This window comes from Pelodiscus sinensis, chromosome 6, assembly GCF_049634645.1.
Source record: "Pelodiscus sinensis isolate JC-2024 chromosome 6, ASM4963464v1, whole genome shotgun sequence".
NCBI classification, from domain to species: domain Eukaryota; kingdom Metazoa; phylum Chordata; order Testudines; family Trionychidae; genus Pelodiscus; species Pelodiscus sinensis.
Window position 1 is genome coordinate 71230402 of NC_134716.1, and position 117999 is coordinate 71348400.

Genomic DNA, 117999 nt, shown 5'->3' on the forward strand with positions numbered 1-117999 from the left:
CCTGACCGGGGCCACAAGAGGCGGGAGCCCACCTGGTCTAGTGCAGAGATCGTGGACCTCATCTACGACGTCTGCACTAGGCACAGGAAAGTGGCCGTCTAGGGCAGGATAGCGGCCAGCCTGGCCACCCAGGAGCAGGTTTGCATGAAAATCAGGGTGGTCCAATGAGACCCCCAACCCTGAGCCCTGAGCTTAGAACATAAGAACATAAGAATGGCCGTACTGGATCAGACTAAAGGTCCATCTAGCCTAGTAGCCTGTCTGCCAACAGCAGCCAACACTAGGTACCCTGGAGGGGATGGACCGAAGACAATGACCAAGCCATTTGTCTCGTGCCATCCATCTCCAGCCTTCCACAAACAGAGGCCAGGGACACCATTTCTACCCCCCGGCTAATAGCACTCTATGGACCCAACCTCCATGAATTTATCTAACTTCTCTTTAAACTCTGTTCTAGTTCTAGCCTTCACAGCCTCCTGCAAGAAGGAGTTCCACAGGTTGACTATTTGCTTTGTGAAGAAGAACTTTCTGTTATTAGTTTGAAGCCTGCTACCCATTCCTTTCCTTTGGTGTCCCCTAGTCCTTCTATTATGGGAACTAATGAAGAACTTTTCTTTATGCACCCTCTCCACACCACTCATGCTTTTATAGACCTCTATCATATCCCCCCTCAGTCTCCTCTTTTCTAATCTGAAAAGTCCCAGTCTCTTTAGCCTCTCTTCATATGGGACCTGTTCCAAACCTCTGATCATTTTAGTTGCCCTCCCCTCTCCCACCCTCTCTCTTCCCCTCTCCCACCTCCTTTTTCCAGTCTCCCCAGAGGTTATTCCGCCCCACCCTGAGTTTTGTTAAATAAAGAGAGTTTCTATTTTTGAACACACGTGTCCTTTATTTTGTACATCAGGAAGGGGGGCTAGGAAGGGGTAAGTGGAAGGAGGTGAGGGAGGAATGGGGTACGAGCCCCTGATGGGGAGGACTGGGGTGGCTCCTCGGGATTGAAGCTCTCCTGCAGCCCCCGATTGCCCCCCCCAGATGGCAGCCTGCGGCAAGTGCAGCCGGGCTGATGGCCGAGTGCTGTGATGTGCCGAGTGTGGGCATTCAGGGCACTCCAAGCCAGGACTGCTTTGCTGTCCCTCATCGAGTTAGACAAGTGAGCGGGGAACCCCTGAGAACTGTCTGTCCGGGGTGGGGGTTGGGTCCCTTTAAGCACAGCCCTCGGGCTAGCCTGAGACAGCAGCTCTACGCTCTAAGTCCTAATCTGATGCCCTGCTGGCACTGCTTCCGGCCAGCCTTAACCTCGGTTCAGGGTCCACTCAATGTGGACATGCTAGTTCGAATTAGCAAAATGCTAATTCGAACTAGTTTTTAGGTCTAGATGCACTAGTTCGAATTAGCTTAGTTCGAATTAATTAATTCGAATTAAGTTAGTTCGGATTAGTGCTGTAGTGTAGACATACCCTGACAGTCCACTGCCCTGAAGGACCTGAGTAATGCTGAGTAAGTCTTCTAGTCTACTATATATTTGAGATGTGCCTGGAACGGAATCATTCTCTCAAAACCTTACTGAAAAGAGACAACCACCAGGCAGGTGAAAAGGGCTGGATGGGAGCACCCTCCCGACGGTGCCCACGTTCCGAGCCTCCTTCACACACTCCGATGCCCTTTAAGCGGGGGACTGCAGCTCCCTCCCCATTCATATGGGAACATTGCTGACTGTTCCCCTTTGTCAGGGAGTGAAGGGAAAGTGAACAATTTACTGCATTCCTCACTTTGGTTGGGAAATGCAGGGGGCAGATCTTCCCCAGCTGGTGGACATTCACCCCTCTCCTGGCTGTGCGTGCTGGCTCCAGGCAGCTGCTGTGAGAGAGGGCTGAGATAGTCCTCTCTCCCTGGGGCAGCCTATATAATGAAACTCTCATCCCAGATCTCACCCCAGAGCAATGATTTAAATGAATCATGTACATTTTTGTTTTATTTTTTGGAAAATAAAAATTCATTGTAATATCCTAGTTAATATATAAAGTCTGTTCAGGTGCCTACCATAGCCTCACAATTTCTGCTTAGATTAACACTAGTTATTACCCTTTTTTGATGCTCTACATTACACTCATTCGGTGTGTGTGTGTGTATGTGGCTATAAAAGGATGGAGTTAGGAAAACTTTTTCATTCTTATTTTAAAATCTGTGTAGATGCTAGGATATTTCACTATAATCTGTGGCCTACAGGGTCAAATCCTGAGTTTTTATTAATTTTTAATTAGACTTTACACACGCAAAATCTCATTTGAATTTTATTGCTTAAATATTCATTGCTAATGCATTCTGTATTTTCTTAATACACAATATTTTATGCAAAACAATATTATATATGTACTTTCCTTCCCATAATATTTTAAAAAGTTGATTAACTCCCACAAATATGAAATTTTACATGACAGAAAGTAGGTTTGGCCTCATGGTCATTACATAAGAAACAAATTTAATTTGCTAACTAGGATATAAAAGCTTGTGTGAGCTTTATTTTCATGGATTGCTAACTTAGCAAATTTTGATGTTATGATGAACTACATAGTGTTGTAGTTACAACTGTATATTTTCATTTCCTGAGGGCCTTCCTTGTACTCATTTATTTAATAGAAATTGTTACTATCAAGGCTGTCAATAATCCCTTACTGCAATTATTTCATTCATTAGTGTTCATTTGGAGCCACCTGTTAATTGCATTTTCATATTTCCTTGGTTCTTTTAACCAGTCCTGATGCCATCTGAGATTAGCTATAACACTGGAATAATTCTGTCCCAAATTTTGTTTCCAGATGATAAATTGCTCCTTGTTGTACTTGTGCACAAAGGCAGAGACTCTTGGATAGTTTATTATGGAGCGAAGTTTTTTGTCCAAGAAATGTGTGACTTCTGGAAATGCTGTTGCTATGTTTGTTAGTTCATCTGGATCAGCAGACAGGTCTGTAACAAACAAAAACCAGTTAAGTGCAATTTGCCAAGATATGATTTGGTAAAAACAGAACCATTAAAAATATCTAGGGAAGAAAAGTGACTAGCATACCAAAGAGCTGGGGAGGTACTGAATGACCATCTGAATATGCTATATATTTCCATTTGTCAGTTCGAAGCATATAGGTAGAAGAATTCACATTACAACCATGGAATTCGCTCAGGATCCATGTAGGGTGCAGCCTTCCCGATGAGACTTCATCTTCTTCCATTTCAGCCAACAATGGTATCAAGGAATATCCACTGAGATTCTGCGGGACAGGAATTCTAGCTATATCTAAACAAAGATATAAACATAGTTAAGCCTTTAATTATCTGTAGTAATGATAATGAACATTGTATCAAAACACTAAATTATGAGTAGGGCCCTATCAATTTCATGACCACGAAAAATGCATCACAGACTATGAAATCTTGTTTTTGCTCTCCCAATCTCTGGCCTTTTCTGTGGTTTTTTTCCACCCTAACCTATACAAATTTCATGGGGGGAAACCAGTGTTTCTCAAATGGAGGTCCTAGCCCAAAAGGGAGTTGCAGAGGGTCACAACGTTATTTTGGGAGGGGGGAATACAGTATTGCTGCCCTTACTTCTATGCTTCAGAGCCTTCAGAGCTGGGCAGCTGGCGAGCAGCAGCTATTGGCCAGGAATACACTCTGAGGCCACCACCTGCTAGCACCCCCCCCTTACTTCTGTGCTGCTGCCTTCAGAGCTGGGTGACCTGAGTGTGGCAGCTGTGGGAGCTATGGGAAGTGGGATGGGCTTGACCACTACTTCTTGCAGCTCCCATTTGCCAGGAACAGTGAACTGTGGCCACTGGGGGTACATCTAGACTACAGGCTTTTGTCGACAGAAGTTTTGTCGACAAATATTGTCGACAAAGCTTCTGTTGACGAAGAGCGTCAAGACTACATCCAGTTCTGTCGACAAAGCAAGCCGCTTTGTCGACATAAAAGTGTAGATGCAAAGGACAGTGTAGATGCAATAACGCCTTCTGTCGACAGAACTCTGTCAACAAAAGGCGTTATTCCTCACAGAATGAGGTTTACCGCCATCGACAAAACTGCTGAGTTCTGTTGACATTATGTCGACAGAACTCAGCAGCAGTGTAGATGTAGGTATAGTTTTGTCGACAAAAGTCCACTTTTGTTGACAAAACCCTGTAGTCTAGACACACACTGGGAGCTGTAAGCAGCTGTGCCTGTGGATGCTTAGGTAAACAAACTATCTGGCAGCCCACCACTGGCTAACCCTGATGAACCACACAACCCTGGTATTCAACATGCCATTAATAACTCCATGTTTGCCATTTTGCGGTAGCTTGTAGTGGTGTGTTATTTCATGTTCTATGCACAGATTATTCCAGGTACATGGAATAGTCACTTCATTTACTAATGGCACTCACTGTATGTATATAGCTCATGGTGGTGATACTTTTTTTTTCTCAGTAGCATCTAACATCTTCTCTTCTCCTAGCTTTGTTAAGTTGATGCTGTAAGTTATGCATTAGTCTATAGACCAGCATCCTGCTATGGCAGGGGTGGGCAATCATTTTGGATTGGGGGGGCCACTCCAAGTATTTGGAAAATGGTCAAGGGTTTCACTCTTCCAGGATATTAATGGTGGAGGTGCGGGGTCTGGGATGGAGGTTGGTTGCAAAAGGGAGTGAAGGAGTTAGTTGTGACCTAGGGCACTGGACTGGGGTGCAGGGGGTTGGATTGTGATCTAGGTCAGGGAATTGGGGTACAGGAGGAGGTGCAGGGATTTGGCTTGTGAGCTAGGGCAGGAGGGGACTGTGATCTGGGGCAGGGGATTGGGGTGCCAGATCTGGGAGGGGCTATGGGTACAGGAAGCAGGCAGAGGATTTGGGTATATGGAGTGGGGGGCAGAGGGTTGGGGAAGGGAGGGACTGGGGTGCCAGAGGTAGGCTCTGTCAGGAGACTTACTAGCCAGTACCGTTTCTGAATCAGCCTCCCTGCCTGCTCTGTCCCCACAAGGCTGCAGCCATGGCTCTGGTGGCTGCCTGTTCTTGAAACTGGCCAGAAACCGGCCAATGGGATTGTGCTGGGGGCAGGAGCAGCTCCTAAAGCTTTCCCCCCTCCCCTCTGGACTCACAGTTTTTAAAGAAAAACTGCCTCGTGACCGAGCTTCTGAGAGGCGTGCGGGTTGGGCGAGGCAAATTAGGAGCCTGCCTGGGGCACTCTGCAGCATCCGTGGGCTGGATCCAGTGGCTTGGGGGGCCAGATCTGGCCTGTGGGCCGTATTTTGCCCAGGCCTGTACTATGGTGAACAGTTTCATGGAAGCAGCATTTGACTTAGTAGTAGGAAGAAAAGAGTAGTTTATGACAACCAGTAATTTTATGTAGCTATCTTAGTTAAACCTAGTCTTTGGGCCAGATTATGCCCAGCTATAAACAGGTGCATAAGAGAAGATAAACCCTGCTCCCTTACAAGTGCAAGTGTAACCACCACCAGGCAGATCTGAACCTGGGATATTAATACAGGAACTGCTACAGCTTGAGCTATAAAGCCAGCTGGTTCTCAGTGTAGGCTATAGAACTCCCTTGTTCTTATCTCTTGCTGTACGTGGTCTAAGTGTCACTACATGAGACAGTGAACCACACTAGGGCCGCATTTATATTACAAGCTTCTGCAAGAGGAAATGCAAATGAGTGCTCCATTTGCATTTCCTCTTGCAGAAGAAAGAGGCTTGTAGTATAGACGCAGCCTAGGAGAGTGGGTTACACAAGGAGTGGGGATTGTAGTCAGTGCACCTTTTAAGATCAAGGACAGTTCAAGGCTAACATCTTCAATAGCTTTAGCCTCTCCAATGTGGTTGGACCACCCCCCCAAACCACTTCTATGCTGACGAGCAAAGCTGATGCCACCTTTAGGGAAGGACATATTCCATCCTTTAACAAGAGGAGATAAGAGTAGCAATTTTAGGGAAATTATGCCCACCACAGTGTTTATGTCAGGTTCATGACCCTTTTCACCATCCTGTATGATAGGCAGCTGATCCTCAAATCAGTTGGGAAAGCAAGGAGTGAATCTCCAGTTTCTCAGCAAATGAAGTATTTAGATAAGATGGTGTCTTGAGAAGAGAGAATATTTCCTTGTGAACATATAAGCCAACACAATTACATTTGTAATGGCCAAAGACGTATGGGTTATTTCATCATTTGCCAGAATTAATACACAGCAGGAAAGGTTAAAAGATGACTGGGATGCTTCTTCCTTTTTTTTCTTAGTCACCTGAATAATTTAATTCCACTTGATTTATGTTTCTATTTTTGACATACTGATTACAGGAAGGAGGAATTAGCAGAACAGAAGGAGAGTGAGAGAACAGGAAGGAGGAGGTTTAAAAATACAAATTTCAAAAAGAGACTTAAAAGGAAGGATTTTAAAACATTCAAATTATAAAGTATTTGGAGGGAGAAACAGACACAACCAATAAAGGAAAGATTTCAAATCTATTAGTATATTTTTGGGACCAAATTGGGAAGATAAACTCTTTTAAATCAGGTTCCTAATATGCTATAAACCCTAGCCTGGCTCTGAAAGAGTTGATTTTGGCCCGAGTGGGTTGATTTTGGCCTGAGATCACAATTAAACTATTATCTGGCTGCACTGGGATCGTGGATCAGGCCTAAATATGTCTGAAATCCAGCTAGGAAAGGAATTGCAAAATGTCTATAAAGGAAATATAGGTCAGCTGGGAGCTGCAGAGAGAAACTCTGCAGTCATCCTCTAGGACTAGAGAGTGGAGAGACTGGGAAGGTAAAGTAGAAAGATCAGGGGGGAAGTTGGTCCCATGACTCTCTGGAATAGGGAAGTCTGACAGTAGGCAAGGACTGGAGTAACATGGAGCAGCAAGCTCAAGTGATGTGCCTTGATAAAAGGGCAGGACTGGAGACATCCTGGGGATATGCGTTCAATGATGGATGTTAGATCACGCCAAAGAGGGATATAAGTTAATTTAAGTTGGGAAATTCCAAGGGAGAGAGCTCTGCAAAACTTGGTCCTGAAAGAAGGGTGAACCTAGAGAGGTTGTGAAGAGACACCCAAAAAAAGAGGCTGTGGTAAGAAGTGTAGGGAGGAAGCAGCAAGGAGTTTGGAAGTAGAACTTGGCTGCAGGTAGTTTGGTTTCTGGGATGGAAACCAACATTGTTGGTTTTCAAACCAGCCACTAGAGAAAATGGCATGAAGCCCCAATGATGACTGAGAGCTTTGAGAAAATGATGTGAGGACCATAAGGCTCAGAATCATGTCTAAGTGCCTTTGTGAGAACATGGGACTATTTCTTGTTCTTTTGCCTTGAAAGAGGGGGACTAAGTGTGACCTGGTCATAGGATTGAGTTGCAAGAAGAGAGACCACTACAGGGCTTCACTATATGGTAGATCAACTATACTATGTGAGCAGTCAGTTAATTCCTACATTAGAATTTGAATCAAGGTGAAAGTGATAGAAAAGTTATAATTTGAAGGTTGTTTTGAGGGTCTTTGTGGTCTCAGATCAGTCCCTATTAAACAGGTTCCTATGCTTCAATAACCATCACATCACAGAAATGGATGACGCAGGAAGTGACGAAATATCATTATCACCTAATGGCTGTTTGGTGATGTAATGCAAAATGGCTCATCGTGTATCTACAATAGAACAGTTCAGATAACAAAAAAAGCTATTACAATTAGCTCTCAAAAGAGAGTCCCAGGATTCATTTAGCATGAAAACTGAGCTATCTGCTCACCCATGAATGGGGTCTCTTCAGAGACCAATTAAAAGGGAAAATTTGCACTAGGGATGTTAGATATAGTGTAACTGAATAGTTGTGTAACTGCATGAAATCTTAGTGGTTACATAACTATTAAATAGTCCCCAGGGGCAGGGCTGGAAGCCAGTGTGCTCTCATCCCCACTCCTGGGGAGCCCCCTGCCAACCTACGCTACTGCCTTTGTATCAGAGGCAGGAACGTGAGGTGGCAGGAAGGAGCTAGTCCTCCAGGGGAGCCAGTTTAAAAACCAGCTTCCCATGCAGACTGGCTGCCTGCCACCCTGTGCAGCTGCTTCTGATACACGGGGGGGGAAGGAGAGGATGCTGCAGCAAAGCAGCCTCTGTACGTGGTGGCCCGGGCTGGCCACAGGCAGAGAGGTTAGTCTGGCAACAGCCCCTGTCCACATGCGGTTCGAGCTCCCCACGGACAGAGGCTGAGATTAGTTACTGAATATAGTTCAGCTTTTGCTTATCAGTTAAGCATTTAATCATCTACTCTATTACATCCCTAGTTAATTTGTTGGCTTGATATATGCAACCACAAAGTGCATGACTCAGCACCAAGAATGGGACATGATCAAGCATGAGAAAATGGGGAGGTCTTATGTGCCACATTATGGCAACTTAGGTTGAAGTGGGTATGGACCCTGTGATGCAGAAATGCTGTGTACTGCTGTATAAACTGGGTTGCTACTGTATATTTAATATGGGTTTTATGTGATAAGAGACAAGATTCATACCAGGACACTGCTTGCTATTCCCCATCCCAATTAGGATGTGAGGGGAAAGCACACAACTTGCTTGCATTCCTTTCACTCCTGGCTGGTGAGGGGAGGGGGGCAGAGGAGTAAGTCACGGACGCTGTGTGCTTTCCTTCTGCTCCCTGATAGAGGAAGGGGAAAAGCAAGCATTATCCTGGTACGAATATTGAAGGGGCGCTTCAGCCTCTCCTGTCCTTCCTAAATGGCACCCTTGCCCCCCACACACCCTCTAAAATATCCCAACCCTCTGCCCTTTGCCCCTCCTCACACATTCTAACTCTGACTCCTGCCCTGAGCCCCCCATAAACCCTCCACAAACCTCCTCTGCCCTGAGTGCTTCACACCTCCAATCCTAACTCCAGTACCTCCACACCTTGCTCTGAGCCCCTCAACCTCCTTAGTATCACCCAAACCCCTTCCTTGAGACTCACACTGGTGATGTTATGGTAAATCTGACTGTAAGCTTTTCAGAGCAGGCATAGTATCTTACTATGATAGTAAATCTAACATCACAAGGGAATCCTAGATATACCGATACTACTTCTATCACCACACCAATTCACCCCAAATCTTAAAGATTCCGTTATTTCAAACAATATCAAGTTACTTACCAAGCATAGTTGGATAAATATCCACAAGAGATACCACATTTGATAAGTGATGATTAACTTTAATGCTTGGCCCCATAACTAGAAGAGGAACATGGGAACTTGCTTCATACATGCTCATTTTATAAAACTGCTGATGTTCCATAGCAAGTTCTCCATGATCAGCTGTGAATATAACAATGGTTCTTTTAAGAAGTCCTGTGTCACTCAACGCTGAAATGATCTCACCTGCAAGAAGAGAAAGACTTGAAAAAAGTATGTTCAACTATTAGGTTAAGCTTCTTCGCGGACAGAGCAACATTCAAATCCTGATGGGAGAGGAGCCTGAGTGTTGTTCAAAGGTTTTGGAGCGCCTTTCCTTCTCACAGAAAGCAAAGCCTGAGACTCCACCCCTCACAACAATGCCCATTATGGTTTGAGATTGCTGGGGGCTGAAAATCCCAGTCTGAGGGATGAGGCTGAACCACCACCTTTTCCTAGGAGATCCGAAGGGGATGAGAAGCACTCTCTCCTTACAAAGGAGGCTAGCCACAGTTCTGAATGGGATTACACTGAGCAGTGTTCCCTGTAGACTGAGCACTTGGGCGGCCACCCAGGAGAGATTCAAGTGCCATCCAGGTGATCAGCAGAGCACCCACAGCCAGCACTATGTGTTTCTATTGAAGGTGCATGTCCTCACATGCTTTGGTGCACATAACAAAATTTATTCTGCATTTAGATGGAAAAAATTAGAGGGATCACTGCAACTGAGCCAGCAATAACCAGGGCAATTGGGACAGCAAAGGCCTCTACCAAAAGCATTGGATATTGGAATCCTGACTGAGCCATCACCTTACCCCATATGTACAAGAGAGAATGAAAAGCCCAGTACCTCCACAAGAGCTACTGCGAATTTGTGCAATGGAGAGAGAAAGAGGAACAGGATCAATGGAAACATGATGGAAGGAATGACCATTGTACAGCAAGGTACCTACATATGCATACCTTTAAGCATGAGTAATCCCACTGACTTCAATGAGACTACTTACATCCTTAAAATTATGTACACACTTGAGTACATTACATAAGTAGGGCGTTAGATGAAAGCTACACATATTGCAGCAGCATGATCGCTTTAGGATCAGAGGCCCAAGGACGCCTGACTACTTCTCCATGAGAGTAAGGGTACGTCTACACTGCGGCACTATTTTGGGATACTTCCAGCATCCCGAAATAGCTATTCCACGTCTTTTAAACAAGCATGTTATTTCGAAATAGCTTTTGAACTAACAGGCTCATTATTCTGATGTCCCTGTAAACCTTGTTCCATGAGGATTAAGGGACATTTCGGAATAGCAGTTTATTTTGAAATTTTGCACCAAAAAATACACTTGAAATAAGCTATGCAAATTCAGGCCACCCTAAGAAGCCTGAATGATCCACAGGATTGGTCCTCTGCATTTATATATATGACCTAATCATTCTAACATCACTAACATCATTTAAGTAACTGGTCTATTTACTGAGAATTCTTGTTCTTCAGATATCACTTTTAAGAAGAAGAAACAAAGCACTGTAAATCAAGAATGAATGTATATCTTAAAACAAACTGCAGAAAACTTTGCATGCTTGTTTAGATTTAACTTATTTTTTCTTGTAACTTTCAATATGTTGCTATTATAGCCATGGGAAAAAATATTACAGTCTTTTATAGGTAATTTTACGGTCTACTTCATAGTCACAATTGTTGTCTGTTAGCCCAAGCTATTAGCCAATATTTGGGGCCTTGCTAAGGTTGTTTTATTCAGAGGAGAAATGATTACTAGAGTCAAGTATTTGTGTAGAATCTTTGTAAATAAATAGGACTGCACCAAAGTTCTGTTTGCTTGAAGTAGAATACAATCAATTGAGGCAATCTCCTAGTGCAGAAGTCCAAGTTTGCCTTTCCAGTGAGCACTCTTTCCAAAAGAAGACATGTTTTCTGACTTCTTCCTAAAGCCACTGAACTCTTGCTTCTTTTCAGTCTGCTTGCCTTCTCTCTTCTTTTCTGGTTCTTTCACAGGCAATGACTGGTGAAGCTGCCACCTACTCAATATCACTCAATATCAATATTGCATTTGCAATTTCTTGCCAAGAAACCACTTAAGCACTAGCATAGCTTCTACTTTGGCATTATCATGAGGTTTGTGCCTTGGGCAGTTGCTTCTATTGTTTCAACCATAATTAAACAAAGGCCTATTTATCTGTTCCACTGTTTAGCCTGAATGAAGGGTGTTTAGTACATCCATTGATTTTTACCATGTTTAACACTATTAACCCTTTCAACATACAATTACCATGCTAGTCTGACTTCACCCTATAAGTGAGAACACTCAATACTATATTCCATTAGTAGGCTTGTCAGAACTCGATTTAAAAAAATACAGTAAATGGGTAATAACAATGTTTGTTTAGGCATTTTTTCTATAGTTTTAGGGATTTTAATTTCAAAGTTGCAAAAAAATTATGGAGAGAGTCGGGGGCGGAGAGGGGGAAGGAAGAAGGGAGGGAGCACTCCCCAGAGCAGGGGCTGGCATCAAAAAGTATAAAACAGAAATTGTTATATCCTTTAATGAATCTCGAATAAAAGTTCTCAAGCATAATTTCTCTTAGTTTGCATATCTGTAAATTTTGATCACCATCATAGGAAATATTGTTTTGTTAGCTTGTATGTGTACAGTGAAATCAACATGTATCATCCAAAAATCTAATCCTTGAAAGTCTATCCAACAGCAATACTCTAACCCATCCAGTTCTTTTACACATGTATCGCTTGTGCAATATTTAGGAAGCTATCTCATACATAACTCTGATCAGGATAGCCTTTTGTAAATAGTTACTTGAGGTTATCTACCAGTCTCTTTTCTGAGTTTTTATGGAATATTACCTACCAAGCATGGCATCTGTCTCTGCACACATAGCATAATAAAATGCTCTGATATCTCTGATTTCTTTCCTTGTAAACTGCCCAGTACAGTTCTTCGTATACGCAGAATAATAATCTACTGGGTGCATGTCTGAAAGAGGAGGCCATTTCGGAATTTTAATGGCTTCATATGTCACCTAGAAAATAAGAGGAAATTAAGGTTATTTTGACAAGTGAATATACAATGGGTTTGAGAAAACATTGGTTTGAATAAAAAATTCTCAAATTGTGGTTCATGCAGCCCCTGTTTATTATTTGTTACATTGTCTTGCCACTTTCTCTTTGCTTTCTAGCTATTCCACGGGTATTCAATCATCACCTTGTAAGAAGAGCCTGGATGCTGGTAAAAATCAGCTGGAAAACTAGAGTAGAACCAGCAGCATGTGACCTGCCAGTTGATATCTTATCAAAAGATGAAGGACACAGTCTTTTAGAATTATATTCAGTAATTAATCTCAGAAGTGTGGCATAGTGCCACATAAAAGAATGCTGTAGCATATGCTTTCAAAGGATTAGGTGTCATCTGGGAAAACAGATCAACATGAAAATTTACTCTTTCTGGGAAAATCTCCAGAAGAACGGTGTGAAAATTGTATCTTGGAAAAAGAATTCACATGGGTAGTCTAATTTTCAAATATATATTGGATACAATCTGGCATTTGGATGCTGAGATCGGCATTTAGGGCAGTTTTATGCTTTGTGCCAATTTAGATGCTATTGCCTATGATGTACGTGTTCTATTTAGGCATCCACATTTGGAAACTGAGCCCTGAATATAAAAATAAGCATTGCCTTTGACTCAGAATTTAAAATGTTTGTTTTTCCAGTGCTCAAGAATTTATTATTTCTAAATGATATTTAGAACTGTGAATTACAAAATATGCAATATGAAACTTCCATGACTTGAAAAAATAAGTAAAAAATTATTAAATATTCCACAATTTAACTAATTAAAAATCACAATTAAAGACAGGGTTGACAAGGAATAGGTCACAATGTAGTTAGTTAGCAGCCTCCTGAGAGGCTTAAATGCATTTTAGAAAGGCAGTGTAGATTGGGCTGGAGACACCTGGCACCTCAAAATGAGTCAACAAAACTGATGTGTTAGGCCTTGTACTGCAAGTATTTTTAGCAGCATGTAAATATCATCCTAAGAAACAAACTCATAACGAACAAAATGTTTTCATTTTTGATGAATATAAACAAAACTCCATAGGCTCTAATGACTAAATATATATATATATATATATATATATATATATATATATATATATATATATGTGTGTGTGTCCTAGTGGTTAGGGGCATATTTTGATGAATTTGTGGGACTGACAGAGGACAAGCAATGTACAGCTAGAGTCTCTTCTAAGGATGTTAAGTATTGAGTAATTTACTAGTCTAGTCGGAATTTCCACCAACTACCTGACTAGTCGATGGTCACTTCTGCATGCAGCCCAGAGCCAGCAGGAAGTCCTGCTGAATCCAGGCTGCATGCGGGTATGCCAGCTTTAAAATGTACAAGAGTCCCCAGCGGGGGCTCTTGTGCATTTCAAAGCGGAAGTGCCCATATGGAGCTTTGGGTCAGCAGAGGATTCAGAGTCCCCCGCTGACCCTGGGCTCCATATTGCGCTGGTGCTTTGAAATGCCATGGGTAACCCAGGGTCAGCTGAGGACTCCCCAGCTGATCCCAGGCTCCGTGTGACATTTCCCCAGAACGCGGGGTCTGCGCGGTTTGAAATGCTGCGCTGGAATCCGGTATCAGCTGGGGAATCCCCAGCTGACCTCAGGCTCCACGTGGAGCTGCTGCTTTGAAACACCGCCTCAGCGTTTCAAAGCAGTGCCACCCCTTTGAAATGCTGTGGTGGTGTTTCAAAGGGACAGCGCTGCACAGCTTGGTATGGGCTCTGTGCGGTGCTGCTGCTTTGAAGTATCCCCTCTTCCCCCACTTTGCTACATCCAACTGGTAGAGGCAGCAAAGGGTGTGGGGAAATCGACTAGTCAAGTGGTCCTTAACATCCTTAGCCTCTACTGCTCATTTATATAGTGCTGATGGGGAACTGATGCATCAGAGGTAGAAGAGTTCAGCTGTGGAGGGAGCTACTCATATTCAGGCTAATGCTACAGGATCCCTACAGCTACCATTAGTGACTAATATGTCATTTCCATTATCTTTTCTTGATTAAATACACTACTATCAGGCTAATTAAGAAGAGAGCAAAACCAGCCTCCAACTCTACCTATCAGTTGGCAGTATTCTTTTTCAAGGCAGGACATGTGGCAGAGATAGCAATTCTCTGTTGAAAGAATCCTTATCCACAGACAAGAGAGGTACCATCCACACTCACTCTGTTAGACATCTCTACACTATAGCAGTTGCTATCTTTAATCACCAAATACTATTGTCCCACCTTCAAGAGCTTACAGTATGGTACAGAAACATTTTAATGCCTTAGCTTATTCTTCTCAGATTACACCTGAGATAAATTATGGTCATTCATTGCAACATCTCCAAAGCCCTTACCTCCCACAAAAGTTAATATTCTCTTCCATATTATCCAACATTTATATGAAGTCATTAAAAGAGGTGGTGAGACAGCAAGGTCTGAAGTGTCAGCAGCATACACTGATAAACACCTGGCTCTATTTTCTTTATATCACATGTAAACAGCAACATCTTCAAGTTTTCTCAGTATCTAAGCAAAATGAGAACCTGTCTGTGGCTGAATTCAGGCAAGAGAGACCTGAATACCAATAAACAGAAGTTCCTCAAACAATGTGGTCCTTCTAGAACATTCTCCATTACTCAAAACCCCTGCCCTCACATTAACTCACCATTGGTAACTGGCCAGAGATTGAACTTCTTCCTATAGGATTTACACTTGACAATACTGATCCATTAAATTAATGATCTCTATGCTTGATTGTTGCAATCATAGCTGGGAACAAAGCCATATGACCCTGGAAAAGTATCAATCCATACAAAATGCAGAAGACCATCTGCTTAGCAACACAGTGTACTATAAGCATCATTCTGATGCTTCACTCTGCAGTAGCTTCCTCTTGAATATAGAATTTAATTCAAGGTCTCAGCTCTCAGTCCTCATATTCAAAGATCTCCATAAGATTGCATCTAGCTACTTGAGAGACAATGTCTTCCTCCATACGGTTATGTTTTACTGGAATCACAAGAAGAGTCAACAAATGGGGAAAAATGGCTCTTAAAACAACAGAAAAAAATCATTAGAAATGGATTTAGCTTATCCATTATCTAGCTCCCTCCTGAAACAGATCAGAGTGACTACAGGTCTTCCTGAATTCAAAACTGAATGTAAAACACACCTTTCTGACTTTGCTGTCCCATAACACAACTCAAAAAATAAAATATATTTTTGAAAAGTTTAAAAACCTCTTATTTATTGTAACCTAATAATTTTTCCCCAGGCGAAGGAAGAGTGAAGTTGTAAGTGCTTAAAAAAGATATCAGATATTATACTAATGGAGGCCCATCAAATTATACACGTAAACTGACTTTACAAACACCCCAGTAATAAAGACTGGGCTGATTATGTAAACTGTAAATACTCAGATAAATAAGCATAAAGTCTCTTCCAAGCCTATTGCTAAGTTACTGGGTTGTGTGAAATCCTTTTGCCATTTATGCAGTGGGAGCCATGGTAACTAATCAAGACAGTTTTGTGACAATAGCAAAACTGCATTTGTGGACAATACAAGAGGCAGATAAACAGAAATTGTTTATTTCTTCCCCTGGAGAGATTGGTATTTGCTGATTTTCCCCACATGGAAGTAGCTAGATTTTTCCTTAGCATGAGAATGAAAGGCTGAGTGAACTAGTAACCAAAGCATCAGATAACAGGAAAGACAAAAAGTTGCATTGTGCAAGGTCATTGATGTAGCACCTTGGCAACCATTCTTGGTGAAGATCAACTTGTTGCCACGGATTTCAAACACAATTTGATTATATATAGCATCCCTCTGACTCAAATTGTTACTAAATGCTTTGCAAAACAATGAGCTAGAGACTAGGTACAGGCAAATGCCAATAAGTGTTCAGTTCAATATACATTTCTTTTTTAATAAGAAATGGTTTTTCTGAGTCAGAGAATAATTGGCTAAGACAGATTGGAGTTGTCACCTGTTTTCTTCTTTTTTGACTTCTATCTGGGGCAACTTTAGGAAGTGTCAAGTATCAGAGAGGTAGCAATGTATGAAATAAGGTATTGTACATAATAAATGCAGCCGTGTGAGTCTGAATCTGCAAAAGCGGCGAGGAGTCCTGTGGCACCTTATAGTCTATAATGTGCCACCGGACTCCTCGCCGCTTTTTTAGGAAGTGTGCGTAACATCTCATCCACAGATGGCCTTAAAGTGTACTATAATGCCAGTATTGGGGGCCAGAGCCCAAATTTGATGTGAATTATACAGTGTATGAAATAAGGTATTGTACATAATAAATGCAGTTACAAATTCATTTTGATTTAAGTTTCTATATATTTTCACATACCTTTTCAAGCCAATAGGGAGATGTTAGAAATGTAGAGGAACCAAAATTTTCCCCTGTAGAGGGTGATGGGTATGGATGTGGTAAATTTAACCCCAAGTAAAGAACAAATGGTTGACTAATGTTAGTGGCTTCTTTCCTTATCCAACTTGCTGCTTTATCAGTATTCTGCCAGTCTTTTTCCATCACTCTCACAAATGTCTTGTTGCCAGTAAGATTCACCATGGGTCTGCCTTCTTGTCTGAGCAGGAAATCAACATCCCTTGTCCACGCTTCCACACGATTACTGAAAAGACAAAACTGCATTAATTGGAAAGCATTTCCTTCTCTTTTCCTACAACTAAATATCTAACAACATTACCTAAGCTTTAAAATATCTGAGCATCTAAATTTGCAATTGCATTTTATTTACATATTTCTATAATCTTATTATTAGATTCAAATAACCAACAGCTAAACCATACATTCACCACTTTAGTTCATATTTTTGCAATTCTGAATCTCTGCAATGAAGACATTATGACAGATCCAGAAAGTGTAAACAAGGACTTTAATTATCAGATCTCAGAGTTCATGTGGAGAATGAGTAACTAAATTATAAAGTTTTGAAAATGAACCTTAAACTCTTGCTTATCACACTCATAATGAGAATGAAATAGGATCATACCTTCTTTGCTGACAGATGGTACTGCAAAGATAGTAAGCTCAGACAGAAGAAACAAAGTACATAATGTTGCTTAATAAATGAAGAGAAAGTCTTTAAAGCTGAAATAAGTACTATTGTAGAACTGAAAACATATAAAAGTCAAGTAATTTAGGCCCCAAATGAAGTGTTTAAAAATACTTATATGTACTTAGCGCTCTTCTTTCAAAAGGGCCCCACAAATATAAATATATAACATTACAAAAAATGTAGTCATTACTTTGATGGGAGGGTAGTAGCTATTTGACAAACAGCAGTTGGGATTGGGAAATTTTGGACAATGCCTCCGTCATAACCTTCCTCATTTCCCACATTTTTTAAATAAAAGTGCTGAATTTTTTTCCAACAGTTGAAAAGTGTCAGGGTTTATATTAGTAACAATGAAGAATCTGTCCAAATGTCAACATGCTCAACTCCTTTGATACTCAGGCACTGCCAGCTGAACTTGGCCACTGCTGTTCCCTGTATGTGAGAGATCTCTTGTGTAAAGGTGGAGGAGCCGGCATATGTACCTCCTACACCAGCTGCATATCTCTAGCATAAGCAAGAAGGAGGACTTACTGGGGGTATGTCTACACTACAGAGTTCTGTAGGAAAAATGGCTGTTTTTCCGACAAAACTTGAGGAACATCCACACTGCAATTGTGTTCTTCTGCAAAAAAATCGAAAGAACAGAGGGGTTTTTCCAGCACTGGCAATCCTCATTCTACAAGAAAGAAGCCTGTTTGCAAAAGGTGTGGGGAAGAGGGAGTACTTTCGGAAGAAGAGGAAAGAGGAAAAAGCACGGGTGCCCTTGTGGCCATTCCATCCAGAGCAATCACAGCTTATATGCGAGACAATGTCCATTCAGTCTCGAATGAAAAAAGCAGATCACTATTTCGATGCACTTTTGCAGTGTGGATGCTCTCTTTCAGAAGTTTTTTCGGAAGATATCGTCCAAAAAAAGCTTCTTCCAAAAGAAGCCTGTAGTCTAGACATAGCCTGGGGGAGATGAGGGTGTGGTAGGAATCAGGCAGTCGTGAAAGGGGGTATACTATAACTAAGCTCACCTACATCTGGCCCCCCCTTTCGGCAGGCAATACAGTGCTTACACTGGAGGTAGAAGTTACAACAGAATGACTTCTTTGCTGGAGCCTGGCAGTCAGGTCCCTGGGAGGCTGCATACCAGCCCTCTGTACACAAGTGAATTTCACTTTTAATGAAGAGTTCTGATTGTTCTGTAATATAATTCCCCCAAAAGAATGTTGTTACACTTTAACAGACATGTGCCATTTTACATCAGCTAAAGATCGGTTCATCATCATCATCAATCATCATCATCATCAACAACCATGGGCTCAACCCCCGTTGGTGTCCGAAGCCTCCCTCACTATTTTCTTCCACCTTTCCCTGTTCAGTGCAGAGTGGCTTAGTTTCTGTAGACTAGCTCCACACCAATCTACTATATCATCTACCTGTTCTCTGTGGGGTCTGCCTCTCCTATTGATAATATATATGTGCATCTGTGCTCTCACTTGTTAATTTCAAGGGAGCTATGCTGAGTTATCCATGTTGAAGAGCTGGCCTTTTATTTGGATCTCCTTCCATTAGCCATCTTCCTCAAATCTGATTAATCATGCAGCAGTGACAAATGCATGATAGCTGCCAGGATCATGCTCTGATGCATTCATAGTAAACCATTTAATATAGTAGTATATAATAATATATAAGAAATGGAAATGTAGCATTTGCAATGATTATTTATCTTCACAATGTCCACATGGGCATCAGTTTTGTAGGACATATTAAGTTAATTAAAAAAAAAAAGTATTAGGTGAACTAACTGTCCATAGATTTTGTCGCATAGGTATCAGGTAATAGATATATGTAGGCTTGGAAAAATTAGATTTTTAATTGGTAAATGTTGGTAAACACCAACTTCACCATATATACACAAACCACTCACAAATACTTCCATTGATGGTAATCAACATATACAACTAGGCAAAGTACAAAAAAATGGTGCTTGACAACTCAGAGTTTGATTTAAGGATATTTACTTTGTATATTTTGACATGTGATGTTGATCATTTCTGTTTTAACAGTTACAAAGCTTTAACTTTTTGAATCTCAACTGTACTATTTTGGCAATACATTTCTCACAACTGTGAAAAATGAAATAGCTAGATATTGAAAATATATTTAAAAATAAACATTTGATATTATCTATAAAAATTATAGAAAAAAAAATAAAATTCTGCCAAACCTAGATATGTTTAGGACAAACTCTTCCTCTGTGGTTCAGAACATGTTATATGGGTCAAATCTATATTTTTAAAATATCCATATCTCTATTGAGCCTAAGTGTCATACACCTCATACTGAGAGCACAGCTCTTTTTTTCTTTGCAAGTCTTCTCTTTACCAGGAAACCAAAGCAACAGGACTGCACTAATTAACTCAACATGCAACAGTAACCTTCCTTATATCTATTCCACACTATTTATAGATGATTTAATTGGCTAGTTAGACTTTTAAAATGTCTGCATAGATGTAATTAGAACGAGATACACATTTTTCTCTAACAAATATAATATCCATTTTATTTTTTCAATTAGAGAAAAATGTATTCAATTTTAAAGTTCCAATTATGTATACACCAGAAAAAGGCTGACTCACCATGTATTTATTTTCATTCATTCTCAACCTTCACCCACTTTTGTTTGAGCAACAGTAAGGGCCTGATCCTGTGAAGTGCTGATCTCCCTCAACTCCCACTAAATAGAAATTTGAGAAGGATCGGTAACTTGAAAAAGGCTTTCAACATAGCACGTTTAGGGCATCAACTGCAAAGATAAACACTGACTAAAATTACTGAGCTTGATTCACCACTACGTTCCTCAAGTTTTGTCAGTGCAGAACCATTGATTGTATAATATTTTATATTACTACTGAATCAACCCCAAGCTCCTGAAAAATCAGCTTTGGATGACTAAACAATCTTATAAATGTATGATACATAATATGATAATATATACATTATTAATAATCCCCCTGCATATCAGTTTTGCTTGCTTTCTTTTTCTTATTAAACTTAAATATGTTTGTTTCTTATTTCTTACCTGTTCTAGACAAACCTAAGTATTATTTAGCTGCATAGAACAAGGAACAATGCATTTTCACGAAGAATTATGTGCCAAGCATAAACTAACAAAAGCAACAAATTAATGTTTTTGCTCCATAATTTTTTCCACCATATAGAATTTCTCAGTTATCCAAACTTTATCCAGCTATCTAGTAAAACTGTGATTCAAGCTTTTCTCAGTTGTGCCCATACAACAGGAATCAAATTTGGAAAATAAAATTTTACCTTTCAAAACAGAACTTGAAAGGATTATACTAAAATAGCTCTACTGCAGCAATTTAACACACATTTCTTTCCCCTAAAGAAGAAGGAATTTCAAATAAGTGGACTGAGGCATAAGCACTATAGGAGCCATCTGAGTATACCAGACTATTTTCATAAAGTAGTAAGTTACTAAGCCTAATGGCTACCAAAAGAAAAAAAAAGTTTGACTATGTGACCTGAATGTAACCAATGTAGTAACACCTGCCTAAATCTGCTGACACCCTATCTCAGAGCTATGAATTTCCTTATGGGTAAATATAGGATATCAATGCCAAGACCTATTGCCTTGGGGCGTTTTACCAGAATAACACAACAGCACAAGACTTCATGGCAGAAAGAGGAAAATACAGTGTGCCTGCTCATCCAACCATTGAGACAGATGTACTTTGGTTGCTAAGGTAAGTATTCACGTCCTTCCCTGACCATGCTCTTCCCAAGGGAGGAGGCCTCTAGCCAATTATCCTCTGATATTCAGGAAGCTCCAAACCACGATCTCTATAATGGAAAGGTGATTCCCTGCTGCTATGTGTGTGTGTGGAGGGAAAAGGTGGGTTGGGTTATGGGGCCCTAATTGCCTTAATCTGGCCCCATAGCAGTTTAAAGGATCACTTGTAATAGTGAATAACCTATTTTATTAATTTTTACATCCTTCTGTACTCAAACTTTTGCAATAAGACCCCAATCTTCCTGAAGCTCTGAGGGCAAGGTCAGGGACTCAATGTTAAATCTGGAGCAAAATCTTGGTCTGACCAAGTTTTCTTCACCATATCCTCTTCTGTACTCCACTAATCTTGTGGGGAAGCTAGGAAATAGTTTAACCTCTGCCATGAAGTAGTGTAAATTAGAGCAACCCTGAAACTACCCTGCTTTGCAACATTCTTTTATGAGTCCATTATGCTGGAAAGGAGGGAGCAAGGAGTTGGATTTAGAGTCGGCAATTCTATTTGCATAATAGGTGGGTATGCCTGTACACAAGAGTAACACAACAGGAACAGATGAGAAGCAGAATCTGGGCTTGAGTCGCCTTATGCAATGCAGAAAAATCTTATCTTTCAAAGTAATTTGCACTTGCCTTAAATAACTGTATTCTAGACACTTCTGCAAAAGAATGAATCATCCACATAATAATTTCTTTCTTGCATTATCATGCACAAACTTTGACCCATTGCTTTCTCAAAGTAAGAGTCTATGAAAGTGCATTTGTATACAGTTAAGATCAGCCATGCTTTTTTAAGAGTATGAATAAACACTGTATTCAACAAGTTAGTGATGTACCTCTTTAACCTAAAAAAACCACAAAGATACATAAATGATTTTCTTCATTTACAGTTGGTTTTATAGGTCTTAACATGGCACAGTGAAAATTTCAATCACACACATAAACCAGTATTAAGAAGCAAAAATGAAAAAAAAGTGTTGGTTTTTATTCCTTTTACAAGCAGATTATTGTTACATATGCTGTCCATAAATCTTACCAAAAAGAAAGGCAAATTCGTCAGAGGTTCTGTAATGATAGAACCTGAAGATACAGTAGGGCACATCTATGCATAATTCAGATGACAAGTTATGTAAAGTATCACAAAGAGAGAGACATGCTTTTGTAAAATAAGTTTACATACAATGTATTATAGACTCAGTTAACTAAAGATCTTATGAAAGAAAGTTTTCACTGACATCATAAGATTTTGCTTTAGATTCCTTCTTCAGGATACTTCTTTTCAATGCACAGCCTGAACTTTGAAAAAGCTGTGTTCCTTCATCTGTAAAATGGGGACATAGTTACCTATTTCAGATCAGGATTAGTAAGCTAATGTCAACAAGGCACGTTAAAGCTGAAAATGGTTGTGTAAATGCTAAGTATTAATTACCAAAGTCTCCTTTCCACATCTGATTACTCATTTCAGATAGGGAAGAGAGCTCTTTTTATGGCTTGTTTTCATTTAAAACCTTTCTTCACAGAAAATTAGAAATGTAGGAGCACCAAGAGTGGGGCACACATAGAGGACACATCTCAAAAAACACCCGTTACTGCACAAGGTGAGTAACACCCCTTATATTTTTAGTGAGAGTATTGGGAAATACATTACCATCTTGAAAAATTCCCTGGACATGGGGAAATTTAAAACACCTCAACGCTAGCAAAATCTTCCTGTTCTGCTTCCACCCCAAATACATTTCAGATATTTAGGTTCATGCAGGCTTTGAGGCAAGGCCTAGTAAAGACTCCAGACAGCCTATAGAGAAACAGCTTCTGGACTGTCTACCTAGGAAGCAATACAATCTGCTGAAGTGATTTCAATCATAGTATCTCAGTCTCAGACCCCTTTATGCTGGGCAAAAATGATTTAAATGATCAAATTCTAGTGAAGTTGATGAACAGACAGCCTCCTTTGAGGCTGATGCACCTGTCTTCACGTAATTTGACTAAAATTCCCTCTTCCTTTCCCCCCCCCACCCACTTCCCTTTCACAGACTGAGCATGCAACAGTTTAGGCTAGTCAGCCTTCAACACAACAGGATTATAAACATCAGCATGGCTGCTGTATGACTACAAACAAAAACTATGAAAGGACATATGGGCCAACGGAGCACACCAATGCAAATCTCACCTTTCATCTCATGTAGAGGATCCAAACTGGGGGAATCCCATGCTAGAAACTGGATGTGGTAGACGATAATGTGGATGGAATGCTGCATACTACCTATATTTCAATTAACATCAGAGGACCAGATCACATCTTTAATTTCTCTCCAACTATAATATAATGTCAAGCATTGCTGTATGGCAACATAATCAAATTTGTCACCTGTTCACCTCACAGTTCAGCCCAGATGAACTTGCATTGTCTGAAATGCCAGAATTTGTCAAATTTTGTAGAGAATTATACTATTTTTCCAGACTGGAAGCTACACTAGATGAATTCCTAATGACCCACTAAAGAGATATTAATGTAGTGACGCAAAAAAAGCTACCTTGGACCTCCAATTAAGTTTCCTTCAACAGCAACAGCAACAGCAACAACAACAACAAATGTGTAGGGTGCACTGGTTGACCCAAACACTTCACAAAGTTAAAGCTACCCTCAGTGATCAATATTGAGATGGGGTGGGGTGTGGTAAAGGAGCCAGCGTGCATATGTTTTGATGATGACCTATTGTTTCTATCTTCTAGGATAGTATTAAAACCAGAATACATGTGATCCTAGAATTGTCACTTGAACTTAAAGCTGACAGCTTTATACTGGGTCAAATAGCCTCTATTTGCTGGGTATCACTATACCAAAAGGAATGGTATATAGAGTTGTACTGATTGTGAGGGGTGAACTTTTGTTTCAATGAAAAAAAAATCTGTCCCTTTCTCCGCATTTTTTCCCTCAACCAGAAAGGCAAGTTTAATGGACTGGCAGACCTAATTGCAAAGAAAAGCATCTGTAGTGGTATGGCATCCACCTCTCACAAACATCCCTTCTGGTGAGGTGAGTCCTACCCGTGGTATTGAGCCATACCCCCAGAACTTCCTCCTTCAAAACTTTATTCTCCCATCTTTTCTGGCCTCAGCTCTCCAACTGGGCCTCTTAACAATTCAGATCCCCCTTTGGAGTTTATTGCTGTCCAATTGAAGGGCACTTCCTAGTGGTCTATAGGGAGGGATATATGGGGCTTGCCCACTATTCCTGATCCTTAAGAATAGCACCTATGTGCCATCATGTCCTGTTGCCTTCATGAATGCTTCCTCCTTACCCCAGGGCTTTTTAATATTCAGGCCCAGCAGCCAGCCAGCCACCAGAAGCTCCTCTGCTCCCTGAGGTCTTTGTCAGAACTGAGCTGTCCATGGTGCTGCAGTTCTCTTTAGCTCACCAGAATCATCATCTACGCCCAGGCTACTCAACTTTGGAAGCCCCAGGGACCACAATGATACTCACAGCACATGCTGAGGGCCACAACTTAAGTGTGGTTGCATATACATGCAAATATATGCAAATAGCTTCTTTCACACCGATGGGCGTGAATACAAAGCACTTCCCTCAATGCCCCAGCACGTCCTCCCTGGAGGCTAGAAACGCCAACACCCTGTATCTGTCTGTTCCAGCCAGCCTGTCCACTTGCGTCTTTCAATGCTCAACCCATCTGGGATATGCCTGACCATTGTAGACCATGTTCCCAGTGGAGGCCATGTTCAATGGATCCCACCCTCGGGCTGCGTGTTGATCCCTGCATAAACCCAAACTGCACTGCGGGCCGCAAAAAAATGGGCTGTGGGCCACATGCGGCCTACGGGCCACGTGTTGAGTAGCCCTGATCTACACTCCTCTGGCTCCAGCAAGGCATTGATTGTCTCTAGGTTCTGCAGCTCTTTTTATTTGGCTCTTCTGGGCCCGGACTGGCTGCTCCTTTATCCTCTTGCTGCAGCCATTCTCAGATGCTTAGAGGATTCTTTTCCTGCTCTTTTCCTGGAACACATGTGGCAGGACTCTGAGGCCTTTAACACAGCAATTTTGAGCCTAGTCCCATCCACCACCCCAATCACAGCATCACATACAATAGATGGCAAGCCCTAGAAAAAGCTGAGTCATTTGAGACAACTTGCTAGAACTGGTGAACTAAAAGTCCCTACAGGATGCCTGAAAATAAGACATTCCTTCCTTTCTATGCCTTCACCTCTCCAGATCTTTCTCCCCTTTTGCCCTTTAATTTTTTATTAATTTATTTGAATATATGATAAAGAAATCCATGTGTTGGGAACATATAGTAATTTTTTGAGTTGTTTTATGTGTTGGCATTTAAAATATCTTTGGTTTGTTACATGAAAAAAAAAATGACTTTTAACTGAGTCACACAAAAGGCTAAACATTTTAATGAGTCATCCTTCTTGTAAACAATTCAGACAGAATTTAATGGAGATGGATTCTGCCTTCATCATCTTAAAGCCCTGGTTTCCCAAGTAAAGCATGAAAATCGTATTTAGTACTCTGTACTACAAAATGTATTTTATTCTAATTTACCATAACAAAATGAAATTGACCTACATACAAACTTGAAAGATAGTTGTGTTTGCCAACTAAAATGAATACATTCATTGCACAAAATGCAGCAAAATTCAGGATATGTGGATAAATTCTGGTGAGAATCCTAATGAAATCAAATTACTTTGGGCTAGCTACCCTGCAACCTTCTTAGGAAGCTGCTTTAAAAATATTATTAAAAATTTAGTTTTATCCTGACTGTATCCACATGGGAAAAATCAGAGATATATAAGTTTCTTAAGCATAATCATTTGTACTTGTGTCATGCATTTGGTGTCTTTGTACCCTGCTTGAGTCAATGTGACTTTTCATGGAAGTAACTGTATTCCGATGCCTAACATTTTGCAGGACCAGAGCCTCCCTACATTTCTAAAAGAATTTATTTAGAAAAATTTCTATAAGCCATGGTCAATCTATAATCTATTCACATTTAATCACATTTATAAATGCTGTGCCAGAGAGGAATCAATCCTTTGCCTACCTCATTGAGTGATGTCCCGAAGTATAATCTAGTTTCCCATATTTCTGAGTGTGGTAGCCATGCTTCTGCATCAGGTCTATCCAGGTTGTATAATTTGGATCTAAACCTTTGAAGTTATTCCAAGATTCTGTTAAATGAGTAAAAAGGCCACTCCACATAGCTGCAAAAAAGCAAGTCAGAAACAAATGCCTGTCAATGCATTTATAAAATAATAATTAGGGCTGTCAAGCAATTAAAAATTAAGGATGATTAATTGTGCTGTGAAACAATAACAGAATACCACCTATTTAAATACTTTTGTATGATTTCTACTTTTTAAAGACATTGGTTTCAATTACAACACAGAACACAAAATAGACAGTGCTCACTTTATTTTTTTTATTACAAATATTTGCATTGTACCAAAAAGAAACAAAAGAAATTGTAGTTTTTCAATTCACCTCATATAAGTACTGCAACACAACTTCTTTATCAGGAAAGTACAACTTACAAATTTAGACTTAGGAACAAAATATAGCTGAACTCAAAAACAAAACAATGGAAAATTTTAGAGCCTACATGTCCACTCAGTCCTACTTCTTGGTTATCCATTCACTCTGGGTATGTCTATACAGAATAACTATTTCAGGATACCTGCGTCTTAACAAACTGCCTGTTATTTCGAAGGTTATTTGAAGGTTCCATGAGGGTTAAGGGATGTTTCAAAATAGTGCATTATTTCAAAATTTAGTGCTGTGTAGATATGCCAAATTTCAAAATAAGCTAATTCGAAATAGAATCGAAATAAAATACGCAATTTGCGTATCTTATTTCGAATTTAAGGGTGCTGTGTAGCCACACACTCCGACAAACAAGTTTGTTTACAATTATGGGAGATAATGCTGCATGACAGATGTTTTAATCGAACCACCAAGTGCATGGTAATGGGTGGTATCTAAGTAACATTAGAGGGTGGCAACTTGACATGCCAGCAGTGATTGTAATTTGTTTGTACCTGTGTATAAAGTTGCATCTTGTAAGGATTATCTTTGTCAAGCATAGGGGGCCGTGATCCCTCTCGCGGACTGACCCGGTCCATTGTCAGGGGTACATATGCCTAGAGGTTCGTTAGAGTCTACTGACAACTATTACTGTACTTTTTATGACAGTAAACCTGGCCTGGTGCCTTCGATCCTTATGGGCTCTTTCAGAGTCTACTGCATTGACTACTTGTGCAAAGTCAACACAGCACACAAGAGGAGCACAGGCACACAGCTGAACAGTTAGCATCGTTCAACAGAGCAAGAGACCTGTCAGGACTTCTGACAGCCACACTTACTACTTCATTTACTAATTGACCATTTTTAATATGGTCTTACCTGCACGAGAAGGACAACATATTGGAGAATTGGTATAGGCATTGAGAAAAACAGTGCCATATTTTTTCATGAGATTTATAAAAGGCAAGATTACAGTCTGATTTCCTGGATAAAATGTCAACCTTCCATCCTGCAATCAAAGAGAAAATAGTTACCATTAAAACTGATAATGGTAACATTTCCTTTAATAATCAGAAAGAAAATATTATGAAAATGAACCAAAGCCCCAGTATGTGACAAATTAACCATTCTAGGAATTACTGAAACATACTTCATCCAGATTCTGGTTATCCAAGAGTAGTACTTAGTTCTGAATTTATAAATTGCAAAGAATAAAATCCTTAGGCAACTACATAGGAGGATAATAGTCAGCACTAATAAAGGGTTATTAAATCTGGCACTTTCCAAAAATGAATTATTCTGGAAAACTCAAACATGATTTCACCCAGCTGTCTAATCTTCATCTTTGGCAAGATGACTAAGAAGCCATCTTCAACAACATTGGAGCTATCTCTATCAATTATACCACCCTTCATCTCAAAACATGTTTCAGATTATAAAATGGCATAGAAACACTTTCAGTCACACTGATAATGGGGATGTTGAACTGAATGGTGATTTATGCTCTTGTCACATCCCAATTGGATTATACACTCTGGCTACGTCTACACTGACCCCTTTTCCGAAAGGGGCATGCTAATTTTAAACTTCGTAATAGGGAAATCCGCGGGGGATTTAAATATCCCCCGCGGGATTTAAATAAAGATGTCCGCCGCTTTTTTCCGGTTTGTAGAATAAAGCCCTATTCCGGAGGATCTCTTATTCCTACTTCGAAGTAGGAATAAGAGATCCTCCAGAATAGGGCTTTATTCCGGAGGATCGGGCCAGTCTAGACGCTCTTTTCCGGCTTTTCTACAAACCGGAAAAAAGCGGCGGACATCTTTATTTAAATCCCGCGGGGGATATTTAAATCCCCCGCGGATTTCCCTATTACGAAGTTTAAAATTAGCATGCCCCTTTCGGAAAAGGGGCCAGTGTAGACATAGCCTCTATGTGTGGCTGCCTTCAGGAGTCTTTGGAAACTTCAACTGGTTCAGAATGTAGCTACTCAAGTTTTAACTTATACTTGTTATACCGAGCACATTATGCCAGTGCTCCAGCAGCTGCACTGGCTTCCAGTATGTATCCAGGCACAATTCAAGGTCTTGGTTATGACTTATAAAGCTCTAAATGGATTGGGACTGGGGTATTTGAAGGACCATCTTCTCCCACACAAGCCCTTCTGGGGATTGAAGTTAGCTCTGCTCTGTGTTCCTACACTTACGGAGATAAGGTTGACATCGATGCAGAGCAGAGCCTTCTCAACCTTTGCCTCTAGGCTATGGAATTCTCTCCCCTGGGACATTCGTCTGGCACCAATGTTGGCACTGTTTCGGTGGCAAGCCAAAGCCACCCTTTTCACTTGCGTGTTTATTGGTGTTTAGGTGTGTGTCTTGAGATGTTTTAACAGGTTTTATGTCCCCCCATTCGGGGTTCTATAGTGTGTGTGTGTGTGTGTGTCTTTTAAATATTTTGTAAGCTGCCTCAAATATTTTGAATAGAGAGGCAAGGTAAAAATATTTTAACTAAATAGTCAAGTGACCACATGTATTCTTATTGCTTACTAAACTATTCTATAGTCCCTGGGGATGGGGTTGGAAACCAGCGCAGTCTGGCCCCATTCCTGACGAGCCCCCTGCCATCCCATGCTGCTTTCTCTGTATCAGAGGCGGCAACACAGGGTGCCAGGTGGGAACTGGTCTGCGGGGGGAGGGGAGGAGGTGGTCTGAGCTCCCTGCAGAGACTGTTATGGGGGTGAAAGGAAAGGGAGGGTGCAGTGAAGCAGCCTCTGTCTGTAGCCGCCTGGGCTGGCCACGGACAGAGACTGGTCTAGCAGCAGCCCCTATATATAGGGGATCCAAGCTCCCCATAGACAGAGGCTGCTTCATCTTGTACGGAGGCAGCAAGGCAGGTTCAGGAAAAGACATGTAGTCAACAAGATTAACCGATAAGCCTAGGCTTATCGGTTAATCACATAGTCGACTACACGTTGACATTAGGGATGTTAAATTTCGAATAACTGACTAATTGAATAGTTGATGCAATTTGCATTGACTAGTCAATTAGTCAGTAGGGCACCTCCACCTTTGAAATGTAGCAAAAGCCCTAGGTGGTTGCTACACTTCAAAGGCAAAAGTGCTGCGGGGAGCACAGGGCAGTCTACCACTGGCCTCATGCTCCTCACGGCATTTCAAAGTGGCAGCACCGTGTGGAGCCCAGAGTCAGCTGGGGACTCCCCCTCTGGCCCCAGTCTCTACACAGCACTGCCACTCTGAAATGCCATGGGGAGCCCAGTGTCCAGTTAATCCCAGGCTCCATGCAGCACTACTGCTTTGAAACACTGCATGCAACCTGGGGACACCCCAGCTGGCCCCAGGCTGCACATAGTGTTTCAAAGCGGCAGTGCTGCATGGAGCCCAGGGTCTGACCCTAGGCTCTATGCAGCACTGCCACTTTTAAGTACTCCCTCCACCCCAACTCCCTTGCTGCCTCTTTCTGATAGACGCAGCAAGTGGGGGAAGCAACTAGTCAACTTGACCATCGACTATCTGATAAGCATTTGCTTATCAGATAGTCGACTAGTTGTTCACATCCTTAGCTGACATCCCTAACTGGTAAATGATCTCTTGCCACAAATATCAGAGGGGTAGCCGTGTTAGTCTGAATCTGCAAAAGCGGTGAGGAGTCCTGTTGCACGTTATAGACTAACCAAAGTGTTGGGAGTATAAGCTTTCATGGGCAAAGATCCACTTCGTGTATGCATCTGACGAAGTGGGTCTTTGCCCACGAAAGCTTATGCTCCAACACTTTGGTTAGTTTATAAGGTGCCACAGGACTCCTCACCGCTTTTGCCACAAATAGTGGGCAGTCATCTCAGCTGTTCAATCTGTCAACATCATTTGACAGTACTGAGTTCCTTAAGAGATCTGAAGCTTCAGAGGGGTAGCTGTGTTAGTCTTTAACTGGAAAAACTTAAAAAACAGCTAATAATCTTGCAGCACCTTAAAGACTAACAAAACATGTAGATGGTTTCATGAGCTTTTGTGGGCACAACCCACTTCTTCAGATAAATGGAATTAATAAAGGTCCAGTTGCAAAATAAATAGGGGATGGGGGGCGGGGGAAGGAAAAAGGGAGAAAGCAATGAGAGTATTCATGCCACATGAAGCTGATAGAGAAGATGCAAATTGTTCTTAAATACCCATTGGTTGGTGTTTTTTAAGTCATTAGGATGTGGAATGTAGTGTGCTAGCCAGGTAATGTCTTTATTCGTACCTTTGTGATGGGTCCCAAACCTGCAAATGGAGTTAAGTTCCAAGGCTTCTCTGTGTATTTGGCTTGTGGAATTGGCCTGACATAACATGGTAACTTTGAGATCCATTAATGAGTACTCCGGCAAGTTAAAATGTTCTCCAACAGGTTTCTGAGAGTTGCCTTTTTGGATCTGGTACAGGTGGTTGGAGTCAGTCGGCGCTGCCTTCAATCTTTCTTCCCAGATATAGTTGAGTCATGATAGGCAGCTGCTCCTCCCTCTTTACTGCACTCATCTAAGGAGAACTAAATGGATCAATCGTATTCCTATCTTATTTCAACATATACAGCCGCTCCCTGAATTATGAGCAAGTTACGGACCAACACTTGGTCCATAACTCGAAGTGTTTGTAACTTGGATCCCATAGAGTTACATGGCGACCGCGCTGTTCATAAGCACGGACTGCCGTTCATAACTCGGATCCGCATTTATGACTGCTTTGGTCATAAGTGTGGATGGTCGTAAGTGGAGGTGGTCGTAACTCGGGGAGCGGCTGTATACTAACCTCCAAAGGGAGAATGTGAGATACTCTGAAATTCAGTACTTGAATATGCAGATGATACGCAGTCCTACAACTCTTTCACATCTAATGTAGAAAGCATCATCCCCCCCTCTTGCCTGGTGCCTAAATCAGACAAGGACCTGAATGAAGAAAGCTGGCTACAACTAAGCCAGGGTTAAAAAAAAGTTTCATTATTAGGAAAAACATTTCAAATTCTGCCTAAACTTCTAACATTTCTTTTAAGAGGAAAAATAAACATTGCCTCTAGTCATCAAGAATACACTCAGTCTTGCATCTTCACTGCTACTTGATTGGTAAAATGCATTGAGTTTGTCCACAGCAGTGTTGCTTACTGTACCCAAGAAGGAAAGTGAAGGCCATAAGTAAGGAAAGTGAAGGCCACTTGGTCCCACATGGACTAGCCAAAGCACTAATTAACAGAGTGAGAAACACTTAATAGTCTTAAAGCTTTGTATGCTAAAGTGATGCATTTCCACTGCCAAATTCAGTTAAGGTCTTGGTTTTGATTGTTAAAATTCTTGATAGTCTATGTTCTGATTATTGCACGGATTGGTTCTTTTCTTGTGGCCTATCCTGACATGTTCATTAGAGTTTCTGGAACAAATCATGATGAAGAAACAAAACACTGGCTTTTCCTCCTTTCCTATGAGAGTAAGGCCAGTGCATTGGAGGGTGTTTCAGTATGTCTGCATGCAGGGGCAGATGAGAGTGCTGCGGTACCCAGGGCACCGAAATTTCGCGGGGCCCCTCCTTTGACACGGCGCATGCGCGGGGCCTCAGGAAGCGTGGGGCTCGGGGCAGTCGCCCCGCTCGCCCTGCCCTAAATCCGCTGCTGTCTGCATGCATGCATGGCCATAACCTTCACCCATGCCTCATATCAGCCCATCCAAGTCACGGGAAGAGTAGTAGCAGTTCCACTTGCAGCTTCCCCACTTTCACTGCAACTTGCAATGGTGCCCAAAACAGTATTCTGCAGTTTAAATGGCCTTTCGCTTTATTAATCTATTTAACAACTTTTATCAATAATATTGGTTTATATCTTAAAACCAAACCTACTTTCTCCCCTACTCAACCCCCCCCCAAGCCCCAAACTTCAACTGAATTAAACCCCTCTCTTTGTGCACATAGCGGCTACGTCTACACTGGCCCCTTTTCCGGAAGGGGCATGTAAATTTCACCAGTCGTCGTAGGGAAATCCACGGGGGATTTAAATATCCCCCGCGGCATTTAAATAAAAATGTCCGCCGCTTTTTTCCGGCTTTTAAAAAAGCCGGAAAAGAGCGTCTAGACTGGCCCCGATCCTCCGGAAAAAGTGCCCTTTTCCGGAGGGTCTTATTCTTACTTCAAAGTAATTCTTACTTATTCAAAGTAAGAATAAGAGCCTCCGGAAAAGGGCACTTTTTCCGGAGGATCGGGGCCAGTCTAGACGCTCTTTTCCGGCTTTTTTAAAAGCCGGAAAAAAGCGGCGGACATTTTTATTTAAATGCCGCGGGGGATATTTAAATCCCCCGCGGATTTCCCTACGACGACTGGTGAAATTTACATGCCCCTTCCGGAAAAGGGGCCAGTGTAGATGTAGCCGTTATGTTTGTATTGCAGCATTCACAATAAGGATCCTCATTTGAGCTTCTGGGCAATGGTGGGGCACGCCAAAAAGTGAACGTGTCTCCTATTGGATAGTTTTGCAGTGATGATGCAGCTGGAAGGCTCACAGGGGTACCCTCTTTTTTCTGGGACTGTGGTGCTTGCTTGGGCAAGGTAGTCTGGCAAGCCCTGACTATGGCCCATTAACAGCTCCCAACACGGTTTTCAGAGCCTGTGAAACGCCATCTCAACATCAGATCAATGCGATTTAACACCCAGGCACCCGCAGCTCATGTTGCACAAGTACCTCTGAGGTGCAGGTGACACCCCAAGCTCCTCGCACCCCGCCCACAGGCGGCACAGGGCGAGTGCTTGGTGGAACCTGCCTCACACGTGAGCGGAGACGCGGGGAGCACTGGGGGATACTTACAAAGGCATCGCACATCACCAGCACCACATTGAGCGCCCCCTGGCGGCGGCCAGCGGTGAAGCGTCCCCGGGCCACGGGACCCGCCTGCGCCCCTTCCCAGCGGCTGGAAGCCGCCAGCAGCAGCAGCAGCAGCAGCGCCAGGGCCGCGAGCCCCCGGGCCCCTTCTCCGCACCGCCCCCGCATCCGCACCTCGCGCGCGGGATACCCGCGTTCCACAGGCCGCCGCAGGCTGCATCCATAGAGGGAGGGCTGGGCTGAGTCCCGTGGCAGCCCCGCCCCGCGAGCAGAACAAACTACAGCGCCCATGAGGCCTCGCGGGAGCGGGCCACGACGAACCACATCTCCCATGATGCCTCGGAGGCCAGGTGGCCGGGGGCGGGGCGAGTAGAGGGGCTGGACTACGACTCCCATCTTGCCCCAGGAGCGGGAGGACGGTAAGATGGTGGGGCCCCGCTGCGTGGCCTCAATGGCCCAGACGCGAGAAGGGTAGTAACCGAGTCAGTGCGCCTGCGCGGCCGAGCCGGGGTGCGGGGAGTTGGCGGCTGTTAACTGAGGCAGGAGGCGGAGGCAGGTGAAGCGCCCAGTGGTCGCGAGTGCGGGCGCAGGGGGCGGTGCTGCTAGCGGCTCCAAAGGGCCTTTGCTTGGCCCCGGCTGGCTGGGCGGCCCAGCGCACCGCTGCTAAGCCTGGGCGGGTGGGCTCGGTGTGCGGAGGGGGCGGCGGGGCGAGGAGCTGGCGCGCGCTGCTGGGTGGGAGGCGGAGGGCCCCTGCCCCCCCACCCCCCCCCCCGTGGGCGACAGCTGCTAGTGAGGCCCTGTGCGCTAACTAGCAAGTTACTGGCCGGCCTGGCGGAGGCACAGAAGTCCCGGCTCCCAGGGAAGGAGAAACACCCCAGGGAGTAGGATGGGGGGCTGGAGGGTCTTGATCCACAGAGGAGGGATTAGATCCCCCCCCCCCCCCCGCCACACACACACAGGAGTAGGGCGAGAGCCCAGATCTACAGCCTTGCTGGGCTGATGCTACAGTGCGGATGTGCCTGGAGAGCTCGGAGACCCTCCCAGCTTGCTGGGTTAACAGCCCAAGCAGGGATGTCTGCATTCTCCTTTTTTGCTGCCCTACAGTCCTGAATATATAGAGTTTAGGGTTACCGTATTTGAACTTTCATAAAAGAGGACACTCCTGAGAGGGAGTGTATCTGTATCAGTATCTACCCACTTCATGTTGCATTAACATATATACTGTATAACACATTAATACAATGTGAGTTGGTGATACTGATATAGATGCACTCCCTCTCAGGAGTGTCCTCTTTTTTGAAAGTTCACATATGATAACCCTAGTTGAGTTGCCCACCCTTCTGCCAGACACACATCTTTGTATTGAGTGTTTTAACTCCTGATATTTAGGCATCTTGCAGCCCAGTGGGATTGTTAAACCCTGAGTTAGGTGCCCAGTCTCCATATACAATGCACAGGGTGAGTTAGGCTCCAAAGAAAATAATTTACAAAAAAACAGCAAGTCAAACAGGGAGCTGTCCAACCTAGTAGTAGGCAATGCCAAGGAAGGTGTGGAGTCTAAGCTTATCTTTCAGAGTTAGGTGCCAGAGTGTCTCAAGGCTGGAGAGAGAGAGGGCCTCTCTCTACAGGGAGTTACAGATTTGAGCCAGGATCCTCTCCTGAGTGAGGCACCAAAGGTCACATTAGGCATCTTTTTCATGAAAAACTGAAGAGACACCATTATATCAGTAGACCGTGATCAGGATAAGAAAAGGGGTAAACAGTGAGGTGGCAAAATTTGCAGCTGATACCAAACTGCTCAAGATAGTTAAGACCAAAGCAGACTGTGCAGAGCTTCAAAAAGATCTCACCAAACTAAGTGATTGGGCAACAAAATGGCAAATGAAATTTAATGTTGATAAATGTAAAGAAATGCACACTGGAAAAAATAATCCCAGCTATACGTATAATATGGTGGGGACTAATATGGCTACAACTACTCAAGAGCGAGATCTTGGAGTCATTGTGGATAGTTCTCTGAAGACATCCACACAGTATGCAGCAGCAGTCAAAAAAGCAAACAGGATGTTAGGAATCATTAAAAAGGGATAGAGAAGAAGACAGAAAATATCTTATTGCCTCTTTATAAAATCATGGTTCGGCCACATCTTGAATACTGCCTACAGATGTGGTCGCCTCATCTCAAAAACAATATACAGTAAAATTCTAATAATCTGGCACCTTTAGGACCCAGGGAGTGCCGGATTATAAAATATGCTGGACTATCGGAAGGGGGGGCTGCGAGAGATCTGGGGTGGAGTGGGGGGGGGGGATGCACCCCTTGGCTCTGCGGGACCAACCCGGCAGCACCCCAGCTGCTCTGCCCCAGATTTCCCCAAGTTAGCCACTGGTCAGTTTCAGCAGCGGCTGAATGGGGGAAGCCGGGGACAGAGCAGCTCCAATTGTCCGGCTGCCTGGAGCACTTTTGGGTTCCAGATGGTGCCGGACCAGCAGGAGTGCCGGACCATTGGATGCCGGACCACTGGACTTTTACTGTATTGGCATTGGAAAAGGTTCAGAAAAGGGCAACAAAATTGATTAGGGGTTTGGAATGGGTCCCATATGAAGAGAGATTAAAAAGACTGGGATTTTTTAGTTTAGATAAGCGGAGACCAAGGGGGGATATGATAGAGGTCTATAAAATCATGACTGATGTGTAAAAAGTGAATAAGGAAAAGTTCTTTACTTATTTCCACAATATAAGAACTAAGGGTCACCAAATGAAATTAATAGGTAGCAGGTTCAAACCAAACAAGATGAAGTTTTTCTTCACTCAGCACACAGTCAACCTGTGGAACTCCTTTCCCAGAGGATGTGATGAAGGCTAGGACATTAACGGGGTTTAAAAAAGAGCTAGATAGATTCATGGAGGTTATGTCCATCAATGGCTATTAGCTAGGATGGGTCAGAATGGTGTCCCTAGGCTCTGTGTGGAAATGGGTGATAGGGGAGGGATCATGTGAGGATTACCTGTGGTGTTCCCTTCCTCTGGGGCATCTGATATTGGCCACTGTCGGCAGACAGGATACTGGGCTAGATGGACCGTTGGTCTTACTCAGTATGGCCGTTCTTATGTTAGAATACTGATTTGGGATGTTGGGAGACCCATTTTAAAATCTCTGCTCAGCAACCGGGACTTAAACTTGGTTCCTCCATATCCCAGGGAGTAACTTAACCGCCAAACTACATAGTGATCCAGTACACTGTTTCTTTTTCTACTAATTCAGAGCTAGTTCCTCTTGCACTAGATATCACCTTCCAATCACATTCCCCATCCTGGCAATAATGATCATTGCATTTGAACCACATACACTTTCTAAAGCAGGTGTTACAGTGTGAGTATATAATGTGTGCATCAGATTGATGTATATTGAAATATATATGTATGTGCTCTAAATGATACCATGTGTAAACTTCAAAGTCTGTTGCTAACTTTAATTGTTTACATTTTCTTACAAAAACAAACCTGAATATTTCCTTCATTTCTGCACAAACTCTTCCAAACTTATGAAGTGATTTTTTCCCCTTATTAGCATTACTTTGGAAGTGGAATTTTAAGTTGCTTGTTGATATTGGTAGAATGTTATGGCTAAAAGGTGTTGAAGAAAACTTTCAAATATGAATGACAGAAACATGTAAACCTACATATTATTGAAACCATATAATGTGCCCTAATTGTCAAGAAAAAAAAATCATCTCTGGGATGAGAAGTAGCTTTTAGTATTTCAAAGTGATGGCCTGGCTTAGATCCAGCACAGCATTTAAGGATGCGTATAAATTTGAGTACATGATTATTCTCAGTAATTTCAGTGGGACTATTAACATACTAAAAATGATGCATGGGATTGGGATTCAAAGGTATACTATCACATATATGTTTATATATATGTGCACTGCTTTTCTGTCTATACTGGTTTGATAGCTACTTGGAGTAGGGATTTTGCCTTACACTTGTAGAGCAGCAAATATACATTTGCTCAAATGTTTTCTTGGCATATTACAATGCAATATAAGCAGAATGCATTGTACAATATTTGATATAAATGTCTTTTCTTTAAGTTTAATTTTTTGTCTTTTGACTTACAGAGTAATAATGTCAAATAAGGAGGTGAAGGCAGCATTAAAAAGTGCCAGAGATGCAATAAGAAATAAAGAATACAAAGAAGCCTTAAAACATTGCAAGGTAATTTATTCTTCCATTTGTATAAAAATTGTGCATCTATGTACAAATTCCTATCTATTTCCTGTGCACTAGATCCATACTCTACACTTCCTGTAGTAATGTACATACTCATTTTACGTACTCAGTAATGTACACGCTCATTTTAGCAGTGTTCACAGTGAATAATTTGCTTTGGGATAATCAATAAAGTCTTTGTGGAAGAATCCTTCCTTTCTTGAGTAAAGATGAAGTTTACCAGAGTCAGAAAAAGGCCACCCTTTCAGTTCACACACTGAATCTTATTGCTAGACAACAGATATTGTGGTTTGGTGTGATGTTGATTTTAGTAGTTGCCCATATTAGTGTGTCCAGAAATGGTGATCAGATTTCTTCCGCATATGCTTAAATCCAAAGAAGAGGGCAGCAATCCTCAGGTGACTATGACAAAAGTCTATTTTTACCACAGAATTTAGAGTGATCCTGTATCACTAGGATTATTCAGATGCAGTTTCTTCTTGCTAGGGAAAGATACCAATTAGAACATGAACCTTTTATTAATGCTCTAATTTATGTTATCACTATGCAGAAAGCAACATCTTGTTAAATAGATATCTAATAAATAAAATTCATGTGTACCAGGCTAGTATTTTCAGGAGCTTTTCTTCTAGAAAGTAAGAAAAATGATTAATTGAACTCAGTAGTTGAGTCTATAACACACATTTAGTACAAATTCATTTTAACTTTTATATTTTTAGGCAGTGCTGAAACACGAGAAAAATAACTACAATGCCTGGGTGTTTATTGGCCTGGCAGCTGCAGAGTTAGAGCAGCCTGATCAGGCCCAAAGTGCTTACAAAAAAGCTGCTGAACTTGAACCTGGACAGCTATTGGCATGGCAGGTATGTATTTGACTCTAGTTCCATTTTACCATTACTAATAAATGAGCTACTGCAGCAATGGGCAGCCAAGGCTAGTGAGTGGGCCGCAGGAGTGGCCCTCCTTCATTTCAGTGGGCTGCAGGATTGAAATCGGGCACGTGCATTAATTGTGACCAGCATGCACCTCACGCATTCCCTTGCTTTTTAAATGTGTGTCACTTCTCATTTTTTCAGGTGTACTCAACTTACCTCTCCGTGCAGGCCCCACCCCTGCTCCACCCCTGGCCTCTTCTGTGCCTCCTCCCCTGAGTGCACTTTGTCGCTTATTCCCCTCCTTCCCATCACTTTCGGAGTGCAGTAAACTGGCTGATTTGTGCTCTGTTCCTGCTACTTCACCTCGGGTACGTCTAGACTACATGCTTCTGTCGCCAGAGGCATGTAGATTAGGCTACCAGACATAGGAAAATGAAGCGGCGATTTAAATAATCGCCGCTTCATTTAAATTTACATGGCTGCCGCGCTGAGCCGACAAACAGCTGATCAGCTGTTTGTCGGCTCAGTGCAATAGTCTGGACGCGCGGGTGTGAGCTTTTGTTCTGATGTAAATTGCATACAGTATAAGAACATAGGAAGGGCCATATTGTGTCAAACCTGTAATCTGTCTAGCCCAGTAGCCTGTCTTTTGACGGTGACTAGTGCTAGATGCTTCAGAAGATATGAACAGAACACAACAATTATTGAGTTATCCATCCAATGTTATGCAGATCCAGCTTCTTGCTGTCAGTGGCTTGAGGCTCCTGAAGCATGGGGTTGTGACCATCTTGGCTAATAGCCATTGATTAACCTATTCACTATGGTCTGTTTTGAACCCAGTTATATTTATGGCTTTCACAGCATCCTTGGCAACTAGTTCCAGAGGATGTGCATGCATTGTGTGAAGAAGTACATCCATATTCATGATATCCCTTTTTGACCCCAGCAATTATTCAAAGTTTGGTGTCCAAGGGATGTGCCAGTTAGGAGAAATTGGTGATAGGAATTTCTCTAATGCAGTTTTGTTTATTTACCAAGAAAGTGACTCTGAACATGGAAGAAATTAGATAGCAGGAAGCAGTTCTTTTGCTCAAAGCGCCAACTGCGCGCTTATCAGCTTGCACCCTGATCCAAAAACCTCTCTTCAGGTTTCTGTAGGTTTTGTTGAATTTAGTAATCATGTAACTGCAATAATTCTTGGTGGTTACATGATTATTCAGTGGCTCCCGGTAGTAGGGCCAGCAGCCAGTATGCTTCCAGCCCCACCCCCAGAGAGCCCCCTGCCACCTTACACTGCTGCTTCTGATTTAAAGGCAGTAGCATGGGGTGGCAGGTGGGAGCCAGTTTTTAAACCAGTTCCCTGCACGGGCCAGCTCCTGCCTGCTACCCTGCTTTGCTGCCTCTGTGTCGGAGGCAGCAGCACTGAGATGCAGATAACTCCCCTGCATGCTGTTCATTTAAAACTTGGACCAACAGGCTGGGACTGAGCCAGACTGCCAGTCCAAGTTTTAAATGAACAGCACACAGGGAAGGGGAGGTTGTTGTGGTTAACTGGGACCTATAAACAATATCTTATCAGTTAGACGGTTATCCAGCTAGCTGCTAACATCCCTAGTTTCTTTCTGGGGCAATTACTGCTTTCATCTGCTTTTCTCAGGCTGACTGTCTCTGCTCTACATATTCTGCATTTCTCACCCTTCATAAAAAATAGTGCTAAGCAACTTTGCCCTGAAAGTCTGAGAACTCTTTTTTGTCTTTGATGGAGACTTTGTGATTAACATATCCTGACAGTTTTGTTAATTGAAGAATTCATTCACACCAAATCTCAAATACTTTTCTGATTTAAGCAATCACCAGTATCTCTCAGCATAACATTATATTCTGATCCTGCTTTGAGGTATGAGCTGAGAGTTCCTGGCACCTGTAGAGAGTCCCACTGTAGGCACTGGATTCCTTCTAGGCACAGCCAAGCCTGCATGTCTTAAAATGATTTTGAAAATATCCTATGTGAAATCTAACATACATTTTACTTCTGTTTAGGGATTAGCAAATTTGTATGAAAAATCTAACCAAACAGGTGTTAAAGAAAACTTGTCCAATGTTTACCAAAAGCTCTTGGAACTCTATGAAAGGTAAAGAATATTTTAAGATTAAATTATGAAACTGCAATGTGTTATCTTATAATTTCAGTTGCACTGGAAAAAGTCATAGGAATATAGGAATGGCCGTATTGAGTCAGACAAAAGGTCCACCTAGCCCAGTATCCTGTCTTCCAACAGTGTCCAGTGCCAGGTGCTCCGATTTTAATGCTGTGTCTGATACACATGATAATGCGTTAGAGCAGTATTTCTCAACCAGTGGTACGAGTACCTCTAGAAGTACTCAAGAGAAGTCGGGGGGGGGGGGGGAGGTACTTTAATACAACTGAAATTTGGAGAAAACTGAATTTTTATATTAATTTTTACAGCACTTTATTATTTTTGTACTTTTTACACCCAAAAATTTCATCACCTGCCCAGCTACGATTAAGTTGTTTAAACAAATGTATTGCAATGGTAGAAAAAAATTGTCTGGAAACTATAGGTACTGGGGGTATACTTCTAATTTTTTTGTGTGTGTGAGAAAAGGGGTACTTTATAAAAAAAAAAAAAGGTTGAGAAACACTGTGTTAGAGTAATTAATTCTAATACTCATGTTGTATAGGTTAGGCCTTGTCATCCCTAGTGATTTTCTATTGTGTAAACTTGAGGTAGAGATAAATGATCACTTTCCTATTGTATTTTTATCAGAAAAATATTTTGGAATAAATATTATCAAAGCTCTTTGTATCGTTTTGTCATGACTGTATCCATTGGCTTACTGTGTTGCATAGATGGTTGAACTTCATAAATACTTTAGCTCTGTTGATGGTTAACATAAATCTCGTGTCTATTCAGTTTTCCTGATTATATGGAATTTCATTTTTCATTGCAGTTATTGTTCTGAAGAAAGTTAGCTCTGGTTGTATGTGACCAGTTTCCACAATTGAGTATAGTGTTTTTTGCTTTGTTTTTGTATTTTGATTTTTGCTAATGGACATTGTTAACTTTTAAATCCCCCATCTTTTCAAACATTTTTAATTACTTTTGTTACAAATAACATCTAAGATACCTATACTTGAAAGATTAGCAGAAATACTTTTGTTTCAGTTTGTTTTCTTTGTGCATTTGATAGCAACTAGGATAATCTGACTGTATGTCATCTGTGTAGGTTTTTCATACAGCAACTGCTAGGAAAAAAGCATTCTAAAAAACTTCACAACAATCGTATTGGGACTTGGAGACACAGAGAGAATCTGCAGCAACTTCTAACTCTCATTTGAATAAGGAAAAAAAAACTTTGGCTAGATTTTAAGTTGGCAGTGTCTCTTGAAGAATACATTTCTCCATACTTGTTAGAAAACAGACATGACCTTTTTTGTTTTTTCCTTTCTTCTTTTAGTACTGACAAGCAGAAATGGTGCGAAATATGTAGGAAACTTGTGGAACTCTATCAGCAAGAAAAAAAACACCTCGAGGTTAGTTACTGATTTGTCTTATCTTTTCTTATGCAAATTATTCTTTATTTTTCTTGTAATAAGAACTCAGGTCTCTTCATTATGCACAGCTGTTCTACCAGCATTTACCACTAAATTTAGAGGCAGTCTGTTGAATTGATGTATTTTAACATCAACCCCCCCCTAGAAATGGTTAGTTTACCTTTTATTAAAATAAAGTTGCAATCATTTTGTTCAGTACAGTATTGAGAAAGTCACCATGTTGATATGTTATCTCATATAAACAAATTGCATTAAAATGTTAGTTTCTGGTTGCAGTCAATCTTTTGAATATTTTTCAGTTTTATGTTTAACTCAAGGACTCAGAAGTTAGGAAATGCCAGATCAAAGAAAGCCTGTGTAATCTTAATTCTGCCCTCTTGTGTGTATGAAGTTGTAGTACAGTTTGTAATTAAATGATCAGATACTATTGATTATTTTGATTCCCCTAAAGTTGAGAGCTTTTAATGTTAATTTCACAACAAAAATTCTAAGTCCAGGATTATTATTATTTTGTTATAATCTCTGGATAGCCAGAATATGCCAAAGGAAATTTTGTTTTCAATGAAAGCCAAGGCAGAAAAGCTTTCAAACCTTCAAAAACCTAGATACATAACACATCTTCCATACTTTGTTCAGTAGTAGGAGGGATTGAACTTGGGCTGTCAGATCTAAACCATGAGCCTCTGCTGTGTGGACCAGAAAATCCAGTTCTGGTATCTCAGAGCCAGTACTATACTCATAAATTGAGCTTCTTCTATGTGGTCCAGTTACTAGACAGGGGGGGGGGGGGGAGAGAGAGAGAGCCACACTGTTGTTGTTTGATATTTTCTTTTTTTCACTTGTGTGAATAGTCTCAAATTTTAATAGGTATTCTATTCTCCATCAGACTATAATCCTGAGTTGCTTCACTGCTGGAAAAGAAAATATTGTTTGGAGTGTTATTTCCTTCCTTCCTACCTACCTACCTTCCTACCTACCTAAAGTGATCATCAGAAGTATGGTTTACGACCATTACTTTCTGTCATGTACTTCATTTAATTAGTTACCTTACATAGTTCATATAAGTAAAACATGTAGGCACAGATACAAAATTGGTATCCACATCTACAACTGCAAAAATGATCTGCGGATATCTGTGCATATAAAGTGGATATCTACATATTTACAGTGCTCCTCGTGTAGTGTAGCTTGCTTCTGTCAGACCTATCATTAATGCAGTTTCCTCTGTTATTGATTTAGTTTTTCAAGGAACACTTGAAAGGTTTCTTTAAAGCAATATTCTGTTATACAAGATTAAGTGAGCAATCACAGACCATCAGTTACCTCTAGTACTAAACTGCTTAAATACCACTAATTCTGTTAACTGTACTAAATAGCACTGTGAAGTAATTTGTCCAACCCTCACTCATTAGCCCTGTCCTCTTGGCACTCTTGCTAAGTATTAATTCTGTTTTCCAGCCACTTAAATTGGGAAATTGTAAATCTCAATGGCAAGAAATTAAAATAAATTGGAGCAATCACACTGGGTGTCAGATTTTTTAAAGTGTTACAGAATGATTCATTTATTTTTCCTGTTGACAGGTGGCTCGCACATGGCACAAAATGATAAAGAAAAAGCAGGAGGAAGGTGCAGATAATGCTGAGCTCCACCAGCTATGGAAGAGGCTGATCCAATTACTGCCAGACAGTACACAGAATCAAGATAATGAGACACAGCAGTTGGTAATATTTCTTCCTCCTACTCAAATCATAGAAATGTAGGACTTGGAGGGTCAGTTAGTCTATCCCCCACATCATGTTGGTGTACGACCAAGTATCTCCAGAGCATCCCTGACAAATGTTTGTCTAACATGTTCTTAAACATCTCCAATGATGCGTTTCCCCAAGATCCCTATTCCAGTGTTTAACCACCCTGACAGGAAATTTTTCCTAATATTTAATCTGTCTCCCTTGCTAAAAATTAATCAGATTACTTTTTGTCCTACCTTCAATTAACATTGAGAATAATTGATCGCTGTCCTCTTTATAACAGACTTTAACATATTTGAAGACTTTTATCAGGTCCCCCTTCAGTCATCTTTTTCTAATGACTAAGCATGTCTGTTTTTTAAAATTTTTCCTCATGGGCAAGGTTTTCTAAGTTCTTTTTTGCTCTCCTTTGGACTCTTTTCAATTTGTCCACGCCTTTCGTAAAGCGTGGTTCCCAAAACTGGACATAGTACTCCATAACTGAGGCCTCACCAGTGCCAAGTAGACTAGCACAATTATCTCCTGTGTCTTTCTTTCAAAACTCCTGTGAATACATCTCAGACTATTAGCCTTTTTTGCAACTGTGTCACATTGTGTAACTCATACTCAATTTATGATCCATTTTAATGCCTAAATTCTTTTCAGTTGTATTACTGGCTAGTCAGATACACAAACACAAAATGGTGACTATTTGATTTTTTTCCTTCTGAAGTATAGTACTTTGCTGTTGTCTTTATTGAATTTCACATTATTGATTTCAGACCAGTTCTCTAATTTATCAGGTTCATTTTGAATTCTAATCCTGTCCTCCAAAGATTGCTATCCCTCCCATATTTATGATATATACAGATTTTATAAGCATACTCTTCATAGCATTATCGAAAACATTAGTGAAAATTAAGAATAGTTCTGGCCCCAGGACAGACCCCTGTGGGAACCCTTTAGCTACATTCTTCCAGTTGGACAGCACACTATTGATAACTGCTCTTTGTGTATTTTCAAATAGTTATAGTTATTTTAACTAGACCACATTTCCCTATTTTGCCTCTGAGAATGTCACATGGGATTGTGTCAAAAGCCTTACTAAAACTCAAGATATGGTCTTCTACTTCCATCCAGCTGCTAGACCTGTAACCTAGTCACTGAAGGAATTAGATTAGTTTGGCATGATTTATTCTTGACAAATCCATCTTCCTATTGCTTACTCTTCTATTAATCTGTAAGTGCTTGTAACTTGATCGTTTAACAATTTGTTCTAGTATCTTTTCAAGTATCAAAGTTAGGCTGACTTGTCTATAATTCTCTAGGTCCTTTTTGTTCCCCTTTTAAAAGATAAACACTCTCCTTCTCCAGTTCTCTGTGATCTCACCTGTCCTCCATGAGTTCTCAAAGATTATCACCAAGTTTCAAGTTCCTTTCAGAGTGTTTCTTAAAATATGTGTAGGTGAATTTCAGGCCATGCCAATTTGAATACATCTAACATAACTAAATGTTCTTTAATCCATTCTTTTTCTATTTTGGCTGGTGTTCCTTTCTCCTTGTCGTTGTTGTTAATTATATTAAGCATCTCATCTCAGTAAAGCTTTTTAGTGAAGATGGAAGAGAAAAAGCTATTATACACCTTAGTGGAGATAGAAAACTAGACATTGAGTGATATTTTAAAAAGTGTGTAAGTGTCATAAAAAACCCAAGACTCACTGAATTTCAGTAGGATTCAGGCTTTTGAAAATTTTGCCCTTAGGCTCCTACGAGCCTTCTAACTTTCACTGAAATCAGTGGAAGATAGGAGCCTAAAGAAGAACACTGTGCAACTGGGCAATAGAACCATATGAAAATATCAAATGCTGCATGTCCCAGAATATTGATAATAGAAAAGAAATGAGGCGAACTTACTGATGATGGAAGAATATGCTTTTAAAAAGACCCTGTGCAAAATAATATTGTGACTTATAAGACTGTTATTTAAAAAAATATGTTCTGAAGCATTACTTTTAAAATCTCAAATTCATTTTGGCAATGTCAAGGCTCTGTCTTAATGGCAAACAAGGTAGAAGAGTCGAAATGAAAGCTGTTTCATAAATTACACTAGTTCACAGCTGTCATAATGGACAGATTCATCCATGGCATTGTGTTGCATATCTTATGCCATTGAATGTATTAGATTGTACAGATTGAACCTTTTTTAACTGGGACCAGGTGAAGGGCTGGTGGCTGGGAGCTCTGCAGCAGGGCTGGAGCCCAGTAGCAGAGCTGCCTGTGGCAGGGAAAACGGGAGACAAGCAGCAGGGTTATCACTCAGTGACATCATAGGTGGGGGAGGGGGAGAGAGGGAGGCAGTGAGTGCTTGATGGTGGGGTTGGGAGCTCAGCAGTGGGGCCTCCCAGCAGCACCACCAGGAGCTTGGCAGCCATGCTGCTGCTGAGCTACTCAGCTGCCTGGTGGAACTAGGAGACAGTGGGGGCTGCCCAGTGGTGCTGGGAGCCTGACGACTGGGCCGTCTGGCAATGGTGCAAGGAACCGGGGAGTGGGACTGCCTGGTAGTGCAGCAAAGAGCCTAACAGCCCCATGGCTGCCTGGCAGAGCTGCTTGGTGAGATCGGGAGGCAGCGGGGCTGCCCAGTGAGGCAGAAGCTAAAGCATGACTGCCGCCCAGCAGCACATCTAAACCCCAACAGGAAGGCTGTTCCGTGGGCCGGGAGCCTGGCAGTGGGGCTAGGTGTGTGGAAGCGGGGCTGCCATGTTGAGGCTAGGAGGCAGCAAGGCTGCCATGGTGGGGCTGGGACTCCTCAGAAGACCACGGAGAGACTGGCAGTGAAGCCATGGCGGGGTGAGCCGGTGGCAGGGGGCCCCAGAATATACCTTCCCTCGTCCGGCAAAATCCCTCATCTGGGACCAGTCAGGTCCCAAGGGTGCCGGATGAGTGAGGTGCAACCTGTATAACTCCTTTAGCTAGTAGCAGATTTACTACCAGGCTTTCAATACTATATGCATAAAACTTGAACATGAAGAACCGCCATGTGATGTATTTTGCTTTTTGCATAACTGAAGTTCTGTGAAGGACTACATGGGCACAGTGGGGCCAAATCACCATATTATAACCATGTTCACTATAATCATGTTTTACTTTTCTTGCTAAATCACACTTTTGTACACTTACCAATTTCTTATTTAAGCTTTTGACTGCATTTGAACACGCAGTGAACTCTGTGGACGTGATTCCCAGTGAAGTTCATCAGAAGCTTTACAAAGACTTCATTCAGTGCTTGTCAAAAGTAAGGACAGTGTGATTTATAGTCTCTTAAAACAAAAAACACACATCTAATAATACTGCATGTATAGCTAAATAAGTAGCTTTCACTTTTTTTCCCCCCTCTTACAAGTTTCCTCATGAGACTGCTAGGCTGAAGAAGGCCTGTGATGATATGATGGTTTTGTATCCTGCCATGAGTTATCCATTAGAAGTGCTTTGTTTGCACTTTATTCAGTCAGGTGAGTGGAATAGTTTTGGTTAATTTTTGTTGTTTCAATTTTTGCATCTTTTTACTGTGGTTTTTGGGGCCATTCTCTGTCTTATATCTCATTCCTCCCAATCTTTCTTACAAAAAAAGGAACCAGTCTTCCAAAATCTGTTATTTCACTTGGTTGAGAGAACATACTGTGTGAGGCAGCTTGTATAATTTTTTAGCACAAGTATGTTGTCTGTATTAGGGAATATGTTTCTACTAACCTAGAGAGGAAGACAATTCTATCATAAACTAGTTTCTTAGAGCTGTGAAAATTAGTGCTAGTGTACCATCAAAGAGCTTCTTAAAAATAAATATTCTTGTTCAAGACCAATTCTGGATTCTTGATGCCTTTGGTGGCAGTTTATCAGTCCTGTGGGAAGAGTGCTTCATGATGCTCAAAAGGAGCTTCTCTGAATAAATGCAGGTTAGCTATGTGAGATTTGAAGAGAATCCTGTTGGGTTGTCATTGGCAAAAAAGATGGTAACAGTAGAATAAAGCTCTGCGAGATGGCTAAAGTGAGAGAATTGGTAAACCAGCATACCCTTTTCTTTCCAGCAGGAACATTCATCAATCTTGTCCCACAAGACTTGCTGGTGGGTGGGAAGTAAACAGGCTTTTGGGGGTTTTTTTCCCCAGTGAAATGGAAGAAAAGGATCTTTAAAAAAAAAAACAGGTTGGTTTGTGTGCTTTAAGAAGGGAGTCTGCTGTCTTCTACAATGCTGAGGTTTGAAACTGTGTTAAGTTTGTTTTGAGCAGTCACTATTGCATTATTGTTATACAAGCAGATAGTGAGTTAGGTCCTTCAACTTTTGGGTGCCCCAGCTGAAAGGGGCCAGAAATGACTCTCAAGTTGGACACCCCCCAATAAAAATATTGACCAGGAATGTCACTCTAAAACTAAATAGAAGTGTGCGTCAGGAATCCATCCAGAAATTCCTGTGTTTTTTAAATAATAAAGCTAGATATCTTTCTTGGTTAGGAATGGGAAAATGCCTTATAGTACCAAGTTTCAAGGAACTACACATCGTGGAAATAATACAGCAGCAGAAAAATAATAATACAGAACTCTTAATTTCATAATTTAAAACAATTGAACTCCATGGAAAGGAACTAGAAAGCACAAACCAAACAAGCGTAATTCCTCTGCAAGAAATGCTAGTACATAGTGTATTATATTACATCAGAATAATCCAGAACATGTGCATTCCATTAAATTAAAGTCTGAATCCAAATATGTAATCAGACTTCTAGGCTTAAAACAGGTAATTTTTAAACTCATTCTGTTTTTGTGACTTAGCATCTTAAAAGCTGAAGTTTCATCTCAAAATAGATATGGCTTACTGCTGTGGAATGCACTAATCTGCACTTAGCACAAAACTGTTAAATTTACTCCTCCTTGAAAAGAGTCATTTATTATTTTCATTTCTATGTGCCTGGAACAATATTGGTAAAATTAATCTAATTATCCAACCATTTAGTTTCCTGGGCTTCAGCTGTTTTCAGTGTTCTCTCTCTATCCTTTCTGGAATACGGTTATTCCATTACATTCAATGGGATTACTGATCCTATACCAGCAGTGAACTGGTTCAGAGACAAAGGAAGTTTCTACAAGCCTTGGAATTTGGGGAGAGTCTTTTGCTCTAAAAAAAATTTTGCTTGTGAAAATGCCAGGGGGGTTAGCATGTGGTGGAGGTTTTTTTGGTTTATTTTTTATAAAGAACCTAGTCAATTTGGACTGGACCTCAGAAAAATAGGTTCAGACTCATTTCTGCCATTGACCTGCTGTGTGACCTTGGCCAGTCATTTCACTTCTCTGTGCCCAATTCCTTTCCAATCCTATATCTTGTCTTACATCCCTAAATCCCCAAAGATCTTATAATCTTGTAAGAGGTTAACTGGTTTCCTGGTAAGTAGGCAGCTTATCAGCCTGCTTACAATATAACCTGTTCACTGACCCAACTAGCTTGAACTCTCCTCCGGTCGTGGTGGGCACAGCCAGAGCAGTCCCCCGTCCCCTGCCTATGGCAGGCCCGGCCAGAGCAGTCCCTTGGTCACTGCGGGCCCAGCTGTCTGAACCCCTCCTGCACTTGCAATGAACTGGAGCAGCGCCATAATGGGCCCAACTGGCTGGACCCTGCCTGCAGTGGTTAGCCCATTAAACAATACATTAAACAAAATGTTTTTACATCCTTAATAAATGTAAAGATAAAACAGTGGTTTCTTTATTCTAGTTTGCCGATACTATATTGCACTGCAATAAATGTGGACTTGAAACTGCACTCAAATTCTGCCATGTTTTACTTATTTATAGAACACAGAGCCATCTCAATGGGGATAGAGGGGGCCTGGAGAAACCAGGCACAGCTCAAATACAGTACAGGATCTGAAGTTGAAGCTAAAAAAATAGGAAAGACAGTTGACTCTCATCTGTACAATGATAGGTTCAAATTTTTTTGTTTCCAACATTAGAATCTCTCAAGATTGTTTTCATTCTTCTGGTAATGAACAAAGTGCCACAGTTTTCCTCTATAAAAATGTCGTAAGTTTATTGTCAGTTGCAAAATTCTTGTCATTATTGATAATGCAACATTTTCTTGACTTTTTCCAGAACTTAGGTATAAAATTTAGGGAACTTTGGCATTTTTTTGTGACAGTGTGTGTACAGTGTTATAAAATGTGGCTTCTTTCCAGGCCCCTTAAATACAGTGCTGCTCATTTGACTTATTCTACTTATATATGTTCTACACTACAGCATACAACCCAATTATTGATTTTTTCCTTCTTAAGTTAAACAAATATTTGAGTATTTTTGAAAAGCCTTCAGTCACTTTGCAGTATAAGCTTGTTTACGGTAATGCTTGGACATCTGTTTTCTCTGATACTCAGCTGTTTTGAAGCCATTCATCACTATTTTCTATTCTGTTGTGGACAAGTACATTTCTTTCCTTCCTGCCTTGGCTTGTATGCTAATGTCTCCAAGTCAGCATGATTCAGTTTAGGAAGATGAATAACAGATACTGAAACCTCATTCATTCTTAGCACCAGAAGAAATAGTAGAGCTCTATCACTAAGGGTGTGTCTAAACAACAGGGCTTAACTCGCTCAATGTGCTCAGCTTACTTTTATGTAAATTGCATCGCTTATTTCGCCATTGTGGTTCACATGTAGCTATTGTCATATGGACTGCATTGATGCAATATATCTACTGCCAGTATGGCCCTGAAGATGCCACGTGGGCTGTAGCTGTTGCTGATTGAGTTGCAAGTGGGCCTTGGGGTATCATTCCTTTTTCACACGAAGAACGGCCTGCTCTGTTTCCAAGTCCTTCAAACCCTTCCAGCAGCATTTTACTCTCTTGATTACAATCTTATGTCAGCTCTTTGTCTGCTGGGCCTCTTCATTTCAGTCTGATACTTCTCTGGAGTTGTTCACCTCTCCCAGAATCTGCAGTAATTACCCCTTCATCTCCCACTGATTTTTATTCTCTGGCATGAGTTTTGGTACCCTTTCTGATGGGAACTAGAATACCATGCGTGACTTTATGATCTAGGGATCACATTTACAGATTCACAAGTTTATTACAAATCTCATGGTATTTCTCAGTATATGAAACTTTTGAAGTTTCCATACTTCAAAATTTTAAATCTACCACAATGTCAAGGTAGAGGAATATCGCCTCATTACAAGTTCCAGAGTGGCGAGGAGTCCTGTGGCACCTTATAGACTAACCGAAGTGTTGGAGCATAAGCTTTCGTGGGCAAAGACCCACTTCGTCAGATGCATGTAGTGGAAATTTCCAGAGGCAGGTATAAATATGCAGGCCAGAATCAGGCTGGAGATGACGAGGTGGATCCAATCAGGGAAGATGAGGCCCACTTCTAGTAGCTGATCTGGAGGTGTGAATTCCAAGAGAGGAGAAGCTGCTTTTGTAGTTAGCAAGCCATTCACAGTCATGCAACAAACCTCGGTGCCAGCTCTGCCCACATATATACACCAGCAACACCATCACAGGACCTAACCAGATCAGCCATTCTGTCACTGGTTCATTCTCCTGCACATCTACTAACATAATATATGCCATCATGTGCCAACAATGCCCCACTGCTATATACATTGGCCAAACTGGACAGTCCCTACGTAAAAGAATCAATGGACACAAATCTGATATTAGGAATAGCAACATACAAAAACCTGTAGGGGAACACTTCAATCTCCCTGGACACACAGTTGCAGATCTAAAGGTAGCCATCCTGCAGCAAAAAAACTTCAGGACCAGACTTCAAAGAGAAACCGCTGAGCTACAGTTCATCTTCAAGTTTGACACAATCAACTCTGGATTAAACAAAGACTGTGAATGGCTAGCTAACTACAAAAGCAGCTTCTTCTCTCTTGCTACTAAAATTCACTTAAAGGAGGTCTGATATCTAAGTAAACTATTTTTTCTAAAACTATTCAGTAGAATAAATGGTTAAATTAATCTTCTTGTGATTTTTGGATGTTATGAACCATCAGAATGTGGACATGAGAAATTTTCTTTTTGTGATACTAGGCAGTTTCACTGAGGAGGCCCTGCATTGTTGTTGCAGGCTTATGGAGATGGACTCAAGTAGCAGTCCAGGCCTTATTGGTTTAGGTATCAAATCCCTCCAAGAGAAAAAATATGAAGAAGCTGTAAAGAGCCTAACTGAAGGTAAAGATGTAATATAAAAAGAAAGGATAATGTGTTGCCTAATAATGTATGTTTCTGCTAGGTACAATTGCTAAATTGTACTGGATTTATTTGTAGCTTTGTGCTCAGAGTAGAATCTGTCAAACGTTTTGTAAATAGGTTAAAAAACAGTGAATTTAAAGGGACGTTGTTTGAAGTCTAGCCATTAAAAAAAAAGATAAAAGTTGTTTTGAGTATTACATCTGCTCTTAAATTCCCTTGCCAATTCTGAAGTGTTTGTGTGAATGTGTTTTTTTTCCTTTTAAAAAAAAAAAAGCAATTTTTTTTCTCACGCTGTTGCTAAGTGGAGTCCTACCCAACCCCAAGAGGAGAGGATGCATTTTATACAAAAGAAACAGTGACATTATACTTTGGGGTAGACAAATGCATAAAGTAAATTATCATATTTTAATTTTTCAGTTGTATAGTCTTATGAAAATAAATAAAAAACTTCAGAAGTGTGACTATTTTCATGAAGCTATGGTGTCCCTTTAAAAATGTTGTTTTATGTGTATATTTACAGTAACAATTATAGTCCTGGCCTTTGAAAGAGAATCTTTAAGCTTTTATACAGCCAGTATAACTACTATGGTGTTTTATGTTAAACTAGTATTTGATATATTAGGCTACGTCTACACTGCAGAGCTTTTGCAGAAAAACAGCCATTTTTGTGCAAAAATTCGCAGAGCGTCCACACTACAAGCGCATTTTTGCACAAGAAAAAGTACAGTCTGTCACCAGAAGACAGGGCTTTTTGCACAAGAGTTATTCCCTTTTCTATGAGAAATAAGCCTTTTTGCGCAAGAGCTCATGCACGAAAAGGCATGTGTGAATGGACAACAGGAGTTTCTTGCACAAGAAACCCCTACTGGAAAAAGCACAGGTGCTCTGATGGCCATTCTGTGAATGGGCATCAGAGCTTTCTTTTGCAAGAGCGTCCATGGCAGTGTGGACACGCTCTTGTGCAAGAACTTTTTGCAGAAGATCTCTTAGGCAATAAGTTCTTGCGCAAGAAGTCTACAGTGTAGACATAGCCTCAATGGCTTGATTGCACTCTGATGTAAAAGGCTGTCTGAAAATCCATCCAGCCCTCCCACCCCCTGTCCAGCCCTGCTTCTTCTGCCCGCTTGACCCGATCTCCGCCGGACAGCTCTGCTGCCCCCAACCCTGCTTCTGCCGCCTGCCTGCCCCTCCCCCCATTTTCCACTGGACAGCCCCGCTGTCTCCAACCCTGCTTCCCGGAGGCCAGTTCTCCTCCCTCCCCTACCTCCTCCCAGCCTGCCCCGCTCCGCTCCCCTCCCGGCAGCCATGCTGAGGCCTGATATTTTTTTCCTGCGGCCTGGTACCAAGCCACGGCCCATAGTTTGGGAAACACTGCCCTATGATGAACCCTGGTCAGGATTCCTTAGATATTCTACCTCTTCTTGCCAAGAGAAGAGATTTTGGTATGTCATGGGAGATGTGGGATCTGAACAATAACCCCCATGAGGTCTGGCATTGTATACTTTAAAATATTTCATGTTTTTTGGCCAAAAACATTTTAGGTTTTCAAGAATCCAGCTTGTCAACCGAGATTTTCCTGTAGAATGCAAATGCTGTTTCCCCTCCTCCCCCCTGCAAAAATCTCTTTAAAAGCTTTCTTTGGAAAGTATGCTGTTTTGACATAAAACTGATTTTTTTTTGCTTAAAAATGGAATTCCTGAACATCTTAATGTTTTTGATCAAGACCTAATAATTCTGCAACCAGTACTCTTCATGAACTCAAATTGCTGGTTAATTTAGTTAAAATTGCCTAGTGCGGGCAGGAATGACCTGGAACAAGTAAAATTGTGTCGTTCTCTCTTTCAAAATATCTCCTTATATTGTGTGGTTTTTTTTTTCTAAATCCAACACCATGTTGATGACAGGAATACAGTTAATACCATGTGTCTGTGTTTCATCTAGTTTTGCTCATCAAGGCTCTGAGAGAACTTCAGACTGGCTTGGTAAAGGAAGTTTAATCTGTTATTAGCGGATACTAGTGGACAAGCGAGGTACTTACTAGGGATGTGAATGGTTAACTGGGAATGCTTACTGGTATGGTTAACCAGTTAAATATAATGTTCAACGGATTAAACGGGATTTTACATCTCTAGTACTTATACTTTTGAGTAGCAGATTGCCCTCCAGCCACAAAAAAACTTGAGCCAGAGAGGGGTAACTAAATCTCAGAACTTCAGTGAACACCTCAATTATCACCAGATTTTTAACATTACACTGTTAAGGAAGGCTACCGAGGAGGTTGTGGTGCATTAGCTTGAATATTATCCAAGTCTTGCAGTTTCTTTGATCTTTCAGTCTGTCTGTATACCTGGATGGAGCTCATGGGCTTTGTCTACACTACAAGGGTTTTGTGGCAGAGAGTATGCTAATGAGGGACTCATTAGCATGAGTTGCAATGTCATTAGCATATTTTCTGCCCATGCTTTTTGCACAAGGGGTTTTTGCGCAAAAAGAAGCAGTGTAGCCGCTTCTGTTTAGTGTAAAAATCCCCTTGTGGCAAAATTGTTATGCCTCTCCTGGAAGCGGCTACACTGCAAAAACCCCTTGTGCAAAAAGCATCTGCAGAAAATATGCTAACGACATTGCAACTCATGCTAATGAGTCTGTCATTAGCATACTCTCTGCTGCAAAAACTTGTAGTGTAAACATAGCCATGGTGTTTTGGGATCCATATATCTTTTGGTAGGGGAGAAAGATCTAAGGAGACATTTTTGGAGCAGTCTTGGAGATTTTAATGCACGTTTCCTATTGTTGGGATGCGTACTCTTCACTATTAAATGAAAAATGTTATATTAAAAATAAAACTATACCTCTAAACTATAGTGTTGTGTAATTTCTTGCTTTCCCCTCCCTAGTTTCTTGCTGGAGAGGAAGAATATTGTTGAATGTGTTATAATAGCAAAATTTGCACTTTTTTTTTTAGTTCCACCTTATCTCATTTGAATTATAAGTAGCAAGAAAATATTATAATACTGCACTAAACTAAAATAATATCTTTATTTTCTTCCTCTGTGCCACTTGGCATGGTGATTAGCGAGGGTGTGTTTGTGATGGAACTGATTGTATTACCACTTTCGACAGCCACTAAGGCTATCTGTATCCCCAGGTTTTATTTTAAACAAATACTGATCTTAAAAATATTCTAGGTTTGAAGCAGACTAGCCGTTGTCAAGCAGCATGGTATTATCTGGCAGAGGCGCAAATGAAAATGCATAAATACAAAGAAGCTGTTTTTTCCTCCAATCAAGGTAATTTATCTTATAGCTGAAAGGAGTAGTAGTTCCTAATCTTTCACTTTGTACTCAATTAAAAATCAAATTGGTTCTGTTGTTACTTACATTTTAGCAAATACGAAGAAATGAGTTATGGTGCTGCTGTTGTATAACTATCTTAAGAAATCTTATCCCAAGGCTAGTAAGGTCTTTCTCTTCAAAATGTTAGTAGAAAAATAATTCAGCTGTAGTGCCAACTGAAGAAACTAATGTTATGGTTGCAAATAGAATGGTACTCTGTATTGATGTGTTTTTCCTCTCAAAAGGCTTGGTGCAATTGAAGGATAAAATATCTAGCTATATTTTCACAAGTCTGTGTTATAGGTGCCCACCTTCTTGTCATACTCACTCTAGTTTTAAGCATTTGAGATTCTCGGCTATTACTTATTTTATCTATCTACAAAATTGCAGTTGGTGCTATTAAGTTCAACCTTCATTTCAACCTGTATTTCACTCTACACACATGAGAGAGGTAATTTTGCTGTTAGAGATGTTAGTTCAAAATGTCTAAAAACTTTGTACCTAGTAAGTTACAAGATTATTATAATTGGAAAACGAGGGAAAACTAGTGAAAATGAGGTATTTTCTTTTTTTCAGTTTCATTTGTATGTTTGACAGAACCTTGTATACAATCTGATATTTTTCTTAGTACAGTTAGTTGCTCTCTTGCTAAAAGATTATTTAAATAATGGGAACAGAAAGACTGTGTAATATGCTTAAAAAATCTTAAAGAAAAGGCATGATAGAGTGTGCTCTGTCAAACTTGAACACTTAAATAAGTAAGCTTCACAATATGTCAAATTGATAGTGGTCTTCCTAAATGGAGCTAAAACAAAATCTTTTATTTTTAACAGCTCTTAAGATATCAGGACAACTTGATGATTCTAGTATCAATCTGCAGCAGAAATATCTTGTTCTTCGTTTGAAAGCAGAGGCTCTTATTAAAATACTAGGCGCTGACACTGCCGAAGAAGCCATTAAGACTCTTGAGCAGGTAAAGAAAATCAAGCTATTTTTCTGTTTCACTCACAAGATGTTGCCTCTTCCTCATCTGCTTCTTTTATTCACAGTGCATAGAATTATTTTATATCCCAGTATTTGGTAAAACATGTCTTTCTCCACCCACCCCGCCCTCTTCCTGCCATCTCTTACTCAGTATTCTTAATCACTTCAAACTTTGACTTGGCAATTTGTCTTCCACTATCAGTCTTTAAATTTTCAACCTATCTCAGTGATGACCTCCATTCTCGTACTTTATTACATGTGGGCCTTTATTTTTGTTTTCATATTAAATATAAACACAATGAAACAAAACATCTATAAACACAAACACAATGGAAATACCAAATTAAAAACAAATTCAGTTTTTATTATTTGTCAAACCTGCAGGGTAGATTGATTTAAATCACAATTTAAATTACCAAGAAAAAAAATGATTGATTTAAATTAAGTTTCCCACTGATACTACCTCATATTTCTTAAACAATGGTGAAAATCTGATAATTAAAACATGTTAACTGAGAACTCAGTAGAGCATTTTACAGCCTCTAGGAGGGTATACTTTTATGTAATTTTTAGATAATTTGATTTGTATTAATTTAGGAAATAGTACATAATACTCATTATTTGTGTTACCCTGCAGATGCAGCAGCATACATTAGGAATGGTAAGAACCAAATCACACACAAACACAATAGTACTTATACTTTATTAAACTAAATCTAAAATGTTACATAAATTATTCACATTTGCAAATGAAGCAGTTTCCTAAGTTGCCATCTGATGGCTGTCCTCAAACTTTTTTTTTTTAATTTTCAAATTTTGTAACTCTAACAGACAAATCATCACAACACTAAATGTATAGTGACCTTTAAACGTATACAACTAGCTCTCGTCTTTATAGACAGAAACAGTAATAATAGTTTTCCTGCTTGTTCAATTCCCCGTCGATTTCTTAGCTTTGAGCGAATAGTATGAAACAATGAAAATATTCTCTCTGTATGCACAGGAAGCTATTGCAATGTAAAGTTGGCTTAGCAACTGAAGGACCTCTGTTTCAAGGTGCCTGACTAATGATTTCCACCAGTTCAGGGGAATGACTTTGTTCAAAACATCATCAGTAAACATATCCTGATTAAATGGTTTGGCTCCAGCCCTGAAATCTATTATGACTGGCATAAATGAGGAGTGATTTTGAGCTGCCCAGGCCATGGCAGCATTGTCACCTTCAGAAATTAGGCATCTACCTTTATATCTGAGGTTGAGATTGTCTTCAAGAAAATGAGGTGGAGTTACTGTTTGAACTGTTTGCTTCTTTATTACCTGTGGTTTAATTTTCTGGTGAGATTTCTTTCATCACTATCTCTTGCAGTGCCTTCCAAATTTCAATAGCATCAGCAAGGCAGCAGCAATTTCTCTAAAGTTTAAGGCTATGGATAATAGGTTTTGGCGTACTGAGTATATCCTTTCTATTCCTCTTTAATCTAATGTTAGATACTTTGGATGAGATACATCTATATATTTAATCATAGTTTTCTTCACACAAGTTTTATGAGAATAGGCCAGTTCTTAATAAATTGTTCCAAAGAATCAACCATTGAATTCCACCAAGCATCTTGAGGGAGAATTAGTTTGGAGCCCCCTGGCTCTCTTCAATGAAGCTGAAGCAAAATGTTTGTTACAGAAGTATTTTGTGACTTCAATAAAATTTGTTTTTCCTGATTGTATCTGTTATTTCTGAAAGATATACAATCCCCTCTTCTGTTGTCACAGAGGCACACATTACTGGATCATTGTATACAGTTACGCCTATCAAGGCTTAAACTGGCAAATTTTCCCTCCATGTTTCTTGCATAGTGTTCAAGTTGCTTCTCATACATTGTATCTAGTAACTTCCACCAATGTCCGCTCTTCCAGGTGGAGTGTAACCTGGTCATAAAGACTCATCCATATCAGTGAAGGTATTCATTGTTAACAATGTAAAAAGCAGAATTTGTGGCATAAATAGAACTGAGTAATCTCTTCATAAATAGAACTGAGTAATCTATGGTATCTTGGTGATATTTGTTGTTCCTGACTACAAACCCATCAATGGTGGCAATATTTTTGGATCATTGAAATCTTTTGCTTCTAGTGATAACTTTGTTGTCTGAAATAAGTTTACTTGCAAGCACTGCTGCTAAAAGTACCAACGGATGAGTTTGAAGTTGTTGCAGATAGACAGTCGAAGTCTATTCTGCTTCCATAGGATCCTGAAACAAAACTCAAAAATGATTTTGAATGGTTGTTCTTCTAACTCTGTTAGTCAATTAATCAATATGCTAAGCTTCATATTAGCTATTCTGCAGCATATACTGTCGGTTACCTTGCTGTCTAGTTTTTGGAAACTTGGCCCTGAAAAAGTATGATTAAAATAGTTGTAAATCCACTATCAAATCTGATCTAATGGTATATTAAACTTCCTTAGAAGATATGCAGATCTTGTTTTAAAAATAAAATTTGATGGTTCTTTGTTTATAACATTTTCTATACCCAGAGTCCTTTTACTTGCTGATAGGTATGCTATAGCATACTACTTGGTAGCTTTGATGAGTCGGTAGAATGAAGGCCTATTAGTTATAACTTTCAAAGATCTAAATAACCCAACTCCAAAACTTAAATTCACATATGTATTGATTACAGTAAAACTCCAGTGGTCCAGCGTCCAGTGGTCTGGCACTCCTGATGGTCCGGCATCATCTGGAACCCAGAAGTGCTCCGGACAGCCGGACAATTGGAGTTGCTCTGCCCCCGGCTTCCCCGATTCAGCCGCTGCTGAAACTGACCAGTGGCTGACTTGGGGATGTCTGGGGCAGAGTAGCTGGGGTGCTGCAGGGGTGGTCCCTCGGCGCTGCGGGACCAACCTGGCAGCATCCCAGCTGCTCTGCCCCAGACTTTCCCATGTCATCCGCTGCTGAAGCTGACCAGCGGCTGACTTGGGGAAACCCGGGGCAGAGCAGCTGGGGTGCTGCCGGGTTGGTCCCGCAGCGCTGAGGGGTGTATCACCCCCACTCCACCCCAGACCCCCTCATAGCCCCCTCTTCTGATAGTCCGGCATATCTCATAATCCAGCACCCCCTGGGTCCTAAAGGTGCCGGATTATCGTAAATTTACTGTACTTCTATTGTGAATGGCATTCTACCCACACATATTCCTAGCATTACTTAATTTCTCAACAAAATGTGAAGTACAGCCATAACACTTTCTGCATGGCATTGGTTATCTGGAGACAGAGAAGGTAAAATTAATATATTTACTATTTGTATTATGTACGGGAGCAGGCCTAATACTTTAGATGAGACCGATCTGTTGTAGAGTTCAATAAAGTTCAAGTAGCGTTTACTATTTTTTTTCTAGATTTCAGATATAAATATTGACCCACTGCTTCAAGCTCTCAAAGGTCAGGCTTATTTGAACAAAGGTTTGATTGATCAAGCTTCAAAGGTAATCTCTTTTTCTTTTAAAATGAACTATTTTTCATTCCTGTATATAACTGGAAAAAAATCAAAACACATCCTTTGACAGGTTGCACAACAACTTGTGTTGTCCCACCCTCACCTCGCAGAAGCCCATGCGCTTGAGGGTTTGATTCACTATAACCAAAAGAATTATCAAGAGGCAGAGAAAAGGTACATGTTTTTCTTTTTTTTTTTTTTTTTTTTTTGGTGTGTGGTATATGCATTAATGAGGCAGGAGGAAACTCTTGAAAGGATTTATATGACCTTTCTTCCCACCCTTCCCATTGTCCTCTTTTTTTACTTAGTTTTCAAAGAGCTATTGAAAGAAAAGCTGAAACTGGAGAGTACCATCACTATCTAGGACTCACTTACTGGTTCATGGGTGAAGAAATAAGGAAAGATAAAACAAAAGCACTCACTCAGTTTCTGAAGGTAACAGAAACCCCTTTTAACATTTCATTTGGAACTGTTTAGAATAAAACCCAGGTAAGAAAATATCTGGGCTGGAATGGTCTAATGTTTCACAAGCTGAGGGGTTGAAAGGCCTACACATGAGACAAATTAAAAGTGGAAGCTGGGAAATATGGATCTCCATGCAGGCTTAATTAGAACCATGTGACTTCTTGAAAGTTACCTGCCTCCTCACCTTGGTCTCATAGAGGCTCCTAATGCAGCCAACTGTAGTAGTGACTTAGAAAGCTACTTCTGGCCTACCCTTTTCTCCTGGGTTATGCAGTCCGAGTTGTTGCATATCCAGCCTGAGTTGCACCTTGCTTCAGAAAGTGGGAAGGGAAGCAAAGAAGAATGGAAAACTAAAATGGGCTACGTCTAGACTGCAAGCCTCTTTCGAAAAAGAGTGTCTAGACTGCAAGCAGTACTTTCGAAAAAGCAAGCCGCTTTTTCGAAAGAAAGCACCCAGGCAGTCTGGACGCTCTCTTTCGAAAAAGCCCTGTTTGCATTCAAGGACGCCTTTTTTCGAAAGAGCACTTTCGAAAAAAGGCGTTCTTCCTTGTGAAATGAGGTTTTCCGCTGTCGAAAGAAAAGCCGCGTTCTTTCGATTTAATTTTGAAAGAACGCGGCTGTAGTCTAGACGCAGGTGAAGTTTTTTCGAAAAAAGGCTACTTTTTTCGAAAAAACCCTTCAGTCTGGACACAGCCATGGAGACTGAAAAATGGGAAGAAGGGCAGGAAGAGGCAAAAGAGAGGGGTGGGAAATTCTGAGTTAGATAAACAAGTGTAAAGGTTGGGAACTACTTACATTAAGTAAGCTGGGGTTATCCCTTTGTCTTTTTGCTGTATGGAAATGAATGTGTACACAATTATGGTGCATGCTACTTGCTTAAGGGACATGGTGAGCATGCTGCATTCTTGGTTTGCATAGATTATAATCAACTTGGTCAGCAGATGCCCCACAGTATGTTTTCAACAGACTTTAAAATTTAAAAAAAGCCACAACTTTTTGCCCCTTTGTATATAGGGGTATTTCTCTCATTCTGGTTGGGAAAAGAGCATTTATATGCTCCAACTGGAAGAGTAAAAGAATGGCACTCCCATTTACTGCCTCTAATCTGATCTTAGTACTGTATGCTGAGCAATATGACCATAGAAAGTGCCAGTTTTAATAATAATTTATGTATGTTTAGCCTTTTTCATTGATCACTATAAAACTATAACTCTGATGTTTGTGTTGTTGCCTGTAAGACCTAACCAATAGCAAATACTTAAAATACTTAAAATTCCCATTGTTAAAAGTGTTTAAACTGTAGTACAGTAAACTTCCGATAATCCGGCACCTTTAGGACCCAGGGGGTGCCGGACTATGAGATATGCCGGATTATGGGAAGAGGGGGCTACGAGTGGTCTGGGGTGGTGTGGGGAGGATGCCTCCACAGACCCCTCATAGCCCCCCCTTCTGATAGTCTGGCTTTGCCCCAGGCATCCCCAATTCAGCCGCTGCTGGTCAGTTTCAGAATCAGCTGAATCGGGGACGCCAGTGGCAGAGCAGCTGGGGTGCTGCCGGGTTGGTCCGGTAGCGCTGCTCCTTGACGCTGCAAGACCAACCCGGCAGCACCCCAGCTGTCCCCAATTCAGCTGCTGCTGAAATTGACCAGCGGCTGACTCTGGGAAGCCTGGGGCAGTCCTCCGGGTTCCCGGAGTCAGCCGCTCGTCAATTTCAGCAGCAGCTGAATTGGGGGCAGCTGGGGTATTGCCGGGTTGGTCTGGTAGCGCCGCCCCTCGGCACTGCGGGACCAACCCGGCAGCACCCCAGCTGCTCTGCTCCAGGCGTCCCCAAGTCAGCTGCTGCTGAAACTGATCAGCGGCTGATTCTAGGAAGCCCGAGGCAGAGCTGCTCTGCCCCAGGCTTCCTGGAGTCAGCCGCTGGTCAATTTCAGCAGCGACTGAATGGGGACAGCTGGGGTGCTGCCAGGTTGGTCCGGCAGCCCCGAGGGGCAGCGCTACGGGACCTCCCAGGCAGCACCCCAGCTGCTCTGCCCCCAGCTTCCCCGATTCAGCTGCTGGTCAGTTTCAGCAGCAGCTGAATCGGGGAAGCCGGGAGCAGAGTAGCTCCAATGGTCCAGCTGCCTGGAGCACTTCCGGGTTCCTTATGGTTCCAGACCATCAGGAGTGCTGGACCATCAGATGCCGGACCAGTGGAGTTTTACTGTATATAGCAAAATAAATCAGCTTGGAATTCTGCATGGCATAATAAAACAAAACTACAAGTATAGTGCTACAGGTTGAAACTCTCTTAACCGGGATTCTCTGGTCTGACAACATCCGTGGTCAGGCAGGACTGTGTAAGTTCCAGGGCCAGAGAGTCTCAGTGGAGACCTAGTGCCTGTGAGCCCTGCAGACTGGCAGGGCAGTGGGACCCCAATGTGCTCTAGCAGGGTTTCCCACCAGTGGGAGTCCCATGTGTGATAGTGAGGCTATCCAGTAGGGCAGCGGGAGCCTGATGTGCAGAGGCTGTGGGACTGCCTGGTAAAACAGCAGGAGCCCAGCGCAGCAGTGAGAGCCTGGTTCATGTAGAGATGGTGGGGCTGCTGGGCACTGCAGCGAGAGCCTAGCAAGCGGAGGCGGCGAGGGTTTTCTGGTGGGGCTGCCCGGTAGGGCAGCGGGGGTCAGAAAGAGGGGGGAGCCGGCTGGGAGGTTTGGCAGTGGGGCAAGGTCTGGAGAGAGCTGCTGGCTGGGGGGCCAGAAATGACCTCCCCTGGTCCGGCAAAATCCCTCATCAAAATTCCAAGGGTGCTGTGCCAGGGAGGTCCAACTTGTAATAATTTGAACTTACTGTTGTAAGGTAAGGTGTAACAAAACACTCTAAATGCTTATTAAAATGGATTGTAATGTTCCCTTCAATCCTTGTTTTGTCTGAACAGCAATCACAAGCATTTAACATATTTATCACCCTTATTAAACTGTGAAATAATTCAGTAGGTTTTTTTGGTTTCAAAATTCTGCCTAGCTTTAATATGTTACCTTTGTTACTATATGGGTATGTCTACACTTGCATCCTCTTTCGAGAGAGAGATGCAAATGAAGACATTCAAAATTGCAAATGAAGCCGGGATTTAAATATCCCGTGCTTTATTTGCATAATTGCGTTATGGTGCTATTTCAAAATAGAGCTATTTAGAAATAAGAGACGCTGTTAAGATGCAGTTATTTCAAGAGAAAACCCTTCTCTCGAAAATAACTGGTAAATCTCACATTGTCTGAGGAATAAGGGTTATTTAGAGAGAAGGGTTTTCTCTCGAAATAACCGCATCTTAACAGCGTCTGTTATTTCAAAATAGCGCTATTTCGAAATAGCACCTTAATGCGATTATGCAAATGAAGCACGGGATATATAAATCCCGGCTTCATTTGCAATTTCGAATGTCTTCATTTGCATCCCTCTCTCGAAAGAGGGTGCAAGTGTAGACATACCCTATGACAAGTTCACAAGTAACTATGTCTTTGCTTTTGTATGGCCTCTGTTTTGTAAATATTTATGTATAATTGGACTCGTGTATTTATAATTATGCTTCAAAATGCACCCTATTCTTTTCCATGCACGTGCCTGTTCATAGGCTGCAAAGTTGGACAACTACATGGGAAACATCTTCTGCTATTTAGGCCATTACTATAGAGATGTAGCTGGAGAAAAAAGCAGAGCCCGTGGCTGCTATAAAAAGGCTTTTGAACTTGATGGAACTGATGGAGTAGCCGGAGCAGCAGCTGTAGACTTAAGTGTGGAACTTGGAGACACGGTATTTCATATCTAACATTCTTTGAGCTTTTATGGCCCAATTTGAAGTGACTTGTAGAAAAAGTGATTTTCTTGTTAAAATAAGTAGAAATTTTCAACTGGACATTTGGTATCTTCATTGCTTAGTAATGTTATAGCTTCAGGCCTGCTTGACTTCTCCACTTATAAATATTGATTAAGCTTTCTGGGAGAAGAAAACTTGGCATAATATTTCCAAGGCCAAGAACTAGTATGATTTTTGGGGGTGAGAGGGTTAATTGGTAAACATGAAAACTTCATAAGCTTCAGAGGGGTAACCGAGTTAGTTTGTAACAGGAAAAACTTAAAAAACACATATAGTCTAATAGCACCTAAAGACTAACAAAACATGTAGATGGTATCATGAGCTTTCATGGGCATGATCTACTTCTTCAGGTGACAGGAGTATTAGAAGTCCAGATCCAAGAATAAATAAAGGAAGGAAGGCGGGGGGAGGGAGAAGGAAAAAAAGGAGGGAAAGAAGAAAAAAAAGAGACAGTGGGTAGATAGTTCAAATAGTTACAAGAGGCTGATAAGAAACATTAGCACCTCCGTTGTTCGTTTGGTTGGTTAAGTCATTAAGATGTGGAAGATAGTGTGTGAGACATGAACTACTTCAAGACCAGCCAAAAAGAGAAAACAACAGAATTCTACTTATCACCTTTAGTCCACAACTTAAACCTCTCCAATGCATTATCAACAATTTGCAACCTAACCTGGAAAATGATCCCTCACTGTGAGGCCTTGGGGGAAAGGCCAATCCTCAGACAACTCCCTAATCCAGAGGTGGGCAATAATTTTTGACGGAGGGCCACGCCAAGATTTTGGAAAGTGGTCGAGGACCACACTCTTCCATGATATTAATGGAGATCTGGAATGGAGGTTGGGTGTAGAAGGGAGCTTGGAGTAAGGGAATGGGGTCTGGGAGGGAGTTGGGATGAAGCAGGCGGTTGTGACCTAGGGCAGGGGACTAGAGTGCGGGGGTTTAAGATGTGACCTAGGGTAGGAGGGGATTGTGATCTGGGGCAGGAGATTGGGGTGCCAGCTCTGGCAGGGGGTATGAAAGTAGGAGGGGGGGGGGACAGGATTTGGGTATGTTGGGGGGGGGGCAGAGAGTTGGGGCATGAAAGGGCTGCAATGCCGGAAGCAGGCTGTGGCCAAGAGACTTATTTGTCAGCTGCGAAACTTGCTTGCCTGCAGAGCTTAAAATGTTTCCCAGCCAGCCTGCTTGCTGGCCATGTGCTTTATGAATATCAGAGCCCAGGATAGAGGGCATAATTCTTCTTAGCTGCCTGTTATTCTAACAGGCAGCTCCCATTGTCTGGTTTCTGCTGGAAACCCGCCAATGGGAACGTGTTGAGGTGGGATGGCTCCTAAAACGTCCTCCCTCCCTCCAGTTTCAAAATAGAGACAGAGCCCTGCAGCTGCATTTCTGCACAGCACGCGGGGCTAGCAGAGAAGCCTGCTGCCTCCACGAACTGGATCCCGTGGTTTGGCGGGCCGAATCCGGCCCTTGGGCCATATTTTGCCCAGGCTTGCCCTAACCTCAAACAAATTCTTTCCAATAACCTTACAACACAGCTCCATCATAATTATCCAGGAACCCACCCCTGCAATCAGCCCCGATGCCAACTTTACACATTTACACAAGCTATGTTATCACTGGACCCAATCACATCAGCCACAAAATCAAAGGCTCATTTATCTGCACATCCACTAATGTGATCTATGCCATCAAATGCCAACAATACCCCACTGCCATGTACATTGGCCAAACTGGACAGTCTCTATGAGAGAGAATTAATGATCAGAAAGCCAGAAAAGCAATACACAAAAACCTGTTGGAGAACACTTTAATCTATCTAGACACTCAATAATGGATCTCCAAGTCACAATTTTGTTTCAGGCAAATTCCGCAAGCCAAATATACAGAGAAGGATTGGAACTTAACTTCATTTACAAGTTTAATTCTTATGCAAATGGTATGAACAAGGACATGGGCTGGCTCACACACTATCTTCCACATCCTATGACTTAACCTACCAACCAAACAATGGAGGTGCTATTTGTTCTTATCAGCCCGTTGTAACTATTTGAAAGATCTACTCAGCGTGTCTCACTTTTTATTTTTTTTCTCTTTTCCCACCTTTTTTTTCTCTCCCACCCCTTTCCCTTATTTATTCTTGGATCTGGGCTTCTAATACTCCTGTCATCTGAAGAAGTGGGTTGTGCCAACGAAAGCTCATGATACCAACTACACGTTTTGTTAGTCTTTAGGTGCTACTAGACTATTTGTTGTTTACGTTTTTCATGAAAACTTCGTCAGCCATACAGACAACTTAGTCAAACAATCCAAAACATTCTCCTCCAGAATATTTATTTTAGATGGACTTCTTGGCCTTCGTGTGTTAACTATTGTAGCCATTTTTTTAATGCTGTTGTTAATAATTTTACCAAACCAATATAGAAGTCTGAAAGCTCAGACATAGGGTCAATTACTATGGTTTTTAATATTTCTGCTTGTAGTAGGGATAATAATGATCTTTCAATAATGGTGGTAATATTTTTTGTTTCCCAACTCCCAAGAGATGTCATATGTATCTGCCTGTTCTACTTGAAGTAGATTAAACAATTAACAGGGGGAAGTTTGAAAAATAAACTCTTTCAAATATTAGAAATTTGTATTGTACTTCAGTGAACTGCAATGCCTTTCTTTAAAAGGCATGAGTTATTTGAGTCTAATGTTCTTATTAAATGTTCAGTTTTCTAATGTACAAAAGCATCACCATCTTTTCTGTCAGAAAATAAACACTCACTCTGAACCTGTGCTTAAGTTTAATCTGGACTTCTAGATCTTTAATGGGTCTCCCCCTCTTTTCCCATCCCTCAAACAATTATGGGTCAATTTTCAGCTCTAAATACTTCTGGTCAGACAAGACTCATCTGAGATTCAAACAAATTGAATTTAGACTGTTGAGTTAATATTATAGCAGCTAGAATTTTCAGTGGAACTTTTGAAGTGAACCCACGTTTTAGTTGATGTACATCTCCAACAGACATCAAAAGCAGTGATGGTTAGCAGAGTCCATGGAGGAAAGAGATAAATTGTTCTTCCTTTCCTCTGTAGTAACTTCTGTGTTGTGGTATGGTCAGTTGATAGGATGTTTTATAATGGTCTACTCCTATCTCTTTCCCCTGTCCTCCATCTTCTGTTTGCCTTACTTTAAGGGATCTGATTAAAGAGGGGTATACAAATATTTAAGATCAATTTATGTAAGCCAGTCTCCTTATTCCCTTTGTGAAAGAAATAACACAGCTAAAACATGGCCCGTTCCTAAACAATAGTCCAGAACTACTGTCTGGTATTAGAATGATCCTAGATGCATATATAGGGTTTTGTTGTTGTCATCCTGTTAAAGTAACTGACCCAGGTTTCCAATACTTTAGTAGTAACTAACTTCGTTAGTCAAATGCATGGAATCCCAAAGATTTGTTCTGTTTATATTGTGTGTACATATAAATGTAACATAATGTATCCAATCTGATATTTTTGGATTTTGTTAGGAGACTGCTCTGGCAATCTTGTCTGCAGTAACTGAAAGAGCAAGTGCTGGTACAGCAAAGTGGGCCTGGCTTCGTCGTGGACTTTACTACCTGAGAGCCGGTCAGCACTCTCAAGCAGTAGCTGAGTAAGTGAACTAGTACTTGAGTTTAACCATTAGCCACCCAGTGCAAGTTAAATAGTTTATTCTCTAAAATAGCGGGTAATAAGAGGTCTGTGAGCCATATGTGGTTCTCCAGGTTAGCTCCTGGAGGGTCACCAGATGTTTATTTTCCTTAGCATCCACAGGTATGGCTGCTCTTCATTCCCATTGGCCCTAGTTTACTGTTCTTGATCAATGACAGCTATGAATGGCCATACATGTGGATGTTCAGATAAATAAAGCATCTTCTGAGTACTAACCCTGGTGAACCACATCTGGCCTTCATGCTGCTTATTGCCCACCCCAGCTCTAAAATCTACTTTGGTCAGAGTGTAAAATAACAAAAAAGCAATCTCCCTATTAACGGAATTGGCTTACTTTTTTATTATTGCCCTTCTTTCGCAGAAAAACTTATGCTTGAGAGCTGTAGTCAGAAATCAAATTTAATTGAGATAATTTATAAAACTTCGTCTCCACAGGATTTTGAGCCACAATTTGAAGCTTAATATTTTGTATAATGTGCTATATAGGAGGATGAAATTTTACATAAGAAAAACTTAAAAGTTATATCACTTTTATGTTTTGTTTTAATCTGTGTCTCTAGTCAAAATGGATACATTTTCTGCAAGGCAGAGATTTTGTATTTTAAATTGACTAACGGTCTGCTTTATGATGTTTTTTGATATGTTCAGCTTGCAGGCAGCTCTAAGGGCAGATCCAAAGGACTCCAACTGTTGGGAGTCTCTAGGTGAGGCATACCTGAGCAGAGGTGGCTATACCACAGCACTGAAATCCTTCACAAAGGCCAGTGAGCTGAATCCCGAATCTCTGTACAGTATTTACAAGGCTGCATCAATTGAGCAGATTCTAGGAAAATATAAAGACGCTATAGCAGAATACCAACAAATCTTAAAGAAGTCAAAAGAATATGTACCTGCACTCAAAGGTAATAATGATGGATTGTAAACTTTGTATAAGATTGAAATACCAAGTTATAAATCAGGAAATGCTTGCACTGTATAGAGAGGAGAAATAACTTTGACCAACAAGCAGAACTCACTGGGCACTAGCAGACAAAATGGTAGATATTTTTGAGTCTTAACAGGAAACGGTAAGTCACTCTGCTGCTCAAAGATAAAGTAACTGTTCTATTTTTTTTTTCAGGCCTGGGTGAGTGCTATCTCATGATGGCACGGGCTACACTTGCAGACTACCTTGATGGGAAAGTTCTAGATTACATAGAACAAGCACTTGAATATTTTACACGGTTAGTACTTTATTTTCAAGTATGGTAGTTTTAATTAAGATTCTGTGTTTTCTTAATTAAATTTGGGATAAATGCATAGTAAACTAATCTAGCATTAAATTTAATTTTATATTTTTATAAAATAGCAAGAACAATTCATTTTGTTTTCACATCACAAAGAGAGAATATAATATTTTAACGATTGATAGGGTTGTGTTTTAAATCTATTTTTGTTGTAGTGTGAAGAGACTGATTTAAAGAGCACCAATGACATACATGCAGAGGGAGGCTGGAGAGAACTATGTGGAAACATAATCACTACTAAAATTGGGAGCAGGAAGTGGGTTTTTTTCCCCTTTGTGTGTGTTTTCTCCCAGTCTTTTTCTATGGTCCTTTCAGTCTTCACTGCTCCAGTACTCCAGACTAGACTTGAGGGTGATTTACCTTGTGTTAGTTTGTGAAACATGCTCTCATTTCTCAAATTTATGACTTAAAATTGTCTTTGATTTTAAATCCTACATTATGATTGAAGACTTTTGTCTGATTCAACCAAGCTTAATCTTTGACTAACAATTAGTAAATAAGATGTTATCCCACCTTACTAACAACTGACACTCCAAGCCAGTGATCAGTTGTCTAAGCAGCACTCATTGCACCTGGGCAGCATGCAGGCTGGAGGAAGAGAGCCCTGAGCACTCTGAACGCATTCTAGTTATGTACTCCTGTTGCCTAGCAACACTTCTTCTTCGCGTGATTGCTCATGTGCATTCCAGTATAGGTGTGTGCGAGCAGCATGCACGCGCTGTCAGCAGTGTCCTTAGGGCCAGCAGGGAGCCCCGTGGAGTGGCGCCAGTATATCGGCCCATATATGTCCCTGCTGGCCCCCTCACCGACTCAGTTCCTTCTTACTGCCGTGATGGTCATTGGAACAACCCTCAGCTCGTCTTCAAGTCGTTCTCTTCAGTGTTCTTCTCTTTCATTAGCAATCATCTGTTAAGTACCTGTTAATTTAGTTAAAGTCTTTCATTTGTAGTTTTCTTTTTACCCCGCTGTGGCACGCTGTGCACCCACGGCAACGCATGCCCGGCCTGCAAGGCTTTAAGCCCTACAAGAAGTGCAACAAGTCTATGCCGTGTGGTGACCCACACTCATCGTGTTTGAAGTGCCTGAGAGAATTGCACATTACAGACGCGTTCAAGATTTGTAACCAAACGAGAGCGTGAGTCGTGACTCAAGGCGCTCCTGATGGAGGTGGCATTCTGGCTGGCACTGGCACAGGACTTGGCACCGAGCTCCAGCAGCGCACCGGCTTCGGTGTGTGACAGCTCTGCACACCGTGCCTCCTCGGTACCGCACAAGGCCAGATGTTGCTCCCAGTTGCCGGTATTGATACAGAAGAGGAGGCCTAATAGGGGTTGGTCCCTGCCTAGGCATGCACCCTCCGTGTGCTCTACAGTGGGACACATGGTGCCAGCCAGTCCAGAGTCCAGGCCTCCTAGTTTGGGTGATTACTCTTCCCACCGGAGGGATGTGAGTCCTTCAGAGGATCTCTCAGACCCATCCACCCGGAGGCCTTGGAGGCAGCAAGGATCTTTATAGACTCCTCTCTCTCCCCTCCGCCAACTCCAGCACCCTCATGACGGCACGGGGATGCCCAGTACTGCTTCCCTTCTAGGGTGCCCGGCAAAACGGTGCACGAGGTGCAGCAGACCCTTGTGGCACATGTGGCACCTCCCCCGGCACTGGCTACCATCATGCAGGTGCCGTTGGCCCCCGGCAACAAACATGGCACCAGACACGACGCAGGTTACTTACCCCGCACCGCTTCCGACCCCCGGCACCGCCACACCTACCATCAGGGACCCTGTCTCGGCCATGCCTCCTCCTCCGCCCCAGCACTGCGGCAAGCTGGAAACCATATCTTGGGATGCCGCAGGACAATAAGCATCGGCATTGGCACCGCCCTGGTTCACCTTGGAGTACTCCTCCTATTCCAACGCAGAGTCTGCATGGTCTTCACAGGGCTCTCGATCCCGTTCACAGCACTGCTCCCACTCCTGGCACCAGTCCCGGCACCGTACTTCCCCACTTCGGTACCAATAACAGTGGGCTCAGCTGGTCCCCGTACTGATGGTCTAGCAAACGTGGCCTCCCCAGCCACTTGGGCAGTGGCCTTTATGGACCCTCTGGGCCTACCATCTGGGCCAGGGTGTGAACTTTCCTAGACCTAGGTTTCTGTCACGTCATGTCCACAAATCCCTCCATCGGCGACTCCTTTGGGCTGGTTCCCCCCAGTTGTCGCCAGGCCCAGGGGAGAGCATGGCTCCGGTGAGCAAACCTCTCCTCCCTCCCTCCGTGGCCACTTCAGACGATCCAGGCCGTACAGACGCCCCTGTGGGCTTTATGGCAAAGGGGTCATCGTCCTCTTCCCCGGATGAGGCTCTGGCCAACTCTGCACCCTCCGTGGATGCAAGAGCCCACTGAGACCTCCTCCACCACCTAGCCCAAAGTCTGGGAGTCCAGGCAGACAAGGTCTCTGAGGACTCTGACCCAACCATTAACATCTTGCACGTAGACACTCCCTCCAGAGTGGCGTTGCCGATCAACAAGATGGTAGCCAAGATTTCGGCAGCCTTGTGGCAAACCCCGGTGTCCATTCCGCCGACTGATAAACGTGCAGAACGGAGGTATTTTGTCCCTTGGGCTGGTAACGAACACCTCTTCTCCCACCTTCCCCCGGGTTCTTTAGTAGTTCAGGTGGTCAACCAGAGGGAGAGGCAGGGACAGCCCGCAGCCACCCCTAAGAACAGGGAGGCTAAAAAGACAGACTTACTGGGCAGAAAGGTCTACGCATCCGGGGGCATCCAATACCAAATTGCTAACCAACAAGTTCTTCTGTCCAGATACGCCTACAACACCTGGCTGTCAATGGACAAGTTTACGGACCTGCTCCCCAGAGACTCCTGTGCGGCGTATAAGGCCCTTCAAAAAAAGAGGAAAGTAATTTCCCGAACGGCGTTACAAGCAGCACTCAATGTGGCTGATGTGGCTTCATGAGTCATGGCCACTGGAGTGGTCCTGCGTTGCAGTCCATGGCTCCGGAGTGCCTCCGGAAGTCCAAAACACCTTACAGGACCTCCTTTTCGAAGGCACGTCGGTCTTCTCTGAGTAAACTGACCAGCGGCTGCATGGCCTGAAGGACACGAGAGCCACATTAAAGTCCTTGGATTTACACACACCTGCCACCCAGAGATGGTCATATACCAACAGGAATGTTCCTGGACTACCTCTACAGGGCCCACTATCTGACGTAGGGGCAGGGGTAATAATGGCAGGAACAACAGGCATTGCTCTCGCCTAAGCCCGGATTCTAACCAGGGGTCCCCCAATAAGCTCCCCGGGCCCCCTGAGGGCTCCTTACCAGTCTCCCCATTACTCTTTCGGGACCGTTTATCCCATTTCCTCCAGGCCTGGTGCTGTTACATTGGACCAATGGGTTCTGGAGATAGTGGAAATGGGTTATGTAATCCCTTTCCACTCGCCCCCTCCTTTCCAACCCCATGTCCCATCCCTTTTCAGGGACCCCTCTCATGAGCCTCTGTTACAGGAGGAGGCTCACCACCTTCTCAACTTGGGGCGGTAGAACGAGTTCCCCTTGAATTTCAAAAAGGGTTTTTATTCTCACTACTTTCTGGTCCCAAAAGCAAAAGGAGGCCTTCGCCCAATCCTGGACCTCAGAGCTCTAAACCTCTTCATTGTCAAGACAAAATTCAAAATGGTGACTCTGGCGTCCATCATTCCTTCCCTAGCCCCCAGAGACTGGCATGCTGCCCTCGACTTATTTTCCTGTTTCAATCGCCCCTTTCCACTGAAGATTTCTGTGATTCACTGTGGTCCAGGACCACTACCAATTCACGGCCCTTCCCTTTGATATTTCTATGGCCCTCCCAGGTCTTCACAAAATGTATGGCGGTGGTGGTTGCTGAGGTCAGAAAAAGGGGAGTCCAAGTGTTCCCTTACTTGGATGATTGGCTCCTCCCAGGGCAGTTGGAAACTCAGGTGAGAGACCACATCGCCATAGTCCACGAACTTTTTTAAGAACTGGGTCTTCTTTTAAACCTGGACAAATCCAACTTAACTCCTACCCAGACAATAGAATTTGTGGTTGCGACCCTGGATTCCCGGTCTCAGAGAGCCTCTTTACCCAGCCTCCACTTTCTCATGCTACAGTCGGCGGTCAGGTCGCTCCAGAAGTTTCCAGTGACCACCACCCGGGCTTGCATGCATCTATTGGGCCTCATGGCCTCCTGAACTTATGTAGTGCAACATGCCAGACTGCGCATGCGCCTGCTTCAGATGAGGCTATCGCGAGTCCACAACCTGGCTGTCCACTGCTGGGACAGAGTGTTAACCATCCCCACCCCTGTCCTCCTTGCACTGGAGTGCTGGACCCATCAAGCGGAAGTCTGTGCAGGGGTCCCATTCTTGTCAGGCCAGTCCCATCCATCTGACTGGTCACAGGCGTGTCGGACATGGGTTGAGGAGCCCACCTGGGAGAGCTGCACACTCAAGGGACGTGGTCCCCCTGCAAAACCTCCCTGCATATCAATGTCAGAGAACTCAGGGCGGTCCAACTGGCTTGTGTGGTTTTCCTTCCTCACCTGAGGGGCAAGACGGTCCTCATCCTGTCAGACAACATGACAGCGGTGGCCTATATAAACAAGCAGCGCGGGGCTCGTTCATCTTGCCTGTGCTCAGAGGCGATCAGCCTATGGGAACTCTGCATCGGGGCGGATATCCACCTGATGGCCTCTTATCTCCCGGACTCACAGAACATCCTAGTGGGCTGATTGAGCAGATCATTTGCGAGCCATGAATGGTCCCTGTGTTGGGACGTTGCCCGATCCATCTTTCGCGTGTGGGGGTTTCCCCATCTGGATCTGTTCACCACAGGGCAGAACATGAAGTGCCACCACTACTGCTCCCTCATGGGACAGGGATGGGGTCCTTAGGGGATGCTCTCCTCCTCCGCTGGCCACAAGGCCTGCTGTACGCCTTCCTGCCCTTCCCGCTAGTTCACAGGGTCCTATTGAAAGTATGGGAGTTCAGGGCATCATGAATTCTAATTGCCCCAGCATGGCCCAAACAGCATTGATTTTCGACCCTCCTCGACCTCTCATGCGAGAGGCCTGTAACCCTCCCACTAGTCCCGGGCCTGATATCCCAGGACTCAGGCAGACTTCACTACCCAGACCTCCGGTCCCTCTACTTGACAGCATGGAAGCTCCATGGTTAACGGCAGAGGAGCTCCAGTGCTCTTAACGAGTCCAAGAAGTCCTTCTGGGTAGCAGAAAATCTTCCACTAGAACTACGTACCTCACTAAGTGGAAGCGATTTTGCTGTTGGGCTTCTCAGAAGGGAGTACACCCGAGGTGGGCGCCAGTCCCCTTGATCCTGGATTACCTGTTGGACCATAGGCTCCAGCATCTCTCTTCCTCTTCTATTAAGGTCCACCTAGCAGCCATTTCAGCCTTCCACCTAGGGGAAGGGGGGAAAATGTTATTTGCCATCCCTGTGGTCAACAGGTTTCTCAAAGGAATGGACAGACTCTATCCACATATCCAGCAACCCGTTCCTCAGTGGGACCAAAACCTGGTACTATCCGAACTTATGGGGCCCCTGTTTGAACCGCTAGCCACATGCTCCCTCTTCCACCTATCATATAAGGTATCCCTCCTAGTGGCAGTCACATACGCGAGGTGGGTATCTGAGCTTAGAGCGCTGACGTCAGATCCCCCCTACACAGTATTTTTTAAGGACAAGGTTTGGCTCCGCCCTCACCCAGCCTTTCTGCCGAAGGTCATTCCACACTTCCCAGGATATTTTTCTACCAGTTTTTTTTACCCGAAACCGTATGTATCGGGAAAGAGCAAGCTTTACACACGTTAGATGTCCATAGGGTGCTAGCCTTTTATTTAGACAGGATCAAACCATTCCGAAAATCACCACAACTTTTTGTAGCCATCGTGGAACGCATGAGAGGCCAACCTGTATCCACTGAGTGGATCGCCTCATGGATACCCAACCGCCTGTATCAGGGAGTGCTACTCCACAGCGGGCATTTCAGCCCCGACCCTTAGAGCACACTCCACGAGAGCTGTGGCAGCTTCCACTGCTTTCAAAGCGTAGGTTTCCATCCTGGACATCTGTAGGGCTGCCACGTGGTCCTCGGTTCACATGTTTGCCAACCATTATGCGCTGTCCCATCAGGCCAGAGAGGATGCTGGCCTAGGTAGGGCGGTCCTTAACTCCTCTTTGGTTTCAACATCTGGCTCTCCACCTAGTTAGGTTCTGCTTTGGAGTCACCTATATTGGAATGCACATGAGCAATCACTCGAAGAAGAAAGAATGGTTATTTACCTCGTAACTGTGATTCTTCGAGATGTGTTGCTCATGTCCATTCTAAATCCCCGCCCACTGCCCTTTATCTGGAATATGCTGGAAAGAAGGAACAGAGTGAGTGAGGGGGCCAGCAGAGGTATTTATGGGCTGATATACTAGTGTCACTCCAGGGGACTCCGTGCTGTCCCTAAGGATACTGCTGAGGGAAAAGTCTCCGATGGCGCGTGCACCTATATTGGAATGGACATGAGCAACACATCTTGAAGAATCTCAGTTACGAGGTAAGTAACTGTTCTTTTCCTGCTCTTTCCCTGTTTTTCTGCCTTTTCCTTGAGCAAGGAGAAAGAAGACTAATCAAAATGGAGGCTCACCTGTTTTGAACAAAACAAAATGGCGAACCCACAAATAAACAGTGTAAACCATTTTAGCTGAACCGAGTACTAAAAAGGTCTAACATTAATTAAAAAAAAAAAAAGCCCACATTAACACCACCTCCAAATCCTTGATGGTAGATATGGTTAACAGGCATTTGCATGCTCATTCTAGACACCCCCCCCCCAATTCAGACAAGGAGTCTTAAGAGTTTAGAACTTCCCAGTTGGAAGAGCTATTCATCTGCTGTTTTTTCAGATATTTGGGTCTTGATATAATAACTGATGAAATCATATTTTGCCAAGTTCAATCATCTTATTGAACATCTGCTGCGAGAATAAAGGGAGCAATTTCAAGTCCTCATTTCAGTGTGTCATTTTATAACTAAAACTTCCCTGCAGGCCTCTCTTGATAGTGGGGCATGTTCTCATGATAATAACTTAGTAGCTAGGAGGCTTGCTGCAGTGTTCTCGCCTCCACAGGAAAGTTCAAAATACTGTTTTGAAGATCTTTTGACAAACTTAAGCTCTTCAGCAGGTGACACTGATGTCTTGCTCCATTCCCTCAGTCCCAGGATGTTGCTCCTCTTGCTTGGGATTCATGTACTTGGCACAAAAACATTCCTGAAAATCAGCTTAACATTTTTAATCCTTTCAGTTCTAAACATTACCAGGCTTATTCAAGTCCTGTGGAGCCTTCTAGAAAAAGATCCAGATCTCTGAAGAAGGGAGCCTCTTCTGTACTAACCTGTCAGTTTTCCTCTGAATGGTTTTGACAGCTTGATTGAGGTTCACAAAGCACCCTTTTCACCAGATCGTCTCAGTGTTTCTCTGGCCTAGAGTTGGGCTGACCTTTGGAGGTTTAGTCCATGCTCTTGAATGGTTAAAACCAACCCAAATATACATTGAAATCCAGCTGTTCTGGGTAAGCTCTAAGTTTAGGTCCTCCCTAGTGTTTCCTTGTCATTTGCTACAGAAGACTAGACATGTTCAATTTTAGGTAAGCTAAAAAATGACGAGTGGTTCTGTAGCACCTTAAAGACACCATGATCTTTTGTGAGCACAACCCACTTCTTCAGATGATGGATTAGAGAAGAAATGAAAGTGACAGGTTTTAACTTGATTTTGTTCTAAGTGTATTATATGTCATTTTATTTTTTTACATATTATTTGTAGGGGACGAACAGAAAGACCAGTATCAAACTTAGTCACTCAACAATGTGTGTTCATTTAAACTTTAGCTCAGTTTCAGAATAAATTTATTTTATGAAGAAGGGCAGGGGCTGATACCTTAAATAATTTAATACATTATTTTGCAGCGCAACAAAGCATCGTCCTGATGTATCTTGCCTTTGGAAACTACTTGGAGATGCATGTACTCTTGTGCATGTTATTTCATCATCCAAAGTGAATGTTAAAGTTCTGGGATCCCTTATCGGTCAGAATGTAAGCAAACAAATGCTGAAGAAAAGCGAGCTCCTCAGTTTGGGAGGAAGGTAACAATCATAAGATTATTTTCTGTATCACTAAAATCTCAAATATTCAAGACACAAACTTCAAATACTAAATCTAAATATATTCAGAATATATATTTGGAAGTGATATGCATGGAATAAATTGCAGAACTTTGTGAAAAAGGCATTATGCCCCCTTTGACCATCACATCCTTCCCTTTGCCTCCTGTCAATTTTTCTTTGGGCTTAAAGTGCAGCAGGGGAGGTTTAGATTGGACATTAGGAAAAAATTCCTAACTGTCAGGGTGGTCAAATATTGGAATAAATTGCCAAGGGAGGTGGTGGAATCTCCTTCTCTGGAGATATTTAAGAACAGGTTAGATAGACATCTGTCAGGGATGGTGTAGATGGAGCTTGATCCTGCCTTGAGGGCGGGGGGCTGGTCTCGATGACCTCTCGAGGTCCCTTCCAGTCCTATTATTCTATGATTCTTACGGTCCCCCCCCCCCCCCCCCCGGAATTCATAACCTCAGAACAGTTTCAAAGAGCAATCTAACTTAAAAATGGTTGCCAAGGAGTACTAGCCTGAACTTAGCATAAAGGCTCTGACACTGTTTTCTACACCTGTAACTTGTTAGTGACCCTTTTTATTTGCCTCTACTTCAAAGCACCTCTGAAGGTAGGCTGCTGTTCAGTGATTTACTTTTAAATAGTATGAATGGAGATAAAACAGTTATATGATTCATGCTTCTGTAGGTGTTATGGCAGAGCATTAAAACTGATGTCCTTACCTAACACATGGTGTGATCTTGGAATAAACTACTATCGTCAAGCTCAGCACCTAACAGCAGCTGGTAGTGACATGAATGAGATCAGCGAACTGTTAGAGAAATCTTTACAGGTATTGCTTATATTTATGCCATCTTCAATGGTACTTTTTGATAGACTATCATTTTCAGGATCACTTTGTCCTCTGTGTAACCTAAAACTGCAACAAAACAAAAATGGTTAAAATCTAATATGACATTCCTTGTGCTATAACAACTCCCAGTTAATTCTCTTCATTCCAGTGTCTCAAAAAAGCCGTGAGGCTTGATAATAAAAATCATCTCTATTGGAATGCGCTTGGTGTGGTTGCCTGTTGCAGTGGTAAGTCTCAAGTGAAATCTCTAAAATTCTGTGCAGCCAAATCAGAGAGCATCTTGGCTACTTTTGTTACAAAATTAATCTTATGTCTTTTAGGTGTTGGGAATTATGCTCTTGCTCAACATTCATTCATCAAATCTGTGCAAGCTGAACAAATAGTAAGTGCTGCAAGGAACTACTGTCTGTTTCAGATAGGCACTCAAGATTCTCTTTTATTGAGCTGTTTTTGAACACAGTAATTAACTAGCTTTAATTTTTGTATTTAAATATTTTCTGTAGAATGTTGTTGCGTGGACCAACTTGGGTGTTTTGTACTTAGCAACTGAAAACATTCAGGTAAATTATTCTTTCTCCTCAAATGGTGGCTTCTTGAATATGTGTTGCTTTAATGCAATTCTAGAATGCTTGTTAACAGCAAAGTACACCTTCCTTTTAAAAGTAGAAGTATTGCCAATTTATAAAATTCAGTCTCTTGTGTACTATAACCATTATGCAGTTACAAGCAAAATTACATACTTGAATTGAGGTTTATTAAATACTGTTTTGAAGCAAGTGATTTCATTTAGGAGAATTCCTGTTAAATAGCACGTGTTTGGTTTTTCAGACAGTTGAATGAAATCAAAGTTATAAGGGACAAAAACTTCAGCAAACCAATCCAACATATATAGATTCTTCTTACCAAAAATTCAGTTGTAGTTTCTGCTCAGAGAAAGCCCGAATAACAAGAGTGCTTTTAAATTAAATTAAAATTTATTGAGACATGTATGAGAAAATTTGTCTGGAGGAGAGCATAGAAAGAAGCAGTCAAAATCCTACTTGCACAACTGAAACAGACCACTGCTTTAAAAAAAAAAAGAGAAACTGAGAAATTGTGATTTCTTAAATGAATTAGTAGTTTCAGAAGCTTTCAAAATTTGTTGCAAAGCCAGCAGCATCTGATTTTTTTTAAGATACAGGAATGCTGAGATTACACATTGTTTAATGTAAGATGCAGATATGGAAAATGAGTACTTCAGGACTAAGACTGCTACATTTTTTCTTGAAGGGAGAAACTTGTATTTCTAGCAGTGGCAGCAACTAAAAGATTGCATATATTTCCGCCCCTCCCCCATAGTAAATATAGCTTTTAATTACACAGGAGTAGGAGGGAATTTGTGGTGGAAGGTGGTGTGTTCCTGTTATTAAAGCGTGAGGTGGTACTGAAATGGTCTATGAGTATTGCACTGCTGTTCTATATGCCACATTGGATATTTTTAGTGGTAACTTGGTTATTTTTCCCATGTAAAGAGTTACACCATTGTTTCTGTATTTCATTAACTAGAACAGGAGATTTTTGGCTTATGGTGCCCAATGACTCAGTTTAACATAACTGATCTCTTATGTGCTTTTTCAGCAAGCTCATGAGGCCTTCAAAGTAGCTCAGTCTCTTGAGCCATCTTACTTAATGTGCTGGATTGGACAGGTAAGATGTTAATATCTTTCATAGCATGGGCTTCAGTAGGTTTTAATAAGATATATAGAATTTAGGCTCTGACCCAGAAAACCACTTCATGAGGATTTAAAAGTGTGTGTGTGTGTGTGTGTGTGTGTGTGTGTGTGTGTGTGTGTGTGTGGTTTTTTTTTTTTTCCCTTGAAACAGAAAAAGGCCTCTTAGATCTTCCTATTATTCCCTTTGGCTTTCTCTGAAGTTTCCACAAAGTGTTCTTGTCCATGAATCAACCTCAGTTTATTATCTGTTTTCACGGGTTTTTTTTCATAACTAATTTTTATAACATATTACTATGCTGCTTCTTGAAGAGTGAAATTGACTGATAGATTATTTTCATGGTTAATGATAAACTCCTGTTTTTAGTGCTGGTATCACTGGTATCTCTCAGTTTCCGTCTGAATTGGGAAAAGTCAGTCCATAATGCTGCTAAAATAGAAGTACAGTAGTGCTATGGACCAAATCATGCACCCCTTGGTCATACAAATACCCTCAATAATGTCAATGGTACTGCTCCTAAGAACAGCAGGAGAGAAAAAAAACTTGCTTGTATAGTATTCAGTAATTTAGTCAGAAAACATAGTTCTTGTACTAGTGGTAGCTCTCCTACATTGAACATTAATTGTCCACCACTGTATTGTGTATTAAGAGACAAATTTAAGTCTTCATTTTCCATCTTGCAGGAGCAAAGATGGCAGAGGCCTCTATAGCCATATGTATGTTATAGTCATGGAGGTGGTTGTGATTGTAATATTTGGATGTACAAATGTATCCAAATTGTGAGCTCAGCTATAAAAACGAGGGGAAGGTCAGAAGATGTCATAATAAATATTGATGGGGGTGGGGGAGAAAGGGCAGGGGAAGGTACAAAGGCAAAATTAGTGAATTAGTACAAATCAGAAGGCCTGCAGATAGGACTGTGTTGGGATCCTTCCTGATTTCAAAAAATTGTAAAAGTGGATATTATTAAACCACAATTGGTATTTCGATATTAGACCTATTTGGTGGACAGACACTAAGAGGATGAGCTATTGCATTTTGGGGCCCTTAAATAAATTCTTTGGGAGAAAAATTGGCTTTTAGAGCAACCTTCACTATCATGGTTGCCACTTGAGATCCCACAAGGGAAAAGGAAAGGAGGAGTATGGGTGCCATGGAGGTGGCCTTTGTAATCTTTCCTTACTGCCCTTCTAACCATGCATAATGGAAACTGAACTGTTGGGAGAAGTGGTAAAGATTTATATTATTGCTGTGCACCTAAAATCTAGGTCATTATTGCGGGCCCCCATTGTGAAAGGTGCTCTCTAAAGAAAATACTTGCTATGAAGGACTTGCAATGGTAAAGTTCTTTGTCTCATTTTATAGCTATTTCAAGTGGAGCAATCTGTTCCATTCTTTCATCTAAGTTTACACACTCTTCAGTAGCAATTTTTTATTGTTGTAGCAGTAGCTATTGTGTGCTTGTATATTAAGGTTTTTATTTTTAAAAAATCCTATATTGTGAGATTATTGTGGTAATTTGTAATGTTCTTGGCTCTCAAGCAGAGCTTTAAGTAGGAATAATTAGGAAACTGTTATCTGCTTATAAAACAAATTAAGCAGCATTTTAAAACTTATTTGTAGGCTCTTATTGCAGAGACTGTAGGAAGCTATGAAACTATGGATCTCTTTAGGCACACCACTGAACTCAGTATGCATGTAAGTATTTGAACAGACCTCTCATTGAAGATTTCCAACGACTAGCCTTTTTCATACGAAGCAAATGCATGTAATAAAAGTTTATATTTAATAAGTCAAAAGATTAGAGACCTATATCAGAATCTCTTTACCTCTTATGTTTTGTATTTTACTTGATGTAGCTTTTTATACCACTCATCACTGTAGTATTTGAGAACCTTCCTGTAGCACATTAAGGAATTGGACTAATGTGTTCAGAAAACGTGTTGATCGTGTCCTCTGAAGATAGAACAAGAAGCAATGGGCGTAAACTGCAGCAAGGGAGGTTTAGGTTGGACATTAGGAAAAAGTTCCTAACTGTCAGAGTGGTCAAACATTGGAATAAATTGCCCAGGGAGGTTGTGGAATTTCCATCTCTGGAGATATTTAAGAGTAGGTTAGATAAATGTCTACCAGGCATGGTCTAGTCAGTACTTGGTCCTGCCATGAGGGCAGGGGACTGGACTCAATGACCTCTCGACAACCTTTACCCAGGGGTAGAAAATTCTCTTTTGCTTCCAGAGTAGAGAATAGACACAAGTGATGACTTTTGTCCCTTTCACAATCTGCTATGACTGGATAAAACTTATTTTTACATTTATATTAAAAAGATGAATTATAACTGGAGTTGCAATAACTTAAAACACAGTCAAGTAGTAAAAGAAATTGCTGACCTGATGTTGCATCTAAATAACCCTGCATTGAAGATTAGTGTACTATAGAACCGAAAGATATTTTTTTGTGTATTGTTTGTTGGTTGAGCAGTTAATGATACCTGCTTGTGTGTTGGTGGTTTTGTTTTGTTTTTGAGACTGAGGGAGCAAAAGGCTATGCTTATTGGGTATGCTCAACGCTGCAAGATAAAACCAACAGGGAAACGGAGCTGTATCGGTACAACATTGTTCAGATGAATGCTATTCCAGCAGCGCATGTGGTTTTGAGCAAATACACAGGTAGGTAATACTTTTAAAAGTCAGAAGACTTCATTTGATATGTCAAAAGTTCGACTAAAATGCATATTCAGCATGAGTGTGACTTAGCTAGTTCTTAATCACTTTTGCCAAAATTGAGCTGGTTATGAAATATTGTGGTTGGGGAGGCTCTTCTGAGTCATGAAGCAGACAACCAAAATGTATTGTATTTGTATATCTTTATTTTTGTTAAATGTATGCTTAATGAAATTATTCCAGTAAGATTAAGTTCTTTCTGACTCTCCTTACTAAAGAGAGAATATTCCTGAAGAGATGGGTAAGGAATGTAGGGTGAAGGCCTTGTCTGATTTGTCCTTTAATTATGCCACTGACTCATTTTGACTACTGAACTTGTGCTGTTGACAAGAGTGTCTGTCTAATATTGAGGTGAAATTTACATACAGTATAGACATTTGAGACTTGAACTATAGAATCCTAATATTTTTTAGTGTGGTTCATTTATAGAAGATACTGTATTGGAAAAAGCTGATATTCTGTTCTAAGGAGAATTACAGTACTAGCATCCCACTTGAAGTTTTAAGTTGATACTTGTCAGTATTTCATGTTAAAAGAAAGGACTTCAGAGCAATACAACTGATGCTAAAACAGTGGTATTCAATTTATATTCAAGTCTACAAAAAATTGAAAATCTTCAGATGTCATTTTCCAAAAATATATATTCTCTGCAGTCAGTTTGAAAAATTTAAAATACATACTATTGTGTAAAATGGAACTTGTTTTTTGTGGGCAATAAGACTAATGCCATATGAATTACATTTTTTTCTTGAACTAATTTGAAGATGGGGTGGATTTGGATGGATATATTTTTTCATCTGTTGTGTGAAGGTTGTTAAAGTGACTCTCCAAGGACCTCAATGAGCATCTGATAGCTTTGAAAAATATGCCCTGCTGTAATATATTTCATCACATGTCTCTGATGCTTTTTCACTGCTCTTTCGTTGTGTGTGTGTGTGTGTGGTCATTTCCGGTCTTCCAGAAAGAATTCAAAATGATGCATCTGCTTTCATGATGCTGGGTTATTTGAATGAATATCTGCAACTGAAAAAGCAGGCAACAGATGCTTATCAAAGGTAAACTATACACTGACTAGATTTAAAAAATGAAATGTGCGCTTAGGATGACACATGTTCCTTCTATAAGCACTGTTTGGTCAGTTTCCTCAGTGTATTTTAACTAATCCCATTTAAAAGGGAGACATTGGATGTCTGATCTGTTCCTAGACCCTGTCTAATTGGAAAACTAAGGTAGACTATCTTTCTGAGAGTTCATTCATTAGACTTCAGCATGCAGTTTACTCATTCTTCAGAAAAGTGGAAATTACCACAGAATCTGGCAGTATATTGAATCTTTTAGTATGACTTTGGAAACTAAATGTCATTGAATTATCGCTGTGGCAGGAAAACTGTTAGAACAACATGAAAAAACAGTTCTTCACAAAAAGATGGATAACATGGATGCAGTTATCCATGAACTTCATCAATTGTTCTGTAATTGTATTATTATTCTAGCCAATTAGCCCGTCATGAGACGGGATTTTCAGGTGTCTCCTCCATGTCGGTCTTCTCTCCTGAGCCTCCGGTCTCTCGCTCCGTGTCTCTTTCTCTTTCTCTCCTCCTCCTACTGCCTCCCCCTCTCTCTCAGCTCTCCTCCGCCTTCTGCCTCTCTCCCCGTCTCTCTCTTTCTCTTCTCCCCCTCCTGCCTCTTACTCTCTCTCAGCTCTCCTCTGTCTCTGTCGGGGATGCACGCTCGTCCAGGCCCCCCTTTTCCCCTCGGACATGTACATCACCACCGCTCCCCGCTTCGCCTCCCGCTGTGGCGCTCGGCTGACTTCTGTGCCGCTCAGCCAGTCCGCCGCGGGGGAGCAAGCAGCGCAAGCGGCAGTTTGGGCGCCGTGGTCCCCACGCAGCATGGAGGTCCCCATGCCCCACAGCGCCCAAACAGCCGCTTGCGCTGCTTGCTCTCCCGCGGCAGCCTGGCTGAGCAGTGCAGAAGTCAGCCGAGTGCCACAGTGGGAGGCGAAGGACGTGACTTAGGCAACAGCGCCGCTCAGAGGGAACAGCCAGCATTTCAGCGTTACAGAGTCACAGACATTGGGCTCCTATATATATGATTATTATAATATTTTATTATTAAAAGACAGAACAACACTTCACAATGTACTCTGACTAGTCTCTCTCATCTTACTGAATCTTGAATAATCTTTCGTGTTCAGAGAAATAAAGGCATAAACTTCCAGACTTTTTATTGATACACATTTACAGTATAACAATCATTTGGGTGTTCCTGTGGGCATATTAGTGAATTACTTGTTCTTTATGTTCACTTTCAAGGGCGGTCTCATTGCTGAAGAACTCTGAAGATAAAGAGAAGTATAACATAGCAATGCAAAATTATGGTAGATCACTCTGGTAAGCAGTGTTTGGGGTTTTTTTGTTACCTCTTGCAATATCGCAGTACTACTTTGAGTAATTCCACCACAGATAAACGAAAGCCATATCTTTCATTTAGTGGATACTTTGTCAGATAGTAAAATACTCATATTTAACTTTCATTTTATCATACACGGTGCAAAATGTATACATCTCTGAGCTGCACCCATAATCATGCCACAGTTAGGTTTAATTTAGCATTGTTTGTCTCTATTTATGTAGTTTGCAGGAGGCGATTCAAACTCTCTTCTTAGGTTTTTTGTCTGCCATCTGATTTGGAGTTTATTCCCTTTCTTGTGGCAGGTAATCCAGTTTGTAGTGTGTTTGTATGTTGTCTCTACTTCTTAAGGCAAAAATTTGTTGTGTTGAGATTAGTAACAGTTCCAGGAGGTTGCCCATTTTGGAGTCTGAAGTTAAGTGAGAAATCCTGATAGACTGGCATCTTGTTGCTAGTATTCCTGGGATAACGGTGCTCTGTAACAGCGCTGTGCTATCGTTTTGACCTTTGGGGTCATGCTGATTGACTAGAACTAGTTCTCCTGAACAGCACTATTGCACAGATTATTCTACATTTTATGGTGTCTGCCTCAGTCAGAAGCATGCATACTTTCTAGTCCTTTGATTCCATCTCAGAGGTATAGTGTGGAGAGAATCTTGGCAATGGAGGACAGTTTCACACTGCTTCTTTTGTTGTGGCTTAAGTCCTGGTGAGCGTGTTTTTGAAGTAAATGTTTCTGATGCAGGAAATAACTATCTCTGACCTCAACATGAGTGATAGAACCAGTGCCCCCATTCTAGAAGTCATGTCTTCCTATGATACTTAATTTCTAAGAGGATCTTGATAGACTAAAGAGATTCACTTTGAGCATCACAATACTTTTATTAGCCTCATTCCGAGTTGTATGTGAGTTTGGTCATTTCCAGAAAGAATTCAAAATATTGCAATCTTTTTGTAAGTATACAAAGTTCCCATGATTATTAATTCATTTTATTAAATAGTCCTGTTGCATTTCTGCTGTGATAGTCCTATTCATAGCAAGATTGCCGGATTCATTCTTCCTCTTCCCCCATAATGATCACTAGGCAATATCTTTGTACCACACTATTATATAATTCCCTAGATTGTATGTGTTTAATTGATTTTAATATTATCGTGTTCATGTTGATACAAATGTCAGATAGTTAGCTTGTTAGAGCTGTATTTATTTTGTGAATGTATTTCTGAGCTTGTAACATGGACTTGAAACTTTAATGTAAGTGAAATGGGATTGCAAATATCAGCATTAACAATTAGTCCATATTCACGTAGAATACAGCTTTTGCAGGAACAGGTTGGACCTCTCTGCTCTGGCATGGTCAGGACATATTTTTCTCTCTCTTTTTTTTTTAAGTGCTATAGGTCAGTATGACAAGGCCATCCACGCTTATATGTCCACTCCTCTCACAGAGTTAGATGGCATCATAGGAGTTGCACTAGCTTATTTCAGGAAAGGGCTTTTACAAGACAGCATTAAAGGTAAGTGTTGGTGTAAACTAAAGATGTAAATAACCATGAAAATAGTTAAATGGGTAAAATTATACCAGTTAACCAGTTATCCTTTGGCAAGCAGGTGGACCGCAGCTGGGGCTGGGTTCCTGCCCAGTCTTCCGAGCCATGTCAGATGGGCTAGGGTCTTGCCAGGCTGGCCCAGCATGGTGCATCTGACGTCAGGGGCCTAGCACTGTGTGAACCAATACAGTTGGGAGCTGGCCTCGCTGCCCAGACTGCCCCAGCATGACCAAGCCATGGGAGCCATCACAGGTGCTGTGCTGCCTGCTTGCCCCACATGTCCGGCTGGATTCAGCCAGGGTTGCTCCAGCCTGGTGTGATTGGCCATCCAACTGGTTGCCCATAAGCAGTCTGATAAGCTGAACACTCAACATGTAACCAGTTACACAGTCAACCTTTTCCATATCTAGTTTAAACAAAGGTAGAGTACATGGCCTGATACTTAAGGAATATGGCATTTTCTAGATGAACACTTAGCCCTTTTGATTTGGTACATCTCATCAACCAAATTCTGTCTCAGCTTATGCACACGTTGGGACAGTATGGGGTGTAAAAAAGGCAGAGAATTTTCATTTTTATATAAAATGCATCATAATTATCAGACTGTTGCTGAGGTGCCATGAGCTATTGCAGTTGTACTAGAAAAATATCTTTTACATATCAATTGACATCTTCAAGGCAGGGCACTGTGGAAATAGCAATATTTGCTTACTGTCTCTCTGTACAGTATGAGAGGCTAGGAAAATTTTAGCTTTCACATTGATGCTGAATATCTTAAACTTTCAAAGGTGGGTTTTTGCTGTTTGGGGTGAGGAAATTTTGAAGCGTTATGTAGAAAAGGAATGTGTTCTCTTGTTCCTTTATCTGTTTTCAATAATTTTTATCGTTCATTACATATGAAAATTTAGGTTTCCAAGTCAAACACTCAGAAGTCAGGAAATGCCAGATTTAGTTGCATGTCATTGTACAATCTTAATTCTGTTCCTTTGTGTCCAACCTGTAAACTGAATGTGTAAGGAGCCTATGGGGAAAAATGTGTGTAACCTTGTAGCTAAAAACTCTAAAAGTGCATATACATATCTTTCTCTTACCATTCTAGAATGCTTTTAAATCTCTTGGTTGCTTTTTAAACATTCCTGTCTTAATTTAATATCCACAGCGTATGAGAGAGCCCTGTCTCTTGCTGAATCTGAGCAAGACAAAGCCCATATCTTGACAGCCCTTGCAATAATTGAATACAAACAGAATAAAGTGGATCCGGCAAAGACATTGCTGTTTAAATGGTATGTTGATGGTTATGTATACGTGACAGAGAAATTGTCAGAAGTTGAAGTATTGTTAGGTGCTTTACCTTGGAAATTTGTATTGGACTTGCTTATTTTAGCCCCAGAGTAATAAGGAACAGACACTGAAGGCAGCTTTTAAGTTTATCTAAGAGGTGGTAATGTGTCTACCAATAATACTTAGCTACTCAACAAATGTAAAGATTGTTGTGTATGTCTAAAATGTGAGGTTTTTTAAATTTAAACTAAGATATTGTTCAAAACTTAATTTCCTATTTCAGTTACATTGCTTGCAAATAAGTTCCAGGTTCAGATTTTAATTTTCTTTGGAGAGTATAAAAGACTTCCATTCTTGAAAAAGCATGTTTGTGTGGTGTTCAGCTACAAAAAAAATTAACTTTTCTTAATCAACGTTTAATTTAATTAAATCCTCCTGAGTATACTGTTCTAAGCACTACTCAGTGCCATGGCATTAATTTATAGATTTCACTTAAAGATCACCATTCCTGTGTACCTTCTGCATTTTATAAGTGTGGGGTTTTTTTGTTTGGTTGTTTTTTTTTAAAGTCTTTAAGTACTCTGATTAAATTGCCTGCCTGTGACTGGGCAATTGGCAGACAGAAATTAGCCTCTATCATTGCAAACCCTAATGGCAGGTGTTGAGTAGACAGGCTGACATTACTTTCCCTATTTACCAAAGAGTACTGTGTCAAAAACATGGCCATATTGACCATCTCTATCTTCCCAGCAAATTCTCAAATTACTGAAAAGATTGAGGTCTTCGACCTGGTGCTTTAAATCCTGAGTAATTGATGATCAACATGATGTAGGGAAATGTTATTTCTAGTTAGTCATGGTATTGTTCTTTCTATTTTTAACGTACAGCTCAACAGTGAGTGCTTCCTACATAACATTAGTCACTACCATTAAAGAAAACTAGTAAATGCTCTTGAAAACGCATCATTTTTAGCTGAAAGTATGTAAAATTACAAAGTAAAAATCTGTCAAGACTACATTTTTTTGTTGGGTTTTATACCCATACAGTGGACTGATGGCAACATAAAAAGCCTACAAAATTTGACATAATTAAACACATTTGGTATCTATAGGCTAATCTTGTGTTTGTCAGAAGAAAGAAAAGGTCTAAAGTTTTACCTATTCTTTTGTGCTTTCTTTTTTTAATAAGTGATTTTTTTCATCTTCATTTCACAACATTTTGTTAAGATGGTGGAGGATTGTTTTTCTTCCATTGACCAACAACACAACATAGAAATAGAATATTTAATTTTTGGCCACCACTGAAATAAACAGTACTAAAACAAGACAATAGAACCAATATGTTTAGGAACCTATTCATATTCCATTGCTAAATTACACCAAGCAGCATCTCCTTTATATTCATATTTATTTCCAATTTAGGATGTGATCACCAAATAGATGAATTTTCATCTCATTCTGACAGTTATTTGTTTTCTTTTCATTTGATCAGATGATACTACATCAGTAATTTTCTTTTATATCAGAACATCTTGAATTTTTGCAATTTCTTGTTATGTTTTAGGGTTTTTTGCATCATTTCCCCCCCTTTAGCTCTCTCACATCTTCATGGAAAGCAGTTCTGCTTCTGCATTACTACTACTTGGAGCTTTCTATAAAATTACTAGATAACTATTTTTGTACTTATTTAAATAGCAATAATTAAATGTTTTCAAAATATTCTTTTTATAGAGGTGAAAAATATTTTAAGTAAAAGCCATTACTCCATTGGGCTCTGATTCTGTATTCCAATTTTTCCTCTGAATTGGTACTAAAGTTTCAACCAACAGTGGCTAATGTGCATAATTTAATTGTAATTTTCTAGTCTTCTTGAACATCTTAATGGAAAGTGTAGTGCATACAGTTATGTATGCGCAACAACAGAAATAATCTACTGACTGGACTGCAAATTCTCTACCCTCTTGATTCCTGTTGCCATAGCATGGAGTTGCAATAGTCATATTGGTATTTATGCTATAGGGCAGACTACTAAAAATGACAGACATGTAAATATTCCCTTCCCTCTTTACTTTTTTTAACGGGGAAATGCACATATCCTGCATGTTGAATGCTGGTTCTGTGCTGATTGTATTACTCAACATATCTAATTTTACTTAGATTACCTTGGAAAATTATATAGGGATTCTACAGCAACCTGAAACAAAATCTGATATAAGGAGGAATTATTTGCCTGGCTGAAATCTGATCCTTTGTATTCTAGGGAACCAAAATCAAAGTTTTCATAATAGTTATTTACATCAGATGTCATCTTGCCATACCCTCAAAAAAGTGGGAGGGGAGCAAACCTTTTCTCAATCAGATTGCTTATTGTAAGTAATTACTGAGAAAGTAGATGCCTAGGGTTGAGGAAATAGGTCTCCATTTTTTATGGCTACTCTTTTTAAACAAAGATAACTAAACGTGCCTGATTCTTGCCAACCAATAGTTATGAGCTTTAAAAGCTGAAACCAACATAAATCATTGTACTTAACCCATCGGAAGTATTTGAGAATATTGATGTAGGATTGAGTTTGAGAGTCCCTTGATGACAGGCTGTTAATTCAGTGCACCACATTATTATTGCTGGATTAGGAATTGAACCATCCTGTGAGCCAAAGAGAATTTTTTTTGTTGCTCTGAAGAAAAGGTACACTACTTAGAACTTGGAGTGAATCTTGTAAGTAAATTGCTGTTTCTTTAATTCTATAACGTGTAGAAGTAGACAATCCTGCAAACTATACTTGAGGTCAGTATTATATTACATAATATTCTGTTTTCCATTGAATTTACAGCTCTCTATTAAAGGAACCTATTACAGAAAGTCTGCAGGCTCTGTGCACTCTAGGTCTGATAAAACAGGATGTTACACTTGCAACAGCAGCACTTAAAGAATTACTGAAGCACACAGAAAGGAAGGATAATGTTTATGAGAGATGCCTTATTACAGCTGCTGTGTATGCACTGCAAGGTAGAAATGTGGGAGTGCAGAGGCAAGCTTCCAAAGCAATCCATAGGTAAGTAGTCTGCACTACAGTAGATTCATAGATCCCTCAGGCTTAATCTAGTGTAATCTTAAATGGTTTCTTAGGTAGTTCATTCTGTTAGCTAAATGTATTTTTTGATTAACTTAAATGGAGTCTGGGTTAAGTTTCAAGCTGTTGCTCTTGACTAGTACACTAATAACCACTAACTTGTATTATCATTTCTCAAATGTTTCAGACAGCTATACTATTATTCTCTTTCCAGATTCTTAAGTTCACTTATCCCAGATCCCATAAGGAGGTTTCTGATCTTTAATAACATGTCCCTGTTTGCGTTCTCCCTAATGTATCCTTTATTCTGTTTGTAAGCTATAATTGTTTGACTGTTCACTTTAAGTCACTGTCTATAGACGCTCTGCATAAATTCTTTTAAGAAGACTGCAGATGTGAGGGTTGCTTTACAATAGCAGGTGTGAAAATAGATGCCTACCAAGTTATGACAAGCAAGATTCACATAAGTACATCTTTATAGGAAATGCAAATCTGAATACCTTTACTCTATTCTGTAGTAACCCAGATGATCACGCCCTTTGGTCTCTTCTGTCTCGACTCGTTCCTGTGTATACACCCCAAAATGCAAAAGTAAGTCTGTTGCACTGATCATGTATTGCTAAAAAACACATATTTATATTTGAGTAGAGTTCAATAATTAAAAACCTGATTTTAATATGCTATTGTATAATGATATACAAGAACTATTATTATTGCATTCCCAATTGCATCTCTGAGAAGTTGAAGGCACAGCTATCTTTCTTCGGTGAGTGCTTCAACAAAATAATTAACAGCACTATTCATCAGCTTGGAAAAAAAAATACCTGTGTGTGTAAAATTAGTGTATTTCTGATTAAGTTCAAGATCAGAAATATGATCCTATTATTTCAACATTTCTTGCTAACCTCTGCATTGAACAATAGTGATGTAATCTGTTCAATATTTACCTTGTAGGGTGGAGCTGTGGCAGGAAATGTTGCTCATATACTTGATTTAAACCACGGAGAGGTTTGTTTTTCATATCAGAATTCTTAAGTAAATAAACCTAAAGTGATCATATTTTGGTTTTTTATAAAATAATATTGAAGCATTCTAATGTTTTCTGGTCTTCATGTATAGAAAGCCCTGCTACATACTGCAGTAAATCAGTTGGCGGTGGGATGTCATTCAGCTGAAGACAAGAAAAACAATGCACTGAAGGATATTCAAAAGGCAGTCCATCTTTTTCCAGGTGATTATTACTTTATCACAGTCATGCTAAGTGTTTTTTTCACTTTCAAATTCTATTTGTTAGGCTGGCTTTGATTAATGTTCCAGGGCAAGTCCATTATTTAAGTAAAATAGAACTAACTTTCCAGAAACTCTTTAAACACATCAGGATAGCTAAGTGCTGAATTTGAGGCTCACACTGACGACAGTGGAAATTTAATTTCCCAATAGGAGAAGAAATAGGTGATGGAGGTTATTGTGGTTTCACACACCAGTCTCAAAATTCAGACACTCAGTGAATTATAACTTCTTGTGCAGACCACGAAAGTCCTATTAATGAATTTGAGTTGGGATTGCAAATACTGTTAATATAATGCATGTTGGTTAGTATTACAGTCTTGTTAGGCAATTTTCATTATTATAGTAAATGCATAGCTATTAGAGATTGTGAAATCAGGCACTCGGAAGTCAAAATACCAAAATGTTAAATTTCTTCTATGATGTAGCCTATAAGCAGAATTTTGTTTTGGAAAAAACTCAGCTGGAATAGTTCAGCTGGTTAGGAGAAAATACATTTTTCCCATTTAAAAGAAAATGCTGATACCAGTGGTCAGGATAGCACTGGCATCGGTGGGCGACAAAAAGAGACGGCAACCCGGGAAGATCTCTGGGAAAGCAGGGGCACAGGGGACACTATTGAGAAGACTTGCCCCTTTGATATCTGGACACTCCTGGTCCTTCTAGGCACTGGTTGAGGTTGACACAGCCAAGAAATCTGGTCCAGGAGAGGGCCCTTCATATAGTCAGGCCGTCAACCCCTGAGACTTTTGATGCCGCGAGGGAGCTGATTGAGCTTACCTCCTTGTCCTCTCTTCCCCCGCACTGGAGTCGGCACCGAGACAGGGCAGACACTCGGTGCAGATGAATCTACTGCCCTCTGCTTCGGTGACCTCATTGGCACTGGGGGCCTTGTTGCCACCGAGTACATACTTGACAACGGTGGCCTCATTGGCACCAGTAACTGGCAGCACTTGGTGGCCTTATCGGCACCGATAACTGTGACAGCACTGATGCCCTTGTCAACACTGGCGGCATCTTTGGCACTGGGCCAATTGGTACTGGGAGACAGTATGGACCGGCATGTGGCAGCGGCACCGTATCAGCTTAGGACCAACCACAATCCCTTGCAACCTCCCAGGTGGCAGACCCAATTCAGGACCAACTGGTGATAAGAAAAGAAAAGAAAAGAAAAGATTACCCGCTCTCCTCTCAAACACCTCAATTAAAGTTCACTTGGCAATGATATCAAGTGAGCACTCCCAAATAGAAGGACACACAGTCTTTGCTCACCTGACTACAAAAAGGTTCTTGAAAGGACTCAAAAATGTATTCCCTCTGTTTAGGCAAACACCACCTTCCTGGGACTTAAACTTCATCCTACCAACGTTGACAAGACTTCCCTTTGAACCAATGATGACTTGTACACTTTTATATCTCTCAATGAAGATTACCTTCCTCGTAGCCAAGAGGCAAGAAGAGTTAGTGAGATCGCTGCACTCATGGCTGACCCTCCATTCATTATTTCTTTTTATAAGGATAGGTCTCACCCAAAATTTCTCCCCAAAGTGGTTTCTCCATTCCATATTAAAAAAAACAATATGCTTACTTGCGTTGTACCAAATGCCTCTTCCAGATGCCAGTGCCTCTTGTCTTCACTCCTTAGACTGTCGTGCATTAGCCTTCTACCCAGAAAGAACAAAACAGTTTAGACATTCTCCTAGACTGTTTCTATCTATTGCAGAGCATTCCAAAAGTCAAGCTGTTAACAAACTAAGACTCTCCAAATGGATACTCAACAGCATTAGGATATGCTACTCAATCAGCAAAGTACCACTCCCAGACCAAATAAGAGCTCATGTCACTAGAGCAGTTGCTACCTCTACTGCTTTCCTTCACAGTGTTCCTATCCCAGACATTTGTAAGGCCACAACATGGGCTTCAGTGTATACCTTCACAAAACATTATGCCCTAGATATGTATGCCTCACAACACACTCAGTTTGGGTTGGCAGTGCTATCTTCCACTCTCACTAAATGTCCGAAGTCCCTCCTTCCAAATTCTCAGGGTACTGCTCCATAGTCATTTACAGTGAAGCATCCACAGGGACACTCCTCAAAGAAGAAAAAGAGGTTACTCGCCTTGTGCAGTAACTGGTGTTCTTCGAAATGGGTGTCTCTATGGGTGCTTCACGTTCCTCCCTCCTCCTCTGCTTCAGAGTTTGAACATCTCTCTGTGGTAGAGATGAACTGAGGGACAGTTGACAACGCGTGCACGTTGGCACACTTGTTAAAATGCGCGACAGCACTGTGAATGCGTGTCAGCACCCAGGGTACTGCTGCTAAAAAAGATCCAACTATATGTGCAGGAGTGCTGAGATACCTACAGTGGAGCACCCACAGGGACACCGATCTCAAAGAACATAGTTACTGTACAAGGTGAGTAACCTCTTTTTTTCTTCACAAATTTTTGTAGGGATTGGGGAGGAAATATATTGCCATAACCTCTGAGTGATGTTTGGAAACAATACTGTAAGTGCAGAGTTTAAGTATGTAAAATTTCATCATAACAAAACAAAATAAACTATATTTCCTGGAGCTTCTTGAAACTTTTTCTCCCTTGTAAACATTTAACATGTAGCCTTATCTAAAAGGGTTTCCTTAGACCAGTGATATCTCTGTTAGTACACAAAATTTCTTAAGCACTGGATTCCAGAGATGCTCTACGAATTATTTGGAGGAAGTTCTTTGGCCTATGTTGTACAGGAGGGATCATAGTAATCCCTTCTGACCTTGAAATCCCATAAAGTATTTCTTTTCTAACAAGTCCATCATCAATATATGACTGCCTTATTTTGTGCTTACTCACTCATAAAACTATAAGTTCTGACCCCGGAATATTTATCAGTAGTTGTGATGCATGTCACAGAAATAAAAGCTTGACTTTGCAATCTCCGGGAGTTTGCAGAGTTGGCAGCTAAGGAATGTGGAGTCTTCAGGATTTTTATCCTATATGTAAACTGAGATATGTGTGTTTTAGCCATTAATATGAAAAATGGAACTCTGCAATATAATTTTAATCACTTTCCAGAATATAACTGCACATTAAGCCATTACCTCTTTCCTGTAACTGTGCTTAAAGTGAAATATACAGGCATTCCCTGACTTATGTCGGATCCGCACTTACGAATGGGGCTTTTCTCACCCCGGAGCTCACGGGTGACAGGTCACCACCTGTGTCCTCTGGGGCGAGAAAAGCTTCTCCCGGTCTCCCTGGCCTGGGAGTCCCGCTGCCTGGGCGGCTTTGCTCCTGTCCCCCTGGTCTGCTGGGAGGTGGCGGCTTTGCTCGGGTGTCCCTGGTCTGCTGGGGGGGTCCAGCGGCTTTGCTGGACCCTCCCAGCAGACCAGGGGGACAGGAGCAAAGCCACGGAGAATGCCTGCAGCAGGACAGCCCGGGCGCGCCTGGGCTGTCCCGCTGCGGGCGTGCTCCGCGGCTTTGCTCCTGTCCCCCTGGTCTGCTGGGGGTGGGGGGTGCAGCTAGTGCCCCCTCCCCCCCAGCAGACCAGGCTTTTCTTGCCTACCCCTGGGGTAGAGCAGCTGGGGGCTGCCGGGTTGGTCCCGCAGTGCTGCTCCGGACCAACCCAACAGCACCCCAGCTGCTCTGCCCCAGGCGTCCTGATTCAGCCGCTGCTGGTCAGTTTCAGCAGCGGCTGAATCAGGACGCCTGGGGCAGAGAAGCTGGGGTGCTGCTGGGTTGCTCCAGTAGCGCCGAGGAGCCGCGCTACTGGAGCAACCCAGCAGCACCCCAGCTGCTCTGCCCCAGGCGTCCCCAAGTCAGCCGCTGCTGAAACTGACCAGCGACTGACTACAGGAAGCCCGAGGCAGAGTTGCTCTGCCCCAGGCTTCCTTGAATCAGCCGCTGATCAGTTTCAGCAGCAGCTGACTTGGGGACGCCTGGGTTTCTTAAGTTGAATCTGTATGTAAGTCAGAACTGGCATCCAGATTCGGCCGCAGTTGAAACTGATCAGTTTCAGCAGCGGCTGACGCCAGTTTCGACTTACATACAGATTCAACTTAAGAACAAACCTACAGTCCCTATCTTGTACGTAACCCGGGGACTGCCTGTAAATCCTATTAAGCAACTGTATGCAGTTTCACTTCTTAAAACAACATGGGCAGGGGAGTGAACAAAATTACTTGTATAGCTTTCTCTCCCTTATCCCCAAACAATTTGTATTTCCTGTTAGGCATATGCAACTTCTCTGTATCTGATTAACTAACCTACACAGAAAGAACTACTTGAAAAGTACTATTCAATGCTTCCCCTATTGGTAAGGATTGTGAATAATTTTCTTATGAATGTGTTTGATGGGCTATGTGAAATGATCAGTCCAGTTCCTATTGAATCTAGCACAATAGATGATTCCGTCATTGGTGGTCTTTGCAGAGGCTGAAGATATATTGGGTGATAGAGACTGACCTAATTTTTCACTCCTAAAGGTCTTTGTCAGGGTTGAAACAATTAAGAATAGGTGAAACTTTTAATGCTACTGTCTTCTGTTTGACACAGAATTTCAAGCTTTTAATTCAGCATCTCTTCAGCAGTACATTTACTAAAATGTAAATTTTAAAATTTCCTTTTCAAAGTCAGGTACTTTCAAGTAGAATAAAATGTATCTAATATTTAGTTACATAGAGAATTTACTTCAAAAACGATCTAGAACTTTGCATCTTTCTAATATTTTAAAATATTTTATGTATAGCTAAACCTTTCCCCCCAAGGCCTAGATAAAATTCTTCTACTTAATATGAAAAGTTTTCCATGTAATCCATAATGCATATAGTATTACTTTTTAAATAAACTTTAAAACAGATTGAAATTAAAGCTCAGACAAGTGCAGGTCTTGATCTAGGGATGTTAGTGTATAGCCAGTTAAATGATTATCCAATAAGCCTGTATCGGAGGCAGCAAGGGAGTGGGGGAGGCGGGAGCTGACTTAAAGCACCAGGTGGGAGTTGTGGGTGGCAGGCGGGAGCTGGTCTGTATAAACTGGCTTTTTTAAATTGGCTCCCCTTTCCAGACTAGCTACCACCTGCCACCCTGTGCTGCTGCCTCTGATAGAGAGGTGGCAGTGGGTTCCAGGGAGCCAGGAGCACACTGGCTGCTAGTCCTGTCCCCAGGAGTATTTTAGTAACTGTATAACGGCAAATATTTGTTGTGGTTACACGATTACTAAAATACACAATATCTAACATCCCTATGTAGAACAAGATGTTAAATCCCTAATTTAAGTTGTGAACTTCCCATTTATATGTCTGATGACTAGTCTACATTTACGAAAGCCTATAGTGGAAACTTGCAATCCCGCTTCATTAAAATTATTTTAAAAATACCCTTTTCACAAGATTACATTGGACAAGCACTTCAGTACAGCTAAGGAGGGAAAGATGACATTTGTTCATAGGAAGGTCAGTGGTGCTCTGGAGACAGATGCATTGTTAAATGAAATGCACTTGGTATGACAGTGATATGACTAGGTATATGTCCATGCATGTCTTATCGTTACTTTCAGCAAATTTATCAAAGAAACTAATAGGAGCGGAAAAGGTCTTTCCTTACCAATGCTGAACTGTTGTCTATAGTGCATGATTTGTAATGATACCCAGTTTAATGTAACTGTCCAAACCATTCCCTAAGTTACCCCAGTTATTCAAAATAAATTATTTTGAAAAAATTCAAGTGTCATTTGGCAAAATTTGATTTGTCCTTTTCATATGTGTTCATTTTTTTAATTGTATCCTTTGGTATATATGGTTGTGACAATTTTCTTCCACTATTTGATCTGAGGAAGTGGGTCTGGCCCACGAAAGCTCATCACCTATTAAATCGTCTTGTTAGTCTTTAAAGTGCTACATAGTCCTGTTTTTTATTTGGCAAAAAGTGATGTAAACATGAAGCTTGACACAACCACACACAATGTTTTAGATGTGCTATTGCAGGCAGAAAACGAATACATGTTGTGGAGCAGGCAACAGGTGTTTGAAATCTGTTAAGTGGTTAGCAGTGGCCCAGGTGCTTTCATTTCTTTTTAGTAAAGATTCTTGTGGTTAATGCATAGATTTGCACTATGGTTGAATCTAGCTTGGATTCTCGTCCCTGCTCTGCAAAACTGGAGTTGTTAACCACCTATAGGTTATTTATCTTCTCAGTGACTCCATCATGGAGAAGGAATGTGGGGGTAATTGCTATTTTTGCACATGGATGTTTGGCTACATTAATGTTTATGAAACCATTTTATATCTTTAAACAGGAGGGATTTTTAAGTGCTAATCATACTGTGCAAAATATTTTTTTTAATTTCATGTTCCTTAAAGATTTAACAAGCTTTCTCCTTAATGCTCCCATGTCATCTTGGGATCCTAACTTCACCATTATTTATTTTGTTCTGGATTGTAGTACTACATAGTGCTGACACCCTATTCTCTGTCCAAAACTAGAGTTTATGAAGAGCTATGTTCTTAAGATGAAAGAAATTACCAAGCCATCAGACTTGGAAATATGTCATCTTTACAAAAGTACTAGTCACTGTGTGGTATCGGTATGAAAGCAGACGAGTTCTGCAAAAGTTCCATAGAATATGCTTTTGCTTAATATAATACTGTTACACTAATTAGTATAGGAAAATGCAGTGGTGTTTTTTTTAATTAGCACTCTAATTGTCAAGTTTTATTTTTTTAGCCCATGACTTGTAAAACTAGAATGAAATGCAATTTGATTATTAGGCCTTTGTCTGTCACTTAACATACAGGTGAAACTCCCATTTAGCTCCCTTTCCTCTGAGAGCAGAACTAGGTCTAAATGTTGTCCCAATAACAAAGATAGGTATTTAAGTCCTGTTTTTTTCCTTAGCATTCTTGAACCCCTCACTCAAGCAAGAGAGCCCACTGATTTCTTTACTTGCTTCTGTTTTTGTCTTGCATTTTTTTTATGAATCCCTTAACCACTGTGGTGTCAACTTGTCTGTCAGTTAAAGAGTCCTGTAACTGGCATTCTGATAATATTGAATATATGGCAATTTTAATTTTTTTTTCAGATGATCCTGCTGCATGGGCAGTATTAATGGGTGCTTGTCATGCTGAAAATACTCTTGTCTGTTTGAACAACACGCAGCCTAAGAGAACAGACTTAGAAATGACACTTGTGGCCACAGTTTCAGCTAAAAGTAAGTTAGCTCCCTTGGATTGTCATACTTAATTATTATTAAAAAAATTTCCTCTTAGAAGTTTGTGGGTTTTCTTCTTGTAGCCCTGTTAGTATTAACCTAAAGAAAATTTCCTAGAAAAACAACACTGGCTTACATTAGTCAAATGCAGGCAAGTTAGTGGCTTTCAAGCAACAGATATTCTTAATATTAAAAAATTCTTATGTTTACAGTCAAGGGCATTGCCATGTATTTTACTTATTACTTATAAACTATCATGTCCCTACACACAGTTTTTTGCTTAGCTTGAGTTAAATAATGGATGGCTAATGACAATCTTACAGGGAAAATGTCTTAACTATATGATAGTACCCTTCACCGTGAGCCAAAGAGGCCTAACTACTCCTTATTTCTATTTCTAATATGTGTATGGATGGCCACTGTCTCTTTATAGGGTTGGAGCTCATCTCCACTTACACTACACTTAGTTTACATGGGAGAGTGAGTGAATAAAAGGGTTGTGTGATGGGGATCATGTGACTCAATACCATGCATACTGGGAGACAGAAAGGCAGCCTGCCTTTGGATCATTCAGTGAGTACAGACATGGAAATAAGTGCTTTACTCAAATCTTACAAAAAACAGGAAGAACATCCAGGAGCGGGTTAATGAGGATGTCTAGGTTGGGTAACTCTCCAGAGCTCCTAGGTAGAAGGCCTGGGAGACAAACAAGCAAGTAGCAGGGGCCAGCCAGAAGAAGCAGCTCCGCTAGATGGCCTAAAACCTGTATTAAGGATGGTGAGCCAGCAGAAAAGACTGGATGGTAGATTTGTGTTTTGGGAGTCTGATTTACTAACAAATCAGAAGAGGAGAGTTAGTGAAACCACCCACAGCATGAAGCCTGATTTAACTGGAAGGAAATAGGAACTGAGCCAGTAGCAGATTCGGAAGCCACACCAGATAAGCCCTACTACTATTCTACAAAGAAACAGAAAACACATCTCCTCGGGCCTCAAGTTAAAGTTCCAGCTTTTCTGCCTCGTCCCTCTATGGCTCCTGAATCCAGTCCTTTCGAAATGGTCACCAGTGTCAGTAGTGCATCAGTCCATTTTATGAAGTGGGACCAGCCTAGAATACCACAGTCACAATACCATAGTGAAGTTATGTGTAGAATTCACAGCACTGTCTAAAAATGGTATAATTATAGTGTGAGTGGTCATTCTCTGACTATTCATTCCAAATTTTTAAAAAGTGACAGTGTTCTTTGGCTTTCTATGAATATTTTATCAAACAACTTTTCTAAGAAAAATATTCAGAGTGACTTAACTAAATTAGGGATGTGAAAGGTTAACTGGTTAAAGGGTGATGCTTACCGGTACTGTGTAACTTGGGGAGATGGGCTTCTCCCCCACGTACTGCAGGCAGGGGACTGCTCCAACCCTGTGAGGCCTGCAGTAGACAAGGGTGTTCCAGCCCTCCTGGAGCAGCCACTCTCTGTGGCAAGCCTGTGTGTGCCACAAACAAGGGCTGCTCCAAGCATCCGGGCCACTTCAGCTTAGGCAGGCTGGAGCAGCCCTCCCACCCATTCTCCCTTTAATTGCTTAACCAGTTAAACATCATGTTTAACTGGTAACTAATTAAACAGGATTTTACATCCCTAAACCAAATAGTGAAATATATGTTGAACAAAACTTTTGAACTTATAAACAGCAGCAACTATACCAGCAATCGGATTCTCAGCCTGGGGCAGGCAATAACAGTGGTTATTAACCACTGTTATTGCCTTTGCAGACCACTGCCACTATATTTACCTGCCCCTCTGCAGGTACAGGCAGTTGTAACTCCTATTGGCCACAAATTGGCATTCCTTGGCAATGGGAGCTGCAGGGAGTGGCACGGACCAGGACACCAGTTCTCACATTCTCCCTGGCCAGGAATGATTGTCTGCAGCAACAGGAGCTGCAGTCGCCTGAACCTGCAGAGGCTCAGGTAAATATAATGGCGGCAGCCCGCTGGGGGCTAACCCTGGCAGACTGGATGGTTTGCAAGCCAGTGTCTGCCCAATCCTGTTCTATGAGGTTTATCCAGTCATGAGACACAGACAATATCATGTAAATTGTATCCAAGAAGCACTAGCCAACTAAATTTATTTTGAATATCGAACACTCACATTGAGCTGCTTTATTTATAGCTGAAAAGTTGTTCAAAATTATTTACCAAATGTTTACAAGCTTAATGCCTTTGAGAAAATCATAAGCTTTTGTGGACAGTTCACAAACGGAAAAGAGGCTAATAATTACTCAAAATGTGCTCATTTAAATTCTCACTACAGTACTTCAGAAGTACTAGTATCCTTGGTAGATGAACAAAGGATACAGAACCTGAACTAAGGTTAATTACAAACTCTTAACACTCAACGTGTTGACTTGAAAACATTTTGTTTTCAATTCTACTTTAAACTACAGTGGTCTGATTTTTAAATTGATACAGTATGTACTTTTTCCTAAACAAGTTTTTAATCTTGGATAAAATGGACAAAGGCAGGCTATCCGTAGCTTTCCTTTAGGAATTTGGACAGGTAACCAGTTACCCGGTGATGCTTCCTAGATAACAGTTTAATAGTGCCAGGGAGCAGCCCCCTGTTAGCAGGCTGCTGCAGGTGAAGGGCTACCTGAGCATTATGATCAGCAGCCAGCAACAACCCCAGGCTAACCTAACATTTAACCAGTTAACTGATGAATTGGGATTTTAAATTCCTACTTCCCTTACTAAACTGGCAAAGTCAGCAACATTTGATTTAATTTTTTTTTTTTTTGCATTTTGAAAAATTCTCTTGTCTAAAATATATGCTTCAATTATTTTATCAGCCCACATGTTGATAGCTATCTTACAAAAACAGCATAGTTTTTATTTTGTTTTTAAGTCTCTTCTCCCCCTCTTCTCCCCCCTCCCCCCCAATAATATAAATAAAAAAACTGGGAGCACTGTCACTTAGCTTGTCTTACCTATCATCATGACACACTAGATCCTCTTTAGTTGCCAGCATTCAAACCCTGATGTGTGGTAGGGCGCTAGACTATGTTGAGCAATACGTTCTTAAATGCATGTTTATTTACAGCTAAAGAAAAGGACCTTTCTGCTAAGTACATTCAGGCTCTTGAAGACTGGTCTCTTTGTCAGGCCGTTACTGGCTTAAAAGAGGCTGGAAGAATTACAGAAGCTGAGGCTCTCTGCACAAAGGTACGGTTACTACATTGTCATTGCTGGTTCATTACTTTGGAGCACTGATTCCTATGTATTATATATACAATGGTAAATACCAACAAAGAAGCAACAATCTGTTACAGCAGTGCACAGTCTAAAGTACGGCTACTCAACACGTGGCCCATGAACCACATGTGGCTCGCAGCCCATTTGTTTGTGGCCCGCAGTGCAGTTTGGGTTTACATGGGGCTTAGCACGTGGCCCACGGCTTGGAGCCAAAACAAAAAAGTAGTCAATGTAATGGTCTTCTGTTGATATGTGTTTTTGTAGTTAAATTTCTGGATTGTCATTGCTCATTAAAAGTACTGCAATATGGGTGGAAATCAGGTAAATATTGCAGTTTATTAATATCAGCAGAACTGAATTAAATGGGGCCTGCGTGTTGTGTAGTCTTACCATAATCTTTGTATTCATGTCCGTCAGTGTAAAAGATGCTATTTGCATATATATTTGCATGTATATGCCCTCGGCATGAGCTGTGAGCATCATTGTGGCTCCCGGTGCTTCAAAGTTGAGTAGCCCTGGCCTAAAGCATAACTGACTTTTCACCTTTTAGAAAAAGAGAGACTGTTCTCTATCATTTGTATAACTTAATTTAAATTTATTAGCCATTTAAATTGTTCTCTAGCTACCCATGATCAGTACTTGGAGCACAAAAAGCAATGGGGGCAAGATACTGGACTCGGTGACCTCTTGAGGTCCCTTCCAGTCCTTGCGTTCTGTGATTCTAAGATTCAACCTGATTTTATCACTGTGTATCTACATGTCATTCTTATTCCTCCCCCCATTATGTCAGTGAACAATAAATTCTTACAAAATTTCCAAAGGGAAATACAATTGCCTATACTGTAGGGTGAATGACTTGTTGTGTACTCAGTCCCATTGATTATTCACTTCCCAGCTTATATTCAATTTTCAGTCTGGACTGCAATCCAAAGTGATACGTACCATTTAAACTATACCAGATTGAATCACCTGCATAATAAGTGTTTGCATTGCTAAAGAATGGTAAAAATTCAGAAAATATCTTAATAGAGAATTTGTGTTAAAGTGGCATGTGTGCATAATGGAAAGAGAAAGAAGGCTGCCACCTTTGGCAGAAGTATTTGCAAAGCAGTCCCTACTTTTAGTACATAAGCCATTCACCAGACATTCCTAAATAAATACCTACTTTTTAGCCAATGTGGCTTTTGTACAAAGGCAGTTGCTGAGGTGACACATCACCTTCTCCCCAGCTGTCCCAATCTCTTTTAAGATGCTGTTGGGTATTGCCCTTCAGTAAGTGGACATTCCACCTTCGTAGAGAAGAAATTTGTGTCAGTTTTCCTTTAGTCAGCATATCCATTAAGCTGTCTGTATTAGGGATGTAAGCAACTAATCAACTAGTCGACTATCCAATAAGCAAAAGCTTATCGGATAGTTGACACACTAGTCAACAAGTTGCTTCCCCCCTCCTTTTGCTGCCTGTATCACAAAGAGGCAGCAAGGGCGGAGGAGGAGGTTGGGGGGGATCCTGGAGGGAGCCAGCTTAAAAGAGGAACATTTCAAAGAGGAAGCGCTGCGTGGAGCCTGGGGCCAGTGGGGGACTAAAAGTCCCTGTTGGGGCTCTTGTACATTTCAAAGGTGGACAGTGGTAGTTCTTATTGACTAATCAAATAGTTGATGGGATTTCCATTGACTATTTCATTAGTTAATCAAAATTTAACATCCCTAGTTTGTACAGGAATATGTTAACAAGAGTGTTAGTTGGTTTTAGATTGGATAACACTCTTCTGTGGGAGGAAGTTAAGAGTCAGGCCCACTGACTCTTGTCCTCTTTCCTTGAAAGCTGTAATCATCTCAAGATCTGCAGAAGGAATCTGAGGAGTGAGGATTAGGGACATACCTCGCTGTTTTTCTTCTCTAAATTAGGCAAGACCATTTCTTAGTTGCTGAGGCTAATGATCTCTATTACAGAACAGAAAGTTTACGGTGTTCCCTCCTTATGAAGGCAGGAAAAGCAAAATACAAGAGACTCACCAGAGATTAAATTGAATCTGCCAGACTGTTGCCTATTTAACTCTGCTGTAGCTTGGAAGGTTTCTGATAATTAAAAATTCTGTTACATATGCCGTTACTTACTTCTCTGAGTTAAATAAATCTTTTGCTCCAAATAAATACTCTTTAAAAAGTAATATACATTGAACTTGTTCTCTAAAATGTGTACTGATCTGGACAGTGAAGAATCAGTTTGTAAGTAATGTTTTGGGAGTTTACTGCTAATGTAAAGATAAAGTGCATTTATTAGAACCACGTGATGGATGCTGTTTTATTCTGAAATCCATTCCTAGAAGGGGAAGTGTGCATACTAGCATCTCCTTCCCTCAAGTCAAAATATATGGGGCATTGCCCTGAGACCTCACAAATTCTTGGAGATACGCTTAAGGTGATTTCCTGCCATGTGATGAACCTGTGCATCTACACTAGCTTTCAGACTCCTCCTCTCCTTTGGCTTCTTAGTATTATAGCTTCATTAGATGCCTATTCCTTGTTCTTTCCCTCCGCGTTGGATATCTGCTTTTCAACCCCACTTGTAAGTATGAGGGAGGTATAAGATGTTGACTTGGGAACAATGAGTGTTCCTTACTCACTTCCTTAGGTGTGTATCTCTCTCTCTCTCTCTCTCTCTCTCTCTCTCTCTCTCTCTATATATATATATATATATATATATATATACAGTAAAACTCTATTGGTCCGGCACCATCAGGAACCTGGAAGTGCTCCGGACAGCTGGACCATTGGAGCTGCTCTGCCCCGGGCTTCCCAGAGTCATCCGCTGGTCAGTTTCAGCAGCAGCTGACTTGGGGACGCCTGGGGCAGAGCTGCTGGGGTGCTGCCGGGTTGGTCCGGTAGCGCCGCCCCTTGGCGCTGTGGGACCAACCTGACAGCACCCCAGCTGCTCTGCCCCAGGCATCCCGATTCCCGATTCAGCTGCTGCTGAAACTGACCAGCAGCGGCTGAATCGGGGACGCCTGGGGCAGAGCTGGACTATCAGAAGGGGGGGGTTATGAAGAGTCTTGGGTGGCATCCCCCCCACACCACCCTACACCCCACCACTATCTAACTTCCGATAGTCCGGCATATTTGATAATCTGGCACCCCCTGGGTCCTAAAGGTGCCGGATTATCAGAAGTTTACTGTATATATAACTCATACAGCTGGAAGGGACCTTGAAAGATCATCAAGTCTAGTCCCCTGCCCTCATGGAAGGACCAAGTACCATCCCCTGACAGATTTTCCCCAGATCCCTAAATGGCCCCCTCAAGAATTGCACTCACAACCCTGGGTTTAGCAGGCCAATGTGCAAACCACTGAGCTATCCCTCCTTGTGCTACTGTTTTCAGGAGTCTTCATAATATGCAGAAAGAGAGAGTAATGTATAGCAGTAGTCTGCTGCAAGTCTATCACAGGCAATGGGAAATTCTTCCTTATCTTTCCATGCAGTATGAAAAAAAGAATGTTCTAATTGTTTTTTTAAAAAAATATTTAATTTCTTGCATTTAACTTATTTAAAAACTTTTGGGATTTTTAGGGTTTAAAAAGTTGCCCCGACCAGCCAGATCTTTTCTTGCTTTTGAGACAAGTTCAATGTAAACAGCTTTTTCAGTCACACAAAGAGCTTCCAGATGCCATCTTGGAGGAACTTCATAAAACTGTCATGTCCTCCAACTTCACTTCAGTAACAGCGTGGCATGTAAGTGGATCTTTCTTCCTTTCTTTCTATTACAGTGGATTATCTGAGAAGAGGGGACTCTGACTTAACATTCCTCCTCTTTGTACACTAACACATGGTGAGATGGGAGTACTATCTAATGATCTCTATTAAAAGACAGAAAAAGCAAAATGTATATGTTAATTACGTTAACTCTAGTAGGTTGTCAATTTTTGCCGATTCTCACTTCCTCATCCCATACTCAGCTTGGAACCTAATGTATTATAACATCTTACTAGGCATAATTAAATGGTTCCCAAAAAACACTTAAGATGATTCGTGAACAGTGTGCAAAACACTAGATGTGCAGCCCCTTTTTTTCTTCCATTTGCATGCTCTGCACAGATGAGTAGCTCTTTCTCTTGTTCAAGAGCATTGTGCCTGATCTTTTCCCCCTTATTGCTGGAAGAGAGGACATAGCAATCCTCAGTACAGTATATAGTAGGTCTGGAGAGTTCCCAGTGCTGGATACAGATGCTCAATGAATCCTTCTTTACACTAGCCAAGAGTCACTCCATTCAAGAGTTCAGGGTTGTATTATTCCCTCTGGGTGTGGAGGCCCTCGAGATCCAGTGCAGGTGGATTCCTGAGGGGATCCACGGCAAGAGACATGTATGCTGAAAGCTCAGAAAGGTGTGGCTCCAGAAGGGAAAGGGGCCTGCAGCTTAATCCCAGGTGCTAAGGTTGCCAACATTGTATTTTTTTAAAAAGGCAATATTTTCTTTGCTATCTCTGTCCCACCCCTCTTCCCAATGTTATTACTAATAAAAGTAAATTTATTAAATTTGCACAGTCAAAAATACCAAATGATCTGTTTTAACAAGCACTACCAATCATACTGGTTTTCTGTTTCAGTGGCTGGCAAAAGTGTACCAGTCTCAAAGAATGATGGTCGCAGCAGAGATGTGTTACAGAAAGAGTCTACAGTTAGCATCCCAGCACGGCAACTGGAATGGGAAGTTATCAAGTTTGCTCAGGCTAGCTTTGCTTGCACTGGAAATCTGCATGGTAAGATAACCACAACTATTATGATAAAATGAATTGATTTACAATATAAGCCATTGTTTTATATCTATCGTAATCTTTCAGATGAAGCCCTCCTGTAAACTGTGGGAAACTATAAGTCTTTTGTGAACTATCCCGTAGTAATTAGCAGAAATGGTATTTTAATTTCATGCTAATACGATTGGGAATAAACCTAATATGTTCTAATTTAAAAAAAACTATTTGATTGAAAAAACTTTTGGAACAACTTGATAAACTGAATAGTAACAAGTCACTGGGACCAGATGGCGTTCACCCCGGAGTCCTGAAAGATCTCAAATAGTAAATTGCAGAATTATTAACTGTGGTTTGTAACCTATCCTTTAAATCGGTTTCTGTACCTAATGATTAGAAGATAGCTAACACGATGCCAATAATGTCAGTACATGGCAAATTAGTTGAAATTATAGTAAAAAATAAAATTGTCAGACACATGGATGAATATAATTTGTTGGGGGAAAGGCAACATGGTTTCTGTAAAGGGAAATCATGCCTTACTAATCTGCTAGAGTTCTTTGAGGGAGTCAATAAATATATGGACCAGGGGGATCCAGTGGATATAGCTCGTCAGTAAAGTAAGTTGTCATGGTTTAAGAGGAAAGGTCCTTTCGTGGATTGCTAACTGGTTAAAAGACAGGAAACAAAGAGTAGGAATAAATAGTAAGTTTTCCGAGTGGAGAGAGGTAACTAGTGGGGTTCCCGAAGGGTCTGTCCTGGGACCCATCTTATTCAACTTATTTGATCTAGAGAAAGGGGTAAACAGTGAGGTGGCAAAATTTGAAGAAGATACCATACTGCTTAAGATAGTTAAGACGAAAGCAGACTGTGAAGAGTTTCAAAAAGATCTCACCAAACTAAGTGGGCAACAAAATGGCAAATGAAATTTAATGTGGATAAATGTAAAGAAATGCACATTGGAAAAAATAATCCCAACTGTATTAACAATATAATGGGGACTAATTTGGCTACAACTACTCAAGAAAGATCTTGGAGTCACTGTGGATAGTTCTCTGAAAACATCCACTCAATGTGCAGTGGCAGTCAAAAAAGCAAATAGAATGTTAGGAGTCATTAAAAAGGGGATAGAGAATAAGACAGAAAATATCTTATTGCCTCTATATAAAACCATGGTACACCCACATCTTGAATACTGCATACAGATGTGGTCGCCTCATCTCAAAAACAATATATTGGCATTGGAAAAGGTTCCGAAAAGGTCAACAAAAATGATAAGGGGTTTGGAACAGGTCCCATATGAAGAGAGATTAAAAAGACTTGGACTTTACATCTTAGGAAAGAGGAGACTAAGGGGGAATATGAAAAAGGATTATAAACTCATGACAGGTGAGGAAAAAGTGAATAAGGTTATTTACTTATTTCCACAGTAAAATAACTAGGGGTCACCAAATGAAATGAATAGGCAGCAGGTTTAAAATAAACAAAAGGAAGTTTTTCTTCACTCAGCGCATAGTCAACCTGTGGATTTCCTTTCCAGAGAATGCGGTGAAGGCTAGAACTTCAACAGGGTTCAAAAAAGAGCTAGATAGATTCATGGAGGTTAGGTCCATCAATGGCTAGTAGTCAGGATGGGTAGGAATGGTGTCCCTAGCCTCTGTTTCTCTGGAGGTGGGTGACAGGATGAATCACATGAGGATTACCTGTTGTGATCCCTCCCTCTGGGGCATTTGGTATTGGCCACTGTCAGCAGACAGGATACTGGACTAGATGGACCTTTACTCTGATCCAGTATGGCCGTTCTTATGTTCTTTAGCTTCTCTCCAGGAATATTTTATGTCTAAAGGAAAAATATATGGAATAATCAACTAAGAGCAATAAACTTGTAAAGAGAGTAATTCTCCCCCTAAGTTTTATTTTCTAATACTAGATTATTTTGTCATTCAAATTCACTGTAGTACAACTTTCACTTTCAAGACTCTTCATGTCACTGAACATGTGACATTTGTATGAGTTGCATTCATTCGGTTTTAGTATTTATTTTGATCTTTATTGCCTAGAGGCCTCACTAAGGTTTGGTGTGCAGTTGTGCTATTTGCTGTACACATTTATAGATAGTCTTTCCTTGAAGAGCTTGCAATCCAAGGAAAGGAACTCTAACCTCTCCCCTTAAAAGGCTCAGATAAAAACAATTACAAAAGTTCCTTAAAGAAAATATTTGTCAGCTTTGAAATGCTTTTTCCAGAGATTGCACACTATCCTCTTTCAGCAGTGGTAGTACGGGTTGAACCTCTTTAGGCCAGAACTCTGGTCCGGAAACATCCGTGGTCCGGCATGATTAATTAGCTAGATGTCCACTTTTTATGGGTGTGGTCAAGTTTCACATGGTCCCATAAAGTTTGTTAATAGCCATTAGTCCTAGCTCTTAGTGTTCTATGTTCTTATTTAGCTCTGATTTACCCCTAAATGTCCTCTAACAGCAAAGTAAGCAGTTCAAGTGTTGGTAATGGTGCTAGACAATATTGACCTCTTGTGATCTGGAAAATTCTCTGGTTCAGAACCTGTCATGTCCCAAGGATGTCAGATGAGAAGTTCAACCTGTACTATATTTCCCTAAAAACTTGAAAGGTACAAGACTTTTTGGATCAACTATGCTGTAGGAGAAAGCATGTTCTCTTTTGTGATGGCTGTTTTTATGCAGTGATTTATTGTGGGTCATCACTTCATGAGAATAGGTTGGGAAAACACTAGTTAAGGTTTACCGTAAAAATAAAAACAAAGGCATTTTTTTCATATGCCCAGAATGTTCAAAACAAGAAACAGGGAGCTTTCTTTACACGAAGTAGTTCAACCAACTGATTAATTTTGATAGTGGAAAAAGTTCTCACAGCATAGGAAACCAAATAAAGCTCCTCGTAATGAGTACAAGAGCTACATACCTAAGGGAGAAAGGGGTATCTATGTAGGAATGTCAGCCTGTAGTGACTGCCACCTCTCACATGATTCAGACTATCTTGCACAAGATTCAAGTTTGACATAATTGAGTCTGTTTTTTGTGTAGTGTATTTCATACTGATCAGTCTTCATGGCTGATCAATTTTTTTTGAAGCATATAAATCTACTTTTTAAACAAATCTTTCACTACCCACATTCTTTTGCATAACCAGAGCAGTTTACAAAACAGTTTATTACAGGTTAGTTTGCTGTCAGCTTTATCTGTAGTATAGCTGCGCCCACTTAAATTGTGCCCACTCTTGGGGCTAGATTTTGGCATATTTTGTTGTCTTTAATTATTTTACTTAGTTATTAATAGCATAATTGAAATTTCTTAGTGTTGCATAATCTGTTTCTTGTTGTTTTCCCTAGTGAAACCCTGTACTCTTATAAAGCTTCAATATTTTACTGTATTTTCTGTTGTGCAAAAATTTTACTAAATATATTACCATCTCTCCAGTAATCTAATTCAGTGTATTTGGGGAAACATGAATTGCTGAATAGTGGTTTCATTAAAAAAGAAATCTCTTTAGAGTAGTATTTAAGATTTTCTGTTTTGACTCTGTGGATTTCTGAATATCCAATTTGCATAAATTCATCTTTCCAGTGTAGCCTTGCAAGTTTTCATTGGGTATACACAGTCATAAATTTTGTTCATCCTTAATATAATAAAAGTAATGCTGTTTTACTTTCTGTTAAAAATAACTCTGCAAAGTTGAATTTTGTGGGGATATGTAGGATTGCTGAAATAATGCAAAATGCAGGACAATGTAGCACTTTAAAGACTAAGAAGATGGTTTATTAGATGATGAGCTTTCGTGGGTCTGGCCCACGAAAGCTCATCATCTAATAAACCATCTTGTTAGTCTTTAAAGTGCTACATTGTCCTGCATTTTGCTTCAACTACCCCAGACTAACACGGCTACATTTCTATCACTATTCTACATGAAATAATGCAGTTCTGTTTTTCCAGTCTTCTTATACCCTGAGACTTAGCAATCTAATTTAACAAACAGGAAAGCTTAAAAGTTAGCAGACTTGCAGAATTAAAGGCTAATTATATGCAGATCGTGTGTGTGCAGACAAACATTCTTACACCCAGTGAAACATTTTGGCTAGTAACATAGTTATTAAAGTTTTCTTGCTGTCACCTTGTTAATAGGCTAATATTTCAAATGATCATTGGCCATCCTTGGTTCAGGAGGCAACAACTGAAGCCTTGAAACTTTCCTTCTGCCCACTGGCTGTTCTTCTGCAAGCGCTGCTACAGTACAATCACAAAATGGGAGCCAGGTATGTCTTCTCTAATACAATGTACCCCACACAAACAATATGGTTAAACTTTAAAAGCTGAAAATCTAGTTTGAAAGCAGAGAACTAAAGCAGTAGTATTTATAGTTGGGAGTCTTTTGTGATGTCAAAGACAACTACAGCTTTTGGTTAAGTTTTTAAAAAAACATATATGTAAAACTAAATTCAAGGTTTTGCAAGAACTGGTTGAGTAGGATGGTAGAAATGAGGCAGTCTAGTTCTAGCTTATGCTGCAATTCCATGGTCGGAGCTCCGCAGCTGGGGCAGAGTTCTGCAGCCACCTGGCTCCCCAGCCAGGACAAAGCTCTATGGCTGGGCCGGTGGGATGGAACCAGAGTTCCCTGGCTGCCCCTAGGGCTGGGCATGGAGTTCCCTGGCCATTGGAGCCAGAACACAGCCAGACCAGAGCAAGGGCCAGAGCTCCCTGGTTGCTGCTGGGGTCGGAGCTCCCTGGCTGAGGCTGGAGGTCCATGGCCATGGCCTGGCTCGAGCTCTGGCTGCTGGGACAGAACACCACGCCATGCCATGTGTTCCCCTCCTCCCCACACACACACACTCTGGGCTCCCTGTAGAGTTGCCAGTGCCCCTTATGGTGCTCTTGTCCTGCCAGCAGACCTCCCTTTTGCTGGGCTCTGTGGTCCAGGAACATCCGTGGTCCATACCAGACTACAGATGTTGGCATATAGGGAGTCCTGGTTAAGGGAGGTACATCCTGTACCAGTGTACTGACCAACTTGAATAATTGTATTTTGCCTATGTGAATTCCCCATTGGATGTCACTTGAACTTTTCACTTGCTATAAACTGTACATTACTGCTGCAGTCTCTCTCTCTCTCTCTCTCTCTCTCTCTCTCTCTCTCTGTGTGTGTGTCTGTACACACACTGGTTGTACAAATGCATTTTACTAAAAACCTTTTTGCTAGTCTCAGGACTGGTATTCTAGTAACTGTTTCCATAAAAGCATCTGTGATAACTTAAAGGTTTATATTATAATCATTAAACAAGGGCAAATGCCTTTTAGGATTTCAAGAGGGTACTGCTGACCAATTACAGTAAAAGTCCAATAGTCCAGCATCCAATTGTATGGCACTCCCGATAGTCCGGCATCAAAATGGCATTAGCCTAGTGAGTGAGCTTCGGCAAAAAACAAGTCACAAGGCAGCAGCGGCAGTGGCTGAACTGAGTAAAACTGGGACGGGACCGAGTCAGTCTGCCGCTGGCATTGTGTGATGCTGGACAGTGCTTGTAAAAGGGTTAAAAACACTTTATATACAGTATGTACAGTCAGTGTGTGTGTGTGTGTTATATATATAAAAACCAGTTTATAGTACCTCCGGCATATCTGATAATCCGGCACCACCTAGGTCCCAAAGGTTCCGGATTATATGAAGTCTACAGTATTGAGTTTATTGGCAGCATGATAAACAACATGCTAGTGTAACAAGCATGTAAATTCTAGTAATGTTGAAATAAATATTTGCATTACTATTTGCAGCAGAAGAACACATTTCATGGTGTACTAAGAAAGGATTATTCTCAGGGAAGTTGTTACCCTAAGTGGAAATAAACCTAATTGTGCATCTCTGTGTTTGTTCTGAAAATGGGCTATGCTGGGCTCATAATTGGGAGAAGTGAAGTAGAATCATCAATGTTCTTTATATCTGTTATAAACTGTTGCCATCAGCTGCAAGACACTTGATTGCACATATGAATTTTAGTGAAGAGGACAATTTGGTTTCATGACAAGTTTAAAATTGTGATTCTTGCTATGTAGCACTGTTTAACAGTTTTCTTATTTTGTATAAATACACCACATTTATAGAGATTGCTCAGTATTAAATGTGATTTTTGTTCCCAGGGAGACTCGTCGAATGTTGGAAAGAGTGGTATATCATCAGCCTGGGTATCCAGAAACCATAGTATCAGTTGCACGCTGGTACCTCCTAAGACATTTATATGCCAAAGATGATTATGAATTAATAGATGTAAGAATCTGTCTATATTTATACATATATACATACACAAATGCCAATCTTGCTAAATAGCTTTCTATGCTAGTCTCCATTAATAGAAATATCTATGGGGTGTATTATGGAATCCTTCCAGGATTTGAGAAGCAAAAGCATAATCTTATTCTAGGATTGTTTGGAGCCAGTGCTTCAAATCAAAGCTGTTCCATGCACTGTGACTATCAGACAAAGTCAGCATAACTAATGGTGACTGAGACAGGATGCTGGCCAATTGTTCATTTCCATTTGTTTAATACTGAGCTCTTATAGTAAAAACTTGAAGATTTTATCTGAAAATGTATTTAAATGCTTCTGAGATTGTCAGCCCCAAAGCAGATGCAGGCGTAGGTTAAAATAGAATGAGGCGGGAGAGGAGATTGTTATAATTGCTGATGAATGTAACTAAACAGTGTAAAGAATAAACACATGTATGCTTATTCTTATGGCACTTCAACTGCACTCTTACATTTTGACTGTAATATCAGAAGCATCATATTTGCTAACTGAATTTTAAGAAAGTGTTGTCAGAAATTCTGCTCCAAAATTCATTACAATTTTCAAAACCTTTATGGGGCAAAATTTATCTGAATTGCCTGTATAGACAGGCATTGTAAGACATTTAATTGGCTATACAGAGTTCTTCTTGATATGAATCTGGTGTGGATTCAGTGTACTCCATTCTGAGAATTGTTTCTAGCAAGAGGCTGCGAGAGCTTAAAGAAGAGTCATAAAAATATCTAGTGTAGGTTTCAGGAGGAATTTCCTTATAGAAAAAATCAGTTTAATGTAGAATTTGGTTAAGTGACCATAGGGAATGAAGACGTGCCAAGTAGAATTTATGAATATCTGTAACTGGCGAGTTCTTGAATAATACAGAGACCTCAAATAGATGTGTCAGAATTAAATTCTGAATGGGAAACCCTAGACAGACTGGAAAAACTTCCTGAGAATATTGTATAAGTGGGCTGTGTCATAGAGAAAGATAGGCCCTACCAGTAAGTGTCATGCAGGGAGTATATTGAAAGGCCATATGACCTATCAGGTATCTTCTGTGTGGAAGAAAACAAGCCTTCACTCTGCGTTGTGTTTAAGCAACAAGTAGCCAGAGGCAGTTTTATTACGAGCTGCAGCAAGGGAAAAACTGGTTCGGACGGGGGGGAGCCCCCCCCTTCCGAGGCAGATCTTCGAATACAAGCAATTATGAAGCAGTTTATATACTGTTTATTAAATATAACAACAATAACAATTAGTCTCCTTCCCATTACAGACACCAATGGCTAACAGTTATTTAGTTCCACCCAGATGCTCCTTATCTCAAGGTCCCTGCCAGAGTCAGCATTCTATCCTTATCTCCCTATGGAGGCGAGAGGCGAAGGCAGCGTCGTGTTGTCAGACCACAAACTTAGCCTGACTCTTGCTCTCTTGTTAACAAGACCAAGATGGCTGCACACAAATTCCCTTATTCCCTTTTCCTGCCTCCACATCTGTTTTGAGTGTCTTCCCTCTTGTCAGTGAACTGCTTAGTTGGAAAAATAATTTGTTTAAATAAAGTTTCCCATTGATACTTCTTCAGATTTCTTCAAACAGTGGGGTAAATCTGATCACTAAAACATGTTAATTTGCAACTCAGAACAGCATTTTATAGCATCTAAGAATGTATACTTTGTGTAGTTTTTTTAAGATAACTTGATTTTTATTACTTTAGGAAGTAGTACATATAATACTCATTGACTGTGTCAAGCTGCAGATGCAGCAACAGTACGTTAGGAATGGTAAGAACTAAGTCACACACATAGTAGCACTTACATTATATTAAACTAAATCATATAAATGATTTGTAGTTGCAGCAGTCTCCTGGCTGATGACCGTTCTTAAACTTTTTTTTTAAATTTTCAAATGTTATTAATTCTGACAAGTTCTCAAAACACTAAATGTAGGGTGATTTTAAAATGTCTAGCTTTCATATTCCCCGTTCCCGCTATCATTTTGATGCAGATCTGATTCCAAGTTACCAGAGAAAGATAAGACAGACTGTGCTTTAGAGTGTGCACTTTACTTTTAGTAAGCCCCATCAGAAACAAGTATAGGATGGGTTTCTTTTGGGAAAGCTGAGTTATGGTGACGTAAAATAGGGAATAGACTTATGATATCATTATGGTCTGTGACCGTGATATTCCAAACTAAGTATGTATTATGTATAGGATCTGTTTACAACCAGAAGCTGTGGCAGTTTTTCTGTGGCAGAAGTGTAGGGGAATATAGGAAGCTGTGTGTGCGCTGAATATCTTCCCTTTTGTTTTCCAACCCATTCCACTGTTCCTTTCTGTGCTGTGTCTATCCTTTCTTATATATTGTGTCTCTATCTTTAAGCAATGATTTAACTAATTCTGCTGTGTTTGGCCCACATGTGCACAGATGAAAAACAATCCTGTCCAGCCAATGTTTGTCTTTGCACATGTTAGTCTGCTGAGAAACAAATTAAAAGCCCAGACCATTTTAGAAGCAAGAGCTGGTAATTAGGCTGGACACACTAGAGCTATTAATTGATTTTATGAGATTGCAAGAGTAGGTGTAGCATATTTATTATAAGTTTTAATTTCAACTATTATTTTTAAGTGACAGAAATTTAGTATTTTACTGACGATTTAAAAAAAAATTAAAAATCCAATTGAAACAAAACCAGATTTTTAATTTTTTTTTAAATCGTTGATTTTTATCCATGCTAGTTGGAAAATTGAATCTCAGCCTCAGTCTTTCATTACTGTGGTTGCAATTTCGTTCTTAAGGTATTACGTAAACTGTTGCATAAAACTGAAATATCCCATTTATCTCTAGATATTTTGGTGGCTTAGGTTTTTACAGGAGCTGAATAGGAGAGATTTAAATATCTGGATATCATAAATAACTGTTTTTTTTCTTTAATTTTTCCGACAGGCGCTTGTAGCAAATGCCAAAGTTAATGGAGATACTAGAGCTCTGGACCTAGACAAGAAATTATCAGCATCTGCCTAGCATGGATTTCTTTCAATAGGCAACCGGAAGAAATTGATTAAACTTAATTCACATCACCCCCCGGCATATCCGTTTAAGTGAAAATCGTTTTTTGTTAGACAAAAGCAAATTGCTTTAATTTTTTTTCAGATGGCCACTGCCATCATTTTCCTATATTTAGACAAAACTCATTTAATTTAACTTGTATTTTTCCTCACTGATAAATATATGTTGTGCTGCTGCAACAGAAAGTCCCTCCTTCTTTTCCCCCGTTGGAGTTTACAGCATGTTCCTGCTCTTCACATGGGCAGTGATTGTTATTTTACACTTGCAATAGTGTACAGTAGAACAAGTTCCTACTATATGAAACAAAGCCTTAAATCATCAAGAGTATGCAAATTCACATTTAAGTTATTCCTGACTGTTGTAACTCGCAAAAATCTAAGCTTTCTATAATGTTCATTATATTACAGTTGGGACTCTCATACATCTGCAACTCCATCTGTAGAGGTGGGAATAAAAAAAAAATTGTCTGCATCCTAACCTATTGCAGAGTTGAGAACCAGATTTCCACAGTATACTCTGGAAAGGAAAATATCAATAAGTAACAATGAGATTTTGCACAATGATCTGGTCTATGGTATATATTTATAAATATGTATGGCAATTTGTATTTATTATTTTTTTGGTACTCCTGCTGTTGACTTCTCATTTGGATTAATCATGATAACTATTCTTGACACATGATGCAATTCTGTCGTGTACTTACATATAATTAAAAATGCAATGAATCTAGTCTGAGTGTTTTGTTGAAAACAATTAGGAATTTACTGTATACTGCATGTATATAGTGCTAATATTCAAGTTTGAACAGGTTAGGTAGCATGTTGCACTTAACTTACTGAAGGGAGAAATGGTGAGGATCTTCTATTACCTTCTCCCATAAACTTCCATGTAAAACGTTTTTCTTAAGGTGATTGTGGCTCCTGGGGAAAAACAAAAATTGCTTCTCTCTAGGGTCCCACTATCCCTCTGAAGTCCACAGGGACTGACTAGGGATCCAACTCTTAAACTTGTTTACATAAATCACGTAGTGTTAGTGT

The 117999-nt window shown here is 41.0% G+C and overlaps 2 protein-coding genes across 5 annotated transcripts; one reads left to right on the forward strand and one right to left on the reverse strand.

The window, feature by feature from the left end:
- Positions 1-2278: 2278 nt before the first annotated feature.
- On the reverse strand, positions 2279-33881 carry ARSK (arylsulfatase family member K). 2 transcript variants are annotated; one of them, XM_075932115.1, is made up of 8 exons: positions 33522-33704; positions 27573-27702; positions 26215-26374; positions 16623-16905; positions 12066-12237; positions 9160-9384; positions 3065-3289; positions 2279-2964 (listed from the first exon to the last, which is right to left on the reverse strand). In XM_075932115.1, the coding sequence occupies exons 1-8, from the start codon at positions 33702-33704 to the stop codon at positions 2684-2686; spliced, it is 1659 nt and encodes a 552-aa protein (XP_075788230.1). In that variant the 3' UTR covers positions 2279-2683. The 2 variants fall into 2 exon arrangements, with proteins under 2 accessions (XP_075788230.1, XP_075788231.1); XM_075932116.1 differs by lacking the exon at positions 27573-27702 and having other exon boundaries at positions 33522-33881.
- Positions 33882-33898: 17 nt separating this feature from the next.
- Positions 33899-117692, forward strand: SKIC3 (SKI3 subunit of superkiller complex). 3 transcript variants are annotated; one of them, XM_075932110.1, is made up of 41 exons: positions 33899-33955; positions 37662-37758; positions 38493-38636; positions 40689-40780; positions 42129-42204; positions 43807-43947; positions 47147-47245; positions 47354-47462; positions 52030-52170; positions 55377-55478; positions 56357-56496; positions 59898-59984; positions 60066-60169; positions 60304-60430; positions 64068-64247; positions 67829-67953; positions 68661-68914; positions 69133-69235; positions 77307-77483; positions 78198-78342; positions 78512-78590; positions 78684-78745; positions 78867-78923; positions 79981-80049; positions 81697-81771; positions 82601-82742; positions 83758-83851; positions 85112-85189; positions 86602-86726; positions 87919-88042; positions 90871-91092; positions 91629-91701; positions 92065-92118; positions 92230-92341; positions 99470-99598; positions 102696-102817; positions 106413-106574; positions 107448-107600; positions 111748-111878; positions 113755-113881; positions 116840-117692. In XM_075932110.1, exons 2-41 carry the CDS (start codon positions 37669-37671, stop codon positions 116915-116917), a joined length of 4704 nt encoding a protein of 1567 aa, XP_075788225.1. In that variant the 5' UTR covers positions 33899-33955; positions 37662-37668; the 3' UTR covers positions 116918-117692. The 3 variants fall into 3 exon arrangements, with proteins under 3 accessions (XP_075788225.1, XP_075788223.1, XP_075788226.1); XM_075932108.1 differs by having other exon boundaries at positions 33949-34088; XM_075932111.1 differs by lacking the exon at positions 33899-33955 and adding an exon at positions 34036-34092.
- Positions 117693-117999: the final 307 nt, after the last annotated feature.

Excerpts from the sequence above, each read along its gene's own strand:
- ARSK (XM_075932115.1), bottom strand. The coding sequence starts at position 33,704 with ATGCGGGGGCGGTGCGGAGAAGGGGCCCGGGGGCTCGCGGCCCTGGCG. Across the intron at positions 12,238-16,622 it reads CTCCCTATTGGCTTGAAAAG|GTGACATATGAAGCCATTAA; the intron begins GTATGTGAAAAT and ends CTTATTTTCTAG. Across the intron at positions 2,965-3,064 it reads AGTACCTCCCCAGCTCTTTG|ACCTGTCTGCTGATCCAGAT; the intron begins GTATGCTAGTCA and ends TGTTTGTTACAG.
- SKIC3 (XM_075932110.1), top strand. The coding sequence starts at position 37,669 with ATGTCAAATAAGGAGGTGAAGGCAGCATTAAAAAGTGCCAGAGATGCA. Across the intron at positions 47,463-52,029 it reads TTTGCACTTTATTCAGTCAG|GCAGTTTCACTGAGGAGGCC; the intron begins GTGAGTGGAATA and ends TTGTGATACTAG. Across the intron at positions 80,050-81,696 it reads TAATGTGCTGGATTGGACAG|GCTCTTATTGCAGAGACTGT; the intron begins GTAAGATGTTAA and ends ACTTATTTGTAG.